The sequence below is a fragment of the Budorcas taxicolor genome, chromosome 12 (assembly GCF_023091745.1).
Source record: "Budorcas taxicolor isolate Tak-1 chromosome 12, Takin1.1, whole genome shotgun sequence".
NCBI lineage: Eukaryota > Metazoa > Chordata > Mammalia > Artiodactyla > Bovidae > Budorcas > Budorcas taxicolor.
In genome coordinates, this window is record NC_068921.1 from 45,731,851 (window position 1) to 45,876,029 (window position 144,179).

Genomic DNA, 144,179 nt, shown 5'->3' on the forward strand with positions numbered 1-144,179 from the left:
TCCTCAGGAACTAGATTGCAGAAAGTCAAGGGCATCTGTGTTTCTACAAAGAGAGAAATAAATATACTGAAAACATGGTATTACATATTTACAGAAATGAATGCAGAAAGATCCCAGATAGATGAGGAGTGAGTTTCTCAGATAAGGTGATCAGAATCCACTGAACCATCTGCTGAGTTTGGGTCTGATAAAATTGGCGAGTCCAGATTTTGATAAAATGCTTCTAATTTTTTCTATCACTCCTGGTTAGAGAAGTAAAGTACTTTTACAACTCTTCTGAGCATTACTTTTAAAGTATCCCTTACTTTCTCTACTGGACTGATTCTTCACTGTGGCAATACTTCAGTCTGAACTCACATCTCTAAACCTTTACCATTCACAGTGCAGTCCAGTGACCAGCAACATGCCTGTTAGAAAGTCAGAACCTCTAGGTTCCAACCCAGGTCAACTGAATCTGATTAACATGTTAACAAACCCAGTAACTTATTTGTATACACATCAAAGTTTAAGAAGCACTGTTTAACCAACACTTATTTCTACGTCAGCAAACATCTCTGTGTAAGGCGAATGACATCATGCCATATAACTTGTTTAATTTACACCCTAGCTAAATGCTTCACTGATATAGATAGGTCCAATTAGGGTAAGAAGGCTGAGCTTTCTTAAAGTGCTGCATAGATTAGAAAATTAGGTTAGACCTCATTAAAGAAAATGAATGACTTGGTTCATTTCTCAAAGAGGTTTAAAATATCCAATTGTATTGACACAATTTCTCTACCATTCCTAGAAATTATACAAAAAAAAGATAAGTTAATTACTTAATCCTTAAAATTATACTAAATTGCAAATGTATTTTAGGCTCCATATTTTAAAAATAATGTTCAATCTAAGATCTTCCAATAACTAAAAATAAATGCTATGCTTTTTAATAAATCAGAAAATAAATAAAAATGTAAGAGTCATAGTATGAACAGTATATGTCAAGCAAAGATGTGAATGTAATTCTTTGCACTGCTACTTTATTCATTATACATGGACTTCCTATCTTTAACTTAGATTATCTCTGAAATTGCTTCTGAGTCTGTGCATTACCTTTCTAGATATTACAAACACTGAAAGAGATATATTTCACTTTGATAATGGCTTGATGTATGACACTGATTTGTACTTGTAAATTCAAAAATTGTGAAAAACTATCATTGAATTGAAAAAAAATGCATTAATTACATGAAGTCTTACCTTCCCTTAACTCTGTCTGACTAGCAGTATTTTTGTATTATTTTATATATGGCCTGAATTTGTGCATCGCTATATTTTCCTCAGGCAGCTCAGAGGTAAAGAATCTTGCCAATTCAAAAGACTTGGCTTTGATCCCTGGATTGGCAAGATTCCCTGGAGAAGGAAATGGCAATCCACTCCAATATCTTTGCCTGAGAAATGCCATGGGCAGAGGAGCCTGCTAAGCTACAGTCCATTGGGTCACTAAGAGTCTGACATGACTGAGCATGCATGCACAAGCAAGAGATGGCTCAAAAGCCCAGTTCTAGAATTATCTGAAGGTTAATTGATTTACATTTTTGTTAGTTGGTACTAGCTATTGATTGGCTGGATGTTGGCTAGAACCTTAGCTGTACACTGGTTAGAACCTTTACACATGACCTCCACACATAGCTGAGGCTTTCTTGCAGAATGATGCCTAGGTTTGAGTTTCTATAACTGAAAGTGGAGAAAGGGAGACATTATCATTTTCTATGATCCAGTATTGAAAGTTACATAACACCACTTTGATGCATTCTATCCAATGTTCAGTTCAGTCACTCAGTAGTGTCCGACTCTCTGCGACCCCATGAATCACAGCACGCCAGGCCTCCCTGTCCATCACCAACTCCCGGAGTCCACCCAAACCTATGTCCATCAAGTCAGTGATGCCATCCAACCATCTCATCCTCTGTCATCCCCTTCTCCTCCTGCCCTCAATCTTTCTCAGCATCAGGGTCTTTTCAGATGAGTCAGCTCTTCGCATCAGGTGGCCAAAGTACTTCAACATCAGTCCTTCCAGTGAACACCCAGGACTGATCTTTAGGATGAACTGGTTGTATCTCCTTGCAGTCCAAGGGACTCTCAAGAGTCTTCTCCAACACCACAATGAGGCAGCCACAAAATTGTGTCCAGCTACAAGGGGAGACTAGTCTTATTGAGGCAGTAGCAAGGTTCTAGAATAATGTGGGAAAAGAGAATATCCCTGTGATTATTTCTGAAAAATACATAAACTTCACAGGGGCAAATTCCATTTCTTAATCTAGGCCAAAGTTGAGCCTTTTATAGAGCCTTTTACAAGAGAGTTTAACTCTATTTCTCTTTCTAATAACAGGAGAAAATTTGTACACACATACTGATCCACAGTCTTCATTAAAGACACTAAGCTTGTAGCATAGACTCAAAACTTTTCATAATCAGTACTATTAAGGTTTCTATGGTAGATTGTTACACTGATGACTTCCAGTGTATGGTAAGTAGACTTCACCCACATTAATTCTGGGCTTGAGCATGTGGAGTAATTTAACCAATGAGATATTACAATTGGGATCCAATTAGAGACTTGAAAAGTACTTGTATACTTGGCCTTGCCTTCTCTTGCTGCAGGGGAACACTTCTGTTATGGATTATTTTTTTAATAAATCCCAGGCTAGTATGCCAAGGATGAGAGTGGATATGGAGAGAAAGGACCCAGATTTTTCCATCCTAGTCAAGCCCCAAGTATATAAGTGACTGGGATTGAATCCAACTAAATTACTGACCCCCATGGTCATGAGCAAACAAATGGTGTGTTAAGCTGAGAAATTAAACACACCGTTATAGTAGAGTGGATGACACCAGACTTAGTGTTACAGAAACACCATGCAATTCACAAAAGAGGATTCCTTTGTCATTCAACCAAATTTGTGGGGTGTTTCTACTATATAGGGTACAAGGAAATGAGTTAAAATACTTGCATTCTTGGGATTAAAAATATTCAAATTATTTCCCTGATCAGTCTATAGGGATATTGCTATAAGAAGCTCTTATCCTAGATAACAGTTACAACTTTCTTACTCCTCAGGTATTTAGGTTGGCTTTTACAATCTCTCACACTTGCAAATCAGGAGAATGCAGAGTCTGTCACACCATTCTGAAAACTATATGCAGTTTATACTTTCTCTATGCTCTTTGCAGCTCCAAGGACCCCCATGTTGTCCACATATGGCACCTCAGCTTACCTCAAACTAGATGCAAAACTCAGACACTTTTTCCTTGTTCTATTCAGTTCAGTCACTCACTCATGTCCAACTCTTTGTGACCCCATGGACTGCAGCTCATCAGGCCTCCCTGGCCATCACCAACTCCTGGAGTTTACTCAACTCATGTCCATTGTGTCAGTGAGGACATCCAACCAATTCATCCTCTGTTGTTCCCTTCTGCTCCCACCTTCAATCCTTCCGAGATCAGGGTCTTTTAAAGGAGTCAATTCTTCACATCAGGTGGCCAAAGTATTAGAGTTTCAGTTTCAACATCAGTCCTTCCAATGAATATTGAAGACTGATTTCCTTTAGGGTGGACTGGTTGGATCTCCTTACACTCCAAAGGACTCTCGAGAGTCTTCTCCAACACCACAGTTCAAAAGCATCCATTCTCCTGCTCTCAGCTTTCTTTAGAGTCCAACTCTCACATCCATACATGACCACTGGAAAAACCATAACTTTGACTACATGGACTTTGTTGGCAAAGCATTGTCTTTGGTTTTAAATATGCTGTCTAGGTTGGTCACTTTTCTTCCAAGGAGCAAGTGTCTTTTAATTTCATGGTGGCAGTCACTGTCTGCAGTGATTTTGGATGTCCCAAAAATAAAGTCTGTCACTCTTTCCACTATTTGTACATCTATTTGCCATGAAGTGATGGGACCAGATGCCATGATCTTCATCTTCTGAATGTTGAGTTTTAAGCCAACTTTTTCTTTCTCTTCTTTCACTTTCATCAAGAGGCTCTTTAGTTCTTCTTCACTTTCTGCCATAAGGGTGGTGTCATCTGCATATCTGAGGTTATTGATATTTCTCCCAGCAATCTTGATTCCACTTTGTGCTTCATGTGATGTGGCATTTCTCATAATGTACTCTGCATATAAGTTAAATAAGCATGGTGACAATATACAGCCTTGATGTACTCCTTTCCCAATTTGGAATCAGTCTGCTGTTCCACTTCCAACTCTAACTGTTACTTCCTGATGCACATATAGATTTCTTAAGAGGCAGCTCAGGTGGTCTGGTATTCCCATCTGTTTCAGAATTTTCCAGAGTTTGTGTGGTCCACACATTCAAAGGCTTTGGCACAGTCAACAAAGCAGAAGTAGACGTTCTTCTGATACTCTCTTGCTTTTTCAATGATCCAACGGATGTTGGCAATTTAATGTCTGGCTACTCTGCTTTTTCTAAAATCAGCATGAACATCTGGAAGTTTTCAGTTCATATACAATTGAAGCCAAGCTTGAAGAATTTTGAGCATTACGTTACTAGCATGTGAGTTGAATGCAATTGTGTGGTAGTTTGAACATTCTTTGGCATTGCCTTTCTTTGGGATTGGAGTGAAAACTGACCTTTTCTGGTCCTGTGGCCGCTGCTGAGTTTTCCAAATTTACTGGCATATTGAGTGCAGCACTTTAACAGCATCATCTTTAAGGATTTGAAATTAATCAACTGGAATTCCATCACCTCACTAGCTTTGTTCATAGTGATGCTTAAGTCCCACTTAACTTTACACTCCAGGATTTCTGGCTCTAGTTGAGTGATCATACCATCATGATTATCTGTGTAATGAAAGTCTTTTTTGTATAGTTCTTCTGTGTATTCTTGCCACCTTTTCTTAATATCTTCTGCTTCTGTTAGGTCCATGCCATTTTTGTCCTTTATTGAGCCCATCTTTGCATGAAATGTTCCCTTGGTATGTCTAATTTTCTAAAAGGTGTCTCTAGTCTTTTTCATTCTGTTGTTTTCCTCTATTTCTTTGCATCGATCACTGAGGAAGGCTTTCTTATCTCTCCTTGCTCTTCTTTGGAACTCTGCATTCAGATGGGTATATCTTTCCTTTTCCCCTTTGCCTTCCACTTCTCTCCTTTTCACAGCTATTTGTAAGACGTCTTCAGACAACCATTTTGCCTTTTTCCATTTCTTTTTCTGTGAATGGTCTTGAACCCTGCCTCCTGTACAATGTCACAAACCTCCATATATAGTTCTTCAGGTACTCTGTCATCAGATCTACTACTTTGAATCTATTTCTCACTTCCACTGTATAATTGTAATGGATTTGATTTAGGTCATATCTGAATGATCTATTGGTTTTCCCCTACTTTCTTCAATTTTAGCCTGAATTTGGCAATAAGGAGTTCATGATCTGAGCCACAGTCAGCTTCTGGTCTTGTTTTTGCTGACTCTATAGAGCTCCTCCATCTTTGGCTGCAAAGAATATAATCAATCTGATTTCAGTATTGGCCATCTGGCGATGTCTATGTGTAGAGTCTTCTCTCGTGTTGTTGGAAGAGGGTGTTTGCTATGACCAGTGTGTTCTCTCAGCAAAACTCCATTAGCCTTTGCCCTGCTTCATTCTGTACTCCAAGGCCAAATTTGCCTGTTACTCCAGGTATTTCTTGACTTTCTATTTTTGCATTCTAGGCCCCTATAATGAAGAGGATATCTTTTGGGGGTGTTAGTTCTAGAAGGTCTTGTAGGTCTTCTTAGAACCATTCCTCTTCAGCTTCTTCAGCATTACTTGTCAAGGCATAGACTTGGATTACTGTGATATTGGATGGTTTGCCTTGGAAACGAACAGAGATCATTCTGTCGTTTTTGAGATTGTATCCAAGTACTGCTTTTCAGACTCTTTTGTTGACTATGATGGCTACTCCATTTCTTCTAAGGGATTCCTGTCCAGAGTAGTAGATATAACGGTCATCTGAGTTAAATTCACCCATTCCAGTCAATTTTAGTTCTTTGACTCTTAAAATGTCGATGTTCAATCTTGCCATCTCCTGTTTGACCACTTCCAATTTGCCTTGATTCATGGACCTAATGTTCCAGGTTCCTATGCAATATTGCTCTTTATAGCATCAGACTTTACTTCCATCACAAGTCACATCCACAACTGGATGTCGTTTTTGCTTTGGCTCAGTCTCTTCATTCTTCCTGGAGTTATTTCTCCACTGATCTCCAGTAGCATTTTGGGGAGATCATGGGGCATTCATCTTTCAGTGTCCTATTTTTTTTTTTTTTTTTTTTTTTTTTTGCCTTTTCATATTGTTCATGGGGTTCTCAAGACAAGAATACTGAAGTGGTTTGCCATTCCCTTCTCCAGTGTACCACGTTTTGTCAGAACTCTCCACCATGACCCGTCCATCTTGGGTGGCCTTACATGGCATGGCTCTTAGTTTCATTGAGTTAGACAAGGCTGTGGTCCATGGGATCAAATTGTTTAGTTTTCTGTGATTGTGGTTTTCAGTCTGTCTGCCTTCTGATGGAGAAGTTTAAGAGGCTTATGGAAGCTTCCTGATGGGAGACACTGACTGAGGGGGAAACTGGGTCTTGTTCTGATGGGTGGAGCCAGGCCCAATAAATCTTTAACCCAATTTTCTGTTGATGGGTGAGGCTGTGTTCTGTCCCTGTTATTTACTTGGGACCAAATTGATGGAAACAATGATGATAATGGGGACCTCCTTTAAAAGGTCCCACACAAACAATCCATATACACAGTACACATTCTGTACACAGTCTATATATTTTGATCATCTCATGATTTTAATGACTTTATTAAATATCTGAGGATCATAGGGAAGAATTGTATCTTAGAGCATAAAGTCCCTAGAAATTAAGCAGGTTCCATTACCTCATTGCACATTTCACTTTTTTTTTTCACTTCCTTTCCACATTCTCTTCTCCTCTTTCTTGATAAATGTCAAATCTCTCACTTATTCTAATCTCTCAGAATCTCGTTTTCAATTTCCAAACTCTTATTATCTTTTTAGGGCTTCCCTAGTGGCTCAGCTGGTAAAGAATCCAGTTGCAATGTGGGAGACCTGGGTTCAATCCCTGGGCTGGGAAGATCCCCTGGAGAAGGGAACGGCTACCCACTCTGGTATTCTGGCCTGGAGAATTCCATGGACTATTAGTTCATGGGGTTGCAAAGAGGCCCACATGAATGAGCAACTTTCACTTTCATCCTTATGCAAGGAATTTAGTGACAGTCATTTATAAACATTTTCTCTCACTCCATAATACAAGAATATAGCTTAAAACTCTTCTCATCACCTCAAGGTAGCTTTAGCAAAGCAAAATAAAAAAGGAACTCAGGTTGGGGTAAAGGCATGATTCTCAGAGGTCAAAGAGATAGATAAACACACACACACACACACACACACACACACACACGCAGTGGGTAAAAAAAAAATAATGCAAGATCCCTGTTTTTCTCCTTCCTATGAAAATTCTCAGTCCTTCTATGTGTTTTTATTGTGACAATCAAGGAAAATAAAGGGGCCAGGTTGGTGGGAAAAAAAGCCCCACCCTAAGCCAATCATAGAGTCTCCTTGGGCTTTCCCCTAAAGCTAATAAAAAAGACTGTCATTAACTTTGGAATAAGGACCTACATCTGTGGGCATTAGGCTCAGCAGCTATCTTTCACATTAAATGGACAGAGTCACACTTTGATAGGGAAGAATGAGGTCAGCATGCAAAGAAAAGGGGAGACAAAGACATCTAAGATTTAGGAGAGAGAGAGAGATCATTATTTTTTAAAAGATGCCCTCTGAATTTCTCAAGTATGTGATCCAGGGAAATGTCTATTTTTGTAAGAACTAGGATGAGTTGAGTTCTGTAACTTACTAACAAAAGTTCTGATTCTTGCAGCCATGAACTGTTCATATTTAGCATACAGAATCAAGGAAAGATTCCCTGAACAAGTAAAGAGAAACACACAAAGTACCTACTGTGTGTGGTACCTAAGAAGTGGGTTTCAAGTACATGCAGAGTCTTGAAGAGGTTACCTGATAATTTAGGTAACCTTGGCAGTTTGTAAATTCACACCCACTTCAAGCCAACATTTACATGTCTTAGTGATGTTTCCAATTCATAGTGTTAGGCAGGTTCACTTTCAATTAGAATTAGCTTCCCATCATATTCTTTAAAAATGAACTTAGGAGCAAAATCTTTGATATTCATATTTGAATAAAAATTAAGAGCAACAGCTTCTGACAGCTTTAAAAATCATTATCCCTGTAGGCAAAGAGAAAATTAGCCACTATGGCATTGGTCAGGCTCTCTCACCTCATTCTACTCACATCCTACAGCTGTGACCGTGGTGTGGTCCTATATAAGCACCACCTGAAAATTTCCTGGAGTCAACTGCAGTCAATTCCAGTCACATAATCATTGTTGCTGCTGTGTCAGCCATTAGAGAGTAAAGCATGTCTGCCTTGCCACAGTGATTAAATTTGAATGTCTACAATTCCTAAGACTCCTCGCATTTTCACCCAGCTTCACCTCTCATGCCTTGCCTACCCTGGGTTTAGTGAACAATGAGATACAGCGAGACAATGCCTCTCTATCAATCTTTATCCTAAACTCATTCTTTGCAAATTTTTATAACCTTGCTTCCCTGTATTCATCAAATGTCAACATTTACAGAAACAGCAGCATGAAATAGTCAGCATTTGTTACACCAACAAACAGCCCCAAGATTTTCATGGTTTATAGCAGCAAGCATTTGTTTTTTGCTCATGTAATATTTGACCTGTGTTTTTAGGAGATTGGCTGGCTGCTGTTGGATTTGATTGGATTCCATTAGATTTGACTGGACCTGGCTGGGCTTGACTATTCACCTGAACTCTGTGGTCTTGATTTAGCTTCCTGTATGCTCACATTCCATTAGCGAAGGCAAGTCAGATGACCAAGCTGAACAGCAGTTGAATACACAAGCTTTCTCTGCCTAGAGGTAAAACAATGCAAAATTCCACAACAAAGGTGTGAATATATAAAGTACTTAGAAAGAAGAAGAAAAGTGATGGGAAATAATCTAATCTATAACAGAAATTGAAGGGTTGCAGATAAGAGGGGGGGATAGGGAAAGTGACAAATTAAGACTTATTTATATAGGCCCAGGGAACACCAAGAGCTGGCAATTAGAAATCTAACCAAAATTTTGGTACCTATAGATAGAAAGAGCACTTGAATTGAAGGTAACCCAGTAAATAGGAAGTAGCCATGTCATTTTCACTGGAAGATGAATCACATACTCTAACCCTGTTCCCCAGTATATTCTAGGTTCGTATCTGGGAGGTAATCTTTAGCTGCATTAACTCATCTGTGTTTACAGTCCTACACATGCTTATAATCTCTTTCCCCTTACATTCTTCAGTGTCTTAAAATATCCCTCTGCTCCCCTGCTAGTCACTTAACACTACTGACAGGTTCAGTGCAACAGTAGATTGTGAGCATAATAAACGTTTAGGAAAGCAGACATTTTAAAGTAGACAAGTAGGTCTCTGTGGAGTAACAGCGGCAGACATTTCTTGCTTATTTGATGATTTTTTTTTTCTGTGTTAAAATTATTTGGGAAGAACAACAGATATTTCAAACTTTTCATTTTTTGAAATAAAGGAAAAGTACAAGTATCTTCTAGGGATTTGAATAATTTTAAGCCTACGTAAAGAGCTTTATTCATTGAATTTTCTTTTCTCTTTCTAAACTTAGCTTTACTTTTAAGTATCTGTAAGAAAATGTCATAATAGTCTTCAAGTTCACTCTTATGAAACATGCAAATAAAAGCTTCCTTTCTCTCTTGATTTTATATCTCAGCTCGGCTTTCTTCTTCTCCTTTCTATCATTCACTGAGACTTCAATGGAGAAGTTCATTGAGGATCAAACAATCCAGCTGTTGTTTTCAATTTTTGCTATTTTAATGTTTATTTTCCAAGTCATTCCTTAGTTTTCTTCTAAAAATATACTGCCAAATCATTTTTTTGGAGCAACTCTAATGCTTTCTGTTGCTAGATATCTGATCCAAATCCAATATTTTTCTTGGCAGTCAGTGAACATAATTATAAGTAGGGATATTTTTTCTCCCTCTACATTTAGCGTTTGGTAATAAAAACACAACTCATGATTAAAACAAATTCAAAGATTGATGGAAATTCTCACATTAACATATATTCGCAAACATTGCACAAAGGGAGTACGACATTGTTAACAGTATGCTCTTGCACTTAGATTTCTCCTTCTCAACATACTTTTATTTTGGATAATTTTGTGATTTAGGTAATGGTACTATCTTCCACAGCTTTTTTTTGTTATTTTTAAAATATTTGTCAAAATGATAGTATGCATATAGAAAACAAAAATCTCAGTGTTGAGGATGACAATGAAAATTGAAATAAAACTATTTCATTCCATTCAGCCGTTTTAGTCCCCAAATCCATTGTTTAAATGACACCTGGAGATATATATATATATATATATATATATATATATATATATATTTGATTTTCGTTATAACACTAGACAGCATTCTTTTATATGTATTAATTAATTTATCAAGTTTAGATCACATTTATGGTCCAAAAAAGAGATGACTTAGATCACTTAAATTGTCCTCATCATCTTTTTCTACTTCTAATAGATTTATTAATATTTTCTATTTTTCTGATATTTTAATTTTTGAAGATTTTTAAAATTTTTTCTTGTTTCCTCAAAAATAAATAAAAATTCTTATCTCCCTCAAATTAAATATTTTGAGGATATTTATGCTTCTTCTCCTCACTTACCTTTTCTTTCTTCTATTTCCCAAATTCTGCCCACCAGTCATTTATGTCTACATTATCAAGACTGATATTTTCACCTCACTTTTTATCAGTCATTAACAATCAAGCTTTGTTTATAACAGTGTGTCTAAAATGTCAATGAACATATGATAATCTTATTTTCAAAATGTATATCAGTTCCATTTTCAAAGTAAATAGTTACAATCAATACTTGGGCATCTTTTTCAGTGAAGTTTTTCTTCATTTAAGCTATAGCTCCCACTGTTAATAGCTCAAAAGTTAGGAAATATGGGACAGTATTTTTGTGTGTGATTTTAAGATGAATGATATTGTCCTTCTTTAAGTGAACCATTTCATTACTGATTTAAACTTAAAGGAACTTGACCTGCAAGGGTTTTAGAGGTATTTGTTATTTTTTAGCCAAACATTTACCATTAGATGACTGACATAACTCCCAAGAAATTAATAAGTAGTTTTATAGAAAGGCCTCCAAAACAACAAAACATAAAGCCCTGTTGCAAATGTAAGAGCTAATTAAAATTAGCAGGATATAATTTTAATAGAGTCAACATGAATTTGGAGGGAAATAGCTTATCAAAGAAAAATCCGAGCTACCAAAATGTAGTTTTCTGCCTAATAGAAAAGTTTATATTTTGTTTCAACCCCAAATATTGATGTAACTTGATTCTCCATATCAAAATGAGCTTATAACAGAGCAATGCAAATGTGTGTTCAAGTAAAAATATTAGAGAGAAATAATTTAGATTAGCATATACATTTTAGCAGGTATTTATTGAACACGTGAGAAGAAACAAGAGATTTTTGGAAGAATCTAAAGAGATTTTTTTAAACATTCTTATCTAAAATAAACTTTGAAATTACTTTAGATGTAAGTATGAATAATATACAAATAGTAACAAATACCTTTAAGCCAGAAACTAATATTTGATCATTTACTCTTTTAACAAATATTTATCCCAAAGAAAAAGAACACAAGTGCCTCTGTCCTCCTGTACTTTATACTTAGTGACACAGATAAGTAATTATGAAATAAATAAGGAAAATACACAGTGTGCCAGATGGTGATAAATGTTATGAAGAAAATCTGATGCAAGAAAGTGGATGGAAATGGGGTGCACTTGAAATAAGGTGATCAAAGAAGATATTACTTAAGAAGAGACACTTAAAAAAAAGTCCTTAGAAAATGAGAGAATGAGTCAAGGCAGGTTAAGAAATTACATGCAAGGAAGAGAGAACAGCCAGATCTGTTTAAAGAAAAGCAGGTTCAGGGTAGCTAAATGCACATTGTGGCAACTTGGGTTTTTCCCTCACTATTTCCCCCAGATTTCTTATCACATTAATGTAAGCTACACATAGCATAACCAAATAATCTGAAGGCATTGTAAGAATTTGACTTCCACTCTAAATGAGATGGAAAGCCCTTGATAGTTTTGAGCAGAGAAGAAATCTGGTATGCCTTTTACATATTTAAAAGATTTGACAGCTTTGAACAAGGACATCAATAGAAGATCATTGCAGTAGTTAAACAGAACGTGCATGCATGCTAAATCGCTCTAGTCGTGTCTGACTCTTTGCACCCCATGGGATTCTCCAGGTGAAAATACTGGAGTGGGTTGCCATTCCCTTCTCCAGGGCATCTTCCCGAGGCAGGGATCTAACGGATGTCTTCTGTGTCCCCTCCATTGCAAGCAGTTTCTTTACGGCTGAGCCATTGGGGAAGCCCCCTAGTCAAATAGAGAGATGTTGGTAACTTGCATTAAGGTAGCAACAATTAAGGTTGTAAATTGTTGGATTCTGTGTAAATTTTGAAAGTAGAGAGAGCATAATTTCCTGAAAGATTACGTGTGAAATAAAGAGAAAAAACTTAAGGATGACTCAGATTTACTGTTATAAGCAACAAAAAGAATGGAGCTACCATTTCCTTAGATGTGGGAGATTATGGAAGAGATCTCTCACTCCTAATCTAGAAAGACAGATAAGGTGTTAAATTTTAATCATGCTAATATGGAGATGTCTTCTAGCAAATTGTGTAGTGATGGCAAGTAGGCAATTAAACACTATTCTAGAGTCCAGGGGAGTTGTCTAAACTGGGAACATCTGTGTATGCAGCACACTTAAAACCATGAAAAATAATGAGATCATCAACACAATGCATCCAATAAAGGAAAGAAAAGCTTCTAGTTACACCCAGCTTTCATGGTCATGGAGGTGTGGTTACTAAGAAAGAAGGAACCAGGAATACCTGGTATCTGAGAAACCACAGTGATAAAAAAAAATAAAATAAAATGTATTAATGAAGAAAGAGTGGTCAGCTGTGTCAAACACAATTTGATTGATGGTCAGTAAGATAAATTGGATCATTGATTACCATGACAAGAGCATTTTCAGTAAAGTAGTGGAACAAAGCTTGATTGGAATATGGAATAGGACAAAACAGATTGGTCATGGAAATTATAAACAACTTTTTTAAAGACTTTTGCTATAAAAATGAACAGGGGGTAGGAGAGTAGCTAGAGAATAATATGGAGTTATAAGATATTTTGGTTTAGTGTTGAAATTTCATCAATAGTATCTTTGAATTATAGTGAAGATGATCCAGTTAAGAGGGGAAAATTATTATGATTCAGCACAGAGATGGAAAGATATTGGAGGAGCACCCCTGAAGAAGTCAAGAGAAGAGGGGATTTGCTATATCATGGACACCATCATGTGAGGAACTTCTATGAAGCACAGGATGAAGAACAGCAGAGTCTGTATTATGAATGATCCAGACAAGAGCTCATTATAGACTTAGATAAATCTTCAATTGCACATCATGGTTTAGGATTACTCCTTTGTAGTACAGAGTGGATATATATAAAGCCCACTTTTTAACATATTTCTACTTGAAATTCCAATGATAAAATTAATACAATGAAAATAGATGATCAGTGGGGTGGTTAGATCCTCTTTTAACTTCATAAGACTCAATTTGTAAATGACTCTCTAAAAACTCTGTTTTGGATGGAGTTAAGCATGTCTCATGAAATACGATGAAATGTTGTAACATGAAAATCATTATGCTGCTGCTGCTGCTGCTAAGTCACTTCGGTCATGTCCGACTCTGTGCGACCCCATAGATGGTAGCCCACCAGGCTCCACCATCCTTGGGATTCTTCAGGCAAGAACACTGCAGTAGGTTGCCATTTCCTTCTCCAGTTCATGAAAATGAAAAGTGAAAGTGAAGTTGCTCAGTCATGTCTGACTCTTAGCGACCTCATGGACTGCAGCCTACCATGCTCCTCCGCCCATGGGATTTTCCAGGCAAGAGTACTGGAGTGGGTTGCCATTGCCTTCTCCAAAAATCAGTATAGTGACACACTATTACATGCTGTGGTAATGTCCAGCAAGTAGCCTCTCACCCGCTGATGGTTCACATGATTGAATGTTGGACAGGGAAACAACTTTCAGTGTAAGCAAGTCAGAGACTGAATTTTTTCAAAGTGTGTATGAGTGAGCACACATGAGCACTTAGGTTACTTCCGATATTAATATGCATAAGGCAAAAAACTATTGTTTTTGCTTTCCCCATCTGTCCTCTACATTGGAGAGATATTCTAAAGATTGAAGAGTTCACAGAGTCCTTAGAAGAAAAAGGAAATTTTCATTTTCACTTCTATAGACTGAATGGAGAATTCTGCCAGAGTCAAGCAGATAGAGACTTTGTATGTGTGGGGGTACATTTGAATGCATACAAACATCATACAAATTTCCCAAAACTGTCAAAGTTAGGGAAATATTAAATTAGTAGATTTTCTGAGAGAATGATGAATAATTTTTGAACTATAACCACTGTCTACATTAGGAAGACTCCAATTTTCTTACTATATTGCTTTCACGGCAAAAATCTAGTACAGGAATTTAAGCATAAGGAATCCAAGTTACTGTAAAAAGAAACCAGTAATACTTTAATTCTGTAAGTTGGTTTCTCTTTCTGCTAGCTCTGTTAAGCTCAATGTTTCATCAAACTTTTGTAGAGTCTTTATCCTGTGACAGACCCCCAAAACAGATCAATACAAAGACACAAGGCTGTCCTCAAGTTACCTACATTTCAGTGAAGAAAGCCTAGAAACAATTTCTCATAATCTTAGGTGACAGATGTAGTTGACACAGTAAGTGCTTAAAGTCAAGAGGAAACTGGAAATGAGAGATGTGACCTCTGTGAAACTTAAGATCAAAATGAAGATACAAGTCTTTCTTGAGAAATGTCTCAATCCACTCCCACCTCCAAAAGCAAGGCAGTATATAATCAGTTGTCACTGCAGAGAATGCTCCATTTATTCAAGTAGAGTCAGAATGGGAGCAGCTGGCAGTGGCTGTTTGATTCTTTCACAGGATAAGCTCCAAAGTCCCTGCAGTCACTTTATAGGATTTGCTATCAGCTCCTCTCACTAAACTCTCCCACCACATTCACTCTGCTCCAGCCAGCCTGGCTTCTAACTGCCAAGCCTTCCAAGAACACTTCTTGGTTAGATCCCTAGGAATCTGCTTTTCCTTCCTGAAAGGTGCTTGACCAAGACTGTATATGGCTCCCTTCTTTACCTCCCCCAAGTCTTTGCTTTAATCCTTTTTCTTTCTTTTTTCCAGAGTGTAATTGCTTACAATGTTATGTTAGTTTCTGCTGTACAACAAAGTGAATCAGCTATACATACACATATATCCCCTTCCTGTAGAGCCTCCTCCCACGCCCCCATCTCACCCTTCTAGGTCATCACAGAGCACTTAGTTGAGATCCCTGTGCTATACAGCAGGTTCCCACTAGCTATCTGTTTTACTCGTGGTAGTTTGTATATGTCAGTTCCACTCTTCCAGTTCAGCTTGTCCTCTCCTTCCCTGTGTCCTCACGTCTGTGCTCTACTTCCGTGTCCTATTCCTGCTGCAAATAGGTTCATTTGTACCATTTTTCTAGATTGCATATACATGTGTTAATATACCATGTTTGTTTTTCTCTTTCTCACTTATTTCACTTTGTGTAACAACCTCTAGGTCCATCCATCTCAAACCAGTCAAAATGGCCATCATTAAAAAATCTACAAACAATAAATGCTGGGAAGCTTGTAGAGAAAAGGGAACCCTCTTGCAGTCTTGGTAAGAATGTAAATTAATTCAGTTACTATGGAAAACAATATGGAAGTTCCTTAAAAAAGTAAAAATAGAACTATCCTATGACCCAGCAATCCCACTGATGGGCATATATCCTGACAGAACCAGAATTCAAATCCCTTTTGAAAAAGCCTTTTCTGACTATCCTTTAAATTGCTGCTCTGCCCCTTCCCCTTGGAGAGCCCCCTTACACTGATCTCTTCACATTTTAACCTATTACTACATCTCTCATCTCATAATGCTTTAACCAACTATTAAAATTATGCCTTTTCTTTATGTGTTTCCTTGCCTGATAGCTCAGTTGGTAAAGAATCCGCCTGCATTGCAGAAGACCCCTATTGGATTCCTGGGTCAGGAAGATCCCCTGAAGAAGGGAAAGGCTACCCACTCCAGTATTCTGACCTGGAGAATTCCATGGACAGTCCATGGGCTCGCAAAGAATTGGACACGACTGAGCGACTTTCACTTTTCTCATTAGACTAAGTTCCACAAGGATAGGCATTTCAGTCCAGTATATTTGTTGGTGCACCCATAGTGCTCAGAACAGTGCCAAGCACATAACAGGACATGATCAATTTGTTAAATGAATGATTGCTGTAAAAACATTATTTTCTGATGTTAGTTGGTGAGAAACTCTTGCTTCTCTTAAGACTGTGACCAATGGTACCGTGTTGTTATTTTACTCATGATGACTTTAAAAGTGCCGTGAACCATGCAATAGCCAGAGACAGAGAACCCGTACCAATACCTTATCAAAATACTATGGAAAATCTCTTTTAATGTTAGTAACTAATAGCTACTCTGTTATAACAGTAAGCACAAAAGTATATTTACTATAAATATTATGTCTTCCTGCCCTAATTCATAAGTGGTTGCAGGGAGAAGATTCAGACAAGAGCCAGAGTATAATTCATTAATTCAGTAGATTTTTGAGTACCAAGTAAGTGCCAAGCAGTGTTTTGGTGTAAGGACTAGAACAGTGAACAAGAAATACCTATAAGAATTGTGTTCTCATGGCCTTTACATTCTAAGTTTTCCGTGATCTCTTTTGCTCTTGATATTATAAAAGAGATTGCTGTGCCAGCATTCATCGCCAGGTCTGAGATCATGCATTCGGACACTTCTGAGAAAGACAATGCATAGCAAAACCACAAGGGGAGTGAGTAATAAGCAATATGGTGTTTAGTAAAAATTAAACAATGTTTTGAGCTCAGGATTTCCTTCCATACCTGCTATTCACATCAGTACTGATTGCAGAACAAGACTTTAGCCTATAAGACAAAGGAAAGTAGAGACACCTGCTGGAGTGACAGGGTGAGGAAACAGGAAGGACCTGGTGACAAAGACTATGGCATTTCATCTGAGGTCACAGAAAGCAAAGGGTCAGAAATGTGAATAGACAGGAAAGTTGTGACTGCTAATCAAGAGCCTTAATAACTGGATATTACCAGTGCTTTTATTATAAAATGTAAGAGGGTAATAAAAGCAATTTAATATTTGTGGTATTTAATTCAATATTATCAAGTGTTAATTGAAAATTCATTATTTTTATCTACTAATAATTAAAGCAATAAAGGCAAGTTCAATATCCACTACTTGTATTTTGAGGTAAAAGATCCTAAGAAAGGTATTTTCCTTTTTCAAAAAAATTAAATCTTCTATGTTAATTAGAAAGCAAACATTCAGGATTCAATAAGCCTGATCATTTTGATACATTGGGTTTATATATTTTCTAAGAGGTATAACAAGGAGATAGATCTATGAGGAATGGAGGATGAGGCCCTGGAGGTCATGGTGGACGTGTTTTCTCAGCTTTGCCCATGCTGTGCTAAAAAGCTGTTGTCTAAGGCAAAGGCAGCAGAAGAAAATGCATTAAAAAAAAAAAAAAAAAAAAGGGCTCCTGTGAATTTATGAGAAGTGCATCACGAAGACAAATATTTCAGCCATGCAATTCCATTCGGCCTTTTCAGCTGTGTGTCCATAGCAAGTCAACGGCTAAATTGAAAAATCAATTCCAATTTAAATTATTGGAATAAAGAACACCAGGAGTCAGAGATAAAATGGCTTTGTTCTCTGAGATCCTTTTTAATTGGAAAGTTATTTCTTCAGGGTATTCTAATGGTTCTGAGGGAAGATTGCAAAATAAAGTTGATCGGCTGGGGGAAGGTTAATAGCTAATGTGCTTTCCTTGCTGTTCAGCTGCCTCCTGTCTTTATGACATCCCCATCATATCTGGAAGGATTGAAGATTCTAAATCATTTGATACATGCAAGGATTGTATTTTCTCTTAGTCTTTCAAAAACCATCCTGAGGCTGGAACCTTGGCAGAACTTTCTCTTTCAGCCTTTCCAATCAGACTCACTTTTGCTTACAAATATCACAAAACGCTTGTCTTCTTTCTTTTCTTTCTTTGTTTCTTTTTTTTAAATATTCCTGATGAGGATGCTTCTCTAACAATGAAGTGGTAAGTAATGGAAATGAAAGATACTTGAAGAGGATGCTAGTAAAAACTGTGCTCTTTAATGATGGAAAAAGAAAAAAAAAACAAAAAACACTTTGCTGGCCTGTATTAAACAGAGGGAAAAAAGTAGTTACAGACTTAGTAAATGGAGAACAAACGTATAAAGATAGGGCAAAGGAAAAACATGGTAGATATAGAAAATGTGAATAAATATTATTATCAAAAGTTAATATTGAATGTCCTGAGAAACCAAAGGTCATATTTAGAAAGCTTCAGCCCAAAATTTAAAAACTAAAGTTTAACTACACATATAATAACCTTTTCTCAGCCTGTTTGGGGCAGCTGTAGTTTAAAAACCTTAAATGAGCATTTAATTTGAAATTAATAAAACAGTTATGGTATGTGTTAGGAAAAGTTACTGAGGTTTGCTTAGTATATTTAATTACTGTAAGAGAGATAAATCTCATTGCCATGTAATGAACTCAGAAGTGCAGATACAGTAAATATGTACTTACATTCTTATTATTGCATTAAATTTGTAAGAATATTTAGGAATTTAATTAGCATTTAATAAGATGCTATAGCAAATTATAGTAGTTAGATGTTAAATGTAAATTAATATTTTTAGTATCTAATTGATATTAACTAATTAATTACTGTTTATTACATGGCAACTAGATTTATCTTTTATGGAGTTATTAAATCTCAATTAAAATGCTCTTTTAAGAGGGAGCATTCAATTAAAAATAATATTCTCTACGAATTTCATAACTCCCTTCTCCTTAGGATGTGAGGTGCAAAATGTATCAAATCAAATTACCAACTTGCTTAGAAAGGAACCCAGTTGGGACTATGCTAGAGTTGTTCAAGTCATCCCAGAATTTTCCAAGTGTGGAGAACTAATTTATTGAAAATCATATTCTTTTTACTATTAAAGTTATAAGCATACGGAAGCCTAGAAAGACCCTAATTCAAAAATCTCTCTCCACAGTTAATGATATTGGGTTCAGGTGTAATTTCCTCAAGAAAAGTAGCTACAGGTTATTAAAATAAAAATGTGATTTTTTAATTTGTTATTTCCCCTTGGTGTGAGTTCATATATCAGATATAACATGGCAATTAATTGGGGGTGGGTTTTGCTAGAGGGAAGTTTAGAACATCATGAATTCAATAAGCAGTCAATAATCAAATGTATTAGGCTAGAGGGAGAAGAAAATTAAAGAAAAGGAAATAGACAAGTTGAAATTTCATTTTTCTGTCAGGGTCTCTGTGGTGCCTACCAATTCCTAGAATATAGTGTGTGTTCAGTAAATATTTTCTGAATAGAATGCATTAAATCTCCCATATCTGGCACCACATAATTCCTGAAACGACTTTATAGTTATTTTGAAATCTGATCTGAGGCAGTAGAGAGTGGAGGTTAATTATCCCAACAATTTTAAGTCTTCCTTTTAAGGACTTCCCTGTAGCTCAGATGGTAAAGGATCTGCCTGCAATGCAGGAGACCCAGGTCTGATCCCTGGATCAGGAAGGTCCCCTGGAGAAGGAAATGGCAACCCACTCCAGTAATCTGGCCTGGAGAATCCTAGGGACAGAGGACCCTGGCAGGCTACAGTCTGTAGGCTCGCAAAGAGTTGGTCACGACTGAGCTACTAACACTACTAAACAAATTTTAAGTCCTGACCACCTCATTCAAGGTGTGACACCTTTGAAAAGTCATATTACTATTACTACTAATATTCTATTCCTTGGTATACTCTGTAATTACAGACAATGATAGAGCCCACCTGAGGATTATTGTGAGGGCTAATGGAGTCAATAAAAGACACTTGAGAACAATACCTAGTACATAGCAGTAACACAATAAACACTAATTTTTATTATAATCTTAATTTTTAAAGCAATGGTGTTCTCTACAGTTGGAAGTTGGAGTACATACATTATGTTTTAGCTCACTAAATATAATTAGAGAACAAATTAGCTTATTTTTATCTAATTTTCTCCCATTAAATAATTAATCTCAGTCACTGTAAATGTTTACCATTACTTGCAAGTCATTTTTTGGCAAAGCTATAAATACTATGTAAATAAATACTTTCTCTCATGAATCAATCCTTGAAGATTGTCATTTTTGTCCCTACAATTTTCAAGCATGATGAAGATATTAAATAAAACCTATCTTACATTGATTCTCACTTCACTCAACTAGGTATCTAGCATCTCAGCTCAATAAATAGCCATTCATCATTATTTTTTAGTCAATGTTGGGTCCTGTGACTATATTCTTGCCTAAGGTCAGTGAAATTAATTTTCAGTTAATATTGACCCAAATTGTTTTTAAAACACAAACATGACACTACTTATAATACCAACAACATGTTTACCTCCCACATGAGAAATTTGCTCATGAATTTTTATACTCAAAAATTACTTTTTTATATTATAACTTATTACTTAAATATATTTTTATGCTCTATTTCTGTTGTTTTCTGAAACAGTGAGTTTAAAATCAAGAGAAACAAAGTCTCCTACCATTCACCTTAGGCATACCATTTATATTATCTTAGCTTACTTTTATACTTTTTTTAACAAAGATTTTGATAGAATAATCTTATTAAAAATCCTCTAAATCTAGCATGTTATTACTTTATACTCAAACACTAAACTTATTCTCTATTACTTGTGTTTGGCTTAGCAGTGTTCTTTTGTTTGGCACTTTAAAGTATGTGTGTGTGTGTGTGTGTGTGTGTGTGTGTGTGTGCGCGCCTATGTGTGTTTCCCCAGAAAAGAACATATAGAAAGAATAAAATTTTAATATAAAAACCAGTAGCCAAAAACTGAAATTTAATGAGAGATGCTGTCTCCTGTTGTATGAAGAGTAGCAATGAAGATATTTACATACTCATGATTAAAAGAATAAAAAGCAGTAAAAATAATGGATGGAAAAGACAAGTCCGTGGAGGTATAGAGTCTCATTTCTTTGATTCTTCATTCATCTCAGCTGATTCAACATTGGTCTTTAGATGTGTAAGACTAAGCTTTGTGGCAGTAAAGAACTAAAGGAGAAATGACAGAGGATTTGACAGATGTGCAGAAAAAAACGATTTACTCAAGAGGAAAAAGAGTTAAGATGAGAAGGGGAAAAAAACAAACATTTGATCAGAGACACTACTAGGGGGGGAAAGAAGGGGGAAAATAATGGATACAGGATACAAGAGTGTTTTCAGTGTTGAGATGTGTGTTTGAAATTGACTGAAAGCCACAAAGGGAGGACATTGATTTTCATCACTAATATTTTGAATGGATCCAATCAGAGTTTGACAAAGAAAAAAATGAATAACTAAAAACAATGTGTTAGTCACTTTGAGGATCACCTAAAATATCTGCAAGAAGAAGGGCTTAGTAGACAAGGAGAAACTGAAGTCACCAATAATGACAAAATTGTGTAAGAAGGGAGAAAATTCAATGTTTAGCTTAGTGTGGTTTCTCTGACTGCAGGGTCTTATATACTCCCACAGGACAGAAAGTAAAAAGGTGCTCAGGGATTCACTTGACTCACAGTATGAGATGCACCAATTTTTGGATGTATTCCTCAAATCTGTTCTTGTTTTGCTCTTGCCTGTATATACTTGCTCATCTATTTCTATTCTTGTTCTGTTCTTTAGGTTCAGTGCATGATATTGTTATGACTGTTTCAAACTCAAATTCTCCTAGTCTTCTGATTCTTCACCTTAGCTTTGCTGCTCCTCAAAGGACATTCCCCATTTTTACAGAACTATTGAGCACCTGTCATGCTAGTACATCCAAGAGGAAACAGAAACACTATTATATCATCCCCTGCTTTGCCAGTGACAAAAGGACTTCCATATTTCATTTGATACCAGTGGTGGCAGCATTAGAGAAGGAAAATGCTAGAGAAATAACTCTATGCCATTATTTAGTTAACACTTATTGCAGAGAAATAAGAAGTATCATATTCCTAACTGGAGATCAAGTTCTGAGTGGGTAGTTTTGAGTGAGTAATCAGAGATACATGTACAGAGGCAATGGCACACCTCAACCTGTATACAGGTGCCAGATTCTCACCATGCATTCTCTCTCTTTGGTTTTCCTTCTCTGAAGTGAAGTGAAGTGAAAGTTGCTCAGTCATGTCCAACTCTTTGCAACCCCAGGCTATAACCTTCCAGGCTCTTCTGTCCATGGAATTTTCCAGGGCAAAATACTGGAATGGGATGCCATTTCCCTCTCCAGGGGATCTTCCCAACCCAGAGATCGAATCCAGGTCTCCTGCAATCCAGGCAGATTCTTTACCATCTGATCCACCAGGAGAGCCCTTTCCTTCTTTATCCCTTTTCAATTTCCTTTCCTTTTTCTTTTATTTCATCTTTTTGCATTATTTTTTCTTGCTTATCATTCTTTCTCCAAAGAGCTGCCATCAGCAGTCCCATCCCCTCCAATGCTTCTGCCACAGCCCCCTCAGACATCTCCACTCTCACTGGACAGTGGTTGCTGCCTCCCACCTGGCTTCACCCCCAGTTTTTCCCCCATGACCATTCCTTACATGCATCTTTACATGCTGGAGTGTACTCTGGGCATTAAGAGATCGGCTCTGGGATTGCAGAGATATGGACTCAGATCAAAGCTTGGCCACTTGCTTATCTGGACAGCTTTCAACAAGTACTTAATCCCTCTGAGCCTCAGTGTGCTCACCTGTAAATTGGGGATGGCAACCTGGGGAAGGATTCAATTATACTCTATTAATATTCACTGTATACTGTTCCGTCATGGCAACTGACACTGTAATTTTCTCTTTTTAAAAAAAGTTTTGAAGCATAATTGATTTATAACATTGTATTCAATTTTTCTGTACAGAAATTTTTCTATATATATTCATATTCTTTTCCATTATGGTTTGTCACAGGCTATTGAATATAGTTACCTATGTTATACAGTAGGTGTTACATAGATTTTTACATCTAGGAACAATATGATTGTGTTCAGTCCATATTTCAATGGAATTCTTAGTGGCTTACTTGCTGTGGTTTTGAGATTGCAACCAGGGGACCAAGGGATTCCAGATAGGCAGTAATACAATGTCATGTGATACTGATGAGTAGAGTACAAAAGAGTACAGTGTGGGTTGGCTGCAGCAGTGACTAAGCAAACCACAGAGCTATGGGGAAAGGCTGACTATGGCTCATGGACGAAATACCAGAGCTGATCTTCAAGTCTGGGTTTGCTTGGAGGGTTGAGGATGGACATGATACTGACTCCTACCCAGGAGTTTTATTTCCAAGAGTAGTTCAAGTGGGAATACCATGGACATGAATACCAGAGAATACATTTAGAACTATTGAAACTGTGCACCTCATACTTAATAGTTTTCTAAGAACTTGCAGACACTGGGAAGAGTTTTGCATGTGTGTATGTGTGCCAATTCGCTTCAGTCATATCTGACTTTTTGTGACCCCATGGACTATAGCCCGCCAGGCTTCTCTGTCCATGAGATTTTCCAGGCAAACTAACTGGAGAGGGTTGCCATTTCCTCCTCCAGAGGATCTTCCTGACCCAGGAATCAAATCCACATCTCTTACATCACCTGAGTTGGCAGGTATGTCCACTAGCATCAACTGGGAAGTCCAGGAAGAGTTTTACCTTACCTCAAACTTTAACATCCATGGAGTTCCTAACTGATCATTCTGTCAAGAAATACAATGCTGCTGCTAAGTCACTTCAGTCGTGTCTGACTCTGTGCAACCCCACAGACAGCAGCCCATCAGGCTCCCCTGTCCCTGGGATTCTCCAGGCAAGAACACTGGAGTGGGTTGCCATTTCCTTCTCCAATGCATGAAAGTGAAAAGTGAAAGTGAAGTCGCTCAGTCGTGTCCAACCTTCAGCAATCCCATGGACTGCAGCCTACCAGGCTCCTCCATCCATAGGATTTTCCAGGCAAGAATACTGGAGTGGGGTGCCATTGCTTTCTCCCAAGAAAGACAGTAGGGAAAACTATTTTCTTTTTGCTGAGATACTAGCAAATGATTAGAAAATGAGAAATCAGTAAGGGAATTTTAACTTGAGAATTAAATTAGGCCTTAAATGCTGTGTCTTAGTTACACAGTATTGTCCAACTCTTTGTGACCCCATGGATTATAGCCCACCAGGCTCCTCTTTCCATGGGGACTCTCCAGGCAAGAATACTAGAGTGAATTGTCATTCCCTCCTCCAGTGGATCTTCCCAACCCAGGTCTCCCGAATTGCAGGTGGATTCTTTACCGTAACAGCCATCAGCCCAGTCCTTAAAAATCTATTTACATAATTGAAGGACAAATTACATTTTTACCAGATTCCCCCATTTTGTTTTCAGTAGCCAAAATGGTTGTGCAGTATGTTGCTTATAAAGGCAATGGGAGAGTATTGGTGCTCTTTCCTTGGGTGTCCCCCACATTAAAATTTGAATACATCTCTGATTATAGAATGCCTGGTTTCTTTGAAAATAGTTGGAACAGAGAAAGAAAATACAAAAAAAATATTTATTTGAGTTAAAGAAATACAGAAGTTATACCAAACAGAAGTCTTTTAGAGCATTGGTTCTTAAAATTTGTTGTGAATCCCTAGATGACACGCATGAAAGTGAGACAGGAGACATTGCCTTCCCTCTTCTTACAAATCCTATGGAATATTCTGCTACAGATCAAACTCTGGGAAACATTGAATTAGAAAGAAAATGCTACACAAATAAAAAAATAAATACACTTACCTCTATTTACTTTTGTGTATAATAAGGTACACTTTCAACACAGCATTTGTGTGACCATTCATCTTGTCAGAGTGATCAATTTTGTTTGGAAACCAAGTTTTCAGTCTCTAACTAAATGATCATATGTGTAGTGTTTTACTTCAATTTTGAGATACTAGATAATAGCAAGCATCATAATAACTTCAACTAGGATAGTTATAATATTAAAAATGCATTTATCAAAACTATAAACATCTTTAAGTATGATTATTTTTTGTATTAAAACTCAGCTAGGGTATTTCACCTTTTAATCCTCTTTAAAAAATTTAATGATAAATCTTTATCTAATATTCTTTTTTAAGATTTATTCTATACTTGACACATACTTATAACTTATCTATTAATATTAGTGGGAATAAAAATTTATGTGCATTCATTGATAGGAGAATAAAATTCTTCATATCATATTTTCAAATATAAAATTATAATTTCTGAGAATGTATTTGATCTGAGCAGAAAAGCAGCCTAATGAGCAACATTTGATTGATAATACATTACAATTCATAATTGATATAATCTTAGATCTGCCAGTGCAACAAAAGCTCACTTCGAAATTTGATGGGAGGTAAAGCATGGGATAAGTTGGAAATGATATTGCATCATGTAAAGAAAGAAGATACTGACACAAATCTGCTATTTCATATTAAATTAAAAATATCTTGAAAAGCATAGTAATTAACAGCAAGTCCTGAGAACTTGACATTCCGCACAAATGTCACTTCCCAGGGTATTACACAGGAATTAAAGTGTCCTTTTGCTGTCAGACTGATGTATACCACTGAACCAGTGGTGGGGAAAAAGTCAGATTCTTGGTGATTTGGGGGCTTTAAATTGTAGATTACCCCCACTTACTCCTGTTTCTGTCTTAGAAAAATAATTCTAAATCTTACTCCTTTCTTTTTATATCTTAGAGTATGTACTCATTTATTTTCCTTTTCATTGAAAATAAATTAAAATATTGGAGAACAATTAAAAACTATTTTGCAAAGCTCTCTGGTGAATGAGGCAGAGTTTAAAGTGCTATCTTTATCTTATTAGAGCACAAAATTTTACCCTTTGGGAAGAAAAAATTTCCCCATAAAATAGTACCAACATTGTCTCTCACAATCCCCAACATTTTTCCAACCTAAAACTATATCCTCCTGTATAGAGAGACAGAGCATCAAGCACCATCCGGACCCAACTGTCACATTAAAAACCAACCTGTAGGATGAAGTTTGAGTCTGTTAAACTAATTGTTGATACCTAAATTCTTTATGATCATGATCAATATTCATTAATCTCAGTCACTCTTTCCTCTTTCTTTCTTATATATGCTATTAGTGAAGAACTCCTGACTACATACAAACAAAAAGAAATAAGCAAACACCAGACAAATTCCTATGTTTGAAACAAACATATAGAAAGGAAAGCCCTTGTTCTAAGACATAATCTCCACTGAATGTATCAGACCTCGTCTGCATATTTATGTTTCTCATTGTCCAGATAAAAACATCCTTATCATAATCAACTCATTATCCTTCACCCTGTAATACTTCTCACATCTGTTCTTTTGACCCAAGCTTTCCACTTTTGCCTCCCTCTCACACCCTACTTATCAGCTCAGCAGATAAAGAACCTACCTGCAATGCAGCAGACCTGAGCTCAATTCCTGGATAGGGAAGATCCCCTGGAGAAAGGATTGAAGTATTCTGGGTTACCCACTCCAGTATTCACGCACCTCCCTGGTGGCTCAGATGGGAAAGAATCTGCCTGAAATGAAAGAGACTTGGGTTTGATTTCTGGGTTGAGAAGATCCTCTGGAAGAGGGCATGGCAACTCACTCCAGTATTCTTGCCTGGAGAATCCCATGGACAGAGGAGCCTGGAGGGGTCCGTGGGGTCACAAAGAGTTGGATACTTGGGGTCACAAAGAGTTGACTAAGTACACAGCACAGCACACCCTGTTACTGTAGTCCCTGAACCCTTGTGTTTTTCCTACATTTCCTCACTTTGAAACTCTTTGAACACTACCACATCTTTGTGGAAATAATACTGCTTCCTTATATGCTTCTTCAAAGGAATTTTTTTCTTTACCTTTGGTCTGAAAATGGTATCATGTCATCTTTGCTGTTTATTGTCCCTGGTCATAAAATGTCCTCAACCATATGAAAATTCCCACTCTTTTGGTGTGGAGAAAAGGTATCCCTCCTACACTGCGGGTGGGAATGTAAATTGATGCAGCCACTATTGGAGAACAGTATGGAAGTTCCCCCAAAAGCTAAAAATGGAACTACTATATGATTCTGCAATTCCATCCTAGGCGTATGTCCCAAGAAACTCTAATTTGAAATCATACATGTACTCCAATATTTCAGTGACCAAAACATGAAATGTACATCAACAGATGAATAAAGAAGATGCAGTATATGTGTGTGTGTGTGTGTGCAGAGACCTGGGTTTGATTCCTGGGCTGGGAAGATCCCCTGGAGAAGAGAAAGGCTCTCCACTCCAGTATTCTGGCCTGGAGAATTCCATGGAGTGCATAGTCCTTTGGGTCACAAAGAGTTGGACACGACTGAGTGACTTTCACTTTCATACATTGGCAGCAGCTTGGATGACCCTAGAGATTATCATACTAAGTGAAGTAAGTCAGACAAAGACAAATATCATATGATATAATATATGTGAAACCTAAAAAATGACACAAATGAACTTATTTACAAAACAGAAAGAGACTCACAGACATAGATAACCAATTTATGGTTACTAAAGGGGAGAGGTTCAGTTCAGTTCAGTTCAGTCACTCAGTCATGTCTGACTCTTTGCGACCTGATGAATCGCAGTACACCAGGCCTCCCTGTCCATCACCACCTCCCAGAGTTCTCTCAAACTCACATCCATCGAGTTGGTGATGCCATCCAGCCATTTCATCCTCTCTCGTCCCCTTCTCCTCTTGCCCCCAATCCCTCCCAGTATCAGGGTTTTTTCCAATGAGTCAACCCTTCTCATGAGGTGGCCAAAGTACTGGAGTTTAGGCTTTAGCATCAGTCCTTCCAAAGAACACCCAGGGCTGATCTCCTTTAGAATGGACTGGTTGGATCTCCTTGCAGTCCAAGGGACTCTCAAGAGTCTTCTCCAACACCATAGTTCAAAAGCATCATTACTTCGGTGCTCAGCTTTCCTCGCAGTCCAACTCTCACATCCATACATGACCACTGGAAAAACCATAGCCTTGACTAGACGGACCTTTGTTGGCAAAGTAATGTCTCTGCTTTTGAATATGCTATCTAGGTTGGTCATAACTTTCCTTCCAAGGAGTAAGTGTCTTTTAATTTCATGGTTGCAGTCATCACCTGCAGTGAAAAAGAATATGAGAAAGAATACATGTAATTGAATCATTTTGCTTACACCAGATACTAACACAACATTGTAAATTAACTACACTTCAATTAAAAAACAAAAAATAAAGTTCCTACTCTTTTGAATTTTTAGCTTATTAGGCTCATTTACAATCCCCCTCCTCACTGTTATCATCTATGGACTATGTTATCCACATCCAATTCACTGAAGATGACTGTGATTTTTCTCCCCAAATCTTGGTATTATTATGAAGATTTTCCAAGGCCATGATAAATAAATATCCATTTCCCTAAACTGTCCCTGGTTGCCTAGTGGTTAGGATTCAGTGCTCTCCCATTTGACTAATCTCTCAGCTCCTTGCCTTCATCATCTCAAGGGACTTTGCTTTCCTTCCATCTATTTATTCCTAAGGAGTTATTCACCACTATGACTAATCAATACAGTTTGCACTCTTAAACCACATCCCTATCCATGATTATCCCCAATCAATCATTCTCTAATTTGAGAGATATCAGATGGAAACTTTCTCACCCTCCAAAAATATTCAAAGCCACTTGCAATTAAACAAATTTTCTGTCTTCTTTAAAAAAAAAAAATTAAGAAATTTACCTTTTCCTAACAAAGGTAACCCTTCATATTTGTTCTGAATGCCAGAATCCTATTTCTTCAAATATTATATTCATTTTTATTCCTTCACTCTTCTATAATTTCAACTTCTCAAAAATCCTTCCTGCCAGTATTTAAACATTTTTAAGCATCACACATTAAGCTCTTAAGACTCTTTTACCTCTATCACAAAAGCTAACAAATTTTACACTATATACACTTTGTCTTCTTCATCTCCCCTGCATTCTCAATAAATTCATGTCTTGGTTATATTGTGAAGTCCTAACAACTGGACCATCAGGAAGTTTCCTCAGCTGCCATTCCATACATTCACCGCTTGCCATACCTTTGCCACTCTCCCTCATTGCTCATTTTCTTCTACTTATTATCTTAAAATTACTCAGATTTCATTTAATGACACTATTTCTTCTTAGTTTCATAAACTATATAGGAACCTCATTAGTTCCCATGTTGGTATGTTATCTGCACATGAATAACTCAAAATATATTACTTCTAGACTAAACACCCCTTTTGAACTTTGGATAATATATAAAGCTCATTATTTAATATCTGTTTATCATGCCTCTCAAATGATCATAGATAAAAATCATAGATCAATTGATCATCAGTTCAGTTCAGTTCAGTTCAGTCACTTAGTCGTGTCCCACTGCTTGCAACCCCATGAATCACAGCATGCCAGGCCTCCCTGTCCATCACCAACTCCCGGAGTTCACTCAAATTAATGTCCATCGAGTTGGTGATGCCATCCAGCCATCTCATCCTCTCTTGTCCCCTTCTCCTCCTACCCCCAATCCCTCCCAGCATCAGGGTCTTTTCCAATGAGTCAACTCTTCACATGAGGTGGCCTAAGTATTGGAGTTTCAGCTTCAGCATCACTCCTTCAAATGAACACCCAGGAATGATCTCCTTTAGAATGGACTGTTCAGATCTCCTTGCACTCCAAGGGACTCTCAAGAGTCTTCTCCGACATCACAGTTCAAAAGCATCAATTCTTCAGTGCTCAGCTTTCTTCACAGTCCAACTCTCACATCCATACATGACCACTGGAAAAACCATAGCCTTGACTAGATGGACCTTTGTTGGCAAAGTAATGTCTCTGCTTTTCAATATGCTATCTAGGTTGGTCATAACTCTTTCCTTCCAAGGAGTAAGCATCTTTTAATTTCATGGCTGCAATCACCATCTGCAGTGGTTTTGGAGACCAGAAAAAAAAAAAAATAAAGTCTGATACTGTTTCCACTGTTTCCCCATCTATTTCCCATGAAGGGATGGGACAAGATGCCATGATCTTCATTTTCTGAATGTTGACCTTTAAGCCAACTTTTTCGCTCTCCTCTTTCACTTTCATCAAGAGGCTTTTTAGTTCCTCTTCACTTTCTGCCATATGGGTGGTGTCATCTGCATATCTGAGGTTATTGATATTTCTCCCAGCAATCTTGATTCCAGCTTGTGCTTCTTCCAGCTCAGCGTTTCTCATGATGTACTCTGCATATAGTTAAATATAATCATAGATAAAAATTACTCATCTTCCACTTGAATTCTGCTGCTTTTTCATGTTTCCTTATCTGTCTTTGTTCTAATTTATTTATTTATTTTAATTAGAGCATAATTACTTTATAATATTGTGATGGTTTTTGCCATCAGTTCAGTTGAGTCACACAGTAGTGTCTGACTCATATGGCCCCATGGACTGCAGCACCCCAGGCTTCCCAGTCTATCACCAACTCCCAGAGTTTGCTCAAACTATTGTCCAACCAGTCAGTGATGCCATCAAGCCATCTCATCCTCTATCATTCCCTTCTTCTCCTGCTTTCAATCTTTCCCAGCATCAGGGTCTTTTCCAATGGGTCAGTTCTCCATGCATCAGGTGGCCAAAGTATTCGAGTTTCAGCTTCAGCATCAGTCCTTCCAATGAATCAAGACTGACTTCCTTTAAGACCGACTGGCTTGATCTCTTTGCTGTCCAAGGAACTCTCACAAATCTTTTCCAACACCACAGTTCAAAAGCATCATTTCTTCAGTGTGCAGGTTTCATTATGGTCCAACTCTCCCATCCACACATGACTACTGGAAAGACCATAGCTTTGACTATACAGACCTTTGTCAGTAAAGGTTCATGTTGTCTAGCTTTTCTTCCAAGGAGCAAGCGTCTTTTAATTTCATGGCTGCAGTCACCATCTGCAGTGATTTTGGAGCCCAAGAAAATAAAGTCTGTCACTGTTTCCATTGTTTCCCCAATCTATTTTCCAGGAAGTAATGGGACCAAATGCCATGATCTTCATTTTCTGAATGTTGAGCTTTAAGCCAGTTTTTTCACTCTCCTCTTACACTTTCATCAAGACTGTCTTCAATTACTCTTCACTTTCTGCCATATGGCTGGTGTCTACTGCCTAGATGAGGTTATTGATATTTGTCCCAGAATTCTTGATTCCAGCCTGTCCTTCATCCAGTCTGGCATTTTGCATGATGTACTCTGCATATAAGTTAAATAAGCAGGGTGACAGTATACAGTCTTGACGTACTCTTTTCCAATTTGGAACCAGTCGGTTGTTTCATGTCCAGTTCTAACTGTTTTTTCATGACCGGTATACAGATTTCTCAGGAGGCAGGAAAAGGGCTCTGGTATTCCCATATCTTTTAGAACTTCCACGGTTTGTCGTGATCCATACAGTCAAACGCTTCAGTGTAGTCAATGAAGCAGAAGTAGATCCTTTTTTCAAATTATCTTGCTTTTTCTATAATCCAATGGACTTTGGCAATTTGATCTCTGATTCCTCTGCCTTTTCTAAATCCAGCTTGAACATCTGGAAGTTTTCAGTTCACATACTGTTGAAGCCTAACTTGGAGAATTTTGAGCATTACATTGAGCTAGCATGTAAGATGAGTGCAATTGTGTGGTAATTTCTTTGGTATTGCCTTTCTTGGGATTGTAATGAAAACAGACCTTTTCCAGTCCTGTGGCCACTGCTGAGTTTTCCAAATTTGCTGGCATACTGAGTGCAGTACTTTCACAGCATCATCTTTCAGGATTAGAAGTAGTTCAACTGGAATTCCATCACCTCCACTAGCTTTGTTCATAGTGATGTTTCCTAAGGCCCACTTGACCTCACATTCCAAGATGTCTGGCTCTAGGTGAATGATAACACCATTGTGGTTATCTGGGTGATGAAGATCTTTTTTGTATAGTTCTTCTGTGTATTCTTGCCACCTCTTCTTAATACCTTCTGCTCTCTTTTAAGTCCATACCATTTCTGTCCTTCTTGTGCCCATCTTTGCATGAAATAAATGATCCCTTGGTATCCTTAATTTTCTTGCAGATCTCTAGTCTTTCTCATTCTATTGTTTTCCTCTATTTCTTTGCATTCATCACTGAGGAAGCCTTTTTTTTTTTTTTTTTTTTTTTTTTTGCTATTCTTTGGAGCTCTGCATTCAGATGGATATATCTTTCCTTTTCTCCTTTGCCTTTTGTTTCTCTTCTTTTCTCAGCTATTTGTAAGGTATTCTGAAACAACCATTTTGCCTTTTTTGCATTTTTTCTTCTTGCCTCCTGCACAGTGTTACATACCTCCATCCATAGTTCTTTAGGCATTCTATCTATCAGATCTAATGCCTTGAATTTATTTTTCACTTCCACTGTATAGTTGTAAGGGATTTGATTTAGGTCATACCTGAATGCTCTAGTGGTTTTCCCTACTTTCTTCAATTTAAGTCTGAATTTGGCAATAAGGAGTTCATGATCTGAGCCACATTCAGCTCCCAGTCTTGTTTCTGCTGACTGTATGAGCTTCTCCATCTTTGGCTGCAAAGAATTTAATCAATCAATCTGATTTTGGTATTGACCGTCTGGTGATGTCCATATGCCAAGTCATCTCTTCTGTTGTTGTAAGAGGGTGTTTGACATGACCAGTGCGTTCTCTTGGCAAAACTCTGTTAGTCTTTGCCCTGCTTCATTTTGTACTCCAAGGCTAAACTTCTTGTTACTCCAGGTATCCCTTGACTTCCTATTTTTGCATTCCATTCCTCATGATGAAAAATACTTTTTTTTTGCTGTTATATCTAAAATGTCTTGTAGGTTTTCATAGAACTGATCAACTTCAGCCATTTTGGCATTAGTGGTTGGGGCATAGACTTGGATTACTGTGATATTGAATGGTTTGCCTTGAAAACAGAGATCATTCTGTCATTTTGAGACTGCACCCAATTACTGCATTTTGGACTCTTTGTTGATGAAGAGGGCTACTCCATTTCTCCTTAGGCATTCTTGCCCACAGTAGTAGATTGATGATCATCTGAATTAAATTTGCCCCTTCCAGTTCATTTTGGTTCACTGATTCCTAAAATGTCAGTGGTCACTCTTGCCATCTCTTGTTTGATCACTTCCAATTTACCTTGATTCATGTATGGTTATTTCCATACATTAACATGAATCAGCCACGGTTATACATGTATTCCCTCCATCCTGAACCCCTCCCACATCCCTCCTCACCCTATCCTTCTGGGTTGTCCCATAGCACCAGCTTTGGGTGCCTTGCTTCATACATTTAACTTGCACTAGTTATTCATTTTAAACACTAAATGTACATGCTTCAATGCTATTCTCTCAAATCATCCCGCCCTCACTTTCTCACACTGAGTCCAAAAGTGTGTTTTTTACATAATAGTCTCAAAAACTGTCATGTAGTATGTCATACAAAACTTGCATTACAATTGAGACAATACTTTTTTTCCCAATTCTGCCATCAAGCCCTATAAATGGCTCCTCTGTCCATGGGTTTTCCAGGAAATAGTACTGGAGTGGATTGCCATTTCCTTCTCCAGGGGATCTTCTGGACCCAAGGATTGAACCCAGGTCTCCCACATTGTAGACAGACACTTTACCGTCTGAGCCACCAGAGAAGTCCATCAAAGAATAGTATAAGTCATTAATTTCTTCTCATCACATTTCCTATCATCTTGGGTCTACATGAAATCATTTATTTCTTGATTATTACAAGAACTTTCTAATTGTAATCCACATTTCTTTTTTGTTTATTCTAATACTTGCAACTTTTCTAATTTAGAGTATAGATATAATATGTATTTTCCACTTATGGAAAGTGAAAATATAATTGCACCATTTGTGAGCTATCACAAACTTTTATATGCTCATGAAATAAGCAACCATATCAAAAAAAGAACATTACTAATGCTCGTGATGTCACCTTTGAGCTAGATTTATTTCACCTCCTCTCTCATAACTTCTAACAGAATGGAATAATTTTGCCTGTCTTATCATTTACCATTTTAGACATATATAGCCTTTCATTGCTAAATTTGAAATCATTTTCCAAAAAAATGGATAAAACACTTGAATAGACTCTTCAGAAAATAAAATGTACAAATTCCAAAAATTGCATGAAGAAATAGTCAAATAATTAGTCATCAGGGAATTGCAAATTTAAACTATGAGTTACCACAACATGCCAATAAGAATAGCTAAAATTAGAAGATTGAAAACACCAAATTCTGAAAAGAACATGGAGTAGTGCAAATTTTCATACATTGCTAATAAGAACAAAGAGGAAATAGCACTATGAAAAATGATCTGTAGTTCTTTTGTAAAAAATAAATATATACTCATTATAGCCCAAAAATTCCACTCCTACATTTCTAAGAAAATTTAATGCTACACATATAAAAGCAAATGAGCAAAAAAAAAATAAAAAGAAAGAAAGAAAGAAAGAAAAACTTGACAAAGAATGTTCATAACTATATTCAAATGCCTCAAAATTGAAAAGAGCCCTGATATCCATTGGGAAGAAAGAGCATGAATAATCAAATATAAGTATTTGAATATTCACATGATGGGATATCACCTAGTAATAAAAAAAAAATTCAAATACACACAATAGTTTAGGTGAATCTCCAAATGATATGCCAAGTAAAGGAAAAAAAGTCTTTACATAAAACAATATATACCACAGAATTCCACATATATGAGTTTCTAGAGCAGATATAACTATTCTATGGCAAAAAAATCACAGCAATAGATGCCTATATGGGGATATAGGTAAATATTAATTGGAAAGAGGCAGGAGGGAACTTCCTGGGATAATAATAAGAGTTTATACACAAAAGAGGTTCAACCTACACAGGTTGTACATTTGTTAAACATTTTGTTAACATTAGGAACTCACTGTTAGTGAGAAGGTAAATTATAATAAACACTTTAAATTCTGTGTGAAATATTTCATAATATTGAAAAAATGTGCATGCTATGATTTATCAAATCATTGTGCCTCCAAATATAGACTTATAATAAATACATCTTACATGTCCTGAGATATATGTAAAAGAATATTCAAAGAAGAATTGTTTCTAATTGTCTTCGAAACTGGAAACAAGTTACATGGCCATCAGTTGTAGAATGGATAAGTAAATTGTGCTACACAATATTTCACTGTATATTTCTTATAGCAATGAAAATGAATCAGCGAGAACTATACCAACAACATTGATGACTCTTACAAATGTAATTTTGAAAAGGACAATCAAGACACAGAAAATTATTACAATATTATCCCACTTTTACAAGTTCTGAGAACAGATAAAACTAAACCATATTATTTGAGGACATTTTCATAAATGCTAAAAGCATTTTTTGGGAGAAAACAAAATTTTTAATGTAAAGGCCAATGCCTTGGCAGGAAGGAATTCTTTGTAAAACAGAAAAAACAGACTGTGGAAAAGCTACTATAGTGTACATGGTTTCTTAATTATTCACCTTTTTGATATTAACTTGGATTAGTGTTATAAAATTTTAAACTATGACATTCATTTTAAAGTAAAAATCCTTGATAAAACACTTCTGTTACTCTACATACCTGTATCGACTGTCTGCTTTTTGGAAACTAGATGAGTATATTAACCTGTGGTTATATATATATAGTATATATGTTGTCCACATTAAACAACTTTCAGGTCAGTTCGGTTCAGTCGCTCAGTCGTCTCCGACTCTTTGCGACCCCATGAATTGCAGTGCGCCAGGCCTCCCTGTCCATCACCAACTCCCGGAGTTCACTCAGACTCGAGTCCATCGAGTCGGTGATGCCATCCAGCCATCTCATCCTCGGTCATCCCCTTCTCCTCCTGCCCCCAATCCCTCCCAGAATCAGAGTCTTTTCCAATGAGTCAACTCTTTGCACGAGGTAGCCAAAGTACTGGAGTTTCAGCTTTAGTATCATTCCTTCCAAAGAAACCCCAGGGCTGATCTCCTTCAGAATATAAAACTACAGGTTAATACTATACTCATCTAGTTTCCAACTGTATATAAAGTTGTTAAATATGGACCACATATATAGACTTATATATTTTCCAGTGACATACATCAATTGCTAAAATGTATAAAATCATATAAACTATTGATGATACTTATATATAAAACAAAATAAATATTTTTACTATTCAGTGGACTAACCTATGACCCTTTTGTGAATGAGATGGAAGATATTTTTGCTTTCTCAGCAAATTTACTTTCTCAAGTTCAGTTCAGTTCAGTTTAGTCACTCAGTCGTGTCTGACTCTTTGTGACCCCATGAATTGCAGCACACCAGGCCTCCCTGTCCATCACCAACTCCCGGAGTTCACTCAAACGCACATCCATCATGTCAGTGATGACATGTAGCCATCTCATCCTCTCTCGTCCCCTTCTCCTCCTGCCCCTAATCCCTCCCAGCATCAGAGTCTTTTCCAGTGAGTCAACTCTTCGCATGAGGTGGCCAAAGTATTCGAATTTCAGCTTCAGCATCAGTCCTTCCAAAGAACACCCAGGACTGATCTCCTTCAGAATGGACTGGTTGGATCTCCTTGCAGTCCAAGGGACTCTCAAGAGTCTTCTCAAACACCATAATTCAAAAGCATCAGTTCTTTGGCACTCAGCTTTCTTCACAGTCCAACTCTCATATCCATACATGACTACTGGAAAAACCATAGCCTTGACTAGACGGACCTTAGTCGGCCAAGTAATGTCTCTGCTTTTGAATATGCTATCTAGGTTGGTCATAACTTTTCTTCCAAGGAGTAAGCATCTTGTAATTTCATGGCTGCAATCACCATCTGCAGTGATTTTGGAGCCCAGAAAAATAAAGTCTGACACTGTTTCCACTGTTTCCCCATCTATTTGCAATGAAGTGATATTACATAGTAGTTATGTTCCTATACTGGTTTGCTTAATACAGTTTGGTTTGCCTAGTTTTAAATATAAATTTCACATAAAGTGTTTAAAGATATTAAATATAAGAAATCAAATTTGATTTTGCATGCTTGATATTTCTGACTCTAACACCAATGCTAAAATTTTAAAGGAGGTGTACTGGAAGCTTTCCATTGTTGTTTTCTTTTCACAGGAAGAGTACCTGCAAATAAATCTTCGTATCTACTAGTCTGACACTTCAAGTCTATTTTTGAACTTCCACAATGAATGGTATGTGGTCAACTATTTCAGATTTTTCCATTACTAAAATTACATTTTTAATGTAAAGATGGGTTATTATTAGCTAAAGCTTTCATTTCCTGGGATTAGATAAAAGGAAAAGGCTTATTTCTGTTGATACATCTCATTTCACATTGCGATGCAACTATTCAACTGAAAACGTCCTTAGATTTCTGTTTGAATGGTCAAGGAATGGCTGATTATGTGTTATTGGCCTTTAAAGGGCCAGTGTCAATAATAGCTAATACAAAATTTCATTCAATAATTGTATAAAATTATTAATTCTGCAGAGAGCAATTTAGATTTTCTCTCAATTTTCTTGCAATAGTACTAAAAGATTTCAATATTTTTAACAAATATATAAAATAGATGCACTATATTATCTTAGAATAATTTCAGATGAAAATATATTCATACCTAAAAATAATGCTTACTTACAAAATTGGTAAGATATATTTTTTATTAATCATTCAGAAGTTCCTATATTTAGTAATACTTATAAGCATTTGCCATCATTAGGATACACTGTCTTATATAATAGCACTTTGCTTCCCATTGTTTGAAAAAAGGATACAATTGATTCAGGAAACACCAAGGGATTTTTTATGGGAGTAAAAAGTAACAACATAGTTTATGGTGAAGACAGTTTATGAGAACAAGAGTTATTTCTTTGTGGGTGAACAAAGCTTTAGTTCTACACCTGCCATATTTAGCACAGATAACTGGACCCACATAATGTCAGTATTACTGAAAATTATCATGTGCCTACTGATGTAAATAGTATTATATAAATATAATAAAATATAAATTTCTGAAAACAGAAAAATGGTATAATTTCTCTGAATCACACTAACCTGGATATGCAGAAATTACTACTAAATCTAGCACTTCGAAAGGAAGTAGTTGTAACACATAATTTAATTAAATGATAAAATGAAATGACATTTGGACAACAAGCTATAAAACATACATGAAATGTGATGAGTATAACCATAGTTAGAGAAGTAGCTAATTTGAATATAGGTTATATTCTTAGATTTAAAATCATATAACTTTTTAGACAGCTGAACAAATGTATGGATGCAGCTAGAAAATGTAATATCTAGAAACCGTTCAATAATCCTAAATTTTATGACAATACTAATAAAGATAACAAATCTGCACATATAATGAATATACAATGAGGCTCAGTTGTTGCTTTGCTTCTCATATTTAAAACAATTAAAAATTCAATCAGGAAAAATGCATTGATAAAAGAAATTAAATATAATGGGACCAAGATAATCACGATGGTGTGATCACTCACCTAGAGCCAGACATCCTCGAAAGTGAAGTCAAGTGGGCCTTAGAAAGCATCAATATGAACAAAGCTAGTGGAGGTGATGGTATTCCAGTAGAGCTCTTTCAAATCCTGAAAGATGATGCTCTGAAAGTGCTGCACTCAGTATGCCAGCAAATTTGGAAAACTCAGCAGTGGCCACAGGACTGGAAAAGGTCTGTTTTCATTACAATCCCAAGAAAGGCAATACCAAAAAAATGTTCAAATTACTGCACAATTGCACTCATCTTACATGCTAGCTCAAAGTAATGCTCAAAATTCTCCAAGTTAGGCTTCAACAGTATGTGAACTGAAAACTTCCACATGTTCAAGCTGGATTTAGGAAAGGCAGAGGAACCAGAGATCAAATTGCCAACATCCACTGGATTATCAAGACAGCAAGAGAGTTCCAGAAAAACATCTATTTCTGCTTTATTGACTATGTCAAAGCCTTTGACTGTGCGGATCACAATAAACTGTGGAAAATTGTGAAAGAGATGGAAATACCAGACCACCTGACCTGCCTCGTGAGAAACCTGTATGCAGGTCAGGAAGCAACAGTTAGAATTGGACATGGAACAACAGACTTGTTTCAAATAAGAAAAGGAGTACGTCAAGGCTGTATATTGTCACCCTGCTTATTTAACTTTTATGCAGAGTACATCATGAGAAACACTGGGCTGCAAGAAGCACAAGCTGGAATCAAGATTGTCAGGAGAAATATCAATAACCTCAGATATGCAGATGACACCACCCTCATGGCAGAAAGTGAAGAGGAACTAAAAGGCCTCTTGATGAAAGTGAAAGAGGAGAGTGGAAAAGTTGGCTTAAAGGTCAACATTCAGAAAATGAAGATCATGACATCTGGCCCCATCACTTTGTGGGAAATAGATGGGGAAACAGTGGAAACAGTGTCAGACTTTATTTTGGGGGGCTCCAAAATCACTGCAGATGGTGATTGCAGCCATGAAATTAAAAGACGCTTACTCCTTGGAATGAAAGAGTTATGACCAACCCAGATAGCATATTCAAAAGCAGAGACATTACTTTGCCAACAAAGGTCCGTCTAGTCAAGGCTATCGTTTTTCCTGCCATCATGTATGGATGTGAGAGTTGGGTTGTGAAGAAAGCAGAGCACCGAAGAATTGATCCTTTTGAACTGTGGTGTTTGAGAAGACTCTTGAGAGTCCCTTGGACTACAAGGAGATCCAACCAGTCCATTCTGAAGGAGATCAGTCCTGGGTGTTCTTTGGAAGGACTGATGCTGAAGCTGAAACTCCAATAATTTGGCCACCTCATAAGAGTTAATTCATTGGAAATGACTCTGATGCTGGGAGGGATTGGGGGCAGGGGGAGAAGGGGATGACAGAGGATGAGATGGCTGGATGGCATGACCGACTTGATGGACGTGAGTTTGAGTGAACTCTGGGAGTTGGTGATGGACAGTGAGGCCTGGCGCGCTGCAATTCATGGGGTCGCAAAGAGTCGGACACGACTGAGCAACTGAACTGAACTGAAACATCATCCTAAAAACTATAAGCAGAAGTGAGGCGTCCAATGGTTCATTTCACGATATTTTCCTTTTTTTTTCTGTTTTAATGTTGATTTGATCTCTGAGAGTTCAATATAGAAACACAGTGGAGATATAAGTTTTCCTTACAAGGATGGTGACGACTATTTACTGTGTCTGTCTAGTGCTGCTCTTTTCCAGCTCCTGTCTATAACATGTGCTGTTTTCCCTCAGTTTTTATGCAAAGTTTGCTCTTATGAACCATGTAGATATAGGAAGAAAACAAACCTTTTCAAAGAATGTTAGCACACCAGTCACTTAGTCCTTCTAAGTCTATAACATGAATCTGCTGTTTTTCTTTCGGTTTCTGCATATCAGAATTACAACCTCAGAAGTCTGTGGAGGGTTTCAATTTTAGCTAAGCCACAGCCACCACTGAGTTCAGCATAACCCTCTTTCAAAACTTTCTCTCTACCCTCCCAAACTATCTGTGCACTACTCTTGGACTCCTCATTTTCTCTCTTAGTAAAAATTAGCTAGCCCAGGACTTTAAGTACAAAAATGAGCATTTATTGCAGTATCAATTTTATGTTTCCTGGTGTTTTTTAATGATTAGCTAATTTGAGGCTCCTGTATTACTTTGAATGAGAGGCTACAGCTTTAATGGTGACCCCTATTATTTTAATCTGTTCTTTAATTGAAGCAGAGATCTAAAAGCACATCTACGTACATGCAGAGGCAGATTTGGAAATGGAATATTTTCTTTCCCTAGGTAGTATTAATATAGTCATATATTTAGACTGTCACCTCAGCAAGAAGCACATACGGACTACTATTCAAGTATTATTTGATCATCCTTGGAGCTGATGCAGACTGCTACTCCCTCAAAATAATAGTAACCATCTCTACTTCCCTTGATGACAAGATGGGAACAAAGCCTATAACTGCTGTAACTATGCCTCCTCAGAAAAAATGATTAAGGTATTCCAGGAATGGAATGGAGAAGGCAGTGGCAACCCCACTCCAGTACTCTTGCCTGGGGAGTCCCATGGATGGAGGAGCCTGGTAGGCTTCAGTTCATGGGGTTGCTAAGAGTCTGACACGACTGAGCGACTTCACTTTCACTTTCCACTTTCATGCGTTGGAGAAGAATGGCAACCCACTCCAGTGTTCTTGCCTGGAGAATCCCAGGGACGGGGGAGCCTGGTGGGCTGCCGTCTATGGGGTCGCACAGAGTCGGACATGACTGAAGTGACTTGGCAGCAGCAGGAATGAAATTATCAAGGGTAACATGTAGAGTGATATTTTAATGTTTTTTTAATCTCTCCTTACCTTCTAAATGAGAATAGGTGAGGATGAAGCAGTGAGCATAGACTATGTGTGTAACTAGATTTCTCTCTAGAAGACTGTGGGCTTCCCTGGTGGCTCAGATGGTAAATAATCTGCCCACAGTGTGGGAGACCCAGGTTCTATCTCTGGGTTGGGAAGATCCCCTGGAGAAGAGAATGGCTACCCACTTGAGTATTCTTGTCTGGAGAATCCCATGGACAGAGGAGACTGGTGGGCTACAGTCTGTGAGACTGCAAGGAGTTGGATCCATCCGAATAACTAACACTTTCATACTTTCACTAGCAGACTGGAACCCACAGACCACAGCATTAACCATCACTTAGCCTCAAGTTCTATAGAAGAGATTGTTTTCCTTATAATTATTACCTCATGACCTCATAGAATGAAAAGTAAACAGCCTAACAAAATGAATTATGTGAAATCAAAATATATTATACTGTTTCAAACTATGTTCAACATTGTGCTAACTATTTTTATTACATATTATTTTAAGGTTCATACTTTTCTCCTTAGAGCTGCTTTAGGAATAGGAAGGGCAATTTAAATGCAAAATGCCTTTTTTTTTTTTCCAGAGAGGGTGTAAACCTTTAAATGCATCATTGCACATGTGGATGAACCTTTCATAAAAATGGAAAGTGAGTAATGAGGTGCATCTATCTCCCCACTATGATTACTTATGAAATTCTATGGCAGGCACATTCCTCTATGATTAAATAATTCTGAATAGTTTTCTGCCAAGTTCTTTTTTAAAAAATTTACACTTGGGTTTTATTTGTGAATGCTTTTATTCCAGATTCTATGGACTTGAATATTTCTCTTATCTCTCCCATGAATGAACTCAAATATTTCTCTTATCACCGTTTACTATTTACTTTCTTAAATAATACCTATTTTGCAGGGTGACAGTGCTCAAAATATTTTGCCTACTTTGAGAGATTAATGACATTGGATTTTAATATCTCCATCCTCGAATTGATTTATCATTTGAGATAATATTCTTAAATGTATATACACTATATCTAACATGTTTGAAATCTATCTTTATAGATACATAGATAGATAGATACTCAGAAATTTAATGGGGATGTCTTCACTCTTGAGACATAGACTGAGCATGGTTATAGCAAAGTGTCCACTAGGGAGAGCTGCCTTACAACATACTACAGATATCAGCACACCACACTTGATAATACTCCATCAGTAACAGTAATGGAAAAATAAGAATAACAGTACCTTTCCCAGCCAGGTGAATTAGTAATAGCATCTTCCCAACATTCCATATCATTGTGTTGATTGTGATTTACAGGTATCTGGAACAACAGAAATCATCAACTTTGGGGTTTGCTGCCATTTCAATATGGAAAGAACTCTGTTCCAAACCATATTTATTATCCAAATGCTCACTCCTCTTTGACTGAGTAAAAGTATATGATAGTGTTTCCAATTATAAGAGAAAAGATTATCATGTGCATTACTTTGAGAATTATAAAAAGTTTTTTAAAATAAAATAGATTTACATAAAGATGAAGTAGCAGCTAAAAGCAAAGCATTGCTTTTAAACATTAAGAAATATTGATGAAAAAACAACTGCCAGAACTAAGTAGCTTTAACCATGGAACAGGGCACATAAACTCCTACACAATTTTTAATAATGGAGGAAACATTTTTTAAATTATAATATGATATCATCCTTATAATCAAGGTTGGCACTTTCCAATCACTGTTAATAGAGAAATTTTATATTGCATTTTGTTTGTGTTTTGAAATTATTTAAGTTTAAGTTGGTTCCTCTTCAAAAGGGAATGAGAAAGCCAAGCTTTTTTGATTGTATAGAAAAATAAAATCCCCTTCCTAATATATATATATAATATAGACATACCTCATATGACTGTATGTGCTAAAAATCATAGCATCACTTATTTTACATTGTCTTCTAAGTTATATTTTAATTACAGCTTGACACTATTTTTACTGAGTGTATATGAATACATATTTACATACCTATGTATATCGTTAGCCTCAGTTACATGTGCCTATTGATTTGTGTACAACATTTACTAGTTATTCTTTCCTTTGCCTCTTCTCTGATTTTACTTATTATCCTTCCACATCATTTAGCCCTGGTTCTACCCTAACATTTTTTTCTATTTTTCAATTGAGTTTAAAGGGAAATGTTATTAAATCAGGGAATTCCATAAATATTGGTTAAAAGTTATAAATAGGCTGTGTTCAGTATTTGTCAACATAGAGTTCTTTCAATTAAAATATTTCCTGGCTACCACAGCGTGGAAGCTGCGGAAATTGGCTCCACATCCAGCTGGCTGATTCAGTAAGAAATCAGCTGGCCTCAATTTAGATTTCTTTTCTTTTAAAGCAGTGCCAAATTGAGGATTAGTATATTGTGGAGAGGGAGGCGGACAGCTCCACCCCTGATCGGCCATTCTTCACTCCCTAGAATGGGCTTGCCATCCCAGCCCCAGCTGTGCACTGAATTAATCTACACAGGGAGCTTCTCTATCTACACAGTTTTCAACATGCTCATCAAGGTTCTGAACCACTTCTGACAAAAGTAAAATGTGGTTCTGCTGACTCTGGATTAGGGAGTCTTTACACAGGCTTTAAATGTAAACATTCACAAGCACACCCCAAACACAAACACACACACACACAAACACACACACACACACAGAACTTTCAATGGCATATTATGGAAACAGTCAACAGTTAACACTGAATCTTTGACAAATTGTGTAAGAGGATAAAGGACAAGAGTAGTTCTTCAGAAGCAAGTCCAGCTCAGGGAGTAGGTATGATTTTACTTCTTCAAAACTTGTTCCTCCAGACTAAATGTGTAACGATAATATAGTTAGCAACTAGCCTGAATAGGACACATAATTTACATTACCACTTGCAAATATTTATGTCATTATCCCATCACTGCCCTCTACTTAGAGTAGTTTCTACTCAAATCCCTTGGGCCATAGTCTGTACGCTAGCACTTCTTTGCAGCTTCTCAAAACCCATGAGTTCACTAAATGATTTTATGAGCAAATCTTACTTTCTACCACTAAGGAAGTATGGCACCTATATTCAGTATTATTGTGTTACTATTCATATAAACTGTGACATTTTGTAAAAAATTTTGTCTTCATTTTTAAAGTATTATTGATAATAATATCTAAGAAAATGGTTTGGGCTCATGACCTCACTCAAACTGTGAGCCAGCTAACCATGTTTGTTTAGGTTTAATCTTGTTTTGCCTAATCATCTATCTGTAGACCATGAAATAATTACTGTTTGTATTTTCATCGATATCCAAAAAAAGATATTATATTGATAATTAATTAAAAGTTTATTGAGAAAGACAATCCAGAAAGGATTTTAGCAAAAATATTTAGCAGATGTTTTGAGCCATCTCATTTATCTGGTAACTTTATAATTTAGATTATAAGTGATTAGGATATATACATCGAGAGGAGCTCTTGATTGTCATCCTAAAAGGACCTACAGCACTCAAATTAGTGGAATTAACTTTCTGACAAAAAAAGATATAAGATGATAGCAAAGATATAAATAATCAAATATGTTGATAAATAAATTTCAGGCCCTGGTCATCTGTGTCTTTACACATGAATACATTTCATACATCTCCTTAATTTAATTTCTTAATAGTCATTTTTTTAACATGTTCCAGGTCCAAGGTCAACCACTACAGCTTTCTATCAACAAAGTTAAATCACTGAAAGTTAACTTTCAGATTTTCCTTGTGATTTTCATAAAATTTGTAATAGTGGATGATTGAAGTTATCAGAACTTCATCTATGAAATACTTGTCTGAAATGGTTGGAAAATAGCAAATGTACTTGAACGCATCAGGTTTGGTGTACAGAAATAAAATGAGACAAAAATGAAGAAATGAAAAGTTTAATGTTGGCTTCTGCCTATCATTCCTACAAATAAAAATGCTAACTTGTAAATGTGAATGTTCACCCAATTTATACAATAGGCATATTTGCTTCCTTTTCAGAGGTGAATTTAAAAACTTGTATTAGATTTATGTGTTTGAAGAGAAACAAAAGCAATAGCAAGAATAAAACAGGAAAACAAATGTATCTGTGGATCAAAAAGCAATTTTGATTGCAATTGCTTGAGATGAAATAGTTTTGGTTGCCAGATTCACAGTAGGAAAAAGTCGTTTGGGTCCTTTGCCACTGTTGTGTTGTATGGGATCCTGTAGGAAATAGAAGGGAAGTGCTTTTCATTTTTGGCCAAAGAGCCTGAAAATATACAAGCAGTGAAGAGAAAAACAGGGTGACATCAGTGGTCGTTAAAATGTGACCTTCGTCTTGATATAATAAAACAAATAAAAAGTTTCCACAGCACCTGGCATTTAAACATTAAAGGAAGTTGTAAGGACAACCTATTCTTTTACAATGGACCTAATTATTATTCTCTGTTTCCAAAAATTCCCAATATTCACACTTTTGAGTCACTGAAAACTCACTATGCTACTTAAGAGAAAGACAAAATCTTAAGAAGCTACACTCTTCTTAAGTTTTTGCCACTTTGGATAAAAGCAAGTGAATCTGTATTGGAAAACCATTTGTCTTCCATGGGTCATGGTCTGGTCTTTTTGCCAGTCCAAGTGATTATCCATACCAAGGAGTGATGCTCAATAAACTAATTGGCTTCTGTCTTCCTGGAACTGAAATTTTCTAGAGATTATCATATGAAGTGAAGTAAGCCAGAGAAAGATAAACATCATATAATAGCACTTGAATGTGGAATCTTAAAAAAAAAAAAAAAAAAAAGGTACAGATGAACTTACTTACAAAACAGAAAGAGACTCACAGACATAGAAAACAAACTTATGGTTACCAACTTTGGAGGATAAATTAGGAGTTTGGAGTTAAAATATGCACACGACTATATATAAAATAGATAACCAATAAGAAACTACTGTATAACACAGGGACTTACACTCAATATTTTTTGATAGCCTATAATGGAAGAGAATGTAAAAAAACCAGAATATATATATATATATAGTTGTTGTTTAGTCACCAATTCATGTCTGACTCTTTTGCGAACCCATGTTCCGTAACCTGCCAAGCTCCTCTGTTCATGGGATTTCCCAGGCAAGGGTAACAGAGTTGGTTGCCATTTCTTTCTCCAGGGGATTTACCTGACCCAAGGGTCGAATCTGTGTCTCCTGCATTAGCAGGCAGATTTTTTTACCACTGAGCCACCAGGGAAACTCATATATATACATATACATACATATATATATATATAGTTGAACCACCTTCAGTTTGGTTCAGCCACTCAGGCGTGTCCAACTCTGCAACCCCATGAGTCGCAGGAGGCCAGGCCTCCCTGTCCATCACCAACTCCCGGAGTTTACCCAAACTTATGAACCACCTTACTGAACACCTAAAACTAATACATTGTATGTCAACTATAGGGTCTTCCTAGGTGGATCAGCTGTAAAGAATCTGCCTGCCTCTGCAGGAGACACAGGAGATGTGGGTTCAATCTCTAGGTCCAGAAGATCCCCTGGAGGAGGAAATAGCAACTCATTCCAGTATTCTTGCCTGGGAAATTCCATGGACAGAAAAGCATGGCAGGCTATAGTACAGGAAGTTGGAAAATAATCGGACATGACTAAATGACCCAGTGCACGCGCATGCGCACACACACACAATTCAACTATCTTCCAATAATAATAACAAAAACTGGAGATTTGGGGGCGGATGTCGTCTTAAAGTCATGTCCCTCAGTTCCATGAACTTGTCCTGATTTCAGTACTTCTCAAACTTTTCCACTCATCTTTGCCTTCATTTATGCTCATAATTTTCTCATAAGTTGTCTGTTTACTTAAGCTATCCAAAGTTAACTTCTTCCCAAACAAAAGAACCAGAAGAGGCATGAGGTAGTTAACACTGTGCATCAAAATAATTTCAGTGACAATTTATTAAGTCAAAGACAGAATGTGCATGTGTTGACTCTACTATAAATTGAGTGTATTTATTATATTCAAATGTAGTGCTCCCTGAGTGAGTTTTTAAAATATGATAACAATAATAATAAAATTAAAGAGCTAATGTGTCTTTTTCTCTGTGATCCCACATTGAATTGGCCATCACTCTGCTATGTCCTCCTGATTTCCCAGACAGTCAGAACAGGATCCTGCTGGAGAAGTAAAGAATTGGTGAATCCTGAGGAAAGTTGTCTTTTTCTGGATGTAGGATAGCCTTTACAGAATTTTTCTTTTGTAAGAATTTAGATTTCCTTATAGTTCATTCTTTACACTATATTTAAAATACAAGGAAATACATGATTTGTTGGGTCTTACCTAAGGAGGAAAAAAATGACTTGAAACATACAAATACACAAATATATATATACACACACACATATTTACATATAGTTTTTAAATATGTATACATATTTACAAATAATTTTTAAAGTTAGAAAGATTCTGTTGATTATTTACAAGACAGGCATTCAGTCATCTTTCTTCACCAACAGAACTTTTTTGGTGCTAGTGAATAAGAAACATGCCCCCCTGAAAAATTTCATTTGACTCTTATCATTATAGACAGAGGAGGCCATGTGACCAACTTCTTATTTGTGTGATATTGGTTAAGGTTCTAATAGGGACTTCCTAGATAACTCCTTTTAAAGATATATGACTTAACTGACAGGTAGCTTTAGTCCATCTATTTCCTTTTTGGTTTTAATCCTTCTTACTTGGAACATGGATGTAATTGTTTTAGCCTCCATATTGTAACCACAGATTGAATATAAAATCCAGGCATCAGGCATGATAGAGAGACAAAAGACTGAAGGCATTCAGAACATTTATGAGGTCAACCAGGAGAGCCTTCATATCACTGCTGGACTGTCTGCATTTGCATTTATTGTACCAGAGAAAAATAAATAAAAATTGCTGTCTTCTTTAAGCCACTATCTTTTTTAAACCACTGTTTTTCAGCTCTTATATTGTCAGTTGAATTGCTGGAAAATATAGCCACCAACATGTTTTGTTAATTTTTAATACTTCATAGCTTAATTTACCCTAGTTCTATTTTTTATAGTACTCTTAAAATTTTCTTGTTTTTAGATTTGTTTTTGGTAGCAGTAGCTGTATAGTTCAGGTCAAAGGTTGGATATCACATTGGATAACTCAGGTTCATGCCGCTGCTGCTGCTGCTAAGTCATTTCAGTCGTGCCCGACTCTGTGCGAACCCATACATAGATGGCAGCCCACCAAGCTCCGCCATCCCTGGGATTCTCCAGGCAAGAACACTGGAGTGGGTTGCCATTTCCTTCTCCAATGCATGAAAGTGAAAATTGAAAGTGAAGTCACTCAGTCGTGTCCGACTCTTAGCAACCCCATGGACTGCAGCCTACCAGGCTCCTCCATCCATGGGATCTGCCAGGCAAAAATATTGGAGTGGGTTGCCATTGCCTTCTCTGACATAGGTTCATACTGGACAGCATAGTTTCATATTCTAGCTCTTTCACTGAGTAATTTTAAAACATAATTCAAATTTTAAAATGTTACTAATCTGAGTATTTTTCTTCCATAAATTGGGAAAAATAATTGTAATGCCTATATCAGAAAATTATTCTGAGAATTAAAAAATGCTTGCAAAATAATCAATGACTAAGCAGAAAAATAAATAAAAAATACATAGGAATCCAATTCATAACTCTGGTGTTCATAATTTTATATCCTCATCAAATGAGAGGGGGCATAAATATTATCTTAAAATAATAGCAATTGAGAAGTGTGTTGCTTTCAAACACCAATCTACCTCTCTAGTCCATCTCTCTCTATCATTTTACCTACAAAAAGGAAGAGTAATACATTTCTGTACCCTGTTGGAAATTTCCAGTAAGAAGTCACCATTCAGGCCTAAGAAAAAATTATTTATTTCCATGAGTTATATCTACAAAAAATAATTTATTCTCAGATATGTGTTTCTACCTCAAGACTTTTTATAAATTAACTCCTAATACACACAACCACATATGTATCTCAGTGGCAAATATCTTTTAAAACATCTCTCAAGTTTTTTTAACGTCACTGTTTACTTTCAGATCTCTCTATCCCTTGCTTTAATAGGAGCAAAGGTGGTGGTTTACTTGCTAGTTCGTGTCTGACTCTTGTGACCCCATGGACTGTAATCCACCAGGTTCCTCTGTCCATGGGATTCTCCAGGCAAGAATACTGGAGTGGGTTGTCATTTCCTTCTCCAATAGGAGCAATGATCTCTCTTTATTTTGATAGTCACCTATGTGGGGTATATATATTTGGCCACCTGATGCAAAGAGCTGACTCATTTGAAAAGACCCTGATGCTGGGAAAGATTGAGGGCAGGAGAAGGGGACAACAGAGGATAAGATGGTTGGATGGCATCACTGACTCGATGGACATGGGTTTGGGTGGACTCCAGGAGTTGGTGATGGACAGGGAGGCCTGGCATGCTGCAATTCATGAGGTCTCAAAGAGTTGGACACGACTGAGTGACTGAACTGAACTCTGTGGGTTATTATTTAAGCATCATTTTCTGTGCACCAATGATTTACATGAAATGAAAAGTTAACTGAGAATATGAAGGTGGCAAAATACTATTTGTTTGATTTAAATTTTTTGTTTCATTTTATTATATCCAGAAACATTTAGAGCTATCATGTTAATTATATTTCTTAACCTCTGACCTGGTGGAACTAGTAAAAATCACTTTTCTTAAACTGTTTAATTTCAAGTGTCATGCTCCTCTTCTCCTCAAGACTCTGTAAGATAGGTATCTATTAAGAAGGTCAATCAGTTCAGTTCAGTCGCTCAGTTGTGTCCGACTCTCTGCGACCACATGATCGCAGCATGCCAGGCCTCCCTGTCCATCACCATCTCCCAGATTTCACTCAGACTCACGTCCATTGAGTCCATGATGCCATCCAGCCATATCATTCTCGGTCGTCCCCTTCTCCTCTGGCCCCCAATCCCTCCCAGCATCAGAGTCTTTTCCAATGAGTCAACTCTTCGTATGAGGTGGCCAAAGTACTGGAGCTTCAGCTTCAGCATCATTCCCTCCAAAGAAATCCCAGGGTTGATCTCCTTCAGAATGGACTGGTTGGATCTCCTTGCAGTCCAAGGGACTCTCAAGAGTCTTCTCCAACACCACGGTTCAAAAGCATCAATTCTTCGGTGCTCAGCTTTCTTCACAGTCCAACTCTCACATCCATACATGACACAGGAAAAACCATAGCCTTGACTAGACAGACCTTAGCTGGCAAAGTAATGTCTCTGCTTTTGAATATGCTATCTAGTTTGGTTATAACTTTTCTTCCAAAGAGTAAGCGTCTTTTAATTTCATGGCTGTAGTCATGATCTGCAGTGATTTTGGAGCCCCCAAAAATAAAGTCTGACACTGTTTCCACTGTTTTTCCATCTATTTGCCATGAAGTGATGGGACCGGATGCCATGATCTTTGTTTTCTGAATGTTGAACTTTAAGCCAACTTTTTCACTCTCCTCTTTCACTTTCATCAAGAGGCTTTTTAGTTCCTCTTCACTTTCTGCCATAAGGGTGGTGTCATCTGCATATCTGAGGTTATTGATATTTCTCCTGACAATCTTGATTCCAGCCTGTGTTTCTTCCAGTCCAGCATTTCTCATGATGTACTCTGCATATAAGTTAAATAAGCAGGGTGACAATATACAGCCTTGACGTACTCCTTTTCCTATTTGGAACCAGTCTGTTGTTCCATGTCCAGTTCTAACTGTAGCTTCCTGGCCTGCATACAGATTTCTCAAGAGGCAGGTCTGGTGGTCTGCTAGTCCCATCTCTTTCAGAGTTTTCCACAGCTTATTGTGATCCACACAGTCAAAGGCTTTGGCATAGTCAATAAAGCAGAAATAGATGTTTTTCGGGAACTCTCTTGCTTTTTCCATGATCCAGCGGATGTTGGCAATTTGATCTCTGGTTCCTCTGCCTTTTCTAAAACCAGCTTGGACATCTGGAAGTTCACGGTTCACGTATTGCTGAAGCCTGCCTTGGAGAATTTTGAGCATTAGTTTACTAGCATGCAAGATGAGTGCAAATGTGCGGTAGTTTGAGCATTCTTTGGCATTGCCTTTCTTTGGGATTGGAATGAAAACTGATCTTTTCCAGTCCTGTGGCCACTGCTGAGTTTTCCACATTTGCTGGCATATTGAGTGCAGCACTTTCGCAGCATCATCTTTCAGGATTTGAAAGAGCTCTACTGGAATTCCATCACCTCCACTAGCTTTGTTTGTAGTGATGCTTTCTAAGGCCTACTTGACTTCACATTCCAAGATGTCTGGCTCTAGATTAGTGATCACATCATCATGATTATCTGGGTCATGAAGATCTTTTTTGTACAGTTCTTCTGTGTATTCTTGCCACCTCTTCTTAATATCTTCTGCTTCTGTTAGGTCCATACCATTTCTGTCCTTTATCGAGCCCATCTTTGCATGAACTATTCCCTTGGTATCTCTGATTTTCTTGAAGAGATCTCTAGTCTTTCCCATTCTGTTGTTTTCCTCTGTTTCTTTGCATTGATCGCTGAAGAAGGCTTTCTTATCTCTCCTTGCTATTCTTTGGAACTCTGCATTCAGATGCTTATATCTTTCCTTTTCTCCTTTGCTTTTTGCCTCTCTTCTTTTCACAGCTATTTGTAAGGCCTCCCCAGACAGCCATTTTGCTTTTTTGCATTTCTTTTCCATGTGGATGGTCTTGATCCCTGTCTCCTGTACAATGTCACGAACCTCATTCCATAGTTCATCAGGCACTCTATCTATCAGATCTAGGCCCTTAAATCTATTTCTCATTTCCACTGTATAATCATAAGGGATTTGATTTAGGTCATACCTGAATGGTCTAGCGGTTTTCCCTACTTTCTTCAATTTGAGTCTGAATTTGGTAATAAGGAGTTCATGATCTGAGCCACAGTCAGCTCTTGGTCTTGTTTTTGTTGACTGTATAGGGCTTCTCCATCTTTGCCTGCTAAGAATATAATCAATGTGATTTCAGTGTTGACCATCTGGTGATGTCCATGTGTAGAGACTTCTCTTGTGTTGTTGGAAGAGGGTGTTTGCTATGACCCGTGCATTTCCTTGGCAAAACTCTATTAGTCTTTGCCCTGCTTCATTCCGCATTCCAAGGCCAAATTTGCCTGTTACTCCAGGTGTTTCTTGACTTCCGACTCCTGCATTCCAGTCCCCTATAATGACAAGGACATCTTTTTTGGGTGTTATTTCTAAAAGGTCTTGTAGGCCTTCATAAAACCATTCAACTTCAGTTTCTTTAGCATTACTGGTTGGGGCATAGACTTGGATAACTGTGATATTGGATGGTTTGCCTTGGAAACGAACAGAGATCATTCTGTCGTTTTTGAGATTGCATCCAAGTACTGCATTTCAGACTCTTTTGTTGACCATGATGGCTACTCCATTTCATCTGAGGGATTCCTGCCCACAGTAGTAGATATAATGGTTATCTGAGTTAAATCCACCCATTCCAGTCCATTTTAGTTCGCTGATTCCTAGAATATCGACGTTCACCCTTGCCATCTCTTGTTTGACCACTTCCAATTTGCCTTGATTCATGGACCTGACATTCCAGGTTCCTATGCAATATTGCTCTTTACAGCATCGGACCTTGCTGCTATCACCAGTCACATCCACAACTGGGTATTGTTTTTGCTTTGGCTCCATCCCTTCATTCTTTCTGGAGTTATTTCTCCACTGATCTCCAGTAGCTTATTGGGCATCTAATGACCTGGGGAGTTCCTTTTTGAGTATCCTATCATTTTGCCTTTTCATACCAGTGCACTAAGCACAGGCGGTGGTGGCGGGCCGGCACACTAAGTGTGGCCAAGAGCTACCCCATGTCCGAAGTCAGGGGCGGCGGCCGAGAGGAGCTACCCCATGTCCGAGGTCAGTGGCGGCCGGGAGGAGACACCCCACGTCCGAGGTCAGGGACGACCAGGAGAAGCCACCTCGCACCCGAGGCCAGGGGCGGTGACCCTGAGGAGCCACCCCGAGCCCGAGGCTAGGGGCAGCAGCTGGGAGGAGCCACCCACACCCGAGGCCAGGGCCCGTGGCTGGGAGGAGCAACCCAAGGATCGGTGGCTGAGCAGGCACAGGAGGGCCTAGAGGAGCTATCCCACGTTGAAGTTCAGGAACGGCAGCAGTAAGGAGATACCCCTCATCCAAGGTAAGGAGCAGCAGCTGTGCCTTGCTGGAGCAGCCGTGAAGAGATACCCCACGCCCAAGGTAAGAGAAACCCAAGTAAGATGGTAGGTGTTGCAAGAGGGCATCAGAAGGCAGACACACTGAAACCATACTCACAGAAAACTAGTCAATCTAATCACACTAGGACCACAGCCTTGTCTAACTCAATGAAACCAAGCCATGCCTGTGGGTCAACCCAAGATGGGTGGGTCATGGTGGAGAGGTCTGACAGAACGTGGTCCACTGGAGAAGGGAATGGCAAGCCACTTCAGTATTCTTGCCTTGAGAACCCCATGAACAGTATGAAAAGAAGGCCAATAGCAAGAGTAAAATCCCTACCCCCTTTAAGAGATATCTGTAAAATAAATAAGAAATCATCAAAGTTAGAAGATCAAACTCTGCAATTTATTCACATGGGGAACTTGCTAAGGCAGAAGCATTTCAACAGATTCTAAAGTAAATAAGAATGTCTATTAAGATAGAAGAAGAAATGAAATCTCTACTTCGAGGGAGGCTAGGGAAAAGAAGATTTAGTGTACAATATTACTGTGACATTTGCTTATTTAAATGGCTTATTATATTTGCATTTTGATGACTCTTATTTCCACACTCTGCTTTCCTAACACTTTTCTACAAATAAGAAAAGTGTGTTTTTCTGCACCTCTACACTAATGATTCCTCACTCAGCAAGGCTGGTACTTATTAAAGCTTTTTATTACCACTTTGTTTAAGAGGTGTTTGAACTCTAGCAGGTAGGCAGATCCAGAGGGGAAATCCTTTTGGAAGTATTCATAATGGAATATAAGAATGAAAAACAAAACTACTGCGTGGACCACTTTTTTTAATTTCTGCAGATACATCAAATTTCTACACTTTGACTCAGGAACATGAAATAGATCTTCTCTTAGACTGAAATACATAACAGTGTAAGAATTCCCTTCCATTTATCATTGTGTGAAAATAAACATTAAATTCATGTTAGGATATGACCTATTGATGATTAAAATAACACAGACATTATTTCTTTCTCCTCAATAGGGAAGTATTCTAAAGAAAATGCACAGTACTAATGCAAATCAGTCCTATCGTTTCCTGACAAATTATTCAATCTATCTTCAAAATTACTGCTTTTTTAGTAATTTTTCTCATTGAAAAAATTATATTCTATTTTATTGATAAAATTTTGTGGAATGATGGAAATAATAGCAGAGGTATTAATATTTTGGAGATGTCTATTAGAAATATTTGCCCTTCCCAGTCAATGATGCTCTCATAGATAGACAGATGTACTTAGTCTTTAAAGAATTATGATAGCTCTTCATTTTGATTTTAAGATGAGTCATGAGTGTTCCAAATCCATAGAATTTCCTAGGCATTAACTACTGAGCTTTAAATTTTATTTTATGATATGGTTTCTTTAGTTTCAGCACTCAGCCTGCATGTATTGCACACTTATTTTAAATGATAAAAATGGGTCCATACCTTAAAATGAATAAAACATGGCTGGAACTTGGAAAGACCTTCCGTACCACTAACAAACAAAATTGATACGGTTATATTTTTAGAAAGAAAGCCCAGGGAGAGAGAGAGAGTCCCTACTTTGAGAGGGAATCCTAAGAAAGTTTTCAATAAGGACATGTTCAAAATGAGCAGGAAACTGAGAAAGAAGATTCAAATTGCACTGTTTGTTCAGGAAATCAGGAGCTTCTTTTTCTAGCAGCAAGACATGTTACCAGGTGATGATAAGGCATAAAAAAAAAATGAAAGAAGTTTGGAAAAAGGTTGTGAATTTTTCTATGTTACTGCTGCCAAGTTTCTGATTTTGTTTGTTTGTTTTTTTGATTTTGTGTATTAGTCAAATCATATTATAGGCAACATCAACTCAGGTGGTATTACAAAGTCATTTTATTTTTCATTTTAAGGAAAATGTTCTATTTGTCCTTGTTTTATGTAAGTAGTCAAAGGAATGTTTTCTGGTCAAATGGATTATAATATGCTCCATAGATTGTATCAAATATGACGAATCTCTTTTGGATTTGATAGCTATTACTTCAGGAGGGTCTAATGCTTGGAATTTTGGAATACTGTAGTAATTAGCATAACATTTGTCAATTGGCCAAATATCCCAAATCAATATAGGATTTTAAATATCAATCTTATAGAGTTCTTCAAATGTAAAAACAAAATACTTGTGGAATTTGCAATAAGAACATGTTAAATCAAATTAACCTTTCTGAATTGGAGTATTATATAGTAATCTAGATGCTTTGGATCTTTGAATTCAGAACAATCCATAATCTGCTATTTTAGTCTGACTAGGCAATGGCACCCCACTCCAGTACTCTTGCCTGGAAAATCCCATGGACAGAGGAGCCTGGTAGGCTGCAGTCTATGGGGTCACTAAGAGTCGGACATGACTGGGCAACTTCACTTTCACTTTTCACTTTCATGCATTGTAGAAGGAAATGGCAACCACTCCAGTGTTCTTGCCTGGAGAATCCCAGGGATGGGGGAGCCTGGTGGGCTGCCATCTATGGGATCACAGAGAGTCGGACATGACTGAAGCGACTTCGCAGCAGCAGCACCAGCAGGCTGTTTGAAGGATTCCCAGGTGGCTCAGTGGTATAGAATCTGCCTGCAAATGGAGGGGCCGAAGGAGAAGTGGGTTTGACCGCTGGGTAGAGAAGGTCCACTGAGGAGGAAATGGCAACCCACTCCAGTATTCTTGCCTGGGAAATCCCCTTAGGATTTCTGAATAGGAGCCTGGCGGGCTACAGTCCAAGGGGTCAGAAAAGAGTCAGACACAGCTGAGCAACTGAACACACAGGCTATCTGAGGAAACAGAGTTGCCTTGGCTTCACGGAGTAAAAGTATTTGTTGGTTTTTGCCTTCACATTGCTCTCCCTGCACTTTAATCCCAGTAGATAATTCACATAAAACAAACAAGAAATGGCTAATATTTCCTTTCTTTCCACACGAAAGGAAATTTATAACCCATCTCTACCAACCTCCACTTAAATCTGGCTGCTTTATAGCTATTTCTCAAATTCCAGAATTCATTTGCTACTGTGGCTTTATTAGTACTTTAGTAAGTATTACTCAAAATATCATAGGTCCTGGCAATTCTGCCTGCAACGCAGGAGACCTGAGTTTGATCCCTGGGTCAGGAAGATCCCATGGAAAAGGGAATGGCAACCCATTCCAATATTCTTGCCTGGAAAATTCCATGGACAGAGGAGCCTGGCAGGCTACAGTTTATGGAGTCACAAACAGTCAGACAAGACTGAGTGATTAACACTTTCACTTTCACTTGTTAATTCCTGGAGCATACTAATCTGAATTCCACTTCTTTCATTTAGAAATAAACATTCATTCTCTACTGCCTTCTCTAAACATCCTCAATTGCTCTAACCTCCTAGAGATCCAACAGTGTGCTTTTCAAATGCTCATACTTACATAAATTCTTTCCTCTCACCTCAGAAAACAATATTCTGCATTTACTAAGTTTGATTTAGTCCTTTGGGCTTCCCTGGTGGATCAGATGATAAAGAATCTGCCTGCAGTGAGAGAGAGCACCGCATGCAGCACTGAATAATCTGTATACATGTAGGCTTCATAATGGGCTGCCCTGGTGTCTCAGTGGTAAAGATTCTGCCTGCAATGCAGAAAACCGAGGTTCATCCCCTGGGTGGGGAAGATCCCCTGGAGGAGGACATGGCAACTCACTCCAGTATTCTTGCCTGGGAAATCCTATGGACAGAGGAGCCTTGTCCTATAGTCCATAAGGTCAAACGGAGACAGACACGACTGACATGACTTAGTGTAGTACAGGCTCCTTAATAATAGAGGTGAAAGTGAAAGTGAAGTTGCTCAGTCGTGTCCGACTCTTTCCGACCTCATAGACTGTAGCCTACCAGGCTCCTCTGTCCATGGGATTTTCCAGGCAATAGTACTGGAGTGGATTGCCATTTCCTTCTCCAGGGGATCTTCCCAACCCAGGGCTCGAATGCGAGTCTCCCGCATTGTGGACAGACGCTTTACCGTCTGAGCCACCAGGGAAGTCAGCAATAATAGAGGTAATGCTTATTTAATTTTGCATTCAACACTTCAGCACAATGTCAAACACTGAATAAATGCCTAATTAAAAGACATAACATATATGTGGTTAAAATATATTTATAATAATCCTTTCACAATCAAATGTCAAGTATACATTCCATCCCATGAACTTCACCTAAGATTTTCTAGAGCAAAGATAACCTTTCAAGTCTAAGATGGGAATAAATATTGACATTATCTCAATTTTAGACTATTTTCTTATTAACTTTTAACACTGAAAAATAAACTATCAGAAAATAAGCTTTTTTTCATGAAAGGAAAAAAGGTTGAAAAGCCATTGAGTTTTATTTTTCCTATTACAATTCTTAAGAGGGATTTACACCTATCATTTGACTTCTCATTGTTGATGTTTCTTGAAACAGAGTTGCTATTTTTGTAGTGGGAAGCTACAAAATTCAATTCATGAACTGTTGTTCTTTCCACACTATTACACTAGACATGCCTGTTACTCTCTGGAAGGCTTGTCATTCTTATGACCATTTAGAAGCACTTTGTTTGAGGTCAAAGAAAGAGGTTGTATTTTGATGATTTGTTTTGCCTCCTGTGGCTTCCTCCTTACTCTTAACATATATTCTTCCCAGCAATGGCATCACGAAAAGGGGCATTTCATGATGACAATAAGAATAAGATGCCTGATGAAATAGCTATTGAATTCTTCATATTTATAAAGACAATAATTATAAATTTGACATTAATTGCAGCCCATTGGTGGTTTTTTACTCTGCCCTTGCCAATAGGCTCTAAATCCAGTCTTCAATTTCTTTTACATTAACTCTGCCTTGAATATAATGATTACCAGTTAACTAGGTGGTTACATAATCCTAGTGAAATTTTAATGTGGACATCTTGCATTAACTTTCTTTCCTTTAACAACAACAAAAAAGGAAAAGGTGGCCCCTAAGTAAATGAAACTCAATTTCACGGCACATTATCTCTCTCAATTCTTTCCTCATAGCTTTCATTCTCATTAAAATCACAGACAACCATAAATTAATAATTACTTCAGGTTGACTAAATGCAGGCCATACTATTTAGTTCTTGCTTGCCTACAGTGGCCCTTCTTGTTCGAGCTGGAAAAATGTTAATTTAGATAATGTGGCTTGCCCCTTGTCTTATAACTCTGTTTTGCAGTTTCACTGATCTATAATGGTCTGTTCTTATTAGATAGTATTAACTTTATCTTTTGTTCAATCAAGCTTTCCACTTTGCTTGGAAGATAACTATTGCAAACTCGCAGTTGAAATGTGTCATTATCTACATATCTATTATATTTGAGTGCTTCTCAAAATGCTTTCTGTGTTTACTAACTTATTTGTGATTCCACACATTCATAAATGAATTGTCCATTAGTTTATAGTGTGTGCTAGAGATACTTAAAAGGAGAATTGAGATATACATATATAATTTCAATCCTTTGTAATTATAAATTTCAAATAAGCTATATTATTTTACATTTCAAAAGATTTAATGTTTGTTTCACTTAAAGAAACAGTAACTAAAAATTCAATTCAACCGCTTTTCAGATATTTGAAAACTCTGATTAGCCTTAAGACAAGTTATCATATTGTTTACTTAAAATTCTACTTCCTTAGACAGCTTTTTAAGATAGGCATCTATTTTTATAGAGGTTCCAGAGGGAATGCAGTTACACAATTGTGCCTTAGTACACTGAGAACAATAAAATACAGGATCTGCCAGCTGAAGTGGAAGTTAACAGTTTAGTCTCTGGCAATATTATTTTTGAGAAGGCTTTCACTTTCTTCAGTTTAGGCAAAGCTACTGGTTGATTTGAACTAGAATCCCCTCCATACTTCAGAACACATATCATGAACAAAGCTTTTATGTAAGTTAAATGAGCTTAACAAGTTTAAATGATGTTATAAAAAAGAAAAAAAATCTTTTTGGTTAATAATGCATTCATAGTTCCAAACTTATTTCAAGCTTTTTGAAAATTAAGTACTTAATTGGTTGAAGATGTGATAAAGAGACCCTACTTTTAGCCTGAAGTGCAAATTACTTACATCACAGCACAATGGTACCCTCAATGAAATTTTGAAATAAACATTCCCACTTTCCCCTATAGGACAAATATTCTTGGATAAAATGTTTTTTTGTTTGTTTGTTTGGATTACTATATATAATCTTTATTTCAGTCATCTAAATTAAAAACCAAATACTGCAGGATTGGAATATATCATATTCATCTCTGCTTCTGCATTCTGTAAAGAATACAATTTTTTAAAACAAAATAAATAATTTTTCAAGGAATATACTGTAACTGATTCAGAAACTAAATTGATTCAGCAAATATAGTTTGAATCCCTTCAAGTTATGGCAATTTTTAAAATAATAGCCTGGACTGACATTCTTCAGTGTTAGCCCACATATGTAATTGCCACCAAATTATCTAATTTGAACTGATGTTATTAAGTTATAGGGAAACATGGTTTTTTATTGTTTAATTTTCCAGTGATTATTTTTTTTCCTTAACAAATGAGAAATCACATAAGCCATGTTGACTAATTATTATATCCTGAAAAAGTTCATGTGTATTGAAGGCATAGTTACCCTGAACCCCACAATCTAGAAAGTCCCAGAGGAGGCATTTGAAATGACTCAAACAATACAACAGTTTGAAATTGATCTGGGAATCTCATTTCCCTCTTTGTACCAAAGCTCAACTCTGTTTGCTATAAATATTATGATACTATTCTGCACGTATTAACATCACTCAGTGCTATAGCTAAAACATAACTTGTCTAATAATACAAATTAATTTTACAGGCATTGTACTTTTAACCCCTATATTCCAGTTTATTTTTATAGAGGAGCAAGTGGAAGAATTTAAGAGTGTTCTATTTAAACGATTAATCTTTTTCTATGCTTCAATTTAAAAAGAAAAATGAATTAAATATATTAGAATTTCATCATTAAAGATAACCAGATAATGGAATAATATGTAACATCTTTTTTTTAGTCTCAGGCTAAAGATTTATGTATATATTTTCATTTAGCTCCTCCCCTGATGTAGAAATGTCATACTGTCTAATTATTTATCTTTGAGTCTTTTTCATAGTCATACATATTTTTCCATTGCAATATATGATACTCATGAAAATCTTGAAAAGAAGTAAGTGACTTCTATTTCTTTAAGGTCTCACTTACCAATTGCTTATGTGTAACTGTGAAATTATATGAAATTGACTTTGTTGTCCAGCAGACTTTATATCTCTGATCCATCTTGTAGCCTTCCCTAGTGTCTTGATAAGTTATTTATATTTTTGAACCTCAACTATTTCTTTGGTAATATGAAAGTATATTTACTTCATAGGATTATTTTGAAGATTAAAGAATACAATATTTTCAAGTGCTTGGCAAGTAAGACTTCCAAATAATATTTGTTGGCCCCTTTATTTTACTTTTCACAATTAATAGCTAAAAGGAATCAGAATTTTTTAAGTAAAATTAAGTAGTAGCAGATTATTTAGAAAATAGTTTATATTTTAAAGCATTGAATGGATACTGTATTTTTTCTCAAGGTAAGCTTAAGAGAGAAAGCATTATGTCCTATGTTATAATGTAGATTTATAAAAAATGTGGCCTAATGTTTTTTCAAGCTGTGATTAGTATTAATATAGTTCAAGCAATTACATTACCATTTATAAGGAGGAACAGCAAGAGTTGAAAGATAGGAGAGTAGCTTGGAAAAATATTTGAATACTTGAAACCAGAAAGTAAGCAGGTTTATAATGGTCTTCAAGCAGGACAACTCTCCTGGGAACACTGCTGAAATTCTGGTGCCTGTGACTGGCTGGGAATCATGATAAAAGTCCAAATATCCAAGGGTATACTTCCATAAGAACTTCTCACTTAGAATAGATCATAAGAGCCAGGCATGGAGGATGGACAGAACATCAAACATAGACTGAAAAACTTAATTCAAGACACTCTCAACAAACTACTGAGATTGGTTTAAGGCAGTCAACGACTTCCTTCTACCACAAATCCCATGATACAATAGAAACTATTTTAAAGAAGACTAAATTCATGCTGAATCTAATAAGTACATTTTTACTTGTTTGTAAATAATGAAGAGTTCTTAAAGTTAGAAAATATATGACTATCACTATATTGGGGAACAAAACTGGAGGAAAAAGCCCTAAACACATGCAAGCTGAAATATGACAAAGTAGGAACATTGGAGGAAGACCAGGTCCTGATCAATAAGCAGTGTCATTGGCTTAGGGGTGATAAATTACAGAGATGCATTTGCTGCAGCTGGGTGGTCCAGATTCTCCTTCTTTCCCTGAGCATTAGTAATAGTCCTAAGCATTAGTAATAGTGATATTTATCGACAAACTATAGCAGAGGATCAACCGCATGTGGAAAAATAGGTGTCAACGTTGTTAGGTAACCATAATTCCCAAAAAAGATAATTCGCACATCTACACTAGAGATTATTAACCCATATTAAGGATCTCCAAATTTTGACAAAAAATAACCAACAACAATGATAGTTAACAGATACCAAAAATGTATGTGACAGGCACTGTGCTATGTACTTTATATGCATTATCTGATTTAGTATCTACATTAATTAAACAAACATCAGTAGTTCCACTTTCTTTTAACACAAATGAGAAATTTTCTGCTTGAAAGATGAAATAACAACCCTCAGGTCATACAGGTAAAAAGTAGAACTAACTGGCATTTGACCCCAACCTGATCCCAGAGTGTCAGACCTCTTAGCAGCCATATTCGATGGTGTAACAGAATTCTGGATCATCTCAGGATGGCTCTGAAAAAGAAGGGATGAAGAACATGATAGGCCATTTACTCTGGTGGTGCAGAGGTTAAAGCGTCTGCCTGCAATGTGGGAGACCTGGGTTTGATCCCTGGGTCGGGAGGATCCCCTGGAGAAGGAAATGGCAACCCACTCTAGTATTCTTGCTCTGAGAATCTTATGGACGGAGGAGCTTGGTGGGCTACAGTACACGGGTCTCAAAGAGTCGGACACGACTGAGCAACTTCACTTCACTTCACTTTACCTCAAGGAAGTTCCAAAAGAATACTTACCATATATCATCCAGTAATTACACTTTGAGCATTTAACCAAAGTATTTGAAAACTTATGTACACTCAAAGACTTGCAAGCAGTTGTTTATAGCAGCTTTCTTCATCACCACTTAAACTTGGGAGCAACCAAGAGATCCTTCAGTAGACGAATGAATGAGTAAACTATGATACTTCCATATACTGTAATAAGATTCAATACTAAAAAAAAAAAAAAATGAGCTATCGAGCCATAAAAAGACATGGAGGAGTCTTGAATGCATGGTACTAAGTGAAAGAAGTTAGTCTGAAAACACTTCAAGCATGATTCTAACAATATGATGTTCTGGAAAAAGCAAAATGATAGAGATATTAATAGAAAAAAGATTACTTGTTGACAGCAGCTGTTGTGACTAAGGGAAGGATGGATAGGTGAAGCACAGAGAATACTAAAGGCAGTAAAAATCCTCTATATAACACTATAAGTATGGATACATGTTAATCAGGTGTTTGTGCAAATGCATAGACTATACAACAAAGAGAGAACTCTAAGGTAAAATATGGCCTTCAGTTCAGTTCAGTTCACTTGCTCAGTCGTGTCCGACTCTGTGACCCCATGAATCACAGCACGCCAGGCCTCCCTGTTCATCACCAACTTCCGGGGTTCACTCTAACTCACGTCCATTGAGTCGGTGATGCCATCCAGCCATCTCATTCTCTCTTGTCCCCTTATTCTCCTGCCCTCAATCCCTCCCAGCATCAGAGTCTTTTGCAATGAGTGAACTCTTCGCATGAGGTGACCAAAGTATCGGAGTTTCAGCTTCAACATCAGTCCTTCCAATGAACACCCAGGACTGATCTCCTTTAGAATGGACTGGTTGGATCTCCTTGCAGTCCAAGGGACTCTCAAGAGTCTTCTCCAACACCAAAGTTCAAAAGCATCAGTTCTTCAGGGCTCAGTTTTCTTCACAGTCCAACTCTCACATCCATACATGACCACTGGAAAAACCATAGCCTTGACTAGACGGACCTTTGTGGCAAAGTAATGTCTCTATTTTTGAATATGTTATCTAGGTTGGTCATAACTTTCCTCCCAAGGAGGAAGCATCTTTTAATTTCATGGCTGCAATCACCATATGCAGTGATTGTGGAGCCCACCAAAATAAAGTCTGACACTGTTTCCACTGTTTCCCTATCTAATTACCACGAAGTGATGCGACCAGATGCCATGATCTGTGTTTTCTGAATGTTGAGCGTTAAGCCAACATTTCACTCTCCTCTTTCACTTTCATCAGGAAGCTTTTTAGTTCCTCTTCACTTTCTGCCATAAGGGTGGTGTCATCTGCATATCTGAGGTTATTGATATTTCTCCCAGTAATCTTGATTCCAGCTTGTGTTTCTTCCAGTCCAGCGTTTCTCATGATGTACTCTGTATATAAGTTAAATAAGCAGGGTGACAATATACAGCTTTGACATACTCCTTTTCCTATTTGGAACCAGTCTGTTGTTCCATGTCCAGTTCTATCTGTTGCTTCCTGACCTGCATATAGATTTCTCAGGAGGCAGGTTAGGTGGTCTGGTATTCCTATCTCTTTCAGAATTTTCCACAGTTTATTGTGATCTACACAGTCAAAGGCTTTGACATGGTCAATAAAGGAGAAATAGATATTTTTCTGGAACTCTTGTTTTTTCCATGATCCAGCAGATGTTGACAATTTGATCTTTTGTTCCTCTGCCTTTTCTAAAACCAGCTTGAACATCTCTAAGTTCATGGTTCACATATTGCTAAAGCCTGGCTTGGAGAATTTTGAGCATTACTTTACTAGCATGTGAGATGAGTGTAATTGTGCAGTAGTTTGAGCATTCTTTGGCATTGCTTTTCTTTGGGATTGGAATGAAAACTGACCTTTTCCAGTCCTGTGGCCACTGCTGAGTTTTCCAAATTTGCTGGCATATTGAGTGCAGCACTTTCACAGCATCATCTTTCAGGATTTGAAATCACTCAACTGGAATTCCATCACCTCCACTAGCTTTGTTCATAGTAATGCTTTCTAAGGCCCACTTGACTCCATAGTCTGACTCTAGGTGAGTGATCACACCATCGTGATTATCTGGGTTGTGAAGATCTTTTTTGTACAGTTCTTCCGTGTATTCTTGCCACCTCTTCTTAATGTCTTCTGCTTCTCTTAGGTCCATACCATTTTTGTCCTTTATCGAGCCCATCTTTGCATGAAGTGTTCCCTTGGTATCTCTAATTTTCTTGAAGAGATCTCTAGTCTTTCCCATTCTGTTTTTTTCCTCTATTTCTTTGCATTGATCGCTGAGGAAGGCTTTCTTATCTCTCCTTGCTATTCTTTGGAACTCTGCATTCAGATGCTTATATCTTTCCTTTTCTCCTTTGCTTTTCGCTTATGATTATACCATGAAGGTGAGAAATTGATTTAAGGGACTAGATCTGATACATAGAGTGCCTGATGAACTATGGATGGCGGTTTGTGACACTGTACTGGAGACAGGGATCAAGACCATTTCCATGGAAAAGAAATGCTAAAAAGCAAAATGGCTGTCTGGGGAGGCCTTACAAATAGCTGTGAAGAGAAGAGAAAATATGGACTTAGAGTAGTTATAATGTGTCAATACACCTTTGTTGATTGTAGCAAGTGTACTGCTCTAGTGGGGGATGTTGATAAAAGGGGAACCTATGCATGTGTGAGGGGGTAAGTGCTTATAAAAAATTTCTGTATCTTCTGTTCAATTTTGCTATAAACTTAAAAAATTTTAAATAAATTAAAAAGTTAAAATTCCCAAAATAATAGAGTAAAAATAATCAAGAAAATAATAGTAGACAACAGTTGATAACTAAATCATAAGTCTTCAGATTATAGGGTGCAAAAAATACAGTACAAGATTAACGAAAAAAGCATGTGTGTGTATGTGTATGTCCTCAGTCATATCTGACTCTTTTGCAACCCCATGGACTGTAGCCCACCATGCTTCTCTTTCCATGGAATTTTCCAGGCAACAATACTGGAGTGGCTTGCCATTTCCTACTCCAGGGGATCTTCCTGACCCAGGGATCAAACCAGCATCTCTTGCATCTCCTGCCTGGGCAGGTGGATTCTTTATCACTGTACCATCTGAGAAGCCCTCATTGAAAAAGCATATAATTAGATAAATCATGACATTTCAGAATTGTGTGGATAAATAGAACATCCTAAATGCTCATAGAGTGAAAAGAAAAAATGTTTTCAGGATTCTAAAAAAGCATTTAACCAATTTGTAAGAAGTCATAATTTTAAACCTGTTTCATTAACTACCTAAACTTTCATCTATATGTGAAAATAACAAAAGTAACAAAATAAAGATATTTTAGACAAAGAAAATACTCAAGTTTAGTACTCCATACAATACTCGGTTTAAACATTATAATTCTGTCACTAACTCTCCAAATGATCATGGGTAGTGTTCAAGGCAGGATATGGGTGGAAGTTTTGGGGGAAAAGTTAATAGCAAAGTTCTTGTCTTATTCAGAAAAAAGATATAGATAATCACTATTTATATATTGATCAAAAATTTTTGTCTTTTACATATTTGAAAATAGTGACAAGGAAACTAAAATTAGGAGATGCATCACTTAAACCACTAGAAAAAGAAACAAAGGGAAGAAGGAAAGTGGTGAAAATGTTAAACCTTAAAAAAGAAACAAAATGATAGTATAGCATTTTAATAAACCCATATTTATGAGTGATCCTAACAAATAAGATTGCATTCGTATTTTCATTAAAATACAAGTTATCCAATATTATTAAAGGTAAATCCATAATATGGAAATATAAAAATATATATACGAAAAGGTTTAAAAAGCAAAATTATATACAATGTCTCAACAAATGAATATAATTGATTTGAAAAATAAGCCTATCAAGAAAATTTCACTAATAGAAAGCAATTTGAACACTAGAAATAGAATTCAGGTCAGGTGAATAGAATTCAGTACAAAAATTAGACTACACTTTTTATTTTGCTAAAATTTATTGTTATCCAATGTATATTTTGAAATATTAAGGAGAAAAGAAAGTGAGAAAGGACCAAATGACAAGTAAATAATATGTATACTGAAAGATACAACAAATTTTCCTCTGGAAATGACATATCAAAATCCCCAAACTAAGGAAAGGTAGGAAATATTAAGACATAAATAACAAAACTGTGTTTACTTATATGGCCAATGTATTCATTCAAAACACATGAATTTGTTTATAAAAATTTACCTTATAGTCCAAATGAAAACCTCAATAAAGTAAAATTTAAAAAATATATTTTATAAACTGTACCTCAGATAACAACTAATGGTGTTTCTAATTTTTATTAAAAAAAGGCTATATTATGTAGACAAAGTATTGTTTTTAATATGTTAAAATATGTATGTACAGATGACTAACAAACACATGAAAAGATGCTCAACATCATTCATTATCAGAGAAATACAAATCAAAACTACCATGAGGTACCATTTCACACCAGTCAAAATGGCTGCTATCAAAAAGTCTACAAGCAATACATGCTAGAGAGGGTGTGGAGAAAAGGGAACCCTCTTACACTGTTGGTGGAAGTACAAACTAGCTCAGCCACTATGGAGAACTGTGCAGAGATTCCTTACAAAACTGGAAATAGAACTGCGATGTAAAGAACAGACTTTTGGACTCTGTGGGAGAAGGCAAGGGTGGCATAATTGGAGAGAATAGCATTGAAACATGTACAATATCATATGTGAAATAGATCACCAGTCCAGGTTCGATGCATGATACAGGGTGCTCAGGGCTGGTGAACTGGGATGACCCTGAGGGATGGGATAAGGAGGGATGTGGGAGGGAGGGTCAGGATGGGGTACATATATATATCCATGGCTGATTCATGTGAATATATGGCAAAAGCCATCACAATATTGTAATTAGGCTCCAATTAAAATAGATTAAAAAAGAAAAAACAAAACATGTATGTTAATTTCAAATTAAGAGGAACTGAAAATAAAGGAATCCACCTACTCTTCAGTATCAAGAAGTAAAAGCGACTAAAAATAGAGATAAACACAAAAAATAATGGAGTAGAAAATAATAGGGAAAATAGTTTCATGAATATCACCAAAAGTAGATTCTTTGAAAAAGACTGATATAATAGGTAAATTTTTGCAAACTTGTATAAGAGAACTATAACAAGAAAATGATAGCATTAAAATTTAAAAGTTTATAACAGAAGAGATTAAAACTATAAGATAATATTTTTATGATGAAGATATCGAAATATTTTTTAAAAATTACCAAATATAACTAGCTGAAACAAGATTCACCAAGAATAAACAATTAATCCAATGACTTGCCACAGCAGAATTATTGGGCATTGGTTTAAGCAAACATGCTTTAAATATTCATTCAAAATTTTAATTTTTTTAATTTTTATTTTTACTTTATTTTACTTTACAATACTGTATTGGTTTTGCCATACATTGACATGAATCCACCACAGGTGTACATGAGTTCCCAAACATGAATATTTCTCACACACTAGGCAGCCTTCTAAGCACCAATGTATGGATAATTTAATTTAATCTTCACAAACAAACACACAACTATGGATCACATAAAATTTATCAACCATAACATAGCTAGGATAAACAGCCAAGTCGATATTGAAATGTAAGCTGTCTGGCTCCAGAACCCACACTTAGCTTCCATGCTATTCTGCCTTTTCTTAATAGAAGTAGATGCCTACTTCCTTAGGTATGCTACTTATATTTGAGCATCCCATATTCCTTTTCTTTAGGCTTGAATGAAGGCAAACTTCACTATCATCAGAGTATAGTGAGTATTTAAAACTTATTGAATCCTCTGTAAGTGCAATGGAACAAGGGGTTTATGATGCAGTGTACACAACATTTCTTTTCCTCTTCTTTTTTATTTTTTTATTTTATTTTTTTAAATTTAAATTTATTTATTTTAATTAGAGGCTAATTACTTTACAATATTGTATTGGTTTTGCCATACATCAATATAAATCTGCCATGGGTGTACATGTGTTCCCCATCCAGAACCCCCCTCCCACCTCCCTCCCTGTACCATCCCTCTGGGTCATCCCAGTGCACCAGCCCCAAGCATCCTGTATCCTGCACTGAACCTGGACCGGCGATTCATTTCTTATATGATATTATACATGTGTCAGTGCCATTCTCCCAAAATATCCCGCCCTCTTTCTCTCCCACAAGTCCAAAAGACTGTTCATCTGTGTCTCTTTTGCTGTCTCACATACAGGATTATTGTTACTATCTTTCCAAATTCCATATATATGCGTTAGTATACCGTGTTGGTGTTTTTCTTTCTGGCTTCCTTCATTCTATATAATAGGCTCCAGTTTCATCCTCCTCATTAGAACTGATTCAGATGTATTCTTTTTAACGGCTGAGTAATACTCCATTGTGTATATGTACCACAGCTTTCTTATCCATTCATCTGCTGATGAACATCTAGGTGGCTTCCATGTCCTGGCTATTATAAACTTTTCTTCTTTCTTTTTTAGTTTTTAAATTATGAAAGTATGATAAAACATTTACAGGAGACTTGGAAAATACAGAACATAGTTACATGTAGTTCCACTGTATGTGCTATGGCTTAGTAGCTCAGACGTGTCTGACTCTGCTACCCCATAGATTGTAGCCCACCAGGCTCCTCTGTCCATGGGGACTCTCCAGGCAAGAATACTGGAGTTGTTTGCCATGTCCTCCTCCAAGGGATCTTCCCAACCCAGGGATCGAACTCAGGTCTCCTGTATTGCAGGAAGATTCTTTACTGTCTGAGCCACCAGGGAAGCATTATGTATTACAATTTTTTTTAACTAGGTAAATTAAGATTTTTTGTTGTAGTTTCAATATCAAACTTTAAAAAAAGGCTTCCCTGGTGTCTCAGATGGCAACCCACTAAGGATTCTTGCCTGGAGAATCTGCGTGGACAGGAGAGCCTGGCAAGCTACAGTCCATGGGGTTGCAAAGGAGTCAGACACCACTGAGTGACTAAATACAGCACACACATATAGAGAAAAGTAGAACAATACAGATATAGCAGAACTGAAAGCACCATGAACCAATTCAACATAAATAAGATGTATACAATTTTCTGGAGAAGGAAATGGCAAACTACTTCAATATTCCTGCCTGGAAAATCCCATAGACAGAGGAGCCTGGGGGGTTCCAGTCCATGGAGTCACAAAGAGTCGGACATGACCAAGCAACTGACACACTATACAATTTTCACACAACAGTAGGACACAAATTCTATTCAAGTTCCGATAGACTATAAACCAGGAGACAGTGGAAAATACCGAGGGATATAAAACAAGGTGTAAAAAAGCCATAGTCTGAAGGTATTGAAATCATGCAATTTGTTCCCTTATCACTGTGGAGTTATGTTATAACTCAATATCAAAATATATTTGAAAATAGTTCACATATCTTCAATGCAATGTCACAGTTATCAAGAGAGATCTTTAACTTAGCCATTGAAAGCCTCAATAAAGTTAGATGACTAAAAAAACACAGAGGGTGATTGCAGAGAAAAAAAGCATTAAAATGAAGAATCAATATCAAAATGAGAAATCGATATCAAAGATACTTTAAAATCCCTATGTATTTGGAAATTAAATGTCCACTTTTAAATGATGGGTGTATCTAAGAAGCCATAACAAGGAAAATTAGAAAATATTTCTAGCAGACTAAAAATGAAAAGAGAATTTGCCAGAATTTGTTGCATTCAACTGAAGCTACCGAATGTACACAGTATTTTTTTTTAGAGAAATCACCAAATATTTCTTCTGTGAGGGCTCTTGATCATTTTTTGTTCAGTAGCCTTTCACCTTCCTCAGAAGCTCCTGGTATTCTCTTATCAAATCTCTATATTTTAAATTATTTATTTATTTATTTTAGTTGATTCTGTCTGTCTTTGTGGCAAAGAACATTATGGTTTTCTCAACATCTATCTCAAAATGTAGAGACCCCAATTTATTCATTAAAAATGTCTTCAAACATAACAAAAGTTATCATACTATGGATGAAGGTTCTTTACAATCAGAAAAACAATTACCTTTTTAGGAGGACCCACATTTCTGTGTGTTTGATAGGAATAAATTAAAGCTAAGAAATAATTTCATGTACTGATTAGGAGTTTGATGACTTTAAATTTAATTTACATCTGTTTTGAAAGTGACTCAGTCGTGTCCTACTCTTTGCAACCTCATAGATATAGTCCTTGGAATTCTCCTGGCCAGAATACTGGAATGGGCAACAGTTCCCTTCTCCAGCAGATCTTCCCAACCCAGGAATCAAACCGACATCTTCTGCATTGCAGGCAGATTCTTTGCCAGCTGAGCTACCAGGGAAGCCCTATATCTGTTCTATAAGTGGTCAGTCTTGGAAAATGAAGTATCAGTAGCATATCTATATTTATTTCACTGATGTATCATCCCATAGAGATTACACCCCATCTGGAAGTCTCTAATTTTAACCATTCTTGGTCTCTTGGTCAGTTTCACTTACCAAGATAGCAAGAATAAAATAAGGACTTCTAAACAAAAGTGACTATAAATTTACAACTATTCATGTTTGAAAAATAAGAGAGTATTATTAAAGCAAGTTATTTTCTATAACCAAGACACAGTATAACATAAAAATGCAAAGTTGAGAGATAGGTTGCTTGGTGTGAATCTTGGTTCAGCCATTCATTGCTTTGTGACCAAGGGACAGCTTCTTAGCCCATCAGTTCCAAGTTTCCCCATGAAGGGATAATGATAGCCCTGCTTCAGAGGAATGCTGGTGAAATTAAATGATGTGATATGTGGCTGCACTTAAGCATAAAAAGAGAGAGCTACAATTATCCTCCTGCTTAAAAACAAAAACCCTCTAATTATATGTATTATGTATGAAACACAGCTTTTATTTTTTTCTTCAATTGAATTTTTTGGTTTTGAAATCCTAAATTTATAATGTTTTTAAAATATTTTGTTTCCTAAACACTTGATTCTTGGGTTACTCCATCCAATTGGAAAGTTTCAATGATAAATAACCTTCCTCGATAAATGATAAATAGATACTTGATACACACATCAAGATACACACATCGCTGTATCTTGGTCTTGCCTAGATCTTCAGCTTAAAGCCAAAAGAATCTCCAATGTCTAAATAGATAAATGTACATAGGCACTTTATCCTTCCCTCAAACTGAATGTGCCCAATACTAAAATCATCATCTTCTCAAACTCAATTTATATTGTTCTCTCTTTTTCTCTCAAAGGAACCTCTGCTCTCTCAATTCTAATGATTCAACTTTTATTATTTAATTAATACCTCTATGTTTCTGATCTATAAAATCTTAGCCAATTTTAATCTACTGTCTCCCCTACTACTGCTTACATTTGTCTGCTTTTTATTATCCTCTTGCCTAAACTCTTACAATAGTACCTACTCTATCCAGATGGGTTCTCCCCAGTGTCTTTCTTTTTTATGTTATTTCCTACTAAGGAATTATGATTTAATTTGATAAACAATAATTCTTTTCTTCCTCTCAATGAACCACCGTAGACTTTATCTACCTAATAAATGACAAGCAAACTTCTCAACCTAAATTTATTTTATTCTGCTTCTTCTATACACTGCTCCAGCATTTGTAGTCTTTTTTTTTTAACAAATCTTGAGCTTTTCAACATCCAGATTCTAATTTAGTTTTCAGTTTTCACTTTCTGACTATAATGAGTGACTTCATTTGCAAAGGGGAATGTCGGGGGGTATAAATTAGGAAATTGGGATTAACATATAAAAGAGATAATCAACAAGGACTTACTGTATAGCACAGGGAACTCTGTTAAATTATTTGTGATAACCTAAGGAGGAAAGGAATCTGAAAAAGAATAAAAAAGAATAGATATATGTGTATTTATAACTAAGTCATTTTACTCTACACTTGAAACTACTGCAACATTGTAAATTAATTATACTCCCATATGAAATAATTTTTTCTTAAAAAGGAAACCCTATCAATATCAAGTACCACCACTTGCATGAACTGCTTGAGATCAAACAAATAGATTTCTTTCCTTTTTGTCAATGCTTGTGGCATTCTGTTTGCAACTGTAATGGCAAGTATCCTCAGAATACTGCGTGAGGCTCCATAGTGTTTCACAGGCTTCCAACAGGCATTTGATACCAAATATATTTTAGAAAATTATTAAACTCTTTTTGAGTCTGTACCTTTCTTTGAATAGCAGAGAAATATAAATTTCCTTCATATAACATAGCAACAGAACTTTAAAGTCCTGAAATTATGACCAGGCATATAGTAAGTTCTCAATAAATATTAATTTTCTTATACAGCTACTAGTGATAAAAGTTAATCTCCTAATTACTTAATATGTCCTTATAAAATATAACTTTTTTGAGCACAAACATTCTAATTTTTATATTTCTATATACCTCTTTGTAATCTCTGTGCAGGTCCTTACAGAATCAGCATTTAATAAAGTGCATTAAATTAAATTATATTGCTTATTAACTATTATCAGAGTTAATGTTTTAGATTTAGATGATTCCTTAAAGAGATCTGTTTGTTTTGTTTTTTTTTTTTACAGAATTTTACTGAAGTTAATTCAATCTCCAATTTTTAAGCAGTATTAATGACATGAGATGATAGGAATGCTTGACCTGCAGGTTTGAGGTCAACATTGTACATGAGAACTGCTGTTCATGGAAAAGTGCATGATTTTTCTGGAAAACAATTCCAGGAAATATACTGCTATATAGATTGGGTTATATCCATCCAGAATAGTATTGAATGTCTGCTATATCCATTGCTTTGTCCAAATTTAGATTATGAGTAATAGAGTCATACAAAGTTTACTAACAGGAAAAAGTAATTGTTTAGACAATGTTCCTCCTCATTGTATCAAAATATTTCACACATAATTACCAAGAGGAGATAGACTAAAGAAAGGTTAACTTTGAAAGCATCCTTCAAACACTAAAATGCCTAAGAAAAATTCTGCAGTATGACTTTAATTTGTTATTAAAAATGTATGCGGTATACACTGCATTACTCCACTTTTCTATTGTTTATTTTATATGGTGATATGTATTTTTGCAATATAAAACACATGGTATTCCAAAGAAATCTTAGAAGGTTACATGAGTGTAAAATCAGTGCAAAAACGGTCAAGTTGGATAAATATTTTATTGAGTGGCAGAACCATTTAATGTGTTTTTATTACTGCTGTATTTATTCTATAGTTATTTTTAATTCTACAAAAAAATAAGGTTTGATAAGTCAAAACTGAATATTATATATATCATCTCACTGTTGAATTGAGATTAATGAGAAATATGAGAAATAGTCACAATGCTACCACAAACGATGTTACAAATTAGTGAAACCCTAGTAAATGTATATTACATACATTGTCTCAGAAACGTGGGTATAAATAATTTAAATGTATATTAAGTCTAAAGTAAGTGAAATTTATGTTAAATTTATCCTACTTTCCTACCTTACTCTCCAAATATTTCAAAATCCCCTTCCCTCACTGAAGCCCAGAAAATGTACTTGACAAACTACATGCCAAAAATGTAAACCAAAAAGTGGCATGATGAATAAATCATTAATGGTGAAGTATTAAGCATAAGTGAGGAATGACCAAGGTGGCAGAAGAAGAAGACCCTGAGCTCACCTCCTCCCATGGGTACACCAAAATTACAACTATTTATAGGGCAACTACTTCCCTGGTGGCTCAGATGGTAAAGCATCTACCTACAATGTGGGAGACCCGGGTTCAATCCTGGATCAGGAAGATCCTCTGGAGAAGGAAATGGCAACCCAATCCAGTACTCTCACCTGGAAAATTCCATGGATGGAGTAGCCTGGTAGGCCACAGTCTATGGGGTCGCAAAGAGTCAGACGTGACTGACAACTTGACTCACTACTGTTCAGTTCAGTCGCTCAGTCATGTCCGACTCTTTGCGACCCCATGAATCGCAGCATGCCAGGCCTCCCTGTCCATCACCAACTCCCAGAGTTCACTCAGACTCATGTGCATCGAGTCAGTGATGCCATGCAGCCAATGCATCCTCTGTCGTCCCCTTCTCCTCCTGCCCCCAATCCCTCCCAGCATCAGAGTCTTTTCCAATGAGTCAACTCTTCACATGAGGTCGCCAAAGTACTGGAGTTTCAGCTTTAGCATCATTTCTTCCAAAGAAATCCCAGGGCTGATCTCCTTCAGAATGGACTGGTTGGATCTCCTTGCAGTCCAAGGGACTCTCAAGAGTCTTCTCCAACACCACAGTTCAAACGCATCAATTCTTCGGCGCCCTGCCTTCTTCACAGTCCAACTCTCACATCCATACATGACCACAGGAAAAACCATAGCCTTGACTAGACAGACCTTAGTCGGCAAAGTAATAACTCTGCTTTTGAATATGCTATCTAGGTTGGTCATAACTTTTCTTCCAAAGAGTAAGCGTCTTTTAACTTCATGGCTGCAGTCACCATCTGCAGTGATTTTCGAGCCCCCCAAAATAAAGTCAGCCACTGTTTTGACTGTTTCCCCATCTATTTCCCATGAAGTGATGGGACCAGATGCCATATCTTCGTTTTCTGAATGTTGAGCTTTAAGCCAACTTTTTCACTCTCCTCTTTCACTTTCATCAAGAGGCCTTTTAGTTCTTCTTCACTTTCTGCCATAAGGGTGGTGTCATCTGCATATCTGAGGTTATTGATATTTCTCCCGGCAAATTTGATTCCAGCTTGTGCTTCTTCCAGTCCAGCGTTTCTCATGAAGTACTCTGTGTATAAGTTAAATAAGCAGAGTGACAATATACAGCCTTGACTTACTCCTTTTTGTATTTGAAACCAGTCTGTTGTTCCATGTCCAATTCTAACTGTTGCTTTTTGACCTGCATACAGATTTCTCAAGAGGCAGGTCAGGTGGTCTGCTAGTCCCATCTCTTTCAAAATTTTCTGCAGTTTATTGTGATCCACACAGTCAAAGGCTTTGGCATAGTCAATAAAGCAGAAATAGATGTTTTTCGGGAACTCTCTTGCTTCTTCCATGATTCAGCGGATGTTGCCAATTTGATCTCTTGTTCCTCTGCCTTTTCTAAAACCAGCTTGAACATCAGGAAATTCATGGTTCACGTATTGCTGAAGCCTGCCTTGGAGAATTTTGAGCATTACTTTACTAGCATGTGAGATGAGTGCAATTGTGCGGTAGTTTGATCATTCTTTGGCATTGCCTTTCTTTGGGATTGGAATGAAAACTGACCATTTCCAGTCCTGTGGCCACTGCTGAGTTTTCCAAATTTACTGGCATATTGAGCGCAGCACTTTCACAGCATCATCTTTCAAGATTTGAATAGCTCAACTGGAACTAACAGAAGCAGAAGATATTAAGAAGAGGTGGCAAGAATACACAGAACTATACAAAAAAGATCTTCATGACCCAGATAATCACAATGGTGTGATCACTCATCTAGAGCGAGACATCCTGGAATGTGAAGTCAAGTGGGCCTTAGAAAGCATCACTATGAACAAAGCTAGTGGAGGTGATGGAATTCCAGTTGAGCTATTTCAAATTCTGAATGATGATGCTGTGAAAGTGCTGCACTCAATATGCCAGCAAATTTGGAAAACTCACTCACTTCATTTATTGATAAAGACTGAAATCGCTCAAAAAAAATATCTACAACTGAAGATATAAAGAAGGAACCACACTGAGATGGGTAAGATGGGTAGAGGTGTGGTATAGTCAAGACCTATATTCCAGAAATAGGAGGAATTATAATTAAATAGAGAGGTTCTCCACAAGGACTGGGGGATCCACTACCCACATCAGGATCCCCAATCCAGTGGTCTTGCACTAGGAATATGAGCCTTTAGAATGTTTGGCTTGTAAGGCCAGGAGTGCTTACTGCCTGGACAATTTCATGGACAGAAGAGCCTCACAGGCTACAGTCCATGTAGTCACAGAGAGTCAGACATGGTTCAGAAACTCACATTTTCAAGGGGCTTCCCTGGTGGCACAGATAGGAAAGAATCTTCCTGAAGATACTGGGATTTGATCTGCAGGAGACTGGGGTTTGATCCCTGGAACAGGAAGATCCCTTGGAGAAGGGAATGGCTACCCACTCCAGTATTCTCATCTGGAGAATTCCATGGATGAAGGAGCCTAGTGGGCTACAGTCCATGGGGATGCAAAGAATTAGACATGCCTGAGAGACAAATGCTTCTTAACTTTTTTCCAGTGCTTATTTTCAGTAGAGCCAGAGGGCTGCAGGAAATAGAGACTCACTCTTAAATGATGTACACAAAACCTCTGGGATTCAGGGAAGAAATAGTAATTTGAAAGGAGCCTGGGTAAGACCCATCTGCTTATCTTGAAAAGCCTCTCAGAGAGGCAGGGGACAACTGAAGCTGACCCTAGGGACATAGATGCTGGTGGTAGTCATTTGGGAAACTTTTCCTACCATGTGGACACTGATGCTGACAAGCACCATTTTGGAATGGTTCCTGTAGCTCATTAGCACCAGGACTCAGCCTACCCACACCCACCAGTGTAAGCACCAGTACTGAGAGGTCTTAAGCCAAGTAACTAGCCCAGTGAGGACACCACTGCACTCACCAGCAGGCAGACTGCCTTAAGAACCCCTGAGCCAAAAACCAGCCCAGGACATGACCCTATCCACCAGAGGGCCAAGGACCAGGCCCACAAACCACTGGGCCAACACTAATCCAGGACCCTCTGGGCCCTACTCCCACCCCCACCTGAGGGCCAACACATCAAAAGTGGGACCCCTGGGTCCCGTAGTCAGAGACCCCAGTGGGTTGTACTAGCTTTTGGTCCAGTCTTATACAACAGTGGGCTGACATCAGTCCTAAGACCCCCAGTGCTTTTTTCCCACCCATCAGAAGGTGGGCACCATTCCCAGGACAACCACCCACACAGTCTACCCTGGCAGGTCAAGCTCACTGATGAGCAGGCCACCACAAGCCCAGAAACCCTTGGGCCCTGGGCCTTCCCCACTAGCAAGCCAACATCAACTTTAAGATACCTTCCCTTAGCCAGTTACCCTGGGGTCTGGACCTACCAGCCGATGGACCAACACCATATTTGCAAACGCTCAAGACTCAGCTCTGCCTGACAGTGGGTTACCACTAGTCCTAGTACCTTTCTTTATCCACCATTGGGTGTGCACCAGTCCTGGAATCCTCTAAACCATGTCTCCAGTCAGACAACTCCAGCTCTAGGACACCTTAAGCCCCTCAGCCAGTGGTCCTGGGACCTGATTCCAGTGGGGATTTCCAGTTCCAAGACGCCACCCCTCAGCCAGCCTTCCCAGAATGCAGCCCCGTTCACCAGGAGGCCATCAATAGAGAATGGATAAGTAAGGTGTGGAATATTACTCAGCCATAAAAAGGAATGAATTATTGCTATTTGTGGCAACAAGGACATAGAGGGTATTATGCTAAGTGAAATAAGTCAGACAGAGAACAACTAACACTATATGAATTCACTTGCAAGTGGAGTCTGAAAAAGAAAAATCAATGAACAGGCATAAAGAAACACAATCAGAGTTATAGGTAAATAGAATAGACAGGGATTTTCCAGAGGGGAGGGAGTTAGAGAGACAGGAAAAATAAACAAGGGAGATTAAAAGATACATTCTTTCAGCTGCAAAATAAATGAGTAATGGGTATGGCATATAAATTGTGTGAAATACAGTCAATAATTATGTAATATCTTTGTATGGTGACATTTGTAATTAGACTTACTGTGGTGATTAGATTGAAATTAGTAAATATTGAATCTCTATGTTTTGTAACAAGAACTAACATAGTGTTGTAAGTCAATTCTATTTCAAAACTAACAAACTTCTGGTTATGAGATAAAATAATTATTAAAGATATAATGTACAACATTAACACTGCTGTATATTACATATGAAAGTCAAGAGAGCAAATCCTAAGAGTTGTCATCAAAAGAATAAAAATGTTTTTCTATACTTTTCTTTAATGACCTAAATTTATTGTGGTAATCACTTCATGATATAAGTAAGTTAAATCACTATGTTGTATGCATGCATGCTAAGTTACTTCAGTCGTTTCTGACTGTGTGATCCTATAGAATGTATCCTACCAGACTTCTCTGTCAACAGATTCTCCAGGCAAGAATTCTGGAGTGGGTTTCCATGCCCTCCTCCAGAGAATTTTCCCAACTCAGGGATCGAACTTGAGTCTCTCATGTCTCTTGCATTGGGAGACAGATTCTTTACCACTAGCCCCAGCTGAGAAGGCCATTATGCTGTATAACTTAAACAAATACAGTGCTGTATATTCATCATGTGCCAATAACACTGGAAGGAAAAAAAAAAAAAGACTAGTGCGAGAGTTTCAATCATGGCAGAGATGAAATAAGCTCACTACAGCCTATCTTTCCCCATGACTGCAACAAAAAACTTTGGGCAGAATTCAAAGAATTACCAAGTTTACTCTGGAAAGTAAACAACACAGATGAAATGGGAGGAAAGTTAAACTTGAAGAAGAAAGATAAGACTTTCCTCATTTTTACCCTCCCTTCTTTATCTCCTGGTTTTTACCTGAGAGTACAAGTAGAGATGAACAATGAAACTTAGGAGGAAAATTCTGTCTTCAAAGCAAAAAGACAGAGAGTGAATTGAAGGGAAGATCTCCTTTTATTGATTTTCAATTTTATCCTTTCCCTTAGGAAGCTCCAGTCATCATGCTGGCCTGCTTCCATGGTGGGATAGCTAAATCTCAGGGTAAAAACATCCTTCTATTCAGAGAAAGTGAGACGTAACACCAATGGGCCAAAGAGTGTGTGGGAGATCACCATTATTTTGTCTCTTATTTCTCTCTCAACTTTACCTGAGAAGGGCACAGTGTCGCAACATTGTTCAGTAGCCCAAAAAGCTACATCATGAGAGAAATTTTGGCGAATGGGAAAAGGGGGTCAGAGAGAACCAATAGAGAGGCTAGGAAATTGAGGAAATATGAGAAGGAAAAGGGGATGTTTAAATACTATACCTGAACTGACAAGAACCAGGCTCAGCTCAGTTGGTGCACAATATAACAGATACCAGTAAACACAATCAAAGCTTTGAGAACTGAATTATTGTTCACACCAAGATGTAAGTCCTAGGTTAATCCCTGAATGAACAGTCAAAAGAAAACTCAAGCATCAGAGAGTAGACTTGGATACTCATAAGGACTTTGAAAGCACTGCCTACAAAAGGCAAATCAAAACTTTTGATTTGGACTTAGCCATGCCAACTGTGTGCTAAAAAAGAATAATAAGAAAAGTACACTTAACCATCAAAGAATTTTAACATGGCTTGAATTTTTACCATGTAATACTCAAGAAAAGCTAACCTAAGTGCATATTAAAAAGCAGAGACATTACTTTACTGACAAAGGTCCATCTAGTCAAAGCAATGGTTTTTCCAATAGTCATGTATGGATGTGAGAGTATGACCATAAAAAATTCTGAGCACTGAAGAATTGATACTTTTGAACTGTGGTGTTGGAGAAGACTCTTGAGAGTCTCTTGGACTGCAAGGAGGTCAAACCAGTCAATCCTAAAGGAATTCAGTCCTGAATATTCATTGGAAGGACACATGCTGAAGCTGAAACTCCAATACTCTGGCCACCTGATGTGAAGAACTGACTCATTGGAAAAGACCTTGATGCTGGGAAAGATTGAAGACAGGAGGAGAAGGGGACAATAGAGGATGAGATGGTTGGATGGCATCACCAACTCAATGGGAGTTAGTGATGGACAGGGAAGACTAGTATGCTGCAGTCCATGAGGTCACAGAGTTGGATAAGACTGAGTCACTGAACTGACTGTACAGGATATTCCAAAATCACTTGACATCAAAAGAACTGTGAAAATCTGGCCAAAACTAGTGAAAAAATTATTAAAATGCCAATTCCAAGATGACTCGGACTTTGAAATTATCAGGAAAATACTTAAAGCAGTTTATCACTGTGTCCTGTGAGCTAAAGTTGATCACTCTCAAAGTTAATAAAAGTATGGAAATTTTTAGCAGAAAAATAAAAACCATATTGTAGAATAAGGTGCCAATTAGAAATGTTATCAATGAAAAACATAATGTATATCATAAAAGATTCACTGTATGGGCTCAGTAGCAGACACAGAAATTAAATAGGAAAGATTTGGTGAACTTAAAGTTAGATCAGTAGAAATTTTCCAGTGTTTATAAAAGAAAAAAAAATGAACAAAAATTAGCAAAGCTCAAGCATCTGTGGGTCTTAACTAGAAGGTCTGATCATCATTTCATTACCTCTCTAGAAAGAGAAGCTAATAGTTGGTGCAGAATGAAAAATAATTTGAAGAAATGATGATCTAAAAACTGACTCTCAAAATCTTAAAGGAGTTTTATCCTTGTCTTCATTTCAATCTGTTGCCCAAAGTCCAGTTTTTCCTTAGTGATAGCATGTTATTTGGCTGAAGTGAAGTCATCCTTTCTTGTTTCATTTGCACCAGATATGGCTAAATAACTGTGCCGGCCAATGAGTATAAGTTGACATGATTTTCATGACCTCTAGGAGATGTCTTTGCAACTACATGGTGTGTGTTTCTTTTTCCTTTTCTTTTTCTCTCTGCCTGAAACGTAAATCTTTTTAATCTGGTACTGAGTGCTTATTGACACGAGAATGAAAACAATTCTCAGCATCATGGACTGATAATTCAAGGACTGCTACATGGCAGAGAAAAAACTGTTTAAACTACTATCACTTAATTGTGAGTTTGTTATAGTGGCTATTTGTTGTTACCATTATTCATTCACTAAGTCACATCTGTATCTTTTGCCACCCCATGGACTATAGCCTGCCAGACACTTCTGTCCATGGGATTCCCCAGGCAAGAATACTGGAGTGGGTTGTCATTCATTTATCCTAACTAACATAAGACCTTAGCTCAGTTACAATTCAGACATTCCCTTGGCACACTATCAAAAGTAGTTTCTCCCAAAATACTTTCTAACGCATGATTTTACTTTATTATCTTCATACAATCTATCACATCTCAATTATTTTGAATGTATTTACCTGCGGATTATTTTCTCTAAATAGTATTTGGACTTTCTCAAACACATATTTATACAAATCTTTCAATACTTTAAAAACATTGAAGACTGAATGAGTCAGTATTTTTTAAGGTTTTTCTTCCATGGAATTAATAATTTCCCAGCTTACTCTAATGTCAAATCCAAAGCAATGGTGGAGAATATCTATAATTAAATATTTTTTTAGTTATTTCATAATTAATGACAGCACATTTTAAATCTTAAAATCCAATGCTTAATTTAAATGTTAACATTTGCTAACATTTGCTAAAAATAAAAACATAAAGCAAAAAAAAAAAAAATCACAATATTTAACACTGAAAAGAGTAGCCCAAGTATTTGCATTTGTCATTTCTACAAAGCACAATGGACAACAGTTCATATTTTATTTAGTTCTCTAACAAATGGAAGGATGGAAGAAAATTAGTATCACTAAGTAAGAGGTGGGAGACATCCAAAATTAATAATAGAAAATATAAGCAGTTTATTCTACATCTTTCCCAAACTAAAAAATAGAGCCTATATTTTCTGAAAGAGTAAATTATTAAATTGGGTATACCAGGTGTAAATAAGCAATTTAAAGAGTCATTGTGCATGTTGAAGATTGTTTGAGATACTAGCTGTTTGTATTTCATTTCAATATTGAGTTTTATCTAACTTTTAAATTCAAGTTTAAATTCAATTAAGACAGTGATTTTGTTTTTGTTATTATAATGTTTTCTTTTTTGCTTAATTTTTTGTCTGTTTTTACTCAAAGAAAGATATGTACCAGTTTGCCTGAATTATTAGCTTTACATGAAACAATTACTTGCTAACTCTAAGCCCACCTCTTTATCTACTATTCACAAAAGTGTAGAGGAATGTTAAGTCTGTTAGAGTAATCATATTTTCTAGATAAACTCAAATCCTTCCTTGTGTACAAAATTATTCTTTCAAACTTGAATATATTAATTATCCAATTAAATATAGTAAGAAAATAATAATGAGCTACTTCATATAAAAGTGCAACACCAATACATTGGAATACCAATTTAGCATTAATAAAATAACTGCACATTCCCCAGCGAGCATATTCTATGACATAATTATCCTGAGTGGGAAGAGGAGACTGGAAATGAAAAGTAGATAGTTGTCCCAAGCATGACCTCAGTCAGCTGCATGAAAAGAAACACCAGACTATGTTGGACCAACAAATAGTATTAGCTGTTTCTCACATATCAAAAAGTCCAGAGGTTGGTGTCCAATAACACCTAATTAATGTAATGGAGTCAGCCACATCCATAATTCCATGCCTCTGCTTCACTTCTGTTAGCTTATAATATTTATCCTTATATTTGTTTCCTCAAAGTGCAGCTGAATCTACTGTAAAAATATGATTGTTCAACATTTCAGGCATCCAGGCAGTATTTTAAGCAACAAGAAAAAGGGAAGAATACAAGAAAGGGACACATTTTTTTCTAGAACTATCCCACAGAGTCAATATTGTTTTTAAGGAAAGTGGGGAAATCTGGCTGGTTACATTGCACACAAAACAACAATGAGATGTTATGAAGAAAAGAAAAGTTGCATCTCATCTAGGCAACTGTATCATGACTATATTTTTCCAAAGTTCTTTGTCCTGCAAATTGGGAAGACCAGTAATTTGGGGAACACAGCCACGCACAAGCTCTCTTCCTCCAAAACATGATACTAAGAATTAAATGCATACACTTTAGCTTCCTATTCTTTTTCTAAGGTCAGTATCCAAAACATATAGTTAACTCATACAAATGAATAGCAAAAAACCAAATAACCCAATTGGCAAGGGAACAGAGTAGACATTTTGCCAAAGAAGACATGCAGATGTCTGACAGATACATGGAAAGGTGCTCAGTATCACTAATCAAGGAAATGTAAATCAAAACCAAGCAAGATGTTACATCAAATGTGTTAAGAGGGTTGTTATCAAAATGGAGGTAAATAGTGGCAAGGATATGGATAAAAGAGAAGTATTGTGCATTATGTTTGTAGGGGTGTGTTTGTGTGTGTGTGTGTGTGTGTGTGTGTGTGCATGAGTGTATGGTGGAATATTATTTGGCCATAAAAAGAGAATGAGATATTGCCATTTGCAACAACATGAATGAACATGGAGGACATAATGCCAAAGAAGATAAAACTGAATTATACATTTTGACTACAGAAAATTATCAAATTAATGAGTGATAAAAATTAAAATACTCCTTATCCTTTTAGAATTAACTCATTTATGGACAGAAAAGTTACTTAGTCTATGGAAACAGAAATTAGCCTCATTCAAAGATGCCAAAGAAGAAAGTTTGAGTCATATAATTTCCAATCTTTCGTGTAGTATATGAGGTTGATAGTGAAGATTCCAAAAGCAAAATATAATATTCTTAAGCAGTAAATTTAGGAAGAATAAAAGGGTGATACCTAACTGATAGAAATTATTGCAAGATGTTGATTTCCTAAACTGACATTCCAATAAATGTTACCCTCAACATTCTTCCCTGACACAGCAGTTTCATATTTTCCTGAAGAGAGTAAGCCTCCCAGATCCCAGTCTTTCTCACAGACACTTTTCACTTATGTAGAACTTGCCTCAAGGAGTAAACCTAGAGTTAGAACTGTTTTATAAAAAAGTTCTGTCCTTTTACATGTAGCTGTCCAGTTTTCCCAGCACCATTTATTGAAGAGGCTGTCATTGCCCCATTGCATATTCTTGCCTCCTTTGTCAAAAATAAGGTACCCATAGGTGCATGGATTCATTTCTGGGCTTTCTATCTTGTTCCATTGGTCTATATTTCTGTTTTTGTGTCAGTACCATACTGTCTTGATGACTGTAGCTTTGTAGTATAATCTGAAGTCAGGAAGCTTGATTCATCCAGCTCTATTCCTCTTTCTCAAGACTGCTTTGACTATTGTGGGGTCTATTGTGTTTCCACATGAATTGTGAATTTTTTTGTTCTAGTTCTGTGAAAAAATGCCATTGGTAATTTGATATGAATTGCATTGAATCTGTAGATTGCATTTGGTAGTATAGTCATTTTCACAATATTGATTATTCCTATCCAGGAACATATAAGTCCAGAAGCTAAAAACTCTTAGAGGAAAACATACAGAGAACACTCAATGACATAAAGCAAAGCAAGATCCTCTATGACCCTCCTTCTACAGTGAAGGAAATAAAAGCAAAAGTAAACAAGTGGGACCTGATTAAACTTAAAAGATTTTGCACAGCAAAGGAAACTATAAGCAAGGTGAAAAGACAACCCTCGGAATGGGAGAAAAGAATAACAAATGAAACAACTGACAAAGGATTAATTTCCAAAATATACAAGGAGCTCATACAACTCAATAACAGAAAAACAAACAACCCAATCAAAAAGTGGGAAAAAAATCTAAACAGACATTTCTCCAAAGAAGATTACAGATGCTAACAAACACGTGAAAAGATACTCAACATCACAATTAGAGAAATGCAAATCAAAACTACAATGAGATATCACTTCACACCAGTCAGAATGGCCCTCATCAAAAAGTCTTAAACAATAAATGCTGGAAAGGGTGTGGAGAAAAGGGAACACTCTTGCACTGTTGGTGGGAATGTAAATTGATATAGCCTCTATGAAGTTTCCTTTTAAAACTAGGAATAAAAGCACCATATGACCCAGCAATCCCACTCCTAGGCATAAACCCTGAGGAAACCAAATTTGAGAGAAACACATGTATCCTATTGTCCATTGCAGCACTGTTCACAATAACTAGAACATGGAAGCAACCTAGATGTCCATCGACAGACGAATGGATAAAGAAGCTATGATTATATATATATATATATATATATATATATATATATATATACATACATATATATATATAATGGAATATTCCTCAGCTGTAAAAACAAACACGCTTGAGTCAGTTCTAATGAGGTGAATGAACCTGGAACCTATTATACAGAGTGAAGTGAGTCAGAAAGAGAAAGTTAAATAATGTATTCTAACACATATACAGAAAATCTAGAAAAATGGTACTGAAGAATGTGTCTACAGGGCAACAGTGGAGAAGCAGACATAGAAAATAGACTAATGGACATGGGGAGAGGGGAGGAGAGGGTGAGACGTATGGGAAGAGTAACATGGAAACTTACATTACCATATGTAAAATAGGTAGCCAATGGGAATTTGCTGTATGGCTCAGGAAACTCAAACAGGGTCTCTGTATCAACCAAGAGGGGTGGGATGGGGAGGGATATGGGAGGGAGTTTCAAAAGGGCTTGAATTCATGTTAAGGCTTGACAGGAAGCAGCAAAATTCTGTAAAGAAATTTTCCTTCAATAAAAAATAATTTTTTTTTTAAAAAAAGCTCTATCCAATAGGAATTGTGGAGATTAATGGGACCATTATCTCTCACATGCAGTTACCCTTTAGACAAAAAGTTAACCATCTGCTATAAAAAGAACAGAAACTGAGATACATGAAAAGGAGTGAAAGAAGAGAAAGTAACTGAGTCCTACAATGATGGAAAACTAGAGATGGAATCCAAGGGTACCGGCTTCTGAAGGAACCACTGTTACTTTCACAGTGCAGTCACCTGAGTTGCCAACAGATTAACATAACAAAGTTCTAAGCAACATTATGCTTGGCTGAGATGCCTGTCTTCTTTACTCCTCCCTGTAATCTTATATGAAACCCCATTTATTATGGTTACCAAGCAATGTAGTAGGTGAGTTCAGTGATTCATAGATTCCATGTTCAGATATATGCTGTTGCTGATTAAAAAGTTTCTGAAACAAGTGAAATGTAATCATAGTCATGGGAAAGTAACCCCTGAGAATAATAATTGGAAAGGGGTTTTTAGCTTAAAACAATAACTCAGATAAGTTAAATTATACTCCCTGATGAAGATGATCACAGAAGGCCAACAATCTGTATGATACCTGTAAAATGGAACCCAAACTAGCCTTTCTCTGGTGCATCCAGGGAACAGATATTTTGGTGTATTTACAAAAGATACCAGCCAATAGATACCATACTTTGAAGGAAGAAACATATGTGATGTATATGTAATTTATAAATAAAAGAGGCAAGAAACTGTCAATTAATATAAATAATAAATTATTTTAGTTGATATAGCTTTAGTACATATTTTAATAGATGGAATATTGGGCATATGTCAAGATTCTTTTCTAATAGTTATTTTCACACATTTTGAATTGATTATCTATTTTTCAAGACTTGCTATTGGACTTGTACTTAATATTGTATCAATAAAAGATATTGGTTACATCACAAAACTGAGTGTTTATTTCCATTCATAAGATATGTCTTCTATTTTTAAAAATCTGGATTAAAGTCCCTTGGTAGTGTTTTTTTTTTTAATCTTTTTTTTAATAACACATACCATCTTTCTTGTTTTGTTTGTTTTCTGAGACATTATACATATGACATTTCTCCTGTGAGTAGAAACTCTTCACTTATACTTTTTAGCTGAATTTCAGTTTCTATATAACTGTATATTAACCATCAAATGCACATATTTCTTCTTGTTTTCTATGTTTTCAGATGATTAACTTTACTTAGAAGTATAAAATATCAAAAGAATACTGCTTTCTCCTTTAAAATATTTATATTACTTGATATTCTGTGAACTAATTGCATGAGCAATTTTAAATAATAATGATGATAGTGCCCCTTTTTTCTTGATCTTGACTTCAGATGGAAGATTTCAACCTGACTCTTGGAGTAAGACACTTTTGTCATTTCAGTTAATTCAGTCACTCAGTCCTGTCCGACTCTTTGCAACCCCATGGACTGCAGCACGCCAAGTTTCCCTGTCCATCACCAACTCCGAGAGCTTTCTTGAACTCATGTCCATTGAGTCGGTGGTGCCATCCAACCATCTTATCCTCTGTCATCCCCTTCTCCTCTTGCCTTCAATCTTTCCCAGCATCAGGGTCTTTTCCAATGAGTCAGTTCTTTGCATCAGGAGGCCAAAGTATTGGAGCTTCACTTTCAGCATTAGTTCTTCCAATGAATATTCAGGATTCATTTCCTTTATGACTGATCTCCTTATAGTCTAAGGGACTCTCAACACCACAGTCTTCTCCAACACCATGGTTCAAAAGAATCAATTCTTCCATGCTCAGCTTTCTTTATGGTCCAACTCGCACATCCATACATGACTACTGGAAAAATCATAGCTTCGACTAGACAAAGCTCTGTCTGCAAAGCAATGTCCCTTCTTTTTATTTGTTGTCTAGATTGGTCACAGCTTTTCTTCCAAGGATCCAGTATCTAAATTTCATGGCTGCAGTCACCATCTGCAGTGATTTTGGAGCCCTAAAAAATAAAGTCTGTCACTATTTCCATCATTTCCCCTTCTATTTGGCATGAAGTAATGGGACCATATGCCATGGTATTATTTTTTGAATGTTGAGCTTTAAGCCAGCTTTCTCACTCTCCTCTTTCACTTTCATCAAGAGACTTTTTAGTTCCTCTTCACTTTCTACCATCAGGATGGTGTCATCTGCATATCTGAGGTTATTGATATTTCTCCCACAATCTTGGTTCTTGCTTGTGCTTTATCCAGCCCAATATTTTGAATGGTGTACACCTCATATAAGTTAAATAAGCAGAGCGACAATATGCAGTGTTGATGTACTCCTTTCCCAGCTTGGAGCCAGTCTGTTGTTCCATGTCTGGTTCTGTCACTTCTTGACCTGCATACAGATTTATTAGGAAGCAGGTAAGTGAAGTGAAAGTCGCTCAGTAGTGTCTGACTCCTGGCAACACCATGGACTATAAAGTCCTTGGAGTTCTCCAGGCCAGAATACTGGAATGAGTGGCATTTCCCTTCTCCAGGGGATCTTCCCAAGTCAGAGACTGAACCCAGGTCTCTGGCATTGCAGGTGGACTCTTTACTAGCTGAAGCCACAAGGAGGCAGGTAAGGTGGGCTGGTATTACTATCACTTGAAGAATTTTCCACAAGTTGTTGTGATCTATACAGTCAAAGGGTTTAGGGTAGTCAATGAAGCAGAAGTAGATGCTTTTCTGGAATTCTCTTGCTTTTTCTATGATCTAATAGATGTTTGCAATTTGATCTCTGGTTCCTCTGTTTTTTCTAAATCCAGCTTAAACATCTGAAAGTTGTCAGTTCATGCACTGTGTCATATTACAAGGGAAACTACCAAGTTTACATTTAAGACTTGCTGAATAATCATATATTGATTTTAAACTGTATCAAGTATCTTATCAACAACTATAGAAATTATTATTTCATTTCTTTTCATATTGATGTGTTGACTTTTATGTTAGATTTTCTAGGCTTGAACTACTACATTTCTGTTCCAGGTACCAATCTCATTTCTTCATGTTAACATTGTTTAGACCTTATTTACAAATATCTTCTAAAAGTTAAAGTTTGTATAAGGTTAATATACAATATGTTTAATTCCAGTGTATTTAACTTACATACAGAGTACATCATGAGAAACACTAGTCTGGAAAAAGCACAAGCTGGAATCAAGATTACCAGGAGAAATATCAATAACCTCAGATATGCAGATGACACCACCCTTATGGCAGAAAGTGAAGAGGAACTAAAAAGCCTTTTGATGAAAGTGAAAGAGGAGTGAAAAACTTGTCTTAAAACTCAACATTCAGAAAACTAAGATCATGGCATCTGGTCCCATCACTTCATGGGAAATAGATGGGGAAACAGTCAAAACAGTGACTGACTTTATTTTGGGGGGCTCCAAAATCACTGCAGATGGTGATTGCAGCCATGAAAATAAAAGATGCTTACTCCTTGGAAGGAAAGAGTTATGACCAACCTAGATAGCATATTCAAAAGCAGAGACATTACTTTGCCAACAAAGGTCCATCTAGTCAAGGCTATGGTTTTTGCAGTGGTTATGTATGGATGTGAGAGTTGGACTGTGAAGAAAGCTGAGCACCGAAGAATTGATGCTTTTGAACCGTGGTGTTGGAGAAGACTCTTGAGAGTCCCTTGGACTGCAAGGAGATCCTACCAGTCCATTCTGAAGGAGATCAGCCCTGGGATTTCTTTGGAGGGAATGATGCTAAAGCTGAAACTCCAGTACTTTGGCCACCTCATGTGAAGAGTTGACTCATTGGAAAAGATTCTGATGCTAGGACGGATTGGGGGCAGGAGGAGAAGGGGACAACAGAGGATGAGATGGCTGGATGGCATCACCGACTCGATGGACATGAGTATGAGTGAACTCCCGGAGTTGGTGATGGACAGGGAGGCCTGGCATGCTGCAATTCATGGGGTCGCAAAGAGTCGGAAACAACTGAACGACTGAACTGAACTGAACTGTCAAACATATTCATTTCTTCTTAGTAATGAATTTGCTTAATTTTTTAAATCTCCTGTGAATCAAATTGAATATATATATATGCATTCTTTTTTTTCAGAGTAAGTCATGTATTTCATAGCTTGTATTTACTGACTTGGACATAAAAATTTTGATCTCTTAAATCTAGTAAAATACTATCATTTTGTATATTTATCAATAAGCTAATAAATGCTATCTAAATTAGTTGACTATTAGTTTCTTTTCTCTTTCTAAGATGGTATCTTAATGCTATTTAATGTCTCTAATAAGAATGTCTTAAAATCAGGAGACATCTCATTCATTGTACTCATTTTATAATGAAGAAATCCTGGTAAATTGAATGTATAAGTGATATTTTTATGCACGTTCAGTCTCTAAGTTGTGTCTCTTTGCAACCATGTACAGGTTGCAGGCCCATCAAGTTCTTTCGTTCATGGGATTTCCTAGGCAAAAATACTGAAATGGATTGCCATTTCCTTCCCCAGTGGATCTTTTAGACCCAGGTATTCAACTTGCATCTCCTGGGTTGGCAGGTGGATTCTGTACCACTTGAGCTACCTGCGAAGTCTATATAACCACTGTGAAATCTAAAATATGACAAAAATCAACACCAACTTATCTATAAAACAAAAACAAATCACAGATATAGAGAACAGGTTTGTGGTTGTCCAGGGGCAAAGAGGTTAGAGATAGATAAATTGGGAGTTTGGGATTAGCAGGTACAAACATATCAAATGGACAAAAAAGAAGGTCCTATGGTATAGCACAAAGAAATACACTCAATATCCTATGAGAAATAATAATGGAAAAGTATATGAAAAAGAATGTATATGTGTGTGTGTGTGACTGAATCACTTTGCTGTATGTACAGAAGAAATTAACACAACACTGAAAATCAACTGTACTTCAATTTTAAAGAGATAGAGGGGAAAAATAATTATGTAACTTTATGCATTTCTTTCAATCCCTGTTCAGGGTTTACCTCTACTCAGCCAACATAAAAGATTATAAGATTTGTGTCTTAGAAAAATGTATTGGCTTCCTACCCTCAAACTCAATAACATTGTAACCATGGGCAAATTGCTTAACTTCTTTGTCCCTTATTTTTTTTCACCTTTTAAACAAGGTAACAATGTACTACCTGCCTTGTAGTGTTGTTAATAGATTTGGTACATAATCTTTGCCAAAAAAGGATGAAGCAAAATCCTGTGCTTTAAGAACTACATTGTACTTTATATAGATTTATTTTATATGTGTAAACTTAACTGTCCTTGAGTTAACTTTTATAGCAAAATCCACATTTATATTTGTAAAAAGGTTTCAATAAAAATTTTAAAATCTAACCTGAAACATCAAGTATAAGATATATAGATGTATATTATACTTGTATTACTTCATATATTTTATCTACTACCTTATTATCATTTGAGATTGTTTGGTTAGTATCCCCTATGAATATTTATTGTTTTTTCTTTGTAAAGTCTCTGTTTGAAAAATAATAACTATCAAGCCTTTCCTGTATCCTTTTCTCTGAATAAACATTTTATTTTTGTTCCAAGACAGTGTTCATTACCACATCAATAAGCTTGTTTGGTTTACTTTCTATCTTAATATGACTAATGGACCACTGTTTATATATTTTCCTGTTGCTTTTACTAACTATTCTGCTTGCCAATTGTGCTCTGTTTGAAGTGCACATATCTTCCATCTGCTGTAACATTTTGTACCCATGTCCCAGCTGTACTAATTCTATTAATTGCATACTATTTATTGAACTTTATTACCCAGAATTAATCTTAAGCATTAAAGAAATGAGAACTATTTATGAACAAAATTGCTCTATATTCAATATTTTGTTCTTAAGAGTTCAATTTTAAGATAAAATGTTTGTGCTTTTAGTTTTCTTTGAATTGTGATTCTTAAATTAATATAATAAACTATTTGATCCATTAATCTTGCCAAGAAATATGCCTTTTTGTAAGAAAATTAAACTATCCTTTCAATCTTTTTGATGACTAAAAACAGTGAATTGATAATTTCAAAGTGGTTTATATAGATTCTGGTGAAAGCATAGTCCAGAATTCATAGATAAGAACTTTAATTTACTATCTGCTTCTTAATATATCTAATAGTATTGAACATATTATTAAACCTGTCTCAATTTTATACTTTGTAAATTTTAAATTGTTCTTTTTAAAATCTTTCACATAGAGCATCTTAAATAACACTAAATTTAAATGAACCAACATGCAAGAAATTTCTTACACAAAGCCTAAAATTGTTTTTCCTTGTAGAATATGGAAGTTAGACTGTATGCCATTAGGTCCCTCTCTCTAATAGCATTTCTGGTTTGGGAATAAATTTTAAATTTTATAATAAGAATATGAATTTATAAGAGACATCTACCTTTTTGATACCTATGCACTAGCTATTGTGTCTCCCCAACAATATTGTTTTCCAGAGGCCCTTCTTTGTAATTTCTTCCAGGGTTAAGTGACCAGATCTTGGAGAATAATTAGTATTGAGGGTAAATTTTGGACTGAAAGGGACAGAATTTATGATATTTCTGATCCAGTTGTAAAAAGTTATCTCTTCATCTTCCACAACAATTGTTTTCTTAGAAGTTTGCATTTGAACCCAGACCTGGGTTTGAATTCTGTTCAGTTGCTAAGGCTTTTCTGACTCTTTGCAACCCCATGGACATCAGGCTTCCCAAATCTTCACTGTCTCCTGGAGTTTTCTCAAACTCATGTCCATTGAATCAGTGATGCCATGCAACCATCTCATCCTCTGTTGCCCCTTCTCCTGCTGTATTCAATCATTTCCAGCATCAGGGTCTTTTCCAATGAATCAGCTCTTTGCATCAGGTGGTCAAAGTACTGGAACTTCAGCTTCAGCATCAGTTCTTCCAATGAATATTCAGGGTTGATTTCCTTTAGGATGGACTGGTTGGATCTCCTTGCAGTCCAAGGGACTCTCAAAAGTCTTTTCCAATGACACAGTTCAAAGGCATCAACTCTTCATTCCTCAGCCTTCTTTATGGTCCAACTCTCATATCAGCACATGACTACTAGAAAAACCATAGCTTTGACTAAATGGACCTTTGTTAGGAAAGTGTTGTCTCTCTTTTGTAATACACTGTCTAGGTTTCTCATAGCTTCCATCCAAGAAGCAAGCATCTTTTAATTTTGTGGCTGCAATCACTGTCTACAGTGATTTTGGAGCCAAAGAAAATAAAATCTACCACTGTTTCTACTGTCCCCCCATCTGTTTGTCATGAAGTGATGAGACCAGATACCATGATCTTAGTTTTTTGAATGTTGAGTTTTAAGCTAGCTTTTTCTCTCTCCTCTTTCACCCTCATCAAGAGGCTCTTTAGTTCATCTTTGCTTTCTGCCATTAGACTGGTATCACATGCATATCCAAAGTTGCTTATATTGCCCCAGCAATCTTGATTCCAGCTTGTGATTCATCCAGTATGGCCTTTAGCATGATGTACACTGCATAGAAGTTAAATAAACAGGGTGACAATATACAGCCTGATGTACTCCTTTCCCAATTTTCAATCAGTACGCTGTTTCATTTCTGACTCTGTAGCTTCTTGACCTGCATACAAGTTTCTCAGGAGGGAGGTAAGGTGGTCTGGTATTTCCATCTCTTTAAGAAATTCCAACAGTTTGTTGCAATCCACAGTCAAAGGCTTTAGTGTAGACAATAAAGCAGAAGCAGACATTTTTCTGAAATTCTCTTGCTTTTCCTATGATCTAACAGATGTTGGAAATTTTATTTCTGGTTCCTCTGCCTCTTCTAAATTCAGCTTGCACATCTGGAAGTTCTCAGTTCACATACTATTTAAACTTAGCTTCAAGGATTTGAGCATTGCCGTGCTAGCATGTAAAATGAGCAAAGTTGTACGGTAGTTTGAACATTCTTTGGTATTGCCTTTCTTTGGGATTGGAATGAAAATTGACATTTTCCAGCCCTGTGGCCACTGCTGAGTTACCCAAATTTTCTGGCATATTGAGTGCTGCACTTTCACAGTTTCATCTTTTAGGATTTGAAATAGCTTAGCTGGAATTCTATCATCCACTAGCCTTATTTATAGTATACTTCTTAAGGCCCACTTGACTTCACATTCCAGGATGTCTGGCTCCAGGTGAGTGATTACACCATCGTGATTATCTGGAATGAGGCAGGAAATTTGTCCTTTAGGCTAGAAGTTAAGGAGGGAGGCCCCACATATTATAACCTCAAAGGCCCTTTTAAGCTCTTGAAACATGTTGCCCCCATGCACGTGTTCAACCAGACTCTGAGAACTCCTACTCTAGGACAGCATGGTAGTCAGTAGTTAGATTTTAAAGGGTGGTTAATGTTTAGTCTCTGATGAATTTGGGAAACTCAATCACTAAAACTTTATTAGAAATTATTAGAAGGAATATTTGGAGAGCTACCGGCCCATTAAGTTAAAGACAGCAAAAACTAACATGATATACCCCCTCAAAAAAAACCTTTTATTCAACCTCTATTCAGTTTCTCTTGCTTCATTTTTCTTACTCATCTTTACCTAGAAGTGGGGAAAATAAACTCAGCCAGAAAAAAAAAAAAACAAAAAAACATACACAAGCCTAAGCCATGGACATTACTGAAGCTTCAAGCATGCACATTAGATCAAGATATTAGAAATATCATAAAGCTGAAGTGCAGGGGCTGGTGCTGGGACCAACATACCCCCCAGTTCAGGGAGCATAGAAATCTTCCCCCTGTAACTTAAGCAAGATTATAATGGACCTTAATTATTTGACAATATAATTTAACACTCACAAAATTAACAGAAGACTGGACAATAAGGTTGAAAAAATGAGTAGGAAAAAATGGTAGGAAATAGAAACCACAGCAAATGCAATTAAATCCCACTGGTTTCACAGAAGATGTTGTAAGAAGTATGATATCTCACCATCCCCATATTCCTGTGTCACTCACTAAAGATTCAAATTCATGTGAAATAAAGTTTAATAGACTGAGCCTAAATCACCTAACTGATCTGTGATGGACCAAGATAGAGAAAGGGAAGATACAACCCCTTGAGATTTCAGATTGAGGGCAGCCACTGTCTTCTACCAGGTCGACACACAATTGGGGATTGCCTAGATGTGGGATGGATTTACTAGCAGAAGAATCCAAGAGTGACAGATTTTTATGTTGACCCAAACCATGGTTTCTTACCATGCAATTTGAGCAGGTTTCTTCTGGGCAGACATTCTTAACTATTTTCCTAAAATTGTGATAATAAATCAGCAAACCCCAAAGAGCCAATGCTATAAATCCTGTTGTGTAGGAGTGTATTTTGCCAGCACCATGGACAGGGAGATAGGCACTCAACTGGGGGGAACGCCTCAAAGATGGTGTTCTGTTCCTAAGATAACACATGATAAGGATTTTTTATTGGCACTTAGCCACTGGCAATCCACTCCAGCATTCTTGCCTGGAGAATCCCATGGACGGAGGAACCTGATGGGCTACAGTCCACGGGGTCGCAAAGAGTTGGACACGACTGAGTGACTTCACTTTCACTTTCACTTTAGCCACTGGCAGCATAAAAGATTTGAGGCAGTTGTTGGCTTAAATTTTACCTGCCCATAGATTCCTACCAGAAACCAAAATACCACTTTATGGCTATTCACTTTAGAGTTGTGACAGACATTGTTATCTATTTGATCCATAACAATTCACAGCTCAACTTTTCTTCTTCACTGCTAGATTCTATCTTTTCATTTAGAAATTGAAATTTCCAAGTACCCATTGCCCTTGCCTCCCACTTTTCATCTAAGGATGGGGGAATGACTCAATAGTTGCCACTGAAACTTCACAGGAAATAACCTGAATAGCTTCTCAAGAAGATTTTCCTTCTAATAAAAATGACATTCAAGTACCTTAAGAAGAAAAAGAAGTTATTTTTAGAGAAGTTAACTCAGACCTGTAACCACCTTGATATCACCTCTCTCTGGAATGCTTATTATGTGAGAGATGACTGTCCATCCTTTAAGTGATCTGAGATAAGTTTTCTGTTACTTGAAATCAAAAGCATACTCAGTGAGGAATAATTTGTAAGTGGAATGTAGGTTGAGACAATTAAAATATTCTAAAACAAGGAATTGGAGGGATAGAAGATATAGAATTAAGAACTTAAGTATTCCAGGCTGGAAAGCTGGTGACCCTTAGGAAGCAGTTAAGCTGCCTTGGTTAGACAGCCTTCTTGACATACCTTGGGATAGTAAGTCATAGACTTCCCAAGTGACATTAGTGGTAAAGAACCTGCCTGTCAATGCAGATAGACATAAGAGATGTGAGTTCAATCCCTGGGTTGGAAAGATCCCCTGGCAACCCACTGCAATATTCTTGTCTGGAGAACTCTATGGACAGAGGAACCTGGTGGATTACAGTCCATAGGGTCACAAAGAGCCTGACATGACTGAAGTGACTTAGCATGTACAGACACAGGACAGTAAGTCACCTGTGACTACTTAGTGCTATGAGAAATACTAGGACAATTCAGAATACCAAAATGTGTTGTCTATTTCTTGCACTTTCCTTTGAGGTACTACAGAAGAGATAAGCCTAATCTAAAGTCAGCTGGTAGGAAAGGAAGTGAACAAAGAAGAAAATATGGGGCCCTGATCATGGAACTTCCCAAGTCTTGTCTTAACTTCCACTGAACCCTATTTAAATGATTAAAATTTGGGCCAGCTTCAACATGGCAATAGTGTCCCATCTATTTTTTGTCTTACAAGTGGCTCCAATGGTATTCAGAGTAGTGCTGCTTTCCAAATGTTAGCCCATACTAGAGAAACATTCATGCTTGCCTTCTAGTGGTTCTTCAAAATCTATATTGTTTTCACTGGGAAAAAAAACAAAACTTGAATTTGTTGTATAGGTGTGTCTGTGTGTGCTCAGTCTCTCGGTCATGTCCGACTCTTTGCAGGCCCGTGGACTGTAGCCTGCCAGGCTCCTCTGTCTGTGGAATTTTCCAGGCAAGAATACTGGAGTGAGTTGCCATTTCCTACTCCAGGGGATCTTCCCGACCCAGATATCAAAACGGTGACTTTTGCATCTCTTACATTGGTAGGTGGATTCTTTACCACTAGTGACACCTGAGAAGCACTTACATGGGTATACCTGACTGTAATATAAATCAATCTATATACTAAGAAAGCAGAGTCTTCATCAGATTTATTTTTAAAAATGTATGGCTTTAACAAATAATTCAAGCGTAAGTACAATTAAAGAATAGTTCAAGTAATAGCAAATATATGTAATATACATATAAGCCAGAATTCAAAGGGTAAATTATTTATTAAATAAAGGAATTATCACTTAAAAAAGAGGTCATACAACTTTCAACAGTCTTTCAAAAGCATGTATTTATAGGAATTTGATTTGTATGAAACTTACAATACATATTTCCGTCTCCAGAGGATCTTCCCGACCCAGGGGTCGAACCCAGGTCTCCCGCATTGTAGGCAGACGCTTTACCGTCTGAGCCACCAGGGAAGCCCATATATATATAATATGACAAAAATTTTTCCCTTTAGGTCAGAAATTATTTACAACAGAGGTTGATGAACTATGATCCTTGGACTAGATGCTTGTTTTTGTATATAAAATTTTATTGACCCTATTTGTTTTGAACTATGGATGTTTTGGAGGGGCACAATGGCAGAGTTGTATAGTTGAAGCACAAGCAATAGATCTACAAACCTTAAATCTGTCTTCTTAATAAAAGTATGAAAAATGTCAACCATTCAAGTTTTTAAAAATAGATTTTAAAATATATATTTTTAAAAGCAAATTGATATTTGTATTTAGATGCCAAAATGGGTTTTTCTAGTAATCAACTAAAACTTCAGCCTTAAGCTCTATTGATTCCAATCTGGAGTTTAGAAAGAGAAAACATAAGGTATGATATTGAAATTGTTAACAAGGTGAGTTTTTAATTGGAGAAGACTCTTGAGAGTCCCTTGGACTGCAAGGAGAGCCAACCAGTCCATTCTGAAGGAGATCAGCCCTGGGATTTCTTTGGAAGGAATGACGCTAAAGCTGAAACTCCAGTACTTTGGCCACCTCATGCAAAGAGTTGACTCATTGGAAAAGACTCTGATGCTGGGAGGGATTGGGGGCAGGAGAAGAAGGGGACGACAGAGGATGAGATGGCTGGATGGCATCACTGACTAGATGGACGTGAATCTGAGTGAACTCTGGGAGCTGGTGACGGACAGGGAGGCCTGGTGTGCTGTGATTCATGGGGTCACAAAGAGTCGGACATGACTGAGCGACTGAATTGAACTGAAGCTCAACCTCCCCACAACTTTTTTTAAACTTCAGCTGAATATAGAAATAGAAGTAAATGTAATTGTAGCAGAGACTGATCAGAAGTACACTAAGGCCACCCTGGAAAAGATAAGGTTTCCCAGCCTCACTTGCAGTTAGTTTAGCATCAGATGATGGGGTTCTGGCCAATGGAATGTAAGTAGTATTGATATGCTCCCTTCTAGACCTATTCGTAGTATGTCACATGTAATACTTGAACCTCTCCATGTTCCACTCATATGGCTAAAAGTGCAAGATGCTGAGACAGCTGAAACACCTAAGGGAAGGATCTTCAAGTCACTGATTGGAGAAGAGACACCTGAAAGAGCCTCGCAATCCACAATGAATTGTGGTGAAAGTAAAAAAAAAAAAAAAAAACCAGACTTTTAATGGTATCAACCAACTAAAAGTGCAGTCATTTGTTAAAACAACTAGCTTACATTATCTTGACTAATGAATGGTACACAAAGGTTTTGATTAATTGTATTATTTCCTTTTTTGATATTTAAATAAAATTGGTTATTCTCTGTCTGTCCCATTTTCTGGTACCACGTTTATTCCAAGTTGTTCGTGACTTTCTATTTTATCTCTTGCTCTATTTTTTTAGTTTTGCTGAATTTGAGCTGGGAGTTTCCATTTTGCCTTTAGAAAATACATTCTTTTCTTCATTACCATGTTGACTCAGTTATAAAAATGGCCTGTTGTCCTTAATTACTTAAAATATCACTCACACAATCTTTATTGAATATTTTAGATGATAAATTGCATTACCATGAAATAATGAAGCAAATTATATGTATCAGGAATACTTTTGAAAAGTCCTTTAGTCTCTCCCGTTCTAGAAATTTCTCACTGACATTTCACCCATATTTTCCCTCCAGTTCCCTCATTTGTCCTTCATTTTACTCTATTCCCTGCTGTCATTATAAAAGAAACTCCTTTTAATTTTTCTGCAGAAGTGTATCTTTTCCCAGCTTTAGTCCATTAAAATTCATATTCATAATCAAACACATCTATTTGAATATGTTCATAAGGAGAGAATTATCCACTCATCAAAAGTTCTGTAAATATCACTTAAAATAACATGTTTTTCTTCTCACTGTAGATGAAATCTCGCATTTCCAAAGTCTTTCCATTACTCCCACACCCCAAATCTGAACATTTTCTGATATACATTTTAAAGAACTTGTTTCAGTACATAGGCCAGAAACCTTTGGGTAGCCAGATCTCTTAAAACGTACCCGTGTGAAGGAACCAGGCTTTGGCATTTCTGGTTATTATGTGATCCCTCACTGAGCCACTTTCAGGGAATACTGTGCTGCCATTCTTTACAGCACATCTCAAATGTTCTAACTGAAATTTAATACCATCCAATTGTTAAGTCTATGCTTATCAAGATCAAACTTTGCCAGTGAATGTTGTATGTAATGCATGAATTCAGATTCTTGAATGACAAAAAATGAAAGAGACAAAGTGTGTTTTTATGAAGGGCAAGGAACATCTCAAATTATTTCCATATTGCACAAAAATTGTAAACTAAATCTATTAGAAACAACAAGGGGACAAGTATTAAATTAAGGAACATACAACAGAATTACTTTAGATGGAACAGTGATTTTTGCAACTAAGGCTCATAAAACAAAAAGGAAGCTAAACCAAAATTAATTGAAGCCTCGGAACTATTCTCCTATATTTGTTCAGACTGCAGCAGGTTGAGGCGAGTGTAAAAAGGTCCTGACAGAGCCATATTACAATTCTCTATTGGATTCTTATGCAGGCTGGTGTAAAGTTACCATTAATTGCTCAGGGGCTATATAACCCTTTTTATTGAGTTTATTGAGAAGAGTATTTGAGAAATGCCTATCCAACTCTGGTGAGCTGAGTAGGTTAAATAAAGCTTAAACAAAGCTTTTTCCATCCTGACAATCCAAGTCACTCGGCATTTTCAGGATCACAGTGGGACCCCAGAGACAAGAGTCAACAAAACCAGGCCATAAAATCAAGAAGGCATTGAATGTTTGGTTTCAGGACTAGACAAGGGAAAATTAAAAGAATGACTTTAAAACTCACACACTCTGAAACAAAGCAAAACCAATTTACAAACATTTTGTTGAGACTGCAGAGGAGGGACACTGTGAAATGTTTTCCAAAAGCAAAAGAAACTTAAAGTACTTGCAACTCCCTTGTATGCTCATTTGTTTTCTAAGGTTCCTTATGCCTATTTCTGAGAACTGTAGGCCTAAATTTTAAATCATATTGGGATTTCTCTTAATCAGGTGACCGCCTAAACCAGCAGTCCCCAACCTTTTTGGCAGCAGGAACCTGTTTCCTGGAAGACAATTTCTCATGGATGAGGTGAGGGGGCAGGGGGGTGGTTTAGTGATGATCCTTATAAGGTGTGGGCAAACTAGATCCCTCACGTATGCAATTCATAATAGGATTCGCGCTTCTATGAGAATCTAATGCTGCAGCTGATCTGAAGCAGAGCTCAGTGGTAATGTGACTTATGGGAAATGGCTGTATATACAGATGAAGCTTCATTCAGCCCACCACTCACCTCCTGCTGTGCAACCTGGTTCCTAACAGACCAGGATCTGGTCCACGTTGGGGACCCCTGACATAAACAAATGCTAGGACTGTTTGCAAAACCTTACTAAGTATCTTTGCCCATGTGGAGCCCTGGAGCTTCACCTTCATTAACTTCATGACAAATTTGCCTTTTCCCGTTCTTTGAAAATTTCATTTTGTTGACCAAGAATTCTCTCACCAGGAGGTTTGCAAGAAATTAAATTTTGAGTTTGAGGTAAGCTTTATGGTTTTGCTTTATTTTCTCACACTCATAATAAATATTATATGTTCTGTCATTTCTGAATTCATCTTACATTTGGATGAATAGTTAACCTAGATATATCTCATATTATATTTATTCCATATATAACTTAATATGTATCACTTTCTGAAATTACTGATTCAATTTTTTTTACCCCAGTTTTCCCTTTTTCTTCAACTCTAAACCCAGCTTAATACTGACAAGTTTATACTTTAGCTCCAATGTGTAAAAATATTAAATATTAGGTTTCAAAAACAAACAATGTTTCCTGGTACTCAGATGGTAAAAAATCCACCTGCAATGCAGGAGACCGAGTTCAATCCCTGGGTCAGGAATACCCCCTGGAGAAGGGATAAGTTACCCAAAACAGTATTCTTGGGTTTCCCTGGTAGCTCAGCTGGTAAAGAATCCACCTACAATGTGAGAGACCAGGGTTCAATCCCTGGGTTGGGAAGATCTCCTGGAGAAGGGAACGGCTACCCACTCCTGTATTCTGGCCTGGAGAATTCCATAGACTGCATAGTCCATGGGGTCACAAAGAGTCAGACACGATTGAGTGACTTTCACTTTCACTGTCAGACTCTGTATATTTACTCCTATATTTTTTTCTAAAAGATTTTTAGTTTTAACTTTTATGTTTAGTTCTATAATCAATTTTGAATGTGTGTGTGTGTGTATGTTGTGAATTAAGGACTTAATTTTTAAGTGAATATATACTTTTTACACCACCACATAATTAAAGTAGTATCCTTTCACCTTTGAATTAGTTTGACAATTTATTTGAAAATCAATTAAACAGTTCCATTTGGGTCTATTTTTAAATATCTAGTTTGTTCCTTTTCACCTTGAGTCATTTAGGTATCTTGTGTGTTTCTAAAAATCTGTATATTTTATCTAGCTATTTAGTTCTTGGCATATAATTGTTCTTAGTGATGTCTTAATAGTCTTTTTCATTTCTGTAAGGTCAGTAGTAACATTTCCACTTTCATTTCTCATTTTAGTTATCTGTGGCTTCTCTCTATTTTATATTCAGTCTAGCTGAAGATTTTTTAATTTTGCTGACCTTTTCAAGGAATCAACTTCTGGTTTTATTGAATCTATTACTTTTCCATTGTCTATTTAACTTATCTCCACTCTAAATTTTTACTCCTCCTGTCTGCTAACTTTGGATATAGTTTGTTTTTCATTTTATTCTTTCTTAAGTTCATAAAACTAGGTTTTTTATTTTAATTTTTTTATTTTAATATAGGCATTCCTAGTTATAAATTTTCAACTGAGTGTACATTTGCTGCATCTTATTGTTTTGTGTGTTTTGTTGTTGTTGTTTGTTTCTAAATAGTTTCCCATTTCCTTTGTAATTTATTCTTGGAGCCATTGTTATTTAAGTGTATATTGTTAGTTCGCACATATTTATGAATTTTCCAATTTTTATTTTGTTATTAGATGAGATTTATCCCACTGTGATTAAAATAAATACCTTATTGAGGATTCCTTAAGTCTAGTTAGTCACATGTCTTGCTCCTTTCAAAATTCCTTATTCGTCTTTGGTTTTCAAAAGCCTGATTACAAAGTATTACCATGTGAGTCTCTGAGTTTATCCTGTTCAGAGTTCATTGAGATTCTTGGATGCATAGGTTCTTGTCTTTCATCAATCTGTAGGCCTGTTCAGCCACTATTTCTTCAAATGCAGTGTCTGCCCCTTTACTTGTCTCATCTTCTCCTCCTTCAGGTGGTAATTCCCACATTATCATGTTGGTCCTCTTGATGGTCTCCCACATGTCTCTCAGGTTCTGTTCACTTTTCTTTATCCTTTTTTCTTCCTGCTCCTGACGCTTAGTCATTTCAATTGTCTTATCTACAAGTTCACTACTTCTTTCTTCTACCTGCTCATATTTGATGTTAATCGTTCCAGCATTTTTTTTATTTCAGTTATTGTACATTTCAGCTTGAGAATTTCTGAAATTTAGAATTTCATTTGTCATTTTCTTGATTTCTTTTAGTTTTTTACCCATGTTTTTATTTAGTCATTTGAACATTAAAACATTTATTTTAAATAGTTTTTTTAGACATAGGTTCTGTGGGAATGAGTTTCTGCGAAATTGCTTTGTTCCTTTTAATGAGTCTTACTTACCAGTTTTTGTTTTTGGTAAAACTTGAAAAAAATTTTTTTTCTGTTGTTGAAAACCGAGTACCTAAATCTCAAAATATAGTAATTCTGGAAATCTTTCTTTCCTTTCCCAGGTCTGCTAACATTTCAGTTCTTGAATGTTATTGTAATTTGCTTGTCCAGTGACCCCAACTATTCCCTTAAAGATAGCATTCTTGTCATAGAGAGCTGCCAAAATCTCTGCTCCCCAAATTGTGTTCAGCTAATATTTGACAGAGATATCCTTGAATGTTAGAAGCCATAAAAAAAGGACTTAGTCTTTGCATATTGTTTGTGCTAGGGCATTTCTTCCTCACTTAGCTGGACTTGCACAAGTCTATGGATCAGCCCAAAGTGAAAACTTAGGTTTTTTTCTCAAGCATTCTCTAAACATGTATCATGGCCTGGGACTATGCATAAATTTTTAAATTTCCAAATATTGATTCTTCTCTTGAGTGATCTAATTTCCCAAAGAAACTCTCCTTGCTTTTGCTACTCAGTATTAGGTGGTCTATTGTTTGTTTTGTCTATAACATTTTGTCACAGGCATAAGGGATTGTTAGTGGAGCTTGCAATATTTTTGAGCAAAGCCTACCCCTTGACTTCTAATAAAGCAATAATGAGATAAGTGCCTTGCACCAGTCCTTCTGGTAGCTCCCAGACAGGTTAGAACAGATAAACAATAATTAGCATATAGGTCTGCTTTGTCTCCTCTGGAATCAGTGGGTTCCCCTGAAAATACAAGTTGCTGGCACTTTAAAACCAAGACCTCCACTACCCACTACCCACTACCTTGATGAGAGTTTGAGCAAGGGCAAGTAAAAGTACCACAAAATTTTCCTCTGATTTTATATTTAACTTTTCATTGACTCAGCACTTACCTGGCTGTTGTAATCTTTTGACTGTTTTCCAGGGTTCTGATAAATTTGGTTCTGACAGTTTCTGTTTTTTTTTTTATTATTATTATTTCTTTGGGAGTATGCAAGCTAGGCATTGCCTTCCACTATTTTGCTGTCATTTCCTTTATGTCCATTCTTTAAGGAGCACTTTGAAATGCTGTGTTGAAAAGGATTACAAGAGTAAGTCAAGTGGGAGAAAATGTCAAGATTGATTAGTTATGTCTAGTACAGCGATGGGAGAAAGTATAACAGCAAATAGTCCACAAAATTCCTAAATCCGTACAAGCCCAAGAAAATGTTACATGTCTCAGTAAACTGTGGTCTCCAGAACAAGTCCACGATATATTCTATGCCACTCTAGTAATGAATGGACATATTCTAATCTATGTCTACTACTGACTCACAAAGACATTTTTATATCCAAAGAAATGATGCCCTTAACAGTGTCGCTGGTGATGCAAGAGGAAAACTTGGCATCAGACATACCAAGGTTCAGATTTTGACTTTATCCCTACTAGTGTGAATTTGAATAATTATTTTAACACTTGGCTTAAACAAACTTATTTTAAAAATTATTAAATTTGCTTTAAATTTTTTTTTCAACAGTTTGTGGAAAACAGCAAGAAAGATATATTTTAATATACTTTGATCTACTAATATCAGTAATTACTATTCTTTTGCCAGAGTAGCAGTAGTCCTAGCAGTAGACAACTGAGAGGATAAATGACAGGAAATGGTAATGTAACCATACCCATGTACTTTGATTGACCCTAGAGGACTGAAGTTTGTATACATTATTCCAATATATGAATAGTGTATTTCCTTAATCCTACAGTATCCTGATTTGGATCAAGTAAAGGGCTGCCCTGACTATAGTGTGTTATGTATATCATACTATAGTAATACTAAATTCCTAGAAAAAGACCAACAACAATATTCCAGGTCATTTAGCCAGAGAAGAAAAGAACATCATTATACTGTGCTGAATGTTTCAAAATAAATCTCTCCCCTTCTGCTCATCTCCTTTCCTCTCTCATTTTCCTCTGTGAGGTGCCTATCTCAACCACCATTCTCTTCTTGCTTAGTAGCAGAAATCCAATTTTCAGATGGACACTTTGTCACCTATAATAAAAGACAACTGTTCTCTTGGAGCTTTGTCAACCAGATAACTGTGTTTGAACAATGGTATATAAGTGTTAGGTGGGACAGCTAGGAAGATTATTCAGTTCAGTTCAGTCGATCAGTCATGTCTGACTCTTTGTGACCCCATGCATCAACATGCCAAGCCTCCTTGTCCATCACCAACTCCCGGAGATCACTCAGACTCACATCCATCGAGTCAGTGATACCATCTAGCCATCTCATCCTCTGTTGTCCCCTTCTCCTCCTGCCCACAATCCATCCCAGCATCACAGACTTTTCCAGTGAGTCAACTCTTCGCATGTGGTGGCCAAAGTACTGGAGTTTCAGCTTTAGCATCAGTCCTTCCAAAGAACAGCCAGGACTGCTCTTCTTTAGGATGGACTGGTTGGATCTCCTTGCAATCCAAGGGACTCTCAAAAGTCTTCTCCAACATCGCAGTTCAAAAGCATCAATTCTTTGGCACTCAGCTTTCTTCACAGTCCAACTCTCACATCCATACATGACCACTGGAAAAACCATAGCCTTGACTAGATGGACCTTAGTGGGCAAAGTAATGTCTTAATTTCATGGCTGCAATCACCATCTGCAGTGATTTTGGAGCCCCCAGAAATAAAAAGTCTGACACTGTTTCCACTCTTTCCCCATCTATTTCCCATGAAGTGATGGGACCAGATGCCATGATCTTCGTTTTCTGAATGTTGAACTTTAAGCCAACTTTTTCACTCTCCTCTTTCACTTTCATCAAGAGGCTTTTTAGTTCCTCTGCACTTTCTGCCATAAGGGTGGTGTCATCTACATATCTAAGGTTATTGATATTTCTCCTGACAATCTTGATTCCAGCTTGTGCTTCTTCCAGTCCAGCATTTCTCATGATGTACTCTGCATATAAGTTAAATAAGCAGGGTGACAATATACAGACTTGACTTACTCTTTTTCCTATTTGGAACCAGTCTGTTGTTCCATGTCCAGTTCTAACTGTTGCTTCCTGACCTGTACATAGGTTTCTCAAGAGGCAGGTCAGGTAGTCTGGTATTCCCATCTCTTTCAGAATCTTCCACAGTTTATTGTGATCCATACAGTCAAAGGCTTTGGCATAGTCAATAAAGCAGAAATAGATGTTTTTCTGGAACTCTCACTTTTTTGATGATCCAGTGGATGTTGGCAATTTGATCTCTGGTTCCTCTGCCTTTTCGAAATCCAGCTTGAACATCTGGAAGTTCATGGTTCACGTATTGCTGAAGCCTGGCTTGGAGAATTTTGAGCATTACTTTACCAGTTTATGAGGTGAGTGCAATTGTGCGGTAGTTTGAGCATTCTTTGGCATTGACTTTCTTTGGGATTGGAATTAAAACTGACTTTCTCCAGTCCTGTGGCCACTGCTGAGTTTCCCAAATTTGCTGGCATATTGAGTGCAGCACTTTCACATCAACAATATGATTCAAGTAAGAGTAACAAAAAAGGGGAGAGCATCCAAATTTGTCAATTCCTTTTACTAAATTTCCTGTTTTGGGTTTGTCATGTAAGCATAATGATCAGAATAGGAGCAGCCCCCTTGACCCTTCAGTTGTTCTTAGGTATAAGTGATTTTCACTGGAATGGTATACAATAAAGATAGACATCAAGGCTCCTGACGGCATTGGGGTCTTGGTCCCCAGCCCTAGTCTACTTTAATATCAAAGAGGATAAATTCTTGTTTTTTTTTTTAAATTAACTATTTTCTGGGTCTCTATTATTTTCAGCCTGGCACAATCCTAATATATATAGAATTTTTACATGGAGATGAAACATTGAAATAATAGAACCTTAAATATGTCCCTGGTAAAGAACAAAACTCATGTGAGTAAACTTGGTAGATATTGTTGGCTTTATTTAGCAATTCATGAAATGGGCTACATCTAATCTAGCAGACAGAAAGGGAGCTCAGAAGAGGTGTACATGCTGAGATACTTTTATAGACAAGAGTGAGCATCAACAAGGAATTTAGACTGGGCATTTTCTGACTGGTTAAAGATGGTTAATTCCCTTATAAAGAGCCAAGACAAGTCTTAGAGCCTGGTCAGGTGACTTGGGCTCAGTAGTCAAGCACTGATTGGTTGATGTAGGCCTTTGTTTTCTGGAAGTGTTACTTTGCTGACATGAGGCTTAGCATGAATGACTTCACCTCAGGCTTAATCTGGTTGCATTAACACCTTCCATATCATAGGCTGGGAAACTGGCACTATTTATCATTCAATTGACCAAAACATTTGTTCAAATTTCTGCTTGCCCTTTCTTGGAAAGCAGAGAAGAAAGCTGTCTGGAAAACAAACTAAGTGACCTTGAAGGAAAATGTGGGGTGGGGGAGTGGGGAATAGAATGATGTCTACACTGCTGCTTTCTGCTGATTTCAACAGTTTCAGGATTAATGAACTCAGACTAGATCCAGTTTATCAACAGGCAGAGATATTAAGGATGTGTTCCTTCTCAGTGGACAACAATTTAAATGCATTAAGTTTGGGGTTTTTCAAGATTAAAAAAATAAAGAAAACTACTCTGTGCTCAAACTGAAGCACTTAGTAGTCTACTCTGAAACAGCAGAATTAGCAGGAAATAAATCACTGGCCCCAGTGCTTTTACAAAGGCTTTCCATTAATAGTTCTCTGTCAGACAATGGAAGGCAAGCTAGCAGCAAAGATTAAATGAAGTATGTTGTGTTCCCAGGCAAACTGATTTTTCTAAGTGGTCTCAAGATGGAATCCGTCTTAGAAAACACCAGATTTGAAAACCAAAATAAAACTACAAACTTGAACTGCAACTTTTAATTTTTATTAAAACTTTAATAATACTTGAACCTGTGCTGGAACAAAATGAGTTTTAGAATCTTTGCAAACTCCAAAATTGACACTTTTCATTTCTTACATTAGAAATGGCCGTGGAGGTTCATGGAGAAGGAAGAACTACTACCTCTTACTTCCCCTTTCCCCACCAAGAAGACAAAACAAGAAACCAGAAAGGTCAATAGCAGGAGAGTTTCTCCAGAGAGCAGAATAGGCAGATAATGTAACCAAGGACTATGTCCTACAACTAGTTTAAGGAGCTACACTATTCCTGCCCAGCAAGATTTCATCATTTTGATGGGCTAATGATGCCAATGTTTTCTACTCTACACTTATTCTAAATGGAATTTTTATATCATTCTCTCTGCTCCTTCTCTTCCAGATGTGTATGAGGTAGATCAGTTTTCATTTAGTTTAGTAAGTTACTGAATAATAACTACTGAGTCTGATAGACAATCAGCAATCATCCAGAGACTCAGCCCATTGACCTAGACATATAACTGGATGAGTTCCTTGTAGTTAGCTCTGCTCATGTGACTAATTTCCAGGTAACAAATTATAAATTAAAAGGTTGAGTACTTAAGAAAATTTCTTCAAAAACCTTGGACCCTTGCTTCATTCTAATAACTGTGATACAGACAGGATGGCTGATGCTCCAGCAGCCATCTTAAATCAATGAGGGCCATAATAAGGATCACCAAGCAAATATTTGGAGGACATCAGGGGATGCCATACCAACTCTGGACTGCTTATATCAGATTTAATTTATTTGAAAGAAATCAGCTTCTCTTATGTTGTCATCATTATTTAGAGTATGTCTAATATGACCTCTTTAAATCAAAAAGCGTATCCTTTTACATGCATGAAGGGAAGAATGGGTGTGAGGATAAATTTTATTGAAATTTTTTTCTGCCAAGATTGAAACATAGAGGGGAGGAAGAGATTATATTCACTCTTAATATCTACCTACTAACTGTTTTCAGTGCAATGGACTTAATTCAAAGACTGTTTTGATCATTTCTAAAGATATTTAGTCCAGAGATCAAATTGCCAACACCTGCTGGATCATAGAAAAAGCAAGAGAGTTCCAGAAAAACATCTATTTCTGCTTTATTGACTATGCCAAAGCCTTTGACTGTGTAGATCACAATAAACTGTGGAAAATTCTGAAAGAGATGGGACTAGCAGACCACCTGACCTGCCTCTTGAGAAACCTATATGCAGGTCAGGAAGCAACAGTTAGAACTGGACATGGAACAACAGACTAGTTCCAAATATGAAAAGGAGTACGTCAAGGCTATATATTGTCACCCTGCTTATTTAACTTATATGCAGAGTACATCATGAGAAATGCTGGACTGGAAGAAACACAGGCTGGAATCAAGATTGTCAGGAGAAATATCAATAACCTCAGATATGCAGATGACACCACCCTTATGGCAGAAAGTGAAGAGGAACTAAAAAGCCCCTTGATGAAAGTGAAAGAGGAGAGTGAAAATGTTGACTTAAAGCTCAACATTCAGAAAATGAAGATCAGAGCATCCGGTCCCATCACTTCATGGGAGATAGATGAGGAAACACTGGAAACAGTGACAGACTTTACTTTTTGGGCTCCAAAATCACTGCAGATGGTGACTGCAGCCATGAAATTAAAAGACACTTACTCCTTGGAAGGAAAGTTATGACCAACCTAGATAGCATATTCAAAAGCAGAGACATTACTTTGCCCACTAAGGTCCGTCTAGTCAAGGCTATGGCTTTTCCAGTGGTCATGTATGGATGTGAAAGCTGGACTGTGAAGAAGGCTGAGTGCCTAAGAATTGATTCTTTTGAACTGTGGTGTTGGAGAAGACTCTTGAGAGTCCCTTGGACTGTAAGGAAATCCAACCAGTCCATTCTGAAGGAGATCAGCCCTGGGATTTCTTTGGAAGGAATGATGCTAAAGCTGAAACTCCATTACTTTGGCCACCTCATGTGAAGAGTTGACTCATTGGAAAAGACTTTGATGCTGGGAGGGATTGGGGGCAGGAGGAGAAGGGGACAACAGAGGATTAGATGGCTGGATGGCATCACTGACTTGATGGACATGAATCTGAGTGAACTCCAGGGGTTGGTGATGGACAGGGAGGCCTGGTTTGCTGCGATTCATGGGGTCACAAAAAGTTGGACACAACTGAGCGACTGAACTGAACTGAACTGAATTGCAAATATATAGTTGCTTAGCATTCATGTTCAAATAAATTTTGTATCTATCTTTTATAATTTTAATGAACACACACATTGGAATTTAAATGTTCCAATGGGAACATCATAAAGCTGCTGTCAGTCTTAGAACTTAGAGAGAAGCCCAAGAAAGCAATGTCCTCCAATGCCTTAGCTGCTTATAATTATCCCAGTTGTGATGTTAAGAAAGGGAAGATCTTTATCACTAACAGACAAAAGTCAAATAAGAATTTCTCAGATATGTTTCCATAGATGTGGCATGAGTGCTTAGAAGTACTGGTCAGTAAAGAAATCAAGACTGTCTGCAAGTCCTAAATTCTGAAGCTAGGACCTGGATCATTTTAGAGATGACCATAAACACTCCCTCACCATGGCCAAGGCCATTCCACCCACCATCAAAAATCTTGAGAAACCAGTTGTCTGTCTTTGGTTGAGAAGAGTGAAGCAGCCTCTGAAGGACTGAAGTCACATGTGTTGGATGCAAACATCCTGACCTGGTCTCAGGAAAAGATCATTAAAAAACAAAAATTACCTAAGAAAATCACGTGATGATGGAAGCAGGGATAAACCTTTTCATCCACAGAGGCTCACCATGTGAAGTTCCATAATGACCTCCCTTGTACTAGGCAACATGAAGTTTCAGAATCTGAGTCACACATTGTGCCACACATTTAGCTGTGATGGTAGAGAAACACATGTACATCATTGGAAAATGTCACTTACAAGAGCAATGGACACAATATATCAGCAGAGCATCACCATTGGACCCTGCTTAAATTTGACATATTCTTCTTCCTTGTGATTGGACCATCCCATGTGTACCATTCTGAGGCTTATGATTTCTATATCTGAGAAAGAAGAGTCAGTTTCTGTCACTCTCAACTGCGAAGCTGAAAAAGGGGATTTTATTAGCAAACCAAAATTGTCACCCACATGAAGAAAATTAGACTGGCAAACATCTCTGCTTTGTGTGTGGTGGGACAAATAAAGATCTATAACAACCATTTTATGACTGTAGTTGACTAATAAAACCCATATTTTATGAAAGAAAACTTGATTAAATAAATCCTGGACATGTAATATATAACATGGTGACTATAGTCAATAATACCATCATACATATGAAAGTTAATTCAGCTTGAATTAAAACTTCTCATCATAGTGAAAAAAATGTAACTATTGGAGATGACGTATGCTAACTAGACATATTGTGGTGATCATCACATAATACATACAAATATCTAATCATTAATTTGTACATCTGAAGCATATAATGGTATATGTCATTATATCTCAACTTAAAGTATGCTTGTAAATAAAGGGATAAAAGAATATTGCCTGTCTCACCCAGAAATCTGTTCCTAAAGGCAGTCTTAAAAACATTCCCAAATAAGCTTCCTTCACTGGCATCTCTATCTTCTAGTTTGTTTCCCATAGAACACTGTAGTAGACATCAATGATCTGTTCAGTTTAATGCAATTGCATATCTTTGTCACATTTGTACACACAGTGTGAACTTCTTGCAAAAGAGAATGAGATTTGGGCTTATAAATTTAGCTTTATGTGAATTTTTAGTTGCTGTCATAAACTCTCAAAACTAGCACATGGAGAAGAATCAGATCAAGTTACTAATTGTACATATATGTGTAAATATATAATAAATCACCCTAAATTTATTGGTTTAAAGAGCAATCACTTTATTTATCATGATTCTATGAATTGACTGGCTGGTCACATCTGGGCAAATGCATGTGGTTGTAGTCCATTAGTTAGTCAACTAGAATCTGGGATCAAATTGGAATGGCCAGATTTTGCTCCACATATCCTACAGGTAGGCTGGACTGCACTTCTTTACATAGTGGTATCCAAAGCATTCCAAAAGCCCCATGGAGAAAGACTCTTCAAAACAGATTTGTTTCTCAATGATTCTTCATTGGCCAGAGCAAGTCACAAGAGCATGACCAGAGTCAGTGTAGGATGACCACACAAAAGCACAAGGCAAATTCCAGTGCAGGGAGGTGTGTTGCTCTCTCTGTCTCTCTTTGTGTGTGTATGTGTACGTGCGCTATTTTTCATGTAGTGCTTGTTATATAGTAGATGTTAATTTGAGATAAACACACACACATACACAGACTTGGTAACAAAATACAACCTTATGAAGCTGCAACTATTATCCCCAATTTACTGATGAGGAGAAGTAAGCAAAAAAGTTGGAGAAGTAAGCAAATTGCATAAGGGCATAGAGCTAAGTGGAGAAAATGGAATTTTAATCCTGATGGTTTAACTCTAAAGATCACATAGTCATCTACCATGTAGTTTTTGTCCTCTCTTCCAAATCTTCCTCTTTCCCTCCTAGGGGCAGAGGGAGCTGAGTGTTAATGTACGAGGAAGATGGAAGAAATTTTAAAGATGATCAAGCATTTTGGTTTATACATAGCTTGGAGACCTAGAAATATGAGATAATTTCTCTCGGATTATGTAAAGAACTAAAAGCAAAGCTGTGGCGAAGCTTTGCTTCCATGTCAGAATATTGTAAAAAGTTAGAATGTTCACTTTTATAAAACTACTGATGAGAATGTATGGATTCAAACTCTGCCAAATCTTGAAAGGTAAAGATGGATTCCTTTCACCAAATTAAATTGTACCAGGACTAGAGGATGTCCAATGTAGGGTAAAAGATAAAAGGGATTTATGCTTTGTACTTTTCACAGTTGGTAGTAAACACATGCAAGTCATTATCCAGGAAGGTTATATAGTCTGAAAATATAAATAGGATCAGGAAAGGCTTAGATATATTCATGAATGGAGTTTATAATGGGTTACCAAAAGGAAGCTAAGGATCACAGACTCCCTGAGGTTTGGGTGTGGAGGGCAACTAGCATGTTTTTCTGAAAAACATCAAAGAAACTATGTTGGATCTCTGGTGTTGACGTGACTCAGTGTGACAGTTATATACTCATATTCATCCTATAAGATCCATGTAACCTTATTCATCTAAAGACATGATTAGACTTCTTTTATTTTGCAAACATTTAAGAAAAACTATTACTTTTCTTCTCCATCAACAAACTGTGTGATTTTTTCATAGGTACTTTATAACAATGTCAATTTATTTTCTCTTCTGTTTTATTACTTCTTGCCTACATCACATTTTTCATATCGAACTTTTCCCCCTCTTTCCTACTTCAGTTCTCTTAACTTTTTTTTCACTCTAGCTCCCTTTCATGTTTATTATTCTCTATTTCCAACTCCCTTTCATCTCTATTTACCTTCAACTCTCTCTTTAAACTTTATGATACAGGAGATAATATGTCGTTTTAATTCTTGTCCTTTGTTACTAAGAAGTAAAAAATGATTCAGTTAAAAATCTCAAAGTAAATAAGAATAATTTTAGGAAAATGTGTAACTATTATCGTAAAATAAATATGATATTAGCAGCAAGCATATATGACAGTCCATTAAGGTAAACAATTTCTATTGAAATAACATAAAAAATATTCTAAAAACAGTTGATCTAAAGTGATAGTTATATTATGTGTTGCTTGAATTAAATCCTTGTAGAAAATGTTGGTTCTGTTTACTTAGAAAGAGACATTTGTATGATGAAATGTATCTTATAATATCTTTGCTACTAGAATAAGTAAATCAGTGAGAGACACTCGTTTTGCATTGAACTGCTGTTCTTGCCAAAATGCATTAATAATTTGAAGGGCATATTAAGTTAAAGTTATGTATTACAACTTTATAAATGAAAGCTATAATAATCTGATATATTAATTTCTAAAAAGTATAATCTAAAAGGCCTATTTTCTATGTATATCACTCTGTATCACTTATATATGCATGATATAACCTAAAATTGTCTAGCATGCAAAGGAAATCAAACATGCAGAAAATCTGGAGCTGATTCAAATAATTTTTTAAATACTTTACTATTTTTCTGGAGGTATTAAATTCCAGTAACAAGCTATTAATAAGTTCATTTTGCCATTTATTTTCCATTGCTATTAAAATTGCTATGTGTTGCTTATACAAAACTCATCTAAACTTTAATTTAAATGTAGAATATTTGTTAGTTGATTTTCATTTATGCACATTTTTAGATTTTTATTATATATATTTACTGTATTTAAAAGGTATTACTTGCCTTTAATTATTTTGCAAACTTTTATTTAGTGACTACTAAGTATTCAAAATACTTGTTTTTTTCTTCAATGGCTATATCAGTTAAATATTAAATTCCCAAAATACAACCCATGATGTCAACATTCATTTTCATTAGTTCTCTCAATTTCCTATAATCTCTCTTCAGTCCTATCAGAGAAGACACTTGGATTTTTCTTAACTTATTATTCATCAAGCAAGCACTCTTTTGCACCGAAGACCCACAATTGATATTCTGTTAATTCAGAAGGCCTGTGAAGAAACTGGTGTTACCAGGAATTTGTTCTATTAAGTATATTTGTTGAGGAAGCCAGATTTCTACAGCAAAATGACAGAAGCTTAAAGAGTAATGCAAACTGCACAGCATTAGCAATGCTGTTTGCAGAGTCTCTGACTAAGTCCGCATAATATTGTTTCAGCCAAAGCTACTCTTCAATGCAATTTGGGTTGTTCTGATAGAGTAGCTTTAAAGTATTATGTTTCTGGCTTGGAGTGAGTTCTGTGAATTTTCTAATAAACTTTATTGCATTATTTCCATCTTACACTGAATAAATGGGTTTTATTCATTGCAGGTAAGAATTTTATCTAATACATTGGTTAATACTGTATGGATAGTATTAGTGTATTCTAAATATTCTTTATCTTCAAAGACTGTAGTCTATCAACTATTCGTTTCAATTGTCTGCATTCTTACCCTGCTTTTATGCTCAATGTATAAACCCAAACAGTGAATCAATTCCAGCATTTGACTTTTCCACTGTTAAGCCTGGGTAGAGATGAGCACGCTTGAAGAATTCATTTGGAATTATATGCACTTTTTAAAGCAAAGCTAAAATATCCAAGTTATACTGTTGTGTGATTAAAGCAAGGAACTGCAGATGTAGGTAGATAGAGAGGTGGATGGCTACATAATAAAATAACTTTCTCAACATGTACCCTTTCCTTTAGCCAGATGACACCATAGAAATTGAAAAAGTACTTCTCAGAATTTCCTGCCATTGGATTTGAGATATGACTGGAGTTCCACCAAATAAATGAATTTTCTTAAACATCAAGTCGAATCACAGTTAGAATGGAAGAGAGGATTTGGTGGAAATAGCTATTTTGATGGTACAAGTTATTGCAGAGACTTTCTAATTTTGTGGTTTTCTAAACAGAGCTAAGTGCTTTCCCAATCACAGCAGAAGCAGTGAGATTGCAAATAATCAGATCAAAATTGCACATGAAGCCCATTCTTCTAGCCTATCAAAAATTCCTGGTCATAAATGCATTTATGCATGAATTAGGTAAAGTATTTTCTGTAGTCTGGTACTGAGCCCTAACCAATGTTATATGATCATATTTACATAGAATCCGTTTGCTGACATTTTCTTGAGGGCTGGACAGAAACATGAAATCCAACTAGATTTTATCTCCCTTGTTAACACTTCAACAAGAAAAGTTCTGTTCTTCACTTATTTTGACAACCCATATTCTCAAATTTAAACAAATTGTCCTATATTTAAAGAAAAATGAAGTATAAATTATTGGCATTCTTGAGGTTAATCATTCCAAATTGAACAATTATCTTCATTCCCACATAAAATCTCACTAAAATAGCAGTGAAATAATCAACTAAAAACTATTGATGCACAAACACATGAAAGAATGGAAGAGGAGACACAAAAAGTTAATAGATTTCACACTCTGGAAAACTCAGTATAGAAGAATGGATGGATCAATGGCAACTGAATCCAACAAAGATAAGAAACCTGGCACATAAGCAACAAGATGCATTATGGTTTACATTGCAGTATCCTGAGAGGTCCTGGTGTCACAGACAGCACATGTCTGTGAAGGTAAAGGTTAGGGATTGAGTCAAACACAGGAGAGTAATTGACATATCTGTAAACAAGCCTTGATCAGGTGTCCTTCCTTACCTAGCATAGCAAGATGACTACAAGGAAAAATTAAGCTTGGGGAAATTAAACCAGAGAAACTCAGGATATGGGGAAACATGCCACAGATGAATATAAATAAGAAGTGATATTGAACAGAAAGCTACTGAAAGAAATTGAATACATCAAATAGTGAGACCCCCTACTTCTTTTTTTCCCATTCAATCCCCAGAAACTGGATGTTGAAAGCTGGGCTTAGTGTATAATGTAGGCAGAAGTCTAAGGATTCCACTAGGGAAAGTTGCCAGATTCTAGGAGAAAAGACAGACAGGTATGCCATGAAGAATTTCCCAATGAAATGTTCCAACTTTTTCCTCCTGTGATGAAGCCCATCACTCAGAAAGTCCCAAACATGGGTGATCTATCATTCATCTGTTTAATTCTTCATTACAAATTGGCAGCCAAACCTCAGGAGGCATTTGAAAAAAATCTCTAACATAAAAGACAGAAAAAAGTTTGCTTTTTTTTTTTTCTAAAAAGAACTGAAAAGCTATGACAAACCTAAACAGCATATTAAAAAAGTAGAGACACCACTTTGCCAACAAAGTCCATCTAATCAAAGCTATGGTTTTTCCAATAGTAATGTACTGATGTAAGAGCTGGACCATAAAGAAAGCTAAACACCAAATAATTGATGCTTTCAAACTGTGGTGCTGGAGAAGACTCTTGAGAGTTCCTTGTACAGCAAGGAGATCCAACCAGTCAATCCTAAAGGAGATCAACCCTGAATATTAATTGGAAGGACTGAGGTTGATGTTCAAGCTCCAATACTTTGGCCACCTGATATGAAGAGCTGATTCAAGGAAAAGACTCTGACGCTGAGAAAAACTGAGGACTGGAGGAAAAGGGAGTGACAGAGGATGAAATGGTTGGATGGTATCACCAACTCACTAGATGTGAGTTTGAGCAAACTCAGGGAGATAGTGAAGGACAGGGAAACCTGGAGTGCTACAGTCCATGGGGTTACAAAGAGCTGGACGTGACTTAGAGACTGGATAACAGAAGATGTATGTGTCCAAGGAGAGACTCTTGGTGATTACAGAATATGATCATGGTAATACTAATAAATCAATAAAATTTTTAAAGGAAAATTTGTGACATTCTTTAAAATGATAAGAACAGTAAAATCAATGAGTAAGAAAAAAATAGGAAAATAAAAAGATAAATGCATCATTTCCAAGACTCAACTGAAAAGACTACCTAAAACAGCTGGAAAACTAGATGAAAGAATATTGTCACAGAAACAAACTTTTTTTTGCTAAAGCACAGTTCTCTAGATTGACCCACTAAAGAGTTAGGCAAATTAATGGGGGAAAGTCCATATTAAAGTAGAACATTGAGACATATTGGAATAATGGCAACCAAAAAATAAAAAAGAATAATTGAAAAGCTTCTATGATTAGCAGTTGGTTTTGAGGGTTAAAATAAAAAATATATAAATTCTTAGTAATCAAACCTCATTAACCTCATTAATGTTGACACTGGCAGCTAAAGAAAAAGGACTTTAAAATAATAGAATAATTATGTTTAAATATGAGTTTAAAATAAAACAAGAAGGATCTCAAAACAAGATTTTAAAATTCCAGTATACTTTCTCAAGAAGCTTCTTAAAGATGTGCTTCCCTAAAATATGAGGCAAAAAGAGAAAAAGAAGCAAAACAAACATCCAATCAAGAGAGAAGGAAAAGTATTTCTTAGTGAGACATCAGATAGACAAGCTCTTATCAGCATTCTGATATAATATCAGATTCAAAGAAAAACACATATAGACACATAAGGAAATGACAAGTAAACATTTTATGAATTTTGCCACATTAATTAAAGTATTATAGTTTTTTGTCACATGCGTGTGGGGGTGCAAAGTTGCTTTAGATGTGTCTGACTCTTTGGAACCCTATGGACTGTAGCCTGTCAGCCTCCTCTGTTCATGGGATTCTCCAGGCAAGAATGCTGGAGTGGGTTGTCATGCCCTCCTCCAGGGGATCTTCCTGACCTAGGGACTGAACCTACGCCTCATATGTCTCCTGCATTGGCAAGCAGGTTCTTTACCACTAGCGCCACCTGGGAAGCATCCGTTCAGTTCAGTTCAGTTCAGTTGCTCAGTTGTGTCCAACTCTTTGCTACCCCCTGAATCACAGCACTCCAGGCGTCCTTGTCCATCACCAACTCCTGGAGGTCATTCAAACTCCTGTCCATCGAGTTGGTGATGCCATCCAGCCATCTCATCCTCTGACATCCCCTTCTCCTCCTGCCCCCAATCTCTCCCAGCATCAGAGTCTTTTCCAATGAGTCAACTCTTCGCATGAGGTGGCCAAAGTACTGGAGTTTCAGCTTTAGCATCAGTCCTTCCAAAGAACACCAGGGCTGATCTCCTTTAGAATGGACTGGTTGGATCTCCTTGCAGTCCAAGGGACTCTCAAGAGTCTTCTCCAACACCACAGTTCAAAAGCATCAATTCTTTGGTGCTCAGCTTTCTTCACAGTCCAACTCTCACATCCATACATGACCACTGGAAAAGCCATAGCCTTGACTAGATGGACCTTTGTTGGCAAAGTAATGTCTCTGCCTTTGAAAATGCTATCTAGATTGGTCATAACTTTCCTTCCAAGGAGTAAGTGAAACATAGGTATGAATAATTAATGTATTAGACTGCTGTCAAATTGTAAAATGAGGAGGCACTTGCTTATTTCAGAAAACAAAAAAGTTGGTTATGAAATTTAATTAATATACTCTAATTTACAATTTTACTTTGACACAAAATTGACTAACAATTTTCTGTTAGTTTCAGGTGTACAGCAAAGTGATTCAGTTATACATATACATGTAATTATTCAAATTCTTTTCCCATTTAAGTTACAAAATATTGAGTAGTGTTCCATATGCTATACAGTATGTTCTTGTTGGTTATCTATTTTAAATACAGTAGTATGTACAGGTCAATCCCAAATTCCTGATCTATCCCTCCACCCTCATCCTTTCTCCCTAGTAACCACAAGTTTGTTCTCTAAGTAGGTGAGTCTGTTTCCATTTTGTAAGTAAGTTCATTTGTATCATTTCTTTTTAGATTTTGATGTAAGTGATAACATATATTTATTTTTCTCTGTCTGACTAACTTCACTTACTATGATAATCTCTATGCTCATCCATGTTGTTGCAAATGGCATTGTTTCATTCTTTTTATGGCTGAGTAATGTTCCATAATATAAATTTGCCACATCTTTTTTATCCATTCATCCATTGATGGACATTTAAATTGCTTCCGCATCTTGGCTATTGTAAGCAGTGCTCCAATGAACATTGGAGTGCATGTAACCTTTTATTTATTTATTTTGAAATATGTTTTTCTCTGGATATGTCCCCAGGAATTGCAGGATATTATGGTAACTCTACTTTTAGTTGTTTTAAAGAATCTGTATACTGTTCTCCATAGTGGCTGTACAATTAACATTTCCAATGAAAAAGTAGGAGGGTTCCCCCCACTTTTTTTTTTACTTTTTTTAATATAAATTTATTTATTTTAATTGGAGGTTAATTACTTTACAATAGTGTATTGATTTTGCCATACATCACCATGAATCAGCCACAGGTGTACACATGTTCCCCATCTTGAACACCCCTTCCTCCTCCTTCCCTATACCATCCCTCTGGTTCATCCCAGTGCACCAGCCCCAAGCATCCTGTATCATGGATCAAACCTAGACTGGCGTTTTGTTTCACATATGATATTATACAAGTTTCAACACCATTCTCCTAAATCATCCCACTCTCGCCCTCTCCCACAGAGTCCAAAAGACTGGTCTATACATCTGTGTCTCATTTTCTGACTCACATACCAATTCCAAAGAAAGGCAATTTCAAAGAATGCTCAAACTACTACACAATTGCACTCATCTCACACGCTAGTAAAGTAAAGCTCAAAATTCTCCAAGCCAGGCTTCAGCAATACATGAATCATGAATTTCCAGATGTTCAAGCTGGTTTTAGAAAAGGCAGAGGAACCAGAGATCAAATTGCCAACATCCGCTGGATCATGGAAAAAGCAAGAGAGTTCCAGAAAAACATCTATTTCTGCTTTATTGACTATGCCAAAGCCTTTGACTGCGTGGATCACAATAAACTGTGGAAAATTCTGAAAGAGATAGGAATACCAGACCACCTGACCTGCCTCTTGAGAAATCTGTATGCAGGTCAGGAAGCAACAGTTAGAACTGGATATGGAACAACAGACTGGTTCCAAATAGGAAAAGGAGTACATCAAGGCTGTATATTGTCACCTGCTTATTTAACTTCTATGCAGAGTACATCATGAGAAACGCTGGACTGGAAGAAACACAAGCTGGAATCAAGATTGCAGGGAGAAATATCAAGAACCTCAGATATGCAGATGACACCACCCTTATGGCAGAAAGTGAAGAGGAACTAAAAAGCCTCTTGATGAAAGAAAAAAAGGAGAGTGAAAAAGTTGGCCTAAAGCTCAACATTCAGAAAACGAAGATCAGAGCATCCGGTCCCATCACTCCATGGGAAATAGATGAGGAAATAGTGGAAACAGTGTCAGACTTTAGTTTTTTGAGCTCCAAAATCACTGCAGATGGTGACTGCGGCCATGAAATTAAAAGACGCTTACTCTTTGGAAGAAAAGTTATGACCAATCTAGATAGCATATTCAAAAGCAGAGACATTACTTTGCTAACTAAGGTCCATCTAGTCAAGGCTATGGTTTTTCCTGTGGTCATGTATGGATGTGAGAGTTGGACTGTGAAGAAAGCTGAGCACCAAAGAATTGATGCTTTTGAACTGTGGTGTTGGAGAAGACTCTTGAAAGTCCCTTGGACTGCAAGGAAATCCAACCAGTTGATCTCTCTGAAGGAGATCAACCCTGGGATTTCTTTGGAAGGAATGATGCTAAAGCTGAAACTCCAGTACTTTGGCCACCTCGTGTGAAGAGTTGACTCATTGGAAAAGACTCTGAGGCTGGGAGGTAGAGAAGGGGATGACAGAGGATGAGATGGCTGGATGGCATCACTGACTTGATGGATGTGAGTCTGAGTGAACTCTGGGAGTTGGTGATGGACAGGGAGGCCTGGCGTGCTGCGATTCATGGGGTCACAAAGAGTGAGACACGACTGAGCAACTGAACTGAACTGAACTGAACTGAACTGATACATGGTTATCGTTACTATCTTTCTAAATTCCATATATATGCATTAGTATACTATATTGATGTTTTCTTTCTGGCTTACTTCACTTTGTATAATAGGCTCCAGTTTCATCCTCCTCATTAGAACTGATTCAAATGTATTCTTTTTCATGGCTGAGTAATAATCCATTGTGTATATGTACCACAGCTTTCTTATCCATTTGTCTGCTGATGGACATTTAGGTTGCTTCCATGTCTTGGCTATTATAAACAGTTCTGCGATGAACATTGGGGTACATGTGTCTCTTTCAATTCTGGTTTCCTCGGTGTGTATGCCCAGCAGTGGGATTGCTGAGTCATAAGGCAGTTCTATTTCCAGTTTTTTAAGGAATCTCCACACTGTTCTCCATAGTGGCTATACTAGTTTGCATTGCCACCAACAGTGTAAGAAAGTTCCCGTTTCTCCACACCCTCTCCAACATTTATTGCTTGTAGACCTTTTGGATCACAGCCATTCTATTGGCGTGAAATGGTACCTCATTGTGGTTTTGATTTGCATTTCTCTGATAATGAGTGATGTTGAGCATCTTTCCATGTGTTTGTTAGCCATCTGTATGTCTTCTTTGGAGAAATGTCTGTTTAGTTATTTGGCCCATTTTTTAATTGAGTTATTTGTCTGGAATTGAGCTGCAGGAGTTGCTTGTACATTTTTGAGATTAATTCTTTGTCAATTGCTTCATTTGCTATTATTTTCTCCTGTCCTGAAGGCTGTCTTTTCACCTTGCTTAGATTTTCCTTTGTTGTGCAGAAGCTTTTAATTTTAATTAGGTTCCATTCATTTATTTTTGTTTTTATTTCCAATACTCTTGGAGGTGGGTCATAGAGGATCCTGCTGTGATTTATGTCGGAGAGTGTTTTGCCTATGTTCTCCTCTAGGAGTTGTATAGTTTCTGGTCTTACATTTAGATCTTTAATCCATTTTGAGTTTATTTTTGTGTATGGTGTTAGAAAGTGTTCTAGTTTCATTCTTTTACAAGTGGTTGACCACTTTTCCCACCACCACTTGTTAAAGAGATTGTCTTTAATCCATTGTTTATTCTTGCCTCCTTTGTCAAAGATAAGGTGTCTTTGAAACTTACACATCTTCTTTTTAAAGGCAACTGTTTATAATACCAAAGCATGTTATCAAAGCTATTTTCTTTTTTTTAATTTATTTTAATTGGAGGCTAATTACTTTACAATATTGTAGTGGGTTTTGCCATACATTGACATGAATCAGCCATGGGTGTACATGTGTTCCCCATCCTGAACCCCCCACCCACATCCCTCCCCATCCCATCCCTCTGGGTCATCCCAGTGCACCACCCCTTAGCACCTTGTCTCATGCATCGAACCTGGACTGGTGATCTGTTTCACATATGATAATATACATGTTTCAATGCTATTCTCTCAATACATAATTATTGAAAAGAAATGATCTGCAAAACATGAGTGTTCATATTTGTGTCCATGAGTCATAAGAAATTAGAAGGTAAACATGGAGCAGAAAAACACTTAATACTATTTCTTTTAGTCTGAACATACATGAAAATGTCCACGATTGAAATGTTTGATGGGCCTTTTTTCTTGCCACATTTTCATTTGCTCTGGGTATAACAAAATGAAAAAGCAAAACAGGACAAACAAACAAAAAACAATAACCAAAAACCTTTAGAAATAAGTAAAAATTCCACAGCTACCAAAGTTGTGTTTCTTTGGTGTCTAGTTCAGTCCGCAACTGCAAAGAACCAATCTTTTATTCACTCGTGTGCTTCTCCTCTGTAGTTCCTTGACATTCTTTTAATGTATTTTCTCAAGGACCACAAGAATGACATTCCTCTCTGAATCTTTGTCAGTGTTCTTTAAAGTCCCAGCTTTTGCCATTGCCTTTTGTAGAAAGAAGATTCCAGATCCCACAGCTACATTCTTCCTATTCTGCTCATTATCATTTGAAGGTGGCCTCAGTTCCTCAGTATATTCGTCTTTCTTTGGTCCAGATCAATAGATCATTTTAAATCGGTGCACTGAAAACTGAAAGACCACCTTTTATCATAGGCTGGTAGTTCAGATGTAAGAGTGAATGATTTCTTGGGTTTGTGGTCCATAATTATATTAACCTTGGTCCCACACCAAGCTATTTGAAACTCCTCACACCTCATTACCAGTCAATGTATCCTTCTTTGTATAAGAATTGCATTGTTTGACTTTGAAAGACATGTTGTTAAAATCCCTTTACAGGTTCATAATGTTTCTTTAGAAGAGTGGAACAAATTTCATGGTCAAAGTCAAAATTTTACCACCCTTTTTATCACAAGGATATCTAACCCTATGAATCTCAGAATAGTCTATATTGTTGAAATGAGTTCGAGAAAAATAAAATAACAAATTGCTTTTACTCTTACAATATTAATACTATGCTTTAATCTCCAGCAAGTGACTCTATTATGCACAGTTGTGTTCAGCATTTTCTAGATTAAATGCATCACCTCAAATTATAGAAAGCAAAGGAGTAATAATGATGGATTAATACATATTTTAATTGTTTTTCAATCAATATCCTTTATCTGGCTTTATATTTAAAAAAGAGAAATAGTTGGGGAAGTGGAAAGAACCTATATTAATGTGAATGAAATAGTTCCTCCTGGGATATTTCCTTGAAATTGTATTGGACATCTTTGAAACAAATTGAGAAGTTATGAATCCAGCCTAGCTAATTAAAGTCTCATTAAAGCAAACAAACACACTAAAAAACACATTATATATATTTCACGTAGCCCTACTAAGGTCAGCAGTTTCTCTGTAGTTTAAAAATAATCTAGATAAGAGATAATAATTTCATTTTCCATTGAATAATCGGACAAAATAGCCTCTTTTTGTTCTTAGAGAAAAGCTGGATGACAAAAGGAGCAACTATATAAAGTCTCCACTGTCTCTTTTTATGAGAAAACAGTCAGCCAAACACTGGATAAGCAAAACGGCAATTGTATTGAGTTTTGCCCAGGGAACTCCTTTTAAAACTAGTGCATTCACTCAGCATATGAAAGACAGAGCAATTTTTGTTTTTCTAGATGGGGTTAATGATTTATCCTTGGAAGATCAATAAAAAATCAAATCAATGGTAGGGTCAAAATTAGAACTCATATAGTTTGAAAATTTTTAGGTCATAGAACTGTCTTGAAAATATAAAAGGTAATCAATATACTTGCAAAAACAGAGGGAAAAGAACATAAGTCTTATTAAATGAATTAATCATTTTCTAGCACATTTCACTAATTATATCAATCACCTCTCAGGTATCACCTTTTCTGAGTAATAATAAGAGTTTTAATCATTAGGGCAAAATTTTCTGAGACATACCTAGCATATAACAAAAATAAGTTCATCTTACACTAAAATGGGTACACTAATTCACAAAAAGTTATAATTAATCCAAGCATCATTTATGTTTTCATCTCATTGTATTAAAAAATCACTGTACAGTATATTGGGTCAGTTTCATTCCCAAGAAAGCAGAGTATATTAATAAGTATTTTTAAGCATCATATAGGATCTTGAGATCACCATGTCAAATATATTTTTTCAATCTATAGCTCCATAAATTTAAAAATATACACATTTTAGTATATATTTTAGACCCAAGAAATGTTTCGTTCTGATAATATCATCAGCAATGTTTTTAATGAAGGTTTAATATTTTAAGGCTCATGGTTCAATTCTGGACTAAATTTTAGTAATCGTTCCTTTCATAGATATTTTATGAACATCATATACATACATGTATATTTCATTTGAAACAATTTTTCTTTCTTCATTTAAATATTTTCATGGTATGATTGAAACAACTGAGATGTCTACATTAGCTCAAATCTGCTACCTGAACTTTTAATTTACTCCCCCATTTTCTAGTATTTTTTAAGAGGAATGGCTTTTTCTTAAAAAAAAAAAGCATTGCTCATGACTCTTGTAGAATTTTCTAACTTCTATAATATATTTTTTAAATTTCTTGTTGTGTCAAATGAAGCTTGAATTTGTTGAGAATTTTGAGTCACAAATTACTCCGAGGAAAATAATACTTTCATTCAGTCTCCTATACATAGAAATAAAGCTGTTTTTTTCCATTTAAATAGTAAAAAAGCCTACTATTCACATAGAACACAGTGAACAGTTTTAGAAATGAAGAGAAACCTTTGATGTAGTTTTCTAGGTCTCTTGGGCTTGCCTTGTGGCTCAGCTGGTAAAGAATCCCGCCTGCAATGCAGAAGACCTGGGTTGAATCCCTGGGTCGGGAAGATCCCCTGGAGAAGGGAAAGGCTACCCAGAGTACTCCAATACTCTGGCCTGGAGAATTCCATGGACTGTATAGTCCATGGGGTCGCAAAGAGTTGGACGCAACTGTGTTACCTTCACTTTCACTTATAGGACATTTGCTTATTATAAATGATGATTATGGAGTTTTTTTTCAAATGCCTATGGTATTTAGAAAATAATAGAAAAAGTATAGTTACACACTGTTAGATGATCCAATACTGTATTTTTTAAGTACTACTGATTACTTACAGTTCTTACTAGTCATGTTGTTGGATCTACAAATAAGTAATTGCAAGGATATTCTGAAACTCTGACCTTTGTGTGCCTTTCCACTACAGGGAATTGTTAGCATTTTGATGTGATTACTTCAGTGTCCCTTCCTACCCAAGCATCAGATGTAGCAAAAAGAGGGCAGTAGGAAGAGCACTAAACTTAGAGTCAAAAAACATTTAGTCCAATCTCATCCTCTGCCTACTAGTTAGACATGAGCCAGTAACCCAGTACCTTGAGGATTAGTAACAGACTAGCAAACAAGCATACTAAACTCCATGAACTCTAAGTTCTTCCCTTTACTTTCAGAGGATAAACATTATATTAAATGTATTTACATACAATTAAACAAATATGTAATTTTGTACAATGTAAATCACTGTTTTGCTCTTCATATCATAATTTTTTATCTTTTCATTTTTATGTATAATAATACTAATGCATAAATTCAGATGTGTAAAAATTGCAGGTTTTTTAAATGTTAGTATTTCATTTTTTAATCCCAAATCCCCATTTCTCCTGCTTTAAAGGAAATTTCACTTTCAGGACTCTGGATGTCATTCTGTTTCCCCATTTTGAGGCCTTATGTAATGCCAACCAATTTGTCAGAGGGATATGTCACCTGTAGCTTCAATTAAATTACCACTGAAACACCTTTTATCTCCATCTTCTCCTCTACTTCAGTCCTGGTGCGTCTTTTCTGATTCCATGTCCATGTGGGGATGAAGAACTTATAAGCCTGTGTGTGATTCTGTCTGCCTAGGAGATCATGTGCCCATTCCAGTAAGGGGTGGGCGGGGGGGAGCGGAGTGGGGAATGGAAGCAGTCACTTAATTTCCAGTGATCCTATAACAGGCACAGGATCCCTGAAGATAAAGAAACCACAGGGATCCTCTCTCTCTAATCCCTCTCAGGAAAACTTTTTTCTAGTTTGAAAGGTATGCTCAAATATTTCATTGTACAGGAGGAAACTGTCCTTGTCTATAAATTTTTCTCTTTCATACTAATCCCTTTATAAATGCTTCAAGTTCCACAGAAAGAAAAGAGATTTTATTAACTTTAGAATTTAAGTAAAGCATGTTTAAATTTTAAAGAGAAGCACTAAAAGAATAGAAATATAACTTCTAAGTCAGTGGAGGAGAAAAATAAAAAATCTAAACAGTTCAAAACAGGAAAAGGGAAGAAAAAGAAAAAAAATAGAAGCAAGGAAAAGTAGGGCATGTAGAGAACAAAAATAGGACACTAGAAATAAATAGAGTATATTAGTAATCATAAGTACAAAATACTAAACCTCAAAATTAAAGTTAGATATTATCAGATTAGATCTCCAAAATTATATTCAGCAGCAAACTATTTAAAGACAAGGCCAAACAAGAACACAAAAGGTTGAAAATAAAATCTCAGGAAATAGTATTGGAAAAATATTTTTCAATAGACAGATATGTTAGCTAATTTAACTTGAGACACAATAGACTTAAGACACATACATAGACTTAAGACACATACATTACTGTGGCAATAAAATAAGTCATTGTATAAGTGCATAACAGTTTCTAACACATGAGGAAGGAAGGCAATTGTAATTTATATGAACCTAATAATATAAAATTAAAATATGTAAAGCAAAATCTTAAAAGAAATTAAAACTCTACAATTAGAATTTTTTCATACATATTTTACAGCCCTGGATAGATTATTCAGGAAAAATATTATTAACAGATTTGAATATAGCAGTTAACAAGACTGACATATTTGAACATATTACATCTGAGGGACTTTCATGGTGGCTCAGATAGTAAACAACCTGGCTGCATTAAGTTATTGTTGTCATTGTTCAGTCACCAAGTCATGTCTGACTCTTTGTGACCTCATGGACTGCAGCACACCAGGCTCCCCTGTTCTTCACTATCTCCTTGAGTTTGCTCAAATTCATGTCCATTGAGTCAGAGAAGCTATCTACCATCTCTTCCTCTGCCACACCATTCTCTTATTGCCTTTAATCTTCCCCAGCATCAGGGTCTTTTCTAACTTGTTGGCCCTTTGCATCACATGGCCAAAGTATTAGAGCTTTTCAGCTTCAGCAACAGTCCTTCCATGAATCCATTAAGGATTGACTGGTCTATCTCCTTCCAGTTCAAGGAACTCTTAAGATTCTTCTCCACCACCACAATTTGAAAGCATCACCTCTTTGGTGCTCAGCCTTTTCTTCTGGGCCAACTCTCACATCCATACATGACTACTGGAAAAACCATAGCTTTGAGCTTATGGACATTTGCCAGCAAACTGATGTTTCTGCTTCTTAATAGGCTGTCTATGCCAAAGCCTTTGACTGTATGGATCACAATAAACTGTAGAAAATTCTGAAAGAGATAGGAATACCAGACCACCTGACCTGCCTCTTGAGAAACCTATATGGAGGTCAGGAAGCAACAGTTAGAACTGGACATGGAACAACAGACTGGTTCCAAATAGGAAAAAGAGTGCGTCAAGGTTGTATATTGTCACCCTCCTTATTTAACTTACATGCAGAGTACATCATGAGAAACGCTGGGCTGGATGAAGCACAAGCTGGAATCAAGACTGCCAGGAGAAACATTAATAACATCAGATATGCAGATGACACTACCCTTATGGCAGAAAGTGAAGAGGAACTAAAGAGCCTCTTGATGAAAGTAAAAGAGTGAAAAAGTTGACTTAAAGCTCAACATTCAGAAAACGAAGATCATGACATCTTGTCCCATCACTTCATGGCAAATAGATGAGGAAACAGTGGAAACAATGGCTAACTTTATTATTTTGGATTCCAAAATCACTGCAGATGGTGAAAGCTATGACCAACCTAGATAGCATATTCAAAAGCAGAGACATTACTTTGCCAACAAAGGTCCATCTAGTCAAGGCTATGGTTTTTGCAGTGGTCATGTATGAATGTGAGAGTTGGACTGCGAAGAAGGCTGAGCACTGAAGAATTGATGCTTCTGAACTCTGGTGTTGGAGAAGACTCTTGAGAGTCCCTTGGATTGTAAGGAGATCCAACTAGTCCATCCTAAAGGAGACCACTCCTGGGTGTTCATTGGTAGGACTGATTTTGAAACTGAAACTTCAACACTTTGGCCACCTGTTGCGAAGAGGTGACTCACTTGAAAAGACCCTGATGCTGGGAAAGATTGAGGGCAGAGGAGAAGGGGATGACAGAAGATGAGATGGTTGGATGGCATCACTGACTCAATGGACATAGGTTTGGGTGGACTCTGGGAGTTGGTGATGGACAGGGTGGCCTGGCATGCTGCAGTTCATGGGTCACAAAGAGTCAGACATGAGTGGCAACTGAACTGAACTGAATTAGGTTTGTCAAAGCTTTCCTTCCAAGAAGCAAGTATCTTCTAATTTCATGGCTGCAGTCACCATCCACAGTGATTTTGGAGCCCAAGAAAAGAAAAGCTGGAACTGCTTCCACTTTTTACCCTTCATTTGCCAGGAAGTGATCAGACCAGACGTCATGATCTTAGTTTTTTGAATGTTGAATTTTAAGCTAGCTCTCTCACTCTCCCATTTCACCTTCATCAAGAGTCTCTTTAGTTCCTCTTCACTTTCTGCCATTAGAGTGGTATTGTCTGCATATCTGAGGTTGTTGATATTTTCCCAGCAATTTTGATTCTAACTTGTGATTCATCCATCCAGGCATTTTGCATGAAGTACTATTCATAGAAGCTAAATAAGCAGGATGACAATATCTACACTTTATCTACTCTCTTCTCAATGTTGAACCACTCTGTCATTCCATATTTGGTTCTAACTGTTGATTCTTGCATGCAAGTTTTCAGGAAATGGATAGGGAGTTCTGATACTCCCACATCTTGAAGAATTTTCCACAGTTTGTTGAGGTCCATACAGTCAAAGTCTTTATTGTAGTCAATGAAGCAGAAGTAGGTGTTTTTGTTTTTGTTTTTTTTTTCTGGAATTCCCTTGCTTTTGTTATGATCCGATAAATGCTGCTCAATAAAGGACAGAAATGGTATTGACCTAACAGAAGCAGAAGATATTAAGAAGAGGTGGCCAGATTACACAGAAGAACTGTACAAAAAAGATCTTCAAGATGCAGATAATCACGATGGTATGATCATTCACTTACAACCAGACATCCTGGAATGTGAAGTCAAGTGGGCCTTAGGAAGCATCACTACAAACAAAGCTAGTGTAGGTGATAGAACTCTTGTTGAGCTATTTCAAATCCTAAAAGACACTGTGAAAGGGCTGCACCCAATATGCCAGCAAATTTGGAAAACTCAGCAGTGGCCACAGGACTTGAAAAGGTCAGTTTTCATTCCAATCCCAAAGAAAGGCAATGCCAAAGAATGCTCAAACTACTATATAATTGCACTCATCTCACATGCTAGTAAAGTAATGCTCAAAATTCTCCAAACCAGGCTTCAACAGTATGTGAAACATGAACTTCCAGATGTTCAAGCTGGTTTTAGAAGAGGCAGAGGAACCAGAGATCAAATTGCCAACATCTGCTGGATCATCAGAAAAGCAAGAGAGTTCCAGAAACACATCTACTTCTACTTTATTGACTATGCCAAAGCCTTTGACTATATGGATCACAACAAACTGTGGAAAATTCTGAAAGAGATGGAAATACCAGACCACCTGACCTGCCTCTTAAGAAATCTGTATGAAGGTCAGGAAGCAACGGTTAGAACTGGACATGGAACAACAGACTGGCTCCAAATAGGGAAAGGAGTACATTAAGGCTGTATATTGTTACTGTGCTTATTTAACTTCTATGCAGAGTATATCATGAGAAACACTGAGCTGAAATAAGCACAAGCTGGAATCAAGATTGCCAGGAGAAATACCAATAACCTCAGATAAGCAGATGACACCACCAAACTTATGGCCGAAAGTGAAGAAGAACTAAATAGACTCTTGATGAAAGAAAAAGAGGAGAATGAAAAAGTTGGCTTAAAGCTCAACATTCAGAAAACTAACATCATGGCATCTGGTGCCATCACTTCATGGGAAATAGATGGGGAAACAGTGGATGACTTTATTATTTTGGATTCCAAAATCACTCCAGATGGTGACTTCAGCCATGAAATTAAAAGATGCTTACTCCTTGGAAGGAAAGTTAAGACCAACCTAGAGAGCATAATGAAAAGCAGAGACATTAATTTGCCACAAAACACCAACTAGCCAAGGCTATGGTTTTTCCGGTAGTCATGTATGGATGTTAGAGTTGGACTATAAAGAAAGCTGAGCACTGAAGAATTGATGCTTTTGAACTGTGGTGTTGGAGAAGACTCTTGAGAGTCCCTTGGACTGCAAGGAGATCCAACCAGTCCATCCTAAAGGAGATCAGTCCTGAGTGTTCATTGGAAGGACCGATGCTGAAGCTGAAACTCCAGTACTTTAGCCACCTCATGCGAAGAGTTGACTTATTAGAAAAGACCCTGATGCTGGGAGGGATTGGGGGCAGGAGGAGAAGGGGACGAGAGAGGATGAGATGGCTGGATGGCATCACTGACTCTATGGACGTGAGTTTGAGTGAACTCCAGGAGTTGGTGACGGACAGGGAAGCCTGTATGCTCAATCCTTGGGGTTGCAAAGAGTCAGACACGACTGAGCGACTGAACTGAACTGATACTGGAAAAGATTGAAGGCAGGAGGAGAAGGGGATGACAGAAGATGAGATGGTTGGATAGCATCACCAACTCAATGGACATGAGTTTGGGTAAACTCCTGGAGTTCGTGATGGACAGGGAGGCCTGGTGTGCTGCAGTTCATGAGGTCGCAAAGTGTCCAACGTGACTGAGTGACTGAACTGAAGTGAACGAATGCTGGCATTTTGATCTCTGGTTCCTCTGCCTCTTCAAAACCCAGCTCCTAACATCTGGAATTTTTCAGTTTACATACTGTTGAAGCCTAGCTTAAAGGATATTGAGCATAAACTTGCTAGCCTATGCAATGAGCGTTATTGTACAGTAGTTTGAACATTCTTTGTCTTTGTTCTTCTTTGGAACTGGGGTCCGTGATAGCTCAGTTGGTAAAGAATCTGCCTGCAGTGCAGGAGATCCTGGTTTGATTTCTGGGTCAGAAGAAGGGAGAAGGGATAGGCTAACCATTCCAGTATTCTTGGGCTTCCCCTGTGGCTCAGCTGGTAGAGTCTGCCTGCAATGCGGGAGACTTATATTAGATCCCTGGGCTGGGAAGATCCACTGGACAAGGGAAAGGCTACCCACTCCAGCTTTCTGGCCTTCAGAATTCCATGGACTATAGTCTTAAACAGTCAGACATGACTGAGAGACTTTCACTTTTCTTTGGAACTGGAATGAAAACTAACCTTTTCCACTGAGTTATAAATCTTTAAAAAATTATTTTTAAAATTTACTTTTATTGGACAATTTAGGTATTCTACATAAATCACAGTTTAAGAAATGAGAATGGAAATCATCAAATATTTAGAAGAGAATGATATTGAGACTATATCTAGAGAAATAGATCCTATGGCATTTAGAGGAATATTTATAGTGTGGGACTCATGTTTTGGAAAAGAACAGAGACAAAATGAAAAGTAATTGACTCAAGAGGTTAGAAAATATACAACAGAGAATTCCCAAAAGGTATGGAAAAAATACTAATTTGGCAATAAGAAATAATGATAAGGATCATCAAACCAAAATCTAGCTCTCTGGAAAAAAAATAGAAAATCTTCTACAAAATCAGTCACAAAATAAACAACTTGAGGAAAATTTATAAAAGAGTATATCAGTCAGGATTCTTAATTATAATTGCTATTCAGAACCAATTTTCTTTTTAAACTAATAATTTCAATGACTAAAACAAACAACAAGAAAGGGGAGTGAGGGTGTTAGACACCCTCCTCATGTCTAACACCGCTCATGTGGTTATCAAAGATGACTCTCCTCCAAGTGGTAGGTTAAAATTTAGAATCTTTTCATATTTCACAGAACTAACCAATGGAATTTTCAGATTAAGGAAGCAGAATAAATCCCAAATAGGATACATAAAAATAAATTTACCATATATATATTAGAACTTATCTATCTTTAAGGCTGTTGAGAATTATTTACCCTCCATCCATTTTATTTGGTTAAAAACAAAGAGAATAATCATGATAATGTAGTGGAATGTAATCACAGATAATAGACAGCTAGATCAGGAAAAAGTGAGCTGTTATTAAGTGACTGGGGTTCCCTACATGCTGGGTATCCTGGGTATCCTGCTGACTATGTCAATTGTTTTGCTGTTCATCTTGTTCACAGTGCCAATGGTCTTGCTGCTCACACTGTTCACTGAGCCCTGGGTAGGCAAGGTGTGAGCTAAGAGGCTAAGGGGAGACTCAAGGAGCCAAAGGAATTGCAGACATGTTTATTCTCTCTTGGTTGATGGCAGCGGTCATAGCAGTAGACATGCTATATTTTCTCCTCTCCTGGCTGACCCATGATGCAGCAGTAATGCCACCAATTTTTAGGTGGAGCTCATATATCCCGAAAGCACAAAGGAACTCGTGACCAAGTGAGACCTCGTGACACACATAGGCAGTGCTACATCTCAGATCTCAGCTGTTACATAATCAATATTTACAAAATGTGGGGCAAGAGTGAGAGGCCATAGGGTGAGAGAGCCTAATCATGCCATCTTGGCTAATTTGCTCTTTCTTGACACTACCAAACTGTACACAAATAGCATTATTAATTGTTAAAATTTATGCTTACTAGCTTTAAAATCAGGATGCATGTCTACTACCACCATGTTTAGTCAACATTTTATTTGAAGTCCTAGGCAATGCAATAAATCAAGAAAAATATGACATTTAAGAACTATAAAGGAGGTAACAAATTTTCACAATTTCCTATACATATTATACTCAGAGAAAGTGTGCAAAGGATCTTTAAATAATCAACTGGGACTAGTAAAAACTCAAAATTATTCTGAAAAAATCTCAACATATAAAAATAACATTCCTGAAGGGGAAAGTGTTAGTCTCTCAGTCATGTCTGACTCTTTGTGATCACATGGATTGTAACCCTCCAGGATCCTCTGCCCATGGAATTTTCCAGGCAAGAATACTGGACCACATAACCATTCTCTTCTCTAGGGGATCTTCCTGACCGAGGGATTGAACCGGGTCTCTTGCGTTGTAGGCAGATTCTTTACTGTATGAGCCACTAGCGAAGCCCAAAATGTGAGTATGTAATAAAGGGTATCTGAATTTCAATAGTCAAAATATCAATAATAATGACAATGATAATATAACACTTTTGAGGATAAATCCAATAAGAGATATGAAAGATCATGAAATAAAAATGTATGACTTTTACAAAACATGAAAATACACTTATATAAGAGCAGAGACATTTTATATAGAAATATTTGCTTAAATAATGAAATTCTTCCCAATCTGCCAATACAAATCCCGAAAAGATCTGATAAGCTGAAAAAGTGAAAGTGAAGTCGCTTTGTTCTGTCCAACTCTTTGGGACCCTATGGACTGTAACCTATTAGGCTCCTCCGTCCATGGGATTTTCCAAGCAAGAGTACTGGAGTGGGTTGCCATTTCCTTCTCCAGAGGATCTTCCCCATCCAGGGATTGAACCCAGGTTTCCTGCATTGTAAGCATATGCTTTACCGTCTGAGCCACCAGGGAAGTCAAATAAGTTGAGGTTGATTCCAAAATTCATATGTGAAATAATGGCCATGATGATTTTGAGAACAGAGGAGAAAAAGGAAGAGGTAGTAGCAAAGAATGGCAGAAAGAGAGGTGATGGAAAAGGAGAGGAGGAGAGAAAAAAGGGAGGAGGAAATAAAGAAAAGAAAGAAGGAAGAGAACAGAAAAGTGAAACAGGAGAATAAAGAGGAAAGAAAGATGTAGTAGTACAACTGGATTCCATTTTCTAGCTGTGCAGACAAAAGTAACCTCCAATTAAAATAAATAAATTTATATTAAAGAAATAAAACAATCTACAATCATTTCAAGAAAATTAATGATACAGGGAAAATGAATAAAATGATAGTAACTCTTTGATATTCATATCCATGTATATACCAATAACCACATATATAATTATATATGTATATGTGTGTTTTATATGTATATATTAATATGCTTTTATAGACACATATGCCTGTATGGTTATTATATGTCAAAGTGGGAATTGTTATGTTTGTTATGTTAATAACATAACAAGTGGGATATGTATGTGTTATTATATGTCAAAGTGGGATTCCTACTCTCTGATGAAATGATATGATTCAATAAATTGCAATTGGTACATCATTTATAGGAAAACAATATGTTAAATAATACTACTATAAGAAATCATATACAAATATAACACTGATACAGTAAAGAAATAAAGCACATAAAAATGTTTAAAAATAAAGACAAAAAATCTTTTTAGGAAATTCAGGAAAACTGATTTTGCAAACAGCATATGTAAGATTTCATAACAAGATATTTTAATAATATTTAATAAAATTGAAAATGCACAGATATCTTGTTGTTTCATTGTTAGTTATATATATGAGAGAATTCTCATACATGTACAAAGACACTTGTACAAAAGAGTTGATTGTGGCATTTTTTTTAGCAAGTTAAATAACTTTAAATGTCACACAATGATAGAATGGATGAATAAATTGTATGATCATTTGAATGTTAAGCAGAAAATAGAATATGCCAATTCTATAAAAATCAATGTGATGAATCTCTAACACATTTTTGGGGTGATAAAATCAAGTCACAAGTGATAATAGCTTAATATAAGTATAAAAATAAAAATGTAAAAAATTGATACATGTTATATAGTTAATATAATTTTACAGTAATAATTTAGCATATTAATAGAAGAATGTGCATCTAATTCAGGATATTTGTTTTCTCTTAGGTGTAGGTGATGCAAATAAAATAGAAAAGATCACTTCAAAGACATCTCTAATATTTACTTCTTAAAAACCTAAATTCTGAAAGATGACAATATATCAATCTATATGGCAGATAAATAGGTGGCCCAGTACCTTTATATATAGATGTATATTTGACATATTACATAATTAAAATATTTTAAAAAGATTTATGTTTCAAGAGAATGCAAGAAGAATGTTAAGCCAGCTTTTCAAAGAGTTTTCAAGAATTATTAGACCATGAAAGTTATATTTGGTTTCTCAAATGTTCATTGACCCAAATTAAATTACAAATGCCATTGCTTCAGCCTTCCATTCAACCATACTCTTTTAGTGTTCTAGTAATCAGCAGGTTAAAAGAAGACAAGATCCTTCCTGCAACAAGTATTCTGAGTTCCAACAAAATGCAACTTGTTATAAAACCCAAGCTGACAGGAAATGTGAACAAAGTACACTAAATTTATTTTAGGCACTGAGCATATGGGTCAATGCTTATTTGCATGACTGTCAACAAAACAGTTCTCCTTTGTTGCTACTTAAAACTTTCATGTTTTCTTAGCCTTTGAATCAAATTGAATCTACCCTTTGTCAACCATCTTTCTTCTTTTTCATTATCAATTAATACTTTAAACCTTCTGAACTATTTCACTTTGTATTGAGTTTTCTGATAATGAGATACCAAATTGAGTCCTCAGTATATTTTAAAAGCTTGTTATAGTTCTCATTTGTCGATGTCTTCAAGAAGAGTCCAACACTTACTTACTCTGCCTGATTTCTTCAAAATTAATTCAAAGCTTGTTCATACCTAAATTGCTCTACAGATGATCTGAGGGTCTGTGCTTTCATCCAGGCCTAATTTACTACCCATCCTCAGATTTACCTCATCAGCTTTAAAGGAATTTGTTACCACAACAAGTAAGCAAACAATGAGGGGTGGGGTCCTATCTGGAGAGTGATCATTTGAACATTTATGGAGGGGTGGATTTCATGGAAAGAAAAGATTGTAGACAACTTTATAAACATGTCTGCATGCAATTCCAAGTGCATTATGGAGAAAAAATTTCCCATTATTTCTTCTCTTGTTAAAGTTTACATCCTGCCTCATTATGTTTCCATTTTATATTTTGGCTGAAGACATTATAGCATTTTTAAAGCCCTAATTCCTGAATACAAATTCCCAATCCTATTTTCTGGCTCCAGTTTTGCAAATGTATATTTAACAAAATGTCAAACATACAAATAGATTCCATCTGTAGAGAAAATCATCTAAACTGAGGTTATATTTGATTTCAGACTGAATATAGAAAGTGTCTGGGACATAGTTCATACTCAGTTAAGATTATTTATAATTGTTGTTGTTGCTATTAGTTTTTTAAAGCTGAGAACAATATAAGGCCACTGACTTACCTATAAGAAGTAATATTCAATTTTACTTAAATTGAATTTATATATAAATTTCTTATTGCAAATTTTATTTTGGAGATGAATATTCAAAAACTCATTTACTGCCATTAATGAAATATTAAAAAAATAAAAATAATAATATTCAGAATTTTCTTTGAATGTTTCTCTGTTAAACTAAGCTTTAAGTTAGCATCCTAGATCTTCATAAAGATGAACACTGCTATTGTGAAAAAATATTCCTTTGGCCTAATTTGATGGCTTTTTAAATAAAAAGAGAATAAATATTGTCCTTAAATATGGTCTCAAAGGGGAAGAAGACCAGTTAAGGCTAACCATCAAGAATAAAAGCTCAGAAGTTCCTTTTTAATACATCCAATGGGGGTAAAAATGACTATAAGCAATTTCTATTATCTCTTAAGCCTTTATAACCCTTCCTTTTTAAATATATGGAGTACCTGTTTTACAATTGGAATAAAAGCTAAGAGGTTTAAAATAGAAAATGTATATATGCTCTTATGGCAGTAAAGATGGGATTGTTGAGGAAGTTTTGTAGCCAGCCCTCTAGGAAGAAAAATTCAATATAATGAGGATGCCTCTCAGAAAGAGAAAATCAGCCATATTTTCTAAGGCCTGTCTGGAAGGAAAAAATTAGTTGAGGAATCAATTTGCAACTGAAATGGAAGAGCCCTGAAGTGTTCTTATTATGTCGTAACTATATTACTCCTGAAGGGTAGAGAGATAGAGGATGTATATTTTGTTTCTGTGTATAACCAAGTATTTTGATAAAAATTCTTAGGTGTTTTCACTATATATATATATATATATATATATATATATATATATATATATATAGTAAAAGTCACATTATGTTCTACATGTTATTAAAATTTTATTTTTATGTAACTTTATTTTCTCTATCATTGAAACAGCACATTAATGTCTGTTTTAATATCACATGGATAAAACTTAATTTTCTTGTTCTTAAAAAGCTTAATTTTCTTATCCTTAAATATTTTATTGAAATATAGCTGATTTATCATGTGCTGGTTTTAGGGGTACAACATAGTGATTCACAACTCTATAGATTATACTCTAATTGAATTTATTATAAAATATTGAATATATTCCCTGCACTGCATAATAATATCTTTGCAACTTACTCATTTTATACAGAATAGTCTGTACCTGTTAATCCACTATTCCTATCTTGCCCTCCCACCTTCCCTCTTCCCACTGGTAACAACCAGTTTGTTCTCTATATCTGTGTTTGTTTTGTTATAGTCATTTCCTTTATTTTTTAGATTCCACATATAAGTGATAACATACAGCATTTGTCTTTTTCAGTTTGGTTTATTTCAATTAGCATAATACCTTCTAGGTAAATCCAGATTGTCACGAATGGCAACACTGCATACTTTTTATGAATGAGTAGTATTCTATTATTATATATATATGAAAAGATGTAGTATATTCATGGATTAGAAGAATTAATATTAAAATTATTATACAACTCAAGCAATCTTCAGGTTCAATGAAATTTCAATGAAAACACCAATGGTATTTTTCAGAGAACTTGAACAAAAAGTTTAAAAAATTTTTAAGGAAACACAAAAAACCCCAAGTAGCCAAAGTTTCTGAGAAGTTTAAGTTAATCTATATTCTTTTCTCTAAATGATTTTATAACCTTAAGCCCTTTTTTCTTCAATAAAAGTAAATGAAATGATTCAATATTTATTTGGAAGTAGAGAATCAAAATTGTCCAAGGCAATTCCCACATATCAGAGGGTTTTATAAGATATCTCAGGGAAGGAGTCATTAATAAATACTTGCAAACAAAGGCAGCATTTAAGTATCTCAGAATCATAAGAAAAATGATCTAGAAATTTAGAAGAACAAGCAACTAATCCCAGTTAGAGGCTGACTTAGACTTCCCACGATGGTTGGATTTCAGATGGGACTTACAACAATGACAAATTCAATAAGTTTACAAGCTGAAAAAATTTTAGAATGTTGAAAAAGGGTATGAAACTCTGATAGTTCTAGACACTTTTATGGAATGAAATAACTTGAGCTATAAGGTATAAAGACAGTTGGTGGGAGATAAGTCTGGAAAAATAGGGTGGGATCTGATGAAGGAAATTGCATTCTAATTAACCAATTATGAGTGGAAAGATTATTACTTATCATAAGGTAACACTGGCCATAGGAATGAGATGCTATCTATATTCATAAGGCATTGTGAATTTGATAGGCAAAACAATCACTCTAGCTATTGAATAAGAAGTAAATATACTTAGTTACAAATTTATAGGAAAAAAAAAGTGGCAAAAAATGAGCTTTGAATAAGAAAAATCTGTCATCTTGGTGCCCCATTTTTGAATCATGTCCCAAATTCAAAGGAAGTGATATCCTTACCATGACCCTTCAATTGCCTATGTTTCAGTGTAAGCTGCTTGGAAAGTGTTTCCCCAGCAACACAAGCTTAGGAAAAGTGTAGGGATTGATGTATTTCATTTGCATTCCACTTGTAACACAATATGGTCTTCTGTTTTTAAAGATGCACTGACAGTATGAAGCATAATATCACCCTGTGTTATAGAGGCCACTGATAGAATATGGCAGCTTTAACTCAAAATACTGCAGTTTTTGTTAAACTATGCTTCATACTTCACCTCATTTTGATATACAGGATGGAAATAAAATTATATGTCAGTACTAGAGTTTTGCATTAAATTGTAGTTTTTCTCTTTTTTGCCCCTCCTTGCTCCTGCAAAGGAGATAGATTTGTAGAGGACAGCATTTTTCTCATTTGTGACATATCTGCACAAATACAATATATAATTTTCAGGACAAATATTATTCCATGTGAGGAAAAAAATAATGCCCTGGGTTATTATTTTAACTTGCAAGTCTGGATGCTGTAGCTTGATATTATTTATTTGAAGTTTATGTAGCATATATTACTTGAAACTTGAAAGCTACTTTATTAATTCTAACAGTCAGAGCATTCTAAGCTAAGAAAAGCTGTCCTTCCACTTAGTTGAATGCTCAAGTACAGAAATATTAAAAAACATCGTGGGCACAAAATGCAGCAGTAAGCTGATTTGTGTGCACAAGAGGGCTGTTTGTCCTCAAAAGTGCATTCTTAAATAAGAAGAGGGTTGGAAAGAAAAGGCAAACAGCACCTTGAAGTAAAAGAACAGGAGCAGATGTCCTTTAGCCGTGTGTTTTATTGATTTATAAACACTCAGTCGGGCTCCCTCATCTCTGCAGAGTAATTTAGATATGGGAAAATATCTGTGAAATATATTGATTGTGTTATTGATTGAAAAGCCAATTGCTGTTGCACTCCTGTTTTACCATTTAAGTCCTGACACATTTTGACATATGAGCCAGCTGTGACTACTGCCTCGATTCTGCAATAAGATAATGTGAAAGCTGTCATAACCACTTCTCTGTCAGCCTTGAGGATTTACAGCATGCCAGGACTGCTATTTAGCCTGCTCTTTAACTACCTGAATAATGAGGATTTGTTAAAGCTTTCACTCCAGGACACTCATGAGTATTCACATTGGGTGTGTCTGTTAGATGCACACAAACTCTTGCTCGTTGTTTGTTTCATTTAGAAAACTGATATTTGTTGAAATAAAAAGAATACATAAATAATACATTTCTGAATATCTCCAGATTTAATACACAAATGGGAATGTTTGAATCCATGAAAGTATGTTTCCCCTTTTCTTTGGGAAAATTTGATTTCAGAACATTTTTCAGAGTAATTTTCCCTTGTTATGAATTGGGTTTATATTCCACAGCAATGAATGAATTCAGAAAGAATAAGGAAGATCCATTCCTTTCTATTTACAGATTTGTCTTTGAGATACTTGCTGCATAATAAAGGGAAATAACTTATGGAAAATTTACTGTTAGAATTTAGCTTTCAAATTTCAAATTTACTCAATATCCTTGATTTGAAAAGAAGAATAAGCTAGCTTCTCAATCTGCCCATTCAAGCTCATAAAAATTCATATGACCATATCTCCACAGAACACACTAAAAAAAAAAATCTACATTTTGGTACCGACCTCATTAGATGATTGAAACTACAAATACTGTTTCCTGTCTCTAGTCACAGAATAACAATAATGCACAAGAAAATCTCCTGTAAATCACCCTTTTGATGCATTTAGTCAATATGGATCTTTCCCAAATAAGGCTGTTTAAATGTATTTTATACATTATTAAAGTTGGTGTCCATAATATTCCTCTTATTTTCTGATGCATCTTCTCGTTGTCACACAATCTCTCTGATTAATCACAAGCAGCTGTCAATTTGTTCTTTTTAGGTTTATTTAAAAGTGCCCTTCAATTTATGTAAACCAGTGAAACAGGCCCATTGTAAGGGAGCAATGCTGATGTAAATAGCCTGGGAACCATGCTCCACATTATAAGGATGGACAGCAGATCACTCCTCTGGGAAATGAAAATGTTCATTTAACAGTATGAATGGCACACCATTCTGGCAAATGACTGACATATCAGCAGTGTTAAGCATTAGACTTGTTATTGATTTGGATCCAGCTTCAGAAAAGTTCAACATTTCTTTTCCATGTGTGGGCTTTCTATAATGTAGAATCTAACAGAAGGATGTCTTAGAGCCTCAATATCATACTCTAAAGCAGATTTCACCTTGGTATAAAATTGTGCACAGGCTTTAATGGTAAGTTAACACAATTCTGACAAGGTAAAATCTTTAGTCCAAAAACACATGAGGTTGCTCTAGAATATAGCACCAGTAAAGGTAAGATGATAGGTAGACAAACAAATGGAAATAGCAGGATTATACAACGGTTCGTTGGTTCTGTAGTGTTGAACCTAACTCTACATAATCTGCAGTAAACAAAACCAAACTATGATGCTGGAGTAGACATTTGTTCTATAACTGCCCGCTCTCCTTCTCTACACTGGAGGTAGGGTAAAGGTAAGATCCATCCAGGAGAAGCTTTGTTGCAGGTTGTTCTTCAACCTTAGTGTGCAAAATGATTGTCCAAGAAATGTGCTGAAAATTCATGTTTCTGTTCTTCCCTCTAGAGATTCTGATTTTATAACTCTAGAATAGAGCACAGGAATGTGCTTTTATTAAAAATAAACTTTTAAATTTGGACTAATTTAACACATATAAAACTAGTGAAACTGTTAGAGTCTCATTTTTTTCCCTCATTCCAACTCTTCTAGGATGAACATTTTGCATAAACAGTATAATTTTTAGTAGTAGAAAATTACCATTGGTACAAAATTATTAATCAATTTACAGACTTTAAGTTACATTAACTTTTTATTTGTGTCCTTCTGTTATAGGTTCCTGCATTGCATTTCATCATTTCTCCTTAGTCTTTTCCAGTCTGCAACAGCCCCTCAGGATCTGCTTTTAATTAATCACTTAGGTTTATGTGATAGTTTGTTTGCAAAGAAAATTATGAGAAGCACTCATCTAGATTGTCACTTGTATTCATAAATCTGCTGCAAACATTAGTTGTTAAAAATTTTAAAGGGGACTATATGAAAAATATGGAAACTTAAACTGAAACATAAGCCATGAATTAAAAAATAACATTCCAGCCTTGAAATGTTCTATGCCTTGAGAAACTTTTTTTCAATATTATTTATCTTATAGTTATTTTTGCATGTGTCCCATACTGGGGTTCAGT